Source organism: Polyodon spathula, chromosome 5 (assembly GCF_017654505.1).
Source record: "Polyodon spathula isolate WHYD16114869_AA chromosome 5, ASM1765450v1, whole genome shotgun sequence".
Lineage (NCBI taxonomy): Eukaryota > Metazoa > Chordata > Actinopteri > Acipenseriformes > Polyodontidae > Polyodon > Polyodon spathula.
The window spans coordinates 57742195-57886373 of record NC_054538.1 but is presented as its reverse complement, the minus strand read 5'-3'; the positions used below and the strand labels follow the sequence as shown (position 1 = coordinate 57886373).

The following is a 144179-nucleotide window of genomic DNA, read 5'->3' as shown; positions in this document are numbered from 1 at the left end:
AGGCAGACCACATATTTCTACCAAGTATGAAGCCATGGTGGCCATCTTAGGTCACAGGTCAGTTTCCAAAACGCTGAAAATATGAAGTTACCAGCTGAAATGGTTTATGAGATACTAGCATTAGTAGGTGCGGTGGCAGATTTGCAAACTCATAAAAGCTCTCCTCATGAGATTCTCAAGAAGAAGATGATTCATATGTGTAACTGAACATGCTGCCTAGGCGTGCTTAATGATTCTATCTTATTTTCATTAATTGTGAATTCTAATTGTGCTTAAAATAGAGCTGAAAAGGCACTTCAGATTCTGGGGAAAACAATCATATGTGATGCTTCCAAGTTTGCATTCAATAAATTATTCTGCAGCCTTCTTCACCTCTTTTTGTAAAGAGAGTCAGTGTGCTACAAGAGACATTATAAATCCACAATACCCACAATCAGACGTCCAGGCACCTTTACCTTATGTTCTTTTTAAATCGTCACAATAATAAAAAATATCCAAACCAGGTGTAAAGCACAGATTGTTCAACTTCAAGATGAAAGCATTTGTTTCATTTAAAAGAACAAACTATTTTTTTCAGTTTATTAAGATACACTATTATTTCAGTAGAGGCAGTGGGGGGGGGGGGGGGGGGGGGGGGGGGGGCGACTTTCTTTATCATCTTGCATCATCCAAAGTTTCAATATAAAATCTGAAATACCCATGAAATTACCATTTTTGAGTGGAATATAATTAGATTTCATGACCCAAACTAATTTACAAAGCCCCTCTGTCATTTGCATATGATAAGAAATATACACTGCTGTGCAAAAGTCTTAGACATGTTATATTTTTCTATTCTAAAAGGCTAAAATATGCACAAGAACACAGAAATTGGGCTATAGAACAATGGTCAAAGGTGCTTTGAACTGCTGATGGATGGACAACAACACCTGTGCCTTCTACCAGTTCTGTTGTCAAGTCAGGGTTGTTATAACAGCAGAAAACACTAGTGGAGGCTTTGAGTAAATTGTTGATGCTCATAATGCAACATGTCTAAGACTTTTGCACAGCAGTGTAATTCAAAAGATGTTGATGAATTCTAAGCCAACTGGTTGGTTTCATCATTATAAGGGGGATGGTAAGCACTAAAACATTTTACAACAATAACGTGAACAACTCCATCATTATCATTAGGTATAATTTAACACAATGACATCATATAAATCTAATGATCGATCTTAATGAAAGTCTGTTGTACTATACATATGGAAAGAATGTGCACCAAAGACCTGGTCTTATAAATGCAGTAAATGAAAAGTATTAAGTTCGCTAGATGAAGTAATAGCAGATGTGACTATAGCTCAACGTTTCCCTCTACTGGGCAAAATATAATACTGCCCTTTAAAAATAATGAAAAACACAGACACTATGTTTCTGGTTAGAAAGCTCAAATGTAGCATTATATGACCTAAAGCTTATTACTCATAAAATTCCTGGCAACTAGCTATATCTAGCTTACCGCCAATGTAGCTTGGTAATGTATTGTTACTACATCTTCCAATTGAAAGCCGAGCATTTATATTCCTGTTGGAAAATGAAGAGCATGTTTAATTCTAGTTGACTTTTTTTCAATAACTTTTTAAACGTAATGGAGCTCTGGCTATTCTGAATGATATACATCACTGGCACTCTTCAATCAAGAATGCAATATAAAATACTGTAACATAACATTTCGTTCAACCTTAATACAGTACTGAGTGTCTGTGGTGCCAGTCTTTTGACAATGCATGAAAAAAAAGGGGGCAAGTGTCTGTGTAGATAAAATATAAGTAAACTTTGACTTTTCTTTTTGTTTTCTTCTTTTGTTAATCTTGGATCCTAGACGTGTGCACATCACATTGTAACCAGGACTTGACAGTTCTTCCTCCACCAAATGTCAGATTTGACAGAGTTCAGGCAAGTATGGCATGCCATTGAAAGTATGCAGGGGTGGAAATAAGACTCCTATTGCATAGCAGTTGCACACGTTCCAGGTTTTTATTCAAACTTGAGCCACCGTATAGACGTAACAAGGTCTTAAACGCAGGTTTCGAGACAGACGCTTAATGTTCAATCAGAGTGCATCAACAATGAAGCCAGGGGTGCACTGACTGATAAAACCAAATGTATAGCTATATTCAGAGACAACCTAGTTGTACACACTGAAATGACCTGTGAATCGCATTGATAAAAATGCATAGCCCCTTATCTCGGACACAAAGTTGTATAATAAACATATGTTGTATGTTTTCATTAAACAGAAGTGTCGTGTTAGTGTAAATTCGTTCTATTTAATTTTAGTTATTAAAGAAACATAAATAACATCGCACATACCGTAATAGTAATACTCTATTTTGTCCAACATTTTCCGCCAGCTGGTTTGAAAACTCGTGACGTAGTTTTGGTATAAGGACCCCGAGCACTCCACGCTGCCATAGAAACAGAGACCACCAAGTTATGCAATTTTCAGTTTGGCTTTCGAATGTTTTTTTCTGTTTAATGTGCTTTCTTACCGGTTTGCTGCAATATATAAATGATAATTACAGTAAAAACTACAATATGTACATTATTTTAGACAATATGCCTTTAGATTAAATACGTTTAAAAATGCATGATATAGAAAATGCATTATTTGTTCATTTATATTCATGCTATTGACATGTTCTTAATGTCTTGACGATTGTTTACAACTTTTATTCGGGTGGTTTGCTAGTCACTCCAGGCTTAGAGAAAGACCCCAAAATGGTTGTCCTTGGTGAAACTGAAAACCTGTGAAGGTGAGATGTTCTTTTTGCTTTAAGTTCTGCGTTTGAATGATTTAACTCAAGAAAACAGAGGACTAGTAAATAGTTTAATCTTGTATTGACTGAGAGGTTTTGCCTGTAAGATAAACTTACCACATTTGAAACGATATTCAGGAATATGTTTTATTTAACCTGATCTAGAACACCGCTTGTTTAGTGTCATTATGAATAGTAATAATATTCACGAGCCTGTACGTTTTCGATACATTGCTTTGTGTTATTTGATCGTATAATTCTGTATAATTGAATACAGATTATAAGTTACTCCTAGTAATTTGTCAGAATTTTTTTTTTTTTTTTTTTTTTTTTTAATTATTATTATTATTTTTTTTCATGGTGTCCAGTGACCCCAACAGGTTTTCAATGGGGTTGTTTTAATTGTGACGCAAGCATTAATTAACACTGCGTTCGTGAGATATTTTGCGTCAAACTCTAAATCCGGAATAGAGTAAAATTAAAATGATTTATAACACATTAAATATTGATGGAATTGGGCTCTACCGGAACAAAAGGGCCTTGAGTGACTTCCGGCCCATATATATATATATATATATATATATATATATAATATAAATATGTTTATGTACCGATGGGAACACTAGATCAAATAAAGAAGGCGAGGTTCAGCAGTAGAGTTTGTTTTTGTTTTTTTTGGTTTGTTTGTTTTTAATAGTGTTTATCAGTGCTGTACAGACATTCTATGTCGTTATCCGTTTAGTTTCTCTGAGATACGACCAGCTATTAACGTATTCTCATGTTGTTGATCATTGATTAACATTCCAGTTTTGTGGATATTGCCGAGTGGATGAAAAATACACATGTTGTGTTTGAATTGAAAGTGATGGTCATAAGGAGTCAAATGGGTCAAAGTTAAAATATATTTTCTTCTAGAGGAAATACCATTTTTTGACATCACTACTGTGGTATTATCTTTTTTTTTTTTTTTTTTTTTAAAGGTACAGTTGCAGCCATACTATGGGTCTGGAAAGCATTTGGAAAAACTACAAAGTGTTGATTGTAATGGGATCAGGTCTTGGACTAGTACACTGGGGTTGGTACAGCATCAAGACAAATCCAATCTTCCACAAGAAGGGCGACAGTTCCATTCCAGAACCTGGCATTGTAACATATGTTGCACAGCAGGACAGTCAACCAAAGGGAAATCAATAATTAGGTTTCTGATCTTAGGTACTGGGCTGTCAATTCTTATTGTATGAATTGCCATGTATTCACACAACTCAGCTGAGAAATCTGATGTGATAGTTTTCTTAAAAAAAAAAAAAAGAGGAAAAGGTGTCTTTTTTAATTAGCAATTGCCTACATGGTTTATAGATTTGTCAGATGCACTTGCACCCCAACTAGTTTGGCTAGATAGGCATATATTTTGGACTTCTGTGAGATCAACTACATTGTCCTTTTATGCCACTTTAATTTTAATACGTAGGTATAGGGGCTGATCTGTATGCACTAATCAGATTACATTTCATAATTACTGTAATCTGTTTTGTAAAATATATTTTTTGCATTTAATAATGACCACATCCAAACCCATTTTTTTTTTTTTTTTTTTTTTACAAATTGTAAATATAAAATAAAATTGCATTTTATAGAGCTTTTATTATTTTAATACATTTTCAAAGTTAATATATGTAATTGTTGCTGCTTAGAAACCATTTTGTTTTGGTAGAATATTTTGTTATGATAAAATCTACATTCGTGTACCAGTAATATCAAGCCCTAACTTTTTGCTTGCAGTTTTGAACAAACGCAGACACTCAGCATTTAAGTATAATAGTTCTTCAGGAAAATGATCATTATTGGACACTCCCTCCATTTAAGTATGCAAATAGCTCTATTATTAAGTTAACTTATTGCATCTGCGCTAATCTCATAACCCTTAACGGGAGCCGTTGTTTACTTAGTTTGTCCCTCTCTCTTGCAACATGCATTCGTTACAAAAAATTAGATTAAAAAAAAAAAACATAGTTTAATGATTATATTGCACCATGTGTCTTTCTTCATATGTGTCAGGATGTATCTCATAAAACAATCTCCCTATATCTATCTGTAAATATATGCATATAATTGTCTGTTTTTTGTTTGTCTTTGTGATATGTGTTCTTTTGAATATATTGCAGGTCTAAATTGAGAATTGTATATACAAAGTTGGAAGACTCATAAGGTCAATAAAAATGAAGAACAGAAGTTGGTTACGGAAAAACTGGCTCCTTGTTGCAGGACTTTCCTTTCTTGGCATTCACCTGGGCACACACCTAATGCAGAAGGCTGTGAAAAGCTCAACTAAAACAAACCTGGAATCAAAACAGAAAAATGTCATCGACTGATTAAGCTAAATCGGCATGTCAAGCGCCATTAATTAATTTTGAGTTTTATTTATAGAGAAGTTTTGAAAAGTCATTCATAAGGTAATTCTGTACCGTCAAACCTTCCATTGTAGGTTCAGTTTCCCAATGGAAATACAATAAACTTTCTATGATTTTAAACACCAAATACCTTCTTTTTTTTAAGTGTTAATGCTATGTGAAAGATGTCTCGCCTTGCACCCAAAAAGCCATCACTTTGTAGTGATGGACCTTTAACAGATGGAGAAGTGTGTCAAAAACTATCTGTATTTAGAGAGATCCTCAAATCCTGTTATGGTCCTTGTGGCAGACTGAAGCTCATACATAACAACCGGGGAGGTCGTGTTCAGACCACTTCATCATCTGCAGTTTTGCTGAATGGGGTTCCTTTGTCCCATCCAATGCTGAAGCTGCTGGCTGCATCTGTTATGAACCATGTGTCTCGATTTAGCGATTCTGGTTTGTTTGCGGCAATCCTTGGCTGCACCTTGATTGAAAATACCCAGAGGTTAAATATGGCGAGCAGTTCAGTTATTAAAATATACAGACAACTTTTAAGCTTAAGTATTGCCTATTTAAACAGCGAGGACTGTAGCTGCAGAGTGAAAGTTGATTTCAGAAGCAGCCAGACTCTATTGGCGCTCGCACGCACAGTGATAGCTAGCAAGCCAGCTTGCATGCTCACCTTTAAAGAGAGAGAATACATAAGTTCAATGGTGTTGAAGGCTTTCTTACGCACAGTTCCATGTACAGTGGGACCTAATGCGTGTTTAGGGAAGATGGTCGTAGTTCCTATTGAGGGAAACATAGCACAGGACACTACTGTACTCACTGGTTTACTTGTAGAAATGCCAGAGGCACTGCCACTGTCCAACACAAAGAGACTTTCTTCGAGTTGCATTAATGTGGCAGTCTTCAATGTTTCAATGTCTGGGGATCTTCCTGATGCTGCTGATGGAACCGTCGAAATAAGCTGTACTGTGTCCCCAGAAGCAGCCATTCTGGAGCAGCTACTTAGAGTGGGCAAGCAGATGGTCAGCGAGCATGTAGGCCTTTTGGTGTGTCAGAAGGTGGTTCATCCTGTGTTGAAACAGTACCTGCAAGAACAACATGTGATTGTTGTAGACCGATTAGGAGCTGCCCTGATGGAGCCACTGGTCCAAATGACAGGTAAATAATTACTTGATAGCAAGCAAAATAAATAAATAAATAAGAGGTGACGTTGCACATAGTGGCTTGCAGATTAATCCATGCTCAGTGCATTATATAGGCCACAATCTAAGTTTTGACAATGTGGCCTATGTAATGCACTGTGGTCCAATGTTTTATTTGAGAAACCCACTGTCATTCCTCATCAGTGCTGCTTTTTATTATTCCATTATAGTTAGCCTCCTAGAAAAAACTAAATTGCACCAATATGAAACTGTAGTTTGATTTTAGACTAGGATATAGTATTGTATATGTAGGACTGCTGATTTTCTGTGTTTTGCCTGGACTTTTCTACTCCTTTAAAAATTTAATTGAAGCCATTTGTGTATCTCAATAACAACTGAGAAACACGTAAATAATAAAAATAATTTTTTCTGTGAAACAACTTGTAACGGGGGAGGTCTGTGCTGACTTTGGCGTATACGTGGTACTGCAGGAAGGGGGTAGCGGCCTCGTAGATCCGCCTGTCAGTCATGGCAGTGACACGGAGAGGTGGGGAAGAGTGTGTGTTGGCTTTCCCTCTCTGAGAGGCGGGCCTGGGGGGATTGCTGACTTTATAAAATAATGTTCTGGTGTTCCCTCAGCCTGCCCCTCTAAGACAAAACGAGCAAGCTGGCGGAAGCTCTGCTGCCAGACCGAGCACGGCCAGAGAAGAACGAGCGAAATAAAGAATTAATTAATAAGAGCAAGAAAAGGAATTTTTAGGAGCAGGGAACAACTTGGGCAGAACCCCGAACAGTACGTTCAGGTTGAGGGAACGGATGAGCGCAGGACGGAGACCCAGGCCGTGCGGATAGCGACGGTTGGGGTAACGCTGCCTATTGCAGCACCTTTATTTTGTAGTTTTATTACTGTGTTTTATTTTCCCTTTTTTCTTTTGCCTTTGGTTTGTTGATTATTCTTTTGTGCACCTGCGAGTGTGCCTGCGTCTGAACTGTTACCGAAAGTGGTATTCCTGTGTCCTGTCTACCATCGCTGGTAGTCAGGCCACAGACAACAGCGCCCTCTGCAAGCTAAAATAAATCATTGAAAAGGTATTTTCCAAATACACTTTTCTGTCTCCCGTGTCAGTGAATATCCACACCCCTCTACACAACTAAATGGGCTTTTAAATCACAAGTCATACTTTCATTTAAAAGCAGAACTGACTCATCTTTATTAATGTAACAGTTACATCTAACGATTGTAATGGTGTGTCCAGGATAAAATACTTTATTTTATCTTTCATAAAGATCATTCTCTTAATAAACATCTTGCAATCTCGTTTCTATATTCTGCTTGTAAATGAAAAATTTAAGTCTTGGCCAATTTAAAAGCCCATTTAGTTGTTTTACAGAAAGAAAAAAAAATGTGTACATGTTACTATTAACACGTTTATCAGCTGTGATTGAATGCATGAATGGCTTAACAGGTAGTCTTAAAGGAGAATATACAGTAAGCCGTTGTTTAAATGTATACACACATTCTTGTTTATTTCAATACATATGTGTTTTGTTTTTTAAACTAGAGAATATTTCATTGGCTTAACTGAGTTTTAACTTTTTTTTTTTTTTTTAACACATAGGTGCACAGGCTGTAGCTTCATATCAATCCTCTGTTCCTTCCAACTGCTATGGGCTGCTGAAGGACGTTTGTGTTGTGAGTTTTGGGTCTAAAGAGTTGCTCCATTTAATTCCTGGTGAGGATTCAACAGTCTGCAGCTTGGTGCTCTGTAACAGGAATGAGACCACATTGAGTGAACTCAAGGTATGCTTCTTTCTAATTCAACATAGTATTAAAGATGACTTGCACAACTTTTCATTTAACAATAAAAAAGATGGGTGTCTAAAAGAGCATTTTCTCCCTGACATACATTGTGGGACTATTCGGAAGGAAATAATTTTCAAGGAAATAATCCTTTTGCAATAAACATCTTTTTTTCACCTCATAATTCTTTAAAATTAAGCTTTTTTTAAAATGGTGTTAAAAAATAAACTTTGATTGCATGTGTGCTTTAGTGTGGCATTTTTTATGCTATAATGTGGTATTGCTCAAAATAAATTATTTTGTCTTTAATGGTAAAGAATTACTCAAGTATTAATCACACAGGCATTGGCAGAAATAATGTGCGGTTCATTTTATTTGTTGCCTTAATGCCATCTGCAAGATTAAATGTTTCCATGGTACAAATATATTCCTACCTATGACCTATTGACAAGACTGAAACACAGCTGTTGTGGTAGGATTTTGATTGCATTCAGCTCAAAATGATCACTACCTAATTGATTTAAGATATTAATGTGATAGACGGTGTGTTTGTTTTGTAGAATATATATTTTTTAAAATCCAGAATTATTTTTGCAGAAGAAGAACTTTTTGGCCATGGGTACAAATGTGTATTTCTCATAAATGTGAGGGAAGGATCATTGTTCCCTCTTGACATTTAACTACTACTTATTATCAGGTGGCTGAGAGCAAAGTTGACTTTAGTTCCTCTGCCACAACATCAGTATTGCAGTCTTCAGGATTGTGTCAGATGACATTACATGCACAACTCTGGCCTTGCAGGTACAATTTTGCCCAAGGGCACAGCTCTGAGGACCACTGCGCTAGAGCAACAGCAAAGTGTAAAAATGTTGATAATGGACCAATGTAAATAGAGCTTTAAAGAAGAAGAAGAATCTAATAACAAGTACAATATTTTGTTACAGATTGCATGTCAGACTGCAGAGCATGTGCTAAGACTTTCACTCACAAAGCCATTTGCTCTACTTGGTGGCGGATGCACAGAAACACATTTAGCATCCTACATTAGAAGCAAGGTTTGTATCTGTGGAAAAGTCAAATTTGGGCATTCATTGTTTACTAGACGGGTAAATGTTTTAGGTGGCATGGACAGAAACAAACTGGGAGTCAGCTTTAATATTTATAATCAGTGTGTGAGAAACAAATTAATTGAATTATATTGCTTAATTGTTTGTTGGTCCTTTTGCAAAATGCTTGTATTTGTTAAACAATGTATTTCCTTGAAAATATTCAACCCAGATGAATAAATGGTCATACCACATTGATGAATGCAGAAAGTCAAAATATTTTTCATTAAGTTTTTTTTTAGATGTAATCCTTTTTGACTGAAACGGTTCTGGTTGAAATGTAAGGATCTAACTATGTACTAGACCTGAATATTATTTCAATCCATTCATTTTGTATCAATGCCGTACACGATTGTGGCAAAACAATGATTTTAAATGTTTGAAATAACTTGTTTTCCAGTGCACTAACAGGATTGATGATGTCCTGTCAGACCTTGCCTGCTCCTATACCGAGTACCAGCTGGCCGTTGACAGCTTTTGCCGCTCATTAGAGTCTCTTGCACGTTCCTTGGAGCACAATGGTGGTGAAAGTCTTGTAGATCTGTCCCATGGTCATCGGTGGTTCATTCAGGCCAGCAGTCCTCTTGATTCTCACTGGAGAGACTTGGTTAACAGGTGTGGCTGCGGGTTGTTTCAGAAACATCAGAGTCTGGACTGGGCTATTCTGGGTGATAAGTATCCCTCCCTTACTCCTGGAGCAGATCGCAGCCAGATTGAAGAAACTACTCCTCATCTTTTTGTATTGGACTCCTTTCCAGCAAAAATCAATGCTTTGCAGATAGCAGTCGAGACAGCGAATCTCATCTTGGATCTCAAATACATCATACAGGATGTTAATTAGCATTTTTTGTTAGTTATCTTTTTTTTTCAAATGACACTGCTGTTTTTGTTGTATGAAAATTTGTAAAACATTCAGGATTGCAAATAAATACAGTGTTGAAAAGCTGGTGTTTAGTAAGGCAAGTCATTGGAGGCTTAATTTTAATTCTCTTTTACCTGAAGAAACAACTCTGAACAAACTGTATTTGTGTTCATAGTTTAGCATTATAAACATTAATTTAACCAGCTGTGACAATTGGGTCTTCAAGTGTAACCTCTCCTTCATTTTACAAAGTCTAGGACTCTACAGTGCCTAGAACTTGGACAGCTCTGGTTGTGTATTTGTGATATACTAACTGAATCGTCCTAGTGTCTCGCCCGACGCCTCTGCATATTTAAGAAGTTACAATGCTCTCATTGTAACAATGTTGTTTTTCTTAGAATTGTGTGGTTCTTTTGCTTTACTGCTTTTTGCCACTAGATGTCGGCATAAACCATTTGCTTTATCACAGTACATTCAGCCTCCCAGGAGAAGTAAAAATATCCTAAATAAGCACCAGTCCCAATTAAATGAGAGGCATTTGAGACGACTTTAGTCACACACTTGTTTCTAATTGAAAAGAAAAATAATTAAACTGCATCACATTATAATTAAATGTTAAATACATAATTTATAATACAATTCAATATTTTTTCTTAATACAATTAAGCGCTGTTTTTTTATTGCTACATTAAATAAATGATAATGAAATGACATCATATCAAATGGGGAGGCACCTGTGACGTTGACACGCCAACTTTCTTTGCAACAGCAGCCTGAGAAACCATAGAAGCTTAGCTCCTGCAAGATTTCAACGTGGCTTATGCAAGTCACAGTGTAACCATGTACTCACTGCGCTGTGCTACGCAAACCTATCTTGTTCTGAAAAGCAATCTTTGTTCATCATTTGAAAATACTGTATCCCAACTAAATGACATAAAACATGTAAAAGTTTTTCATACAAACAGACAGACACCTTCATTGTACCTATGTTGTGGTAGCTTAACTAGGCCAAGTTTCAACTCAACTGAAGCAGATATTAACGTAAATGTAAGTGAGACAGCCAGGTATCAGGACTGTCTGAGACGGAAAGCCTGTTTTTACCCCCATTTTCTGGTACTTTAAATACCCTGTGCTGAATGTCCTTTGCAGGTTTCATCACAATAGGAAAAGTGTTTTCCTAAACATACAAACACTCTAAAGTGTGATAAATATTTACAAAGTGGCAGAAAATACTAAGTTAATTCTATTATTCCTATCAGTAGTTATATTAATCTGTCCTTGTGCAAAAGCCTTTGAAAAGTCTTTGTTTTATTGTTGTTTGTTGAGTGTCTCTTATTATCTACAAAAACATTGTTTTCTGTTTTACAAAGTAATTAATGACTATTTTGTCAGTTACAAAACAAATGGAAAACAAAAACATGCAAGACTAGAAGGAAGCCTAACTGTTTGTTTGCCACACAACTCCCCTATATTTTGGTCCTAAATCCCAGAATAAGACATAAAAACTGAGGACTTTCTTTACTGAAGTTATATCAGATACCATGCTGTGGTACGATTGCTGGGTGGATAGAGACTCGGAGATAGTAACTGCAGGTTTTAAGTTCTGGGGCGCATGTTTATTAAAACAAAAAGAAAACACAAAACAAAAAGGCAGAACAAAAGGTTTATACAAAAATAAAGATCAAAGATAAAGAGTCACGCTGAGCAATGTCTTCATTGACTTGAAAACAAAGAAAAGAACCATGACCTACCTACCTACCTACCTACCTTCCATCCATCCATCCATCCATCCATCCAGTCTCCCCTCTCCCAAGCAATTCCTCTTCAGAGAGCTGTCTAGCTCCTTTATATACCATGTGGCCAGGGTTGATTGACAATGATTCATTCAATCAACGCCTGGCCACATTTTCACATATCTATCTGTATCTAGCAAGGATAGGAATTAACACTATCCCTGCCAACCACCACCACAAACACATCCAAAACAACTAGGGCTGGAATCTTAACTGCCAGCCCTGCCATATCTAACACACACTTTTTCATATAATATTTACAAATTACATTTATTTAGACTCGCAGGGTTTCTGCTCTGCTACACATGCTTTGAACAGAAAATGCATGTTATGTTATAAAATGTATTTCTTTCAAAGATGCACATCTGAGACTAATGGAAGTGCAAAACAGATAAGATGTGTGGAACTATTTTGTTAGCTATGATTATTTTAACAGGAAAGGAACGTTTTTAAAGACTATTTCTATTTTCCTATTTAGACAGTGAGAAACTTGGCCACTAAAGGAATAGACACACTTTGAAGGCAAGTCCTCCTTCAAGTCTTATTGAAGTTCAGTCTATTGAGCTGTGCTTGGCAGAATTAAGTGTTATTAATTTCTTTGGAGTTGTTCATACAAGAAGATTTAGTGCTTTCACTCCATCATTTCTACATTGATGCTTCTGTGAAGTTGACTGGGTGAAGTAGAAACAATTACAGTAGAATGAAGGCACCAAATCCTATCGGACAAATAACAGTTGTTATTTTTTTTAAATTGAGAATCACAATCAACTCAGAAATATTTGTTATTACACCTTGATCTTATAAATGCCATGCAAATAGAACATTGGTGCTCCTGCTTTTCAGTACAGCTTGGATACAAGTTTAGCATCCCTTAGGACTGAGAGATAATTTAAAATCTTTTATTTAACATTATGTAATCACAGAAACTACAAAATGATATTGCACAAGTCTACCAGATCCCCTTAATAGTACTAGAGTATCTCGTATTAGCTTTCAAATTCGAAATGTCACATTGTCAATTGTTGTCAGTTTTTTGTTAAGTATATGGAAAACTACAAGACAGTTGTAATTCAATATGTTAATGTAACATTATTCAGCAGGTTCCATTGACTTTATGAAGCCAAGTTGGTTAATTATATAGGGTGATGTTAAACTTTTGGCCATAGCTGTACTAACATAATTTTAATATTGACTGTGTCATTGGAGTGTGAAATATATGCAATTTTATGTTCACTAATATAGCCATGTGAGATCTATGAAATGATGATAATACATATTAGGGAAGTGTTTCAGGAATTGTTGTTAGCTTTATGTACTTTAGGGTCAAAGGACAGCATACCAGTACTGACAGAGATTACTGACACGGCAAGTTTTCCACAACATCATTGACAAAACGAAAGCTTTCATACTTCAACAGCAAAAACATACTCAGGTAATAAAACATGATAAGCATTATAGCAAACAAAATGATTCCGTAAATTGTACCTGCATTTCCATTCGTTCTGTAGGTCTCAAATATGCAGTTTTAATAGAAACATGTTATAGCAAACATATATTTATTTTAAAACATTATACAGTGGCTCTCAAAAATCCCCCCCTTGGACTTTTCCACATTTTGTTGTGTTACAACATGGAATCAAAATTGATTTAATTAAGACTTTTTGCCACTGATCAACACAAAGAAGGCCATAATGTCAAAGTGAAAAAAATGCAACCTACAAATTGTTCTAAATTAATTACAAATATAAAATTGAAAATAATTGATTGTGTAAGTATTCACCCCCTTTGCTATGACACACCTAAATAAGCTCTGGTGTAACCAATTGTCTTTAGAAGTCACATAATTAGTTGAATGGAGTCCACCTGTGTGCAATTAAGTTGTTTCACATGATTTCAGGTTAAATACACCTGTCTCTGGGAGGTCTCACAGTTGGTTAGTACATTTCCTGAAAAAAAAACTATATCATGAAGACGAAAGAAGATTCAAAGCAAAGCCGGGATAAGGTTCTTTAAAAGCCCAATCAGGGGTAGGATATAAGAACACTTCCAAGGCATTGAACATTGAATATCCCCCGGAGCACAGTAAAGTCCATTAAGAAATATATATATATATATATATATATATATATATATATATATATATATATATATATATATATATATATATATATATATATATATATATATATATGTGTGTGTGTGTGTTTTTGTGTGTGTGATGTTTTTATTTATGTATTTATTTATTTATTTGGTGTGCACTCAGCCTTTCTTCCATCCTGTACAATGCTGAATAGATGCGTCACAAACTGCATATGGATCAAAACGAGAAATTGGTTATGTTTGGTGTTACACATGTTCTGGCAATAGGTGGGTTTAGCAGTAAAGTTGTTGCACATTCGACCATGCCAGTCAAGAACAATCCTAATTATTTATGAAGAAGTGTTCAGGTAAGAGTTTGAACAAGGTGAAGGTAAGACTGTAGTGTTATAATATTTTAAAGTATTTGAAGTTCTTCTGTAAATCTATTTTATATATGTGCAGTATTCTCAACACTGCATTTAATTATTCACTTTTTTCCATATCTAAGAGTATAGTATTATAGTACATTTATATCAGATTTCAGATGGTTTTGGTGCTCTGAAGATGACACAGCAGGAATAGATTGAAGTTACTGAGACTTATTGTAAATGCTGTATAAATATGATGTTTTTACATGCTGCATAAGTCTCCACATTTTCTTTTTGTAGAAAACACTTTTAATAATGTTCTCATTCCAGACCTGCTGTTCTTGAATATGATATGTGGGATCAAGTAAGGGTCAACCATGGCAAGGAGTCTGACTTGTCCTTGTTTTATGTAGGAAATGCTCTCTGGGTACAGACATAATCAGGAAAGGCAGCCATACATCCAAACAAAATCAAAAGGGGTCAGTTGCTATACTGTTGCCTAGCTCAGCTTTCTAAATTTATTAAAACACAAACTTGTTAAAGTTTTTAATGTATTTTATATTTATTTTTATGTTCAAGCCTAATCACATCATTTGCATATTTAACTATGGTAATTCATTAGCAGTGATGATGTGGGTGACATCATATGACCCTGATATCATAGGCACAATGAGAAGATGCAGCCCAAATCATTTGCATAGTTATAAATCATTAAAAAAAAAAAAATAATAGAAAAAATAAACAAACTAAACAACAAACTAATCCATAAGAGGTAGCTATAAGATATTCTAACCTTTCACTGGTATAGATTTGTGAGTTTAGTGTTTAATTTAATAGGGTATAAAACATTTGGTTTTCACAGAACCATATGGTTGAAAGAATATGGCCAGAAGTGAACATTAGGGTGAACTATCCAATAAAAGCGTCTCTCATTCAGCTGGTGGATGAAGAACAAGTAGACATGGAAGACAAAATTGTTAGACACTGCACATCTAATCTTACCTGCCACATACACCTTGATATAAACAGAGTTGTACAAGCATAGAATGCACATAGGATCCCAGGTAAGCTCCCAGAGTTGTAAAATGGATGTTCAATATTTTGGTAGGACCTTGTTTATATTTTTATGGGAACGGCTTGAAGCACATCCCAGAAAAAGTCCTTCACTTCCCTTTGAAAAGGCCCTACATTGCAAGATACATTGAATAATTTTCTCTACCTACTTTCAACCTTGATCCAGGTAAAGGAATACCAAATGCATTAGCATGAAGTGGGTATGTATGGAAAATTGTACAGGACTTGTTGTCACATGCACCTGCATCTGCAGACCTTTACCAACATGAAATGGGATCCTCACTGACCAGGGTATCTATTTTTGCTACTGACCGTTTCCCTTCAGAAGAAGAAAAATCAAATGGCAATTTTCTGACCAGTATCCATCCACATCTGTTTTACTAGAAAGTGCTATTGGTCATAATTATGGGTCCTTTCAGGATGCCTTAAAATATCTCATCAATGTAACACAAAGAATTGTCTAGTAAAGATTGTGAATTTCAAAGCAATTTTGTATTCCAACCTCCACTCCTGCTTACTGTAACTGAATTATCAACACTGAAATAAAAATAAGCATTTCACTTTGACTACAGTATATTTGGCAGATGTCTTTATTAAAACATAATAGGTAACACTGAAACAATCAACAATTATCATAGTATAGAAATAACCAATCAATCAACTATCAGAATAATATGCAACAACATTTATAAAACTGCATATATATATATATATATATATATATAATCTGCAACTGAATATTTACAGTAATTTGCAATCTCAAAGTTGTGAAGAACATTCTTAAAAAACTCTAGGGCTAGCTTTAACTAGTTTTGTGATTTATAAAACTCTAGTCCAGTAAACAAAAACAGTTTTCCAGGGGAGAGGGAGAGGGATGGGGTGTGAGATTATGATAAAAATTTAATTTGTACAAATACTAATTGTTGTTAAGAATATAAATAAACAGAAGTCAAATATCATTTAAATTATGTGTATCTTTATATTAATTACATTTTCACATATGTTAGCCCAGTGAGTGCAGACACAGAAATGGGTAACCATTAATAAATAACCTTATGTAAAATTTGAACTCAGATAACCGTTTGTATTTTTGGTTGGCAGGTGTGTATCCATGGGATACTCATATTAGATATAAATCTTCGCCTTTTTCCAGGATTCCTCCAACAGACAACACTGACAGTGGAAATGCTGACAATGGCAAGGCTGGCTCCTCCAGCAAAGGCAATTGTAGGAACCAAATTTTAAATAAAGATTCTCTGAGAGCCGATGAGAAGCAACACAGTTTTATTAAGCAGAATTCTGGAGAGAAGTAAAGCAGGCGGTCTGCAGTTAGTTTTCTGACACGTAATCACAAGTTACAACTTTTTATACCAGTGCACAGATAAGATAATGACCAGTGCACAGACAAGATGATGCTCAAAGAAGCAGACTTGTTTTGTCTACGTATAAGATAACGATCAAGAGAGAAGAATAATCAAAGAAGCAGAACTGTTATATTGATCAAGCAGTAGAACATTTATTCGTGTTCCAAGGGAATCATAAATCACAAGCTGATTTGTGGGAAGGAATGGTATTATCTCTGTTACATTTAGAGAGACAGATGTTAACAAAATGCTGACTCACCTATAGTTCCACCCTGTGTTAAACACACATATTCTTAGAGAAAGATTTCATTATAATTCATTCAACCCCTTCACTGTGTGTTAGCGGAAATGCTGTCAGCGGTAAGGATGGCAGCGGAAAGGTTGCCAGCGTTGTGGCACCCTCCAGACGTGGTGGTGGCGTTGGCAGCGGTAATGCTGCCCTCAGCGCTGGTCGCTCCAGCAGTGGCAGTGGCCTTGGGCACTCCTCTTCTGGGAGAGGGCAGTTGAGTGGGAAATGCCCCTGCTCCTCGCAGATGGGGCACCAACAGGTGACCTCTACCATACTGAGAAAGGCATCCCAGCTGCTCTCCCTTTTTTTTCTGCTGCAGCTGGTACAGGCTACTTCTGAGGATGGCTGCTCCTCCCCTTCTTTCTCCTCAGGGCTGGCAGTCTTTCTTCATACTGATACATTACTCCCACCCCGACCAGCAAAAGCTGCAGGTTTTTATGCATGTGACCATCTCCAGGTTAGTAATAAATTAATCAATCAGGAGACGGTCACATTCTGCACAAGTTTCTAGTATCTACGTGGTCGGTAGCAACTCTATTAATTACTGCCGACCATGCATTCTCACGAGATGTCTGACAGAGATGAACTGCTAACATCGCCTCTGCCAGACCACATCCAAACCAAACAATAATACATTTAAATACAACACCCTTTTAAATGAATCCCACACAATACATTTAAAGCACAATACACCACATTATCCCCATGTGTTTTTAACACTAATACAAATCCCTGTTCTTAAATAGTCCCAAAATAATACATTGATTAATAATACTAAACCATTACTTTTGAATACACTGAACAAAAATATAAAAGCAACATGTAAAGTGTTCATCCCATGTTTCATGAGCTGAAATAGAAGATCCCAGAAATTTTCCATATGCACAAAAAGCTTATCTCAAATTTTGTGCACACATTTGTTTACATCCCTGTTAGTGAGCATTTCTCCTTTGCCAAGATAATCCATCCACCTGACAGGTGTGGCATATCACAAAGCTGATTAAACAGCATGATCATTACACAGGTGCACCTTGTGCTGGGGACAATAAAAGGCCACTCTAAAATGTGCAGTTTTGTCACACAACACAATGCCACAGATGTCAAGTTTTGAGGGGGTGTGCAATTGGCATGCTGTCTGCAGGAATGTCCACCAGAGCTGTTGCCAGAGAATTGAATGTTCATTTCTCTACCATAAGCCGCCTCCAACGTCGTTTTAGAGAATTTGGCAGTACGTTCAACTGGCCTCACAACCGCAGATCACGTGTAACCATGCCAGCCCAGGACCTTCACATCCTTCTTCACCTGTGAGATTGTCTGAGACCAGCCACACAGACAGCTGATGAAACTGTGGGTTTGCACAACCTGAAGAATTTCAGCACAAACTGTCTCAGGGAAGCTCATCTCCGTGCTTGTTGTCCTCACCAGGGTCTTGACCTGACTGCAGTTCGGTGTCGTAACCGACTTCGGTGGGCAAATGCTCACCTTCGATGGCCACTGGCATGCTGGAGAAGTGTGCTCTTCACGGATGAATCCCAGTTTCAACTGTACCGGGCAGATGGCAGACAGTGGGTATGGCGTTGTGTGGGCGAGCGGTTTGCTGATGTCAACATTGTGAACAGAGTGCCCCATGGTGGCAGTGGGGTTGTGGTATGGGCAGGCATAAGCTACTGACAATGAACACAATTGCATTTTATCAATGGCAATTTGAATGCACAGAGATACCGTGATGAGATCCTGAGGCCCATTGTTGTGCCATTCATCCGCCTCCATCACCTCATGTTTCAGCATAATAATGCACAGCCCCATGTTGCAAGGATCTGTACACAATTCCCGGAAGCTGAAAATGTCCCAGTTCTTCCATGGCCTGCATACTCACCAGACATGTCACCCATTGAGCATGTTTGGGATGCTCTGGATCGACGTGTACGACAGTGTCTTCCAGTTCCCGCCAATATCCAGCAACTTCGCACAGCCATTGAAGAGGAGTGGGACAGCATTCCACAGGCCACAATCAACAGCCTGATCAACTCTATGCGAAGGAGATGTGTCGCGCTGCATGAGGCAAATGGTGATCACACCAGATACTGACTGGTTTTCTGATCCATGCCCCTACCTTTTTTTTTTTTTTTTTAAGGTATCTGTGACCAACAGATGCATAGCTGTATTCCCAGTCATGTGAAATCCATAGATTAGGGCCTAATGAATTTATTTCAATTGACTGATTTCCTTATATGAACTGTAACTCAGTAAAATCTTTGAAATTGTTGCATGCTGCGTTTATATTTTTGTTCCGTGTATGTTATAGCATTCTGTGCTATGGAGGTGAAACAGATCAGATGGGATTCGAAATAGATTTTTTAATCGTTAACTAAATTGAAATAAACGAAAAGCAAATCCCTGTTTGGGCCAGGGTTCACTCCAAAATAAATATAGGACTAACTAATTCTCTGTCTCCCTATGCTTTCACTCACTTTCTTCTCGTTTACTACTTCTTCACTCAAGTCCACACGTGCTCTCTCGTTCATGGCTATCCCCACCTCCATCTTACAGCCTCCGGGGGACCCGTCCACCACACACACACACTCCGGACGCATGCATGCACACCCACACATATACTAAAGACATGTCCATACCCGTACAATACACAGTACATTAAACGAGACATAGCAAACAAGACAAACACAATGTCCCTGGTGTCGCCATCGCCAGGGTCATTACAATACATAAAAATTAGTTAATTATGGCTGATCTTTCTATGTAAAGAACTTACTCCAAGACAATGTCACATGTTTTGTATATAATAGACTTATATTATTTATCTATTTAGCAGATGCCTTTATCCAAGGCGACTTACAGGTGTTACAGTCAGTACAGTATTACAATGCAAGATTACTATTTAATCAAGTATAGTTTACAGTAAGTGCAAATAATACTGAAAAAGTACAATTTGAACTAGGATGCAACAAATAAGGATTACAACACGTTACAAAGACATAGTAGTGCAAGGATGGCGCATTAGCTATGGATCCAGTACAGTGGTGGGGTAGATCAAGAGATCTACAAGTGCAGTCTAAACAGGAGGCAGAAGGCAGTGAGAGACGGAGCAGTCCAGAAGTTCCAGAGAGCAGGAGGAAGGAGCAGAGGATGGGGAGAGGGGTAGAGAGATCAGGTTGGAAGGGTTAGAGTAGTGCTGGTGAGAGATTCTGCGAGTATGAGAGGAGAGGAGGACTGGGATAGGACAGAAAGTCATAGTGGATAAACCGACAGTTAGGAAGCAACAGTGGCCGGTAGTGGTACAGACAGTGTACAAAGGCAGATAACATAAGTAGGAAAGAGCTTGCGTTACTGAATGTCTATAAATAGGGAGCTTGATCACAATTGCAATCAACAGGACTCAGGTGCACATGGGGTCATCTACAACAGTTAAACAATTGGCCTAGTAATCTAATCAAACAAGCACAAGTTAGCAAACAAATAGGCCTAGAAGCCTAATCTACAAGAACATTACCTATAAAAGGATCACAACATAAGTCATCTACAGTAATGCAATCTACAATGTTATTAAGGTTTTTTTTAAAGAACTTGTTAGTATTATTCTGTTAATTGTTTTTAGATTACACATTATAAAAGATCAAGATAAATTAAATATTTAAGCTTTTTTTTTTTTTCTAGTGACTTCTGTTGACGTCTTGTGATGCTTCCAAATGGAATTATACTACATGCTCCCCACTGGGGGGCTCATGTAACACCTTATAGAAAGTTTTTTTTTTTATTTATTAGCATCATGACAGGACCTGTCGAAAACAGCTATTTATATTTATCTTTGTATTCCCCGCTGACTCTGCTGGATTGTCTCGGCCCGCCCTTTCGGTGCACTTAAAAATTTCAGTTCAACTGCGTTGCCGCGTTGCTGTTGTGTGAGTGTATGTTTGGTTTTATTTCACCGCCTTGCAGTTTAGAAATAAATAAATAAATAAATAAATAAATAATACAAGCATGATTCTTCCACCGGAACCCAGCTCTGCTGCGCCCCGCTGTTGAGTGGCATCAGCCGGCTTATTTCAGCCCGCCTGCTTGGTGCACTGGTTGGACACATTGCTGTGGTGACTGCTATTTTACCCTCACAACTTTGCTGTTGTGTGTCTGTGTGTGTGTTTTTTTTACTGTCTTGCAGTTTAAAACGAAAAAAGTAATAGCAGTGTTATATCCACCGGGACCCAGCTCTGCTGCGCCACGCTGTTGTTGCATACACCGGCTTGTTTCAGCCTGCCTACTCAGTGGGCTGGTAAAAACTAAACAAAATCAGTTACGAACATCGTCGTGGTGACTATTACTTTTAACATCACAGCTTGTTGTGGTGTGTGTGTATTCGTTTATTTACTGTCTTTCAGTTAAGAAATAAATAAAAAATAATACAAACGTGATTCTTCCACCAAGACCCAATTACACTCCTGCCTAACACGCCGCAGCTCCTTGAGCCTGTGTTCCACTCTGGCACAGGCTATGCGCTGCCATGTTGTGTGACTGCATGCGGTCCAGAACCAGGTTATCACTACTCTGTACCATGCACTCCCCTTTACTAATCTACTGATTGCATACCACAGCCACTCGAGCCTGTGTATCCACCCCGGTGTATGCTATGCGCTAGCCCGGGTTGTATTGACTACACGTGGTTAAGGCTAGGCGCATCTCAGTTCTTCGGCGCCCTCGGTGCTTAGATGTTCCATGCCTTGGTGCTTTGCGCCCCAGCATGTCAATAACACCTGTACTCGAAGACCCAATTCTTAGGTGCACCAGTACTGTATCCTACCTCACTCAGTGTCCGGATGTCAGCATTGCTGAGGAGGAATGTTGAGTATAATTCCAGTTGCATTTTCCTTTCATGGAACTAAATTAATTAATTGAACACACATAGAATTGAACTGTTAATTATTTACTTTGCACACTGCGTGTGAAATAACTTTTAGGGAAACTTGATGAAGTAACTATAAGTAATCTACCTCATATTGTTGTGTGAAGAATTTCATTGAAAGTAAACTTGCCATGTATTTAATCTATATAGCATTAATAAGCTTATTGTGATATATTCTAAGATTGTGTGCATTATCTCAGATTTACCTTGTGCTAGTATTTGGGCATGTGTTTGTGTGAGCGAATGACTAGCTATAGCACAGCTGCAGCTTGTGTGTGAGGAGACAGGCAGTATCATATTTCAGTTGCCTGCTAGCAAACATGAGTGCAGTGAGAGGTTTTTTAATTGTGTTTTACGCTTAGAGACTAAGAGATTTACTTTCTGACTTTTCTGATTTCTGTCTATTATTTGTGTACTTAATAAAATACTACTGTTGATTAACCATTCCTTGTGTCTGCGCGTGAATGTGTGTTCATAGTAAATCCTTGATCTTTGTAATACGTCAATTAAATATTGTTAGTAAGAGAACTAATCAACCCAGATAAACATTAAATTATCAATTATTAAATTGTTCCTACAAATTACAGAGGTGCTTTTTGGAGTTAGTATGTTTTTGTGAACGTTTGATAAGGGACTTGCTTCAAAGTTATTTTATTAAGAGCGGCAAGGCAAGTCTTGGCTACAGGGATACAAAATGGCACACGTCAAAAAAATGTGTTCAAAAAAACAAAAGGACAATTTATTTGTGACATTTATCAGTGATCGATTTTTATTATTAAACAGAAGACACAGGTATAGTTGACCACAGATCTAATATATACATTTTATTACTATTTTGTTTGGGGACTAGTTAAACGATTACAACTGTAATTTAATCAGATATTACTTATTTGAATGCAAGTATGCATTTATATGGTGTTTGCAAATGTTCCATTGTAATACCCATTAATATTTATTGTAACATTATTCTCTAATCCCAATGTATCGTGTTTTTAATTGTAATATGCCTTCCTTTTTTTTTTTTTTTTTCATTTTACAGGAAATTTGATATGAATTTCAGTATGTAGTATCCCTGATTTAGTGTAACTAAAATAGCTGGTAGAAATGGCACATCTGTTAAAGCACACAGAACATAAGCAGAAGGCTCCAGCTGATGGGTTGTAGTGTCTTCATTGAAGAGCAGCAGTGGAGGCATCAGAAAGGAGGGAAACTTGGAAGAACCACCCAAGCTTGGGAGGAAGGACACATCCACTTACTCTGGCAAACCTGTAAGGTGAGCAGGCTTCCAACTGTTGCCAACAATTACAAATCCCAAAAAGAAAGAGGACATGGGAGAGAAAGTTTACCATGTTCATGCTGCACTGGGACTGCCATTCTTGGAGAACTTTAATCACTTGCTGCATGTAGCACCTCAGACTCTTTTGAGGACAGGAGGCTGGGCCTGTTCTTTTCCCTTGAATAGTAATAATGGTATTTTTATTTTTATATAGCACCTTTCATAGTGGACCACCATCACAAAGCACTTTACAGAGGAAGGCTGTGAACTGAGCATTATAGGCAGTCACTTACAATAGGACATTGGTTTAACATCTCATCCGCAGGATGGAGCACAAGGTTAAGTTATTTGTTCAGTGTCAGTCAGTGGCAGAGGTGGGATTTGAACTGTTAAAAAACACGTCTTGACATTGATTTATTAGTATGTCCTAGACCTCGAATTAGACTATGATCTGAATTATAGAGGAGTATCGGAAAGGTACTATTTTGTGTATCAGATTGCAGGAACAGCCCAGTGCACAACACTGGCAAAATATTTATTAAGGCCAGCCCTGTAAAAATTCTTAGGAAGAAAACCCCTTCCATTATCACATTTTAAGATAATGCCAGTGATAATGCCAAATATCTAAATAATTGATTTCAGTATATCTCAGAGGTCTAAGAGCTATTTCCAGGGTTTAAATATCTTCGTTGATCTTCAATGTTCTCAAAGCAGACAAGACACTTCATCTGTTAGCCACGTCAACCTCTACAAGACCCACACACACCATGCTGAGGTTGGTAGACAGGCCTACCAATTATCATGGTATATAAAATAGGAAAACTACATGGAACAATCATTTCCTGCAACTAAGTTGCATCATAGCTTTATACTGGTACCATTTTTTTTTGTATTCCTCTCAGATAAATGTATATTTGTTTTCCAGGTGGATCCAGAAAAAGGGCTAAATCAAGGCATTGCAGGACATGGCTAGCTCACTGAACAAAAGTTGTTTTTTGGGGATTGTCACTAAAAGGTTATTGGGGTGGTGCAAAACTAGCATCCTGTTACAATATGAAATGTTGCTTGGCATTTTCTGTGGATGTTCTAGAATAATTTGTCTGTGTACTTTACAATGTAAAAAAAAAGCGACAGTGGAATCACACGTACACAATAATCATGTTTAGTATGCATGCGGATACCATAAACTGTACTTAACCATTTGAACTCTGCCAATTCTAGTTGTGGTTGAAAACCTCAGGCCAGATAAGTTGAGACGATATCATTGCTGTCCTTTTGTGATAACTAAGTCATAAGTTAGCTATAACAAAAGCATAATTCGAGTCTGATGTTAGATCAGAGGAAGAGAAGACTGGCACTCTGCACCTCCGCCATTGGTAAATATGCCTATCTTATCTTTCTGTAGTGCTTACTGTTAAACTTAAGTTTAAAGAGTAAGTAGCAGGGTTCCAAAAATATATATCTAATATAGCCTTTTTTTATTAACAGAGTTAAAAACTGAATTTTGTAATATTTCTCAGAATGAAAGAGAGCTAGGACAGGGAATTAAGGCAACATATCTGTTACTGTATTTGAAGGGCCCAGGTCCAGGTGCCTTTGTTAGGAGTTCCCAATTCTCTGTATTAACTTTTGTATTCTTAAAATGAATGTCAAGTGGAAGCACTACATGTAGCAAAAAAAATAGGGGTTATTACATAACGGACACAAAAATATGTCCATACGCGGTCAACAGCCCCAGTTAAAATACCAGCAAATATTATTAGAAACAACAATTAAGATAAATAATTTGTGCAATTCAACCATCTCTTAAATTGCCATTTTAGGAGTCTACTATGTATTATTCAGTATGCAATTATTTGTGTTGTCATTGCTGGTAATGCTGTAGTCTGCTGATGGCACTTTTCTTCAGGGTAACACAGGAGTATACTTCAAATGCTTCTGTGAGGGTTGAGACTGTGAACAAATTAGAGTCTGGGGTAGGCACTAGGTAGCTCTGCTCAAATGTACCCAGAGGGCTTGAAATAACAGCTATCATTAGTAGGAGCTGAAACGTTTGGTTGCACCCAGAGATACTCTGTCATTTTAATCAAAAATATCCAGCAGCTTTCATAGCAGCAAAGCATTAGATCACCCCCCATGTGGTTGTTCAGTTGAGTTTTCCCTAGAAAATGTTGAATCTCTTGTTTCCTGCTCATAGCTTGGAGGAAATAGATTTCCAGTTAATCCAAATCAGCAATTCCAGCCATGCCAGACAGAGCACATTTTTCATTTGCAGACATGTGCACATAGGGAGTGCATGCAGTTTAGAAAAAACAGCAACCACTGCCTCAAGCTCTATAAATTATTACAGATGAGAAACAGCAACCACTGCCCCTAGATCTCTATAAATTATTACAGAAGAATGTACATTGGTCTCAGAAAGTTATAGCAACCAAATGCCCTTCAGTAGAACATCTTTAGATGCTATTTTTGGGATACCATTATATAAAATGTTTCTCTAAAAATCTGAATTTGATTTATTTATTTTTAACCTTGATAATTTCAGTAAAAGTATGACTATGGCAGACTGGCAAATCTCACAATCTCTCGATGTAGGCTGTACAATGTACAATGTGCAGTTTGAGCAAAGAATTCCACTGCCTTTAAAATGCTGAATCCCTTGCTCCTTTTGTTGTTGTTAGTACTCAAAATTATAAGTTTTAATTTAACACAAAACAATTGTATAACTTCCCCAGTCCTGCACTTCTAGTCCTTGTGTAATTCTTAAATGGGCAGTTTTGTATGGAGATTTTGTACAGTAAATATACTTTCATTAAAAAAAAAAAAAAAAAAACAAACACTAAAACTATATATGGTGCTATACAAGGTTAAAGAAAACGTTGTTTGCAAGCCTACTACAGTACCAAATATCACTAAAATGAAAATAAACGTTTGGTATAACGTTTCTTTTAAAATTATCTATATAGTGATTGGAAGTGAACATGACGGATGTAATTATTTTGTTTGTTATCAGCAATGAAATAACTTTCTAGAACTGGTACACCCTAAACAAAGCATTTACATTCATTCCATTAAATCGGTGTGGTGCAGGAAATACAATGAAATAGCGAACTGGGCGGACAGCCCACTGGCACTGACACAGTTCTGCATTGGTTCCTACGTTTGCGATAGCCACTGTAGTACCACTGCACCAATACGTCAAATCATTAATTAAAAGGATACCCAGACATACTTGTGTATTCAAATATCTCCTGTCTAGTACTTTTAGGAGTCTGTAAATTTGTATTTTAGATTAACTGCTTTCGTAACATTTCTGTATCTCAAATGAAGGTTCAGACCAATATACTGTAACAACCCAAAACAGTTTTCATGCTAGGTCTGACCTCCTCTGGCCAAAAACACAGAACTACAAAAGGGGGGGTAATAAGACATACTACAGTATATTTGGTCCTATTTATATTACAGTATATTTCTCTCTTACTCTTGACAAGTATTGTGACAGTTTTGCTAAAACTTTTCAAAAAGGAACAATCACAAAGGTTTCACCTCAATAGCTTTTCTCTGAAGAGCTAGGTAGCCTGTTTACCCTTGCCACTTTTAAGATGGCTTTGAAGAGGCTTAAATTCCAAGAATGGCTTTTTCCCCCCCCCATAGCGTAAACCCAGCCGTCCTAATTTGAGCGGTCACAAAAGTCATCTGCGCCAGAGTGTAGGTGGGACCAAGATCAGATCAATAACAATGAAGAGTACATTAAGCATAAGAAGTGATAAGATACCAGGTATGGATCAACATTTCTAAAATCAACAGAATTCTACTAGAAATTATTTACATAAATCCTAGTATTTGTTATAGTAAAACGTAGCAAAAAACAAGACAATGTTGCTATGTGGAAGAGAGTACACTCTTATTATAACTTAAACAGGCGAGGTGAAGATTCTTAGACAGAAAGGGAAACAAAAATCAGAGAGGCAGAAATCACACTTTTAATTGTTGGCTAAAAACAAAAACAGCTGCTTTTTGGTATAGATTGTACGACAGCATAGTGAAATTTGTTTTGTGTGTAGCCCTTTATTAGCAACTACAATGGAAGCATCCTGTTGTACAATGTTTGCAGTAACTACATATACTGCTTCTCACATGTCCTAATGAATACAGGATCATTTATAAATGTTTGTTTTTGTTTAAAAGCTTCCATGTTTGTTATTTTACATCCTGCAAAATGAATATTTAAGCAGAGTAACTTGTGTACAGGTCTGCAAAGAGTGCAAATGTAAGATAAATAAATGGTTTACATTTTATTCAGTAAACAGGTCATTTGGAGATCGCAAGCCAATGCATCTCCTGTCCGTTGCTCCCAAATCAGAAATGCCTACCGTTCAAGTTTTACACCCGCCTTACTCCTTTAACCCCCAACACAAGGGGGAGACTACACTAAGAGACAGGAAGAAAAAAAAAAAAAAAGAGAGATGTTGGGGAAATTATATTATATAATCATATTATACGATGCCCCAAACCTCTGAACTCTCTGAATCTTTGTAAAGGGAAAGGCTAGGGCTGGGTGTGGGAGGGAGAGAGGAGACAGGGAGAGCCAGTGGGCAAAGGTTGGCTTCCTGAGTTAAAAGATGTCTCAATGGACTATCAGTGCTCCAGCTGCATAACTCACAGAGCTATCCTGCCAGTTCCTGCATTGGCTAGACTGGGCATAGTTCAGGAAAGAACAATTCATATCTACTCCATTCTTCTTTAGCTCCTCAACAGCCTGAAAACAGAAGCAGATACAGCAGTCAGGATTACATTTACGGATTCACTTAATTCTGCCTCTCTTTTACTTAAGTTAAGCAATAACACTTATTCATAGCTTATGGTATGATAATATTGCACTAGAACCTTCAATAATCAAATTTCAATAATTACAATAATACAATTTCTTATTCCACATACTTTGGCAAATTCCATAAGTAGTACTGTAGAAAAAACACTTGAGCAACACATCCAGTAACTTTATGCTTCTGTTAATACACCTGTTGAATCCGAAGGTTAAACATTGCAGGAACTGATGTTAACGCATATGAATTAAATAAAAATAAAAAAAGACAATTCACATACAGTGGTAGCCAGATCCAGCTATTTAAATGTTGTGATACTGTTGCGGTGCGACAACCCACAAATGTCTCAGCTTTGCAATCCTGTTTTATGTGACTAAACTAAATCAGCTGCACTTCACTAGTCCTGCACACCAGGTAGAACATGGGGGCAGAAAATGCACCAAACAAACCAAGAGGAAGCGCCGAGGCCAATCGTGTGTATTTTCAGAGCATTGTTAAAAAGCAGGGATGGCCTTACCTGTTTGTGGACCCTATGCAGCAAGGTAGCGGGAAGTGGGGGTGCTGGGGGTGCGGCTGCACCCCAACATACCGAGGGAGGGGCGCAGTGGCGATGCAGCCAAACTGGCAACTTTTTTTGTTAACTTTAGTTTAGGAATGAGCATTTGCACTGACTGGAAGAAAGTCATGACTCAACTTTCAACCAATTAGTATTTCCGCGTGCATGCTGTCATTTAGTGTTTCAACCAATCAGCACTAAGCATTGCTATGCGAGGGCGACGTTCATTGTTCAACCTATCACTGACAGTATCGGCACCAAGCACCGTCATGTGAGAGACAGCGTTTACTTACAAATGTGTCCTGACCTAGCAGCTGGTTTCGCTATGATAACTGTCTGTTTAACGATGTGGGATGGCAAAACATTAAAAATGAATCTAACTTCCAGAACCACACGCACACATTTTTATATATATATATATATATATAATATATGGACACACACACAGTTAATGTCTCAAATGTACTCTGAAATTAACAGAATAGAAACAAAAGATAGAACAAATAAACAATTGGATAAAAAAAAGAAATCATGGAATCGTTTTGTTTAACAAAATTTAATCTAAATAACAGCCGAACACACTTGTGGCATTCTTTCTACAATGGAAATCAGATACTGTTCGGAAAGTTCTTCCCAACACTGTTGCAGAAGTTCCCACAAATGTTTTGCACTTGTAGGTTGCTTTGCTTTCACCCTTCTGTCCAGTTCATCCCAAACCAGCTCGATGGGGTTTAAGTCTGGAGACTGTGCTGGCCAGTCCATGATTTGAAGCCTACCGTCTTGTTCTTTTCTTCTAAGGTAGTTCTGACATAGCCTGGAGGTATGTTTTGGGCGATTATCTTGCTGTAGGATGAACCCCTGACCAACTAGACGTATACCAGAAGGTATTGCATGGCGCTGCAAAATGCTGCGGTAGCCGTTTTGCTTCAGGGTGCCATTCACTCTGTGCAAGTTGCCAACCCTGGATCCAGCAAAAGAGCCCCAGACCATCATGCTTCCTCCTCCATGTTTGACAGTTGGTGTCACAAACCGAGGAACCATCCTTTCGCCTACTCGATGGTGTAAAATAACCCTTCGTGATGAACCGAAGATTTCAAATTTTGATTCATTGGTCCATAAGACCTTCTTCCAGTCTTCAGTAGTCCACTGGCAGTGCTTCATGGCACAGGCAAGCCTCTTTTTCTTATTTTGCCATCTTAGCAATGGCTTTCTTACTGCCACTTGACCTGTCAAACCTGCAGCTCAGTCTTCTCTTCACAGTTGAAACTGAGACTTGCTTCCTTCGACCAGTGTTAAGCTGTGCTTGAAGCTGTTGTCCTGTGAGCCGCCTATCACACAAGCTGTTGACTCTTAGAAACTTGTCTTCTGATTCTGTTGTGGCTTTGGGTCTGCCAGACCTCTTCCTGTCAGAGTTTCCTCCAGTTCCCAAGTGCCTTTTGATGGTGTAGGGAACTGTACTCACTGACACCTTGGTTATCTTTGCAATTTCTCTAAAGGAAAGACTTACACTTTTAAGGGTTATAATGGTCTGTCTGTCTTCCTTTGTTAATTGCCATTTTCTCGCCATTATGATAGCAATATACTATTTCCTGCAGTACAACACTGTCCAAATAATGCTTAAGAGGGTGTAGTAACACAGTCTGTTACAACACTGCTTTTACACAGACTGAGGGTTTGTAAGTAATCAACAAAAGTTGGGACACCTGTAGGAATTGTTAGCATCAACTTTCAAGGCTTAATTTACTTCCATTGCTGCAGAACAGCTGTAAGTTGTTAACCCATTACTTGTTCCCTGAAAAAGGCTTTTTTGTATAACTCTGAAATGTACATTATTTTTCAGTTTTTGCTAACCTAAACATTTTTTTTAACCTCTGGCAGTTTACCGCTTACCTTTGTACCATTTCAGGGTATTCACTGGACTTGAACTGCTTAAATTTCAATAAAAACTGGAAAAATGGGGGTGTTCTAAAACTTTTGACCGGTAATTATATATATATATATTATTGGTGGATGAAGCAGGCCAGGCGTTAGGCGATTGTTCCTATGGGGGGTGGTCTGTGCTGCTCATGAGCGTTGCTGGTTTTTAGAAGTATAAATGCTCCAGTAAACAAAAATAATAGTCTTGTTGTCAAGTAGACAGAACTCGTGCTACTACGACTATTACTACGGAGATCCCAGAGATTCATCTTGTGGTTGATGGTAAAGTCAAAGGACACAAGAAGACAAAGGAGGCTGTGCTGCTGTGGAAGAAACTGAAAGCATGGAATGACATCAAGGTGGTGTACACCTCTCAGCGCATGCGTGCTGGTAAGGGTAAAATGAGAAACCATCACCGTATCCAGCACAAAGAACTGCATCATATTCAACGAGGACAAGTGTCACAAAGGCTTTCAGGAACATCCCAGGCATCACCCTCCAGAACGTGAATAAGCTGAACCTGTTGAGGTTAGCTCCTGGTGGCCACATGGGCCGTTTCTGCATCTGGACGGAGAGCACTTTCTGAAAGCTGGATGACCTGTACGGCACATGGCGCAAGCCTTCTATCCTGAAGCTGGACTACAACCTGCCAATGCATAAGATGACCAACACAGACCTAAGCAGAATCTTGAAGAGCCAGGAAATTCAGAAGGCCCTGCATGCACCAAACAAAAAGATTCACAGCAGCATGCTTAAGAAGAACCCATTTAAGAACCTGAGGGTCATGATGAATCTCAATCCTTACACCAATACAGTAAGATGCAGAGCAATTCTAAGTCACAATCCTGCTCACAAAGCCCAGAAAGTGAAGCCAAAGGCAGCAGCAGCTGGTAAGCCAGCAGAAAAATCAGCCACCAAAAAATAATTCTGATGTGCAGGACTTCAAGAAAAGGAATTGACTTTTTAAAAAGAACCTACTACTACTAACAATAATAATAATGATAATATGCAAATTATTAATTCCTGTCAGTTTCCCGATCAATGTATTTAAAATAGGAGTAAAAGTCCAAATAAAAAAAAAGTGTAATCTATGAACCCTTTATCAATAAACTGTTACTGTTACTTTGAATTTCTATCTGAGCAAAATTGATGTATTGATTTTATTATTTATATACGATTGCAGCTAAATACAGATGTGGTATGCATCATAAACTTAACATTACAAAATTGGTTACAAACCAAAAAAAAGGCAATAGATTCTTTTTGTTACTGGCTTGGTAAAAGTAACAAAATGTAACCTGGGGGGAGGGGGGGCAACCACGTCCAAACCAAACCATCATTGCTACACCGTGTAATAGTCTAAAATAGGAAGGTCTTAAAGAACAACTCAAATTTGTAAAAATAATTCACCATATTGAGCACCGTTAGGCACGAGAAACTCTGGATGATTGTTTTTACCAATTCAACACTTTCAGTTGTTTATGCCACTTACAACATTTCTTTCTAATTGATACTTATTCGATAATGAATGGTTGTTAAAGCCAAGAATGAAGTGCAAAAGCGGATGTTAAATCTAATGCCCATGCAATTGATGTGTTCCTGAAGAAAAAAAAAAAAAAAGTAGTTCTTGCTGTTTAAAATGAGGAACGAAAAATGACATCTCCCATAGCTATCAAAGAACACGGATTGACGCAATCAGCTAAACTAATACACCTGTTCGTAATTTAACAAGCCAGGCAGGTATAAAAAGATGTCATATTTTATTGGAAGAGAGCAAAGAAGGCGTTCTTCGCAAGAAGGAATGGGGGAATGGGGGGGGGGGGGGGGGGGGGGGGGGGGGGGGTCGGGGGGGGGGGGGGAGAAATACATGAATAAAAATGGCGCAGACTGCACCCGGGTGGGGGTTGGTTTCGGGACTTGTAGACACTTAGAAATTATGTATTCTGACAAAGTATTGCATTGGTCATTACACAATACAAATTTGTATACAAAATTATTATTTTGTATCATCTTTTTTTGCTTTTTTTTTTTTAATGCTGATTTGAATAGGAACATTGTTTTTTTAAAGAAACGGACAGCCTGAGTTTATGCACCATCTGATTCAGTACACTGCAAAAATAAAACAAAATACATACCACAATGAATTACTGCACTCACTAGTAGTACTGAATTTTAATTCTTACTGTACATTGTCGATTTTTGGTCGATCTTAAATATGCACACAGCTGCAAGGCAAATGAAAATAAATGATGATGAACATGTACTAAAAACTACTGTGGTTGAATAAATAGACAAATGAAACATCAGATGAGAGCAGGAGATTTATTTATTTGCTCTGCTTACTGTCGTGTGCATACACTAACTTTTTTTTGATGGGTGTTTTTTTTTTTTTTTTTTTTTTTTTTTTTACTGTTGCGTAACATTTAGCCGAATAGATTGTTGTTCAACTTATGTGAAAACTTGAGCTGTTACCAAATAGTGCAATGCAGTATAACAAATACTTTAACTCAATGTAAGCTTTGCACTTTTGTATTTCACAAGCTTTAGCATGCGACATCCTTTGGCGAAACACTGTTTCAGTAATCTCTAACAAACCAGTTTCTAGTCAGCTAATGCCCTCTGGCGGTTAAACTGGCAGATCGCATTGACTTCAGTTTTACTGCGGAGAGTATCGCACCATATTCTGACATTTTCATAGATGGCTTTGGCTACCACTAAACTAGTTATGACATCGCGATCTTAATGCTGGCAAAGTGATCATGCTACAAATTTTGATTACAGCCATGGCTTGGGATGAATGTCACAGCCATGATTGTTTTTAGAGGGACACATGTACAAGCCCATTTCATGGATGGCATTCCTGAACATTCTTACCCAATGCATGAGTGCAACGTGTCAAAAAAAAAAAAAAAAAGTATAACAAATGTGTTACAGGATTTATTTTAACATGCTAATGCTGCCAACAGCAAGTCAACTTAGATTTAGTGGCACAGTACTTACATTTAGCAGCACACCAATTGGATGACGCCCACAAATAGTGTTGCGGTATTTCTTCAAGTAGTTACTAAAGGATATAGGATCTAGCTGTTCTATAATACTCATTCCCTAGAAAACAAACAGTTATATGAAGTTATTACAATGCAGCATGCATTGGCAACAAGCTAGCCATTAAAACACCACAAATGTAAGCTTTCTTTTGCAATATTATAAACATTTAAGCATATGTCTGAATTGTATATAAGTTTTTTTATTTATTTTATTTTTTTTAAGCAAGAGTTGCAAGATATGACCATCTTTGTTTTACCTTATCTGGAATAATCATGCATTTTGAATTTTTATTGTAAAATTATGCCAAGAGCTGTTTGCATGGTTTGAATTCTACTTTGTTTAGTCATTATACAATGGTTTTCAGAAGTATTCACCCCCTACCAATAATGTCACATTTTGTTCAATTACAAACAATGTATGCACAGTTTTTTAAACAAACTTATTCAAAGCTGTAGTGGTTAAACTGAACACTGTTATATGAGGAGGTTAAATGTCAGCAAAACTTGCAAAGAAAACATACAAAATGAAATTTACTGGTTGCAAGTATTCAGCCCCTGAAGTCAGTAATTGGTAGAAACACCTTTTTGCACAGTAGGTTGGTGAGATTTTTGCCCATTCTTCACAGGAATATTGCTCCAGTTGTGATAAGTTTGTTTGGGATCGTCGATGGACTGCAATCTTCAATCTTTAATTTTCGATTGGATTCAAGTGAGGACTTTGACTGGCCACTCAAGAACATTAATTCTCTTCTTATTCAACCACTCCAGCGTGGCTTTGGCTTTGTGTTTCAGGTTATTGTCCTGCTGAAATGTGAATTTCCTCCCCAGTTTCAGAGTCTTGGCTGAGTCAAACAGGTTTTCCTCAAGGATTCGCCTGTACTTTGCACCATCCATTCTCCCCTCCATCCTGACAAGCTTCCCAGTCCCTGCTGAAGAGAAGCATCCCCATATCATGATGCTGCCACCACCATGCTTGACAGCTGGGGTGGTGTTGACTGGGTGTTGTGCAGTCTTGGGCTTGCGCCAGATGGAACACTTGGAATTTAGACAGAAAAGTAAAAAATTTTATCTTGTCTGACCACAAACCCCCCCCCCCAATCGTTTGCAGTATCATCTACATGCTTTTTCACAAACTCCATACGTGCTTTAAGATGAGGCTTTTTGAGTAATCTTTCTTGCCACACGTCCATACAGGCAAGCTTTATGTAGGGACTGGTTTATTGTTGATGTGTGAACACTGACTCCCATCTCAGACAGAACTTTGCAGAGCTCTCAAGGTCATTGTTGGCTTCAGAGTGACATCCCAAATCAGTTTCCTGCTTGCCTGGCCACTCAGTTTGGAAGGGCAGCCTAATCTGGGTAGTGTCTGGGTGGTATGATGCATCTTCCACTTCTTAATGATGGACTTCACTGTGCTGAGAGGGATAATCAGCTCCTTTGAAATGTTCTTGTGCCCTTCTCCTGCTCTGTGCCTCTACCACTTTATCCCTGACTTGTTTCGAAAGCTTCATGGTTGCTTTGGTGGATTCATACACTATGCGTTTATACAATGTTTTTTGTTTTTGGGAAAGCTTTTGTACTAAACTGTTACTTTCATATTTAACTAGGATTGGGCATACATTTTTAGGTTCACTCTTTCCTAACGGTAATTTTTCTGGGTGGTATAAACACAGCCAGGGACAAGCAATTGTGACATAACAGCATCTAACTGCAGATTGGGATGGGCCGGTATACTATTTTTTTCGTTTACCACAGTTTAGGTACATTACTTTACTGATACCGTTCCTTTTATTCTACACCGCAATTATCGTAATTCCTTTATACAACAGCTAACGCATTTTCAACTGCAAACATGCTTCTAAAATCAAGCGATGATACTTGTACCCTAAGCTAAGTGTCTGATGAAGATATTTTTGTGAACCGAAACTATTTTAATAATGGTTTTGAAGGAAACTGTCGACACAGAATACACGTTTCAATGGTTGTGTTCTGTTACCAGAGCTTGGTGCGCCGGCTGCACTTGGCTGGTATCTTTCTGACGTCACGCGCAGCTTCTAGAGAAACACTCTTTCCAAACCTTGCAGTGCAGCACACATTTTCAACGTCCTGTATTTACATTTGTCTGGATTATCAACCTATACAGAGTCAGTTTGATGTAATTGATTAACATTAACTTTACTGTAACATTATACTTTACTTATCACGGATTTAGTACATTGTTTCTTTTAAAATAACCGATTTAATATAATGTTGACACGACCAATAAGTCGAGTGACTGCAGCAGGATAGCCTACTTATTATCAAAAGTAGTTTTGTTTAAACAAGTTAATTTACAGTATTCATATTTTCTTAGGTAAGAAAAGAAATTATGTTTTTGTACAAATTCCACATGTGTAATAATCATTAGTAACAGCATTGGAAGTTTACTTGTGCAAGTTCTTGTGACGTGTGGCTATAAATCCAATAACACGTTTTAGTATTTAAATATTTTTAATGGTGTTGCTATCTTTTTTTTAAAATCTGCTCCAAAAATTAAACCACTAATCTCTGCTCTTAAATAACCTGCACTGGTACATGTTTGTGTTTTAAGCAACAAGACCGATCATTTCCTAATTCCGTTTACCATCAACTGAACACAGTATTTACTTATCTTTATATATGTTAAAATGTTTGAAATAAACTGCAGCAACACATCATTTTGAGCAAATAATATATCTTAACAGTGTTGTAGTATAACACAGTGTACAATTTTAGGGTGATCTTTATAAAAAAAACTATATTTGGCATAGCAAAATACAAAATATCAAAATGTTTAAATAATTCCATGAAAGGAAGTGTGATTTGTTTGTTTTAATTTTTGTGAATTACATCAATTTAAGTGATTTACATTAGTCTATTTTTTGTAAGCCTTTATTTTATAACTTGCATGACTGTAACCGTGATATTAAGGTTACCACTGTATTTAATTTTATTTATTTATTTTTTTACAGGTTATCATACCGCGCAAATTTTATACCGTCCCATTCTTACTGCAGACGTTCCATCCCTACTCCAGTATGTTCCAAAGCAGTCCACACTTTAACACACGTCAGCACTACCAAAGTTATCATTTCTGTCGTACCAAGGTTTTATTTGCTGATGCCACAACAAACAAGCAGAGCTCAAATAGTCTTCTTACCATTTTATCAAGGTGTTCAATAGATCTGTATATCTCCCCTTGGGTTTCGTCATAATATGTATAGCGGAAACGCTGTCCTTTGTAAGAAAACACACAGTGAAATATTACCTATCAAAACTGAAATATTGCCATTTGTTAAAACTCATCTCACAACACGGAGGACAAAAAATACTTTATATATAATTTTAAATATACACACGCACACACACTATGGACATTTAAAAATAAACATATTCAATACAGCAAAAGCACAAAGGTATATGCAATGCCAACCCATGAAAATGAAATCCTGATACACAAAAGTTTATTTTACTATCTTGCTAGTAGTCATTTTCATGTATGACTTCCTATATGTATTTTGGATCTGCATCACTTGAGAGTTTTGAATCTGTCCTTCAGTGACATATGTGGTTAATTTACTGATCAATGCAACAATGCTGCTAAAGGCATCAAATAATTTCATCAGACCCTCCTCACTTCAGTGATATCCACTGTAGTAAAGATAGACATCCATCTTACCCCAATGACAGAAATCTGAGGAAATCACAAAGAGGTTACTAGGATCAGCCAGGTATTTACTGAGGAGTTTTCCATAGTCCTGTTCCTTGGATTCGTTCAAAGCTCCCACCAATATAGGAACAATTGCAAAGTCGTCTTTATGGCTAAAAAAAAAAAAAAAGAGAAAGAAAAACACACATTTGTGCAATACTACCCCTCCCACACCAAAATACTTTCGGAATTACAGATCATATATACATTTGAGTTACTTATAAAGTTTACAGACCTGCACATTAAGTTTATAACAGCATCCACAAAAGGCATATAGAAATTTAAAGACACCAAAAATTAGCATTTAAGTTGAATGCATTACCTTTCCATGGCTTTAGCAGTATAAGGCAATTGCATTTCAATGCTGTGCTCTTCTTCATCTGTTTGGAGAGTCATGCGTTCAAACATCCCTGTTTTCCAGAGGTCAGCATAAACTGCAAGAAAGAAAGAAAAGCAAATCGAATTCCCTCTTGAATAAAATTGAGTGTTTAAATGCATATACTGTTCCATGGCTTTCGAAGATGTTCTGTAAATATAAAATAGGTTTACCATAAGCCAACATCTCAGAAAACATTTATATGGTAGTGTAGCACCGCAGATTGCACTATAACTCAGAGCTTATGCACTCTGCACCTGTGACGACAAATTATTCACCTTGAGGGTGTCAGAATCTATTTTTACAGGAATTCAGGACTCTGTTGTAAAGGACTAATGGAGAATATATCTTTAGAACCCCTTGCGCACATTTGATGAAATGTTGCAAGAAAATGTATTAGTATGATGAAGACAATAGCAAAATGTCACTTGCATTACGGCAAGCTATACAACAACATCACAGTGATCTACTTTTCAATGGTACCAACACCACCTAATTGTCTAGCTGTTAAAGTTTACATATTGGGAACCTCTCATCTGAATTTCTCCTGCAGGGAGAAATGATTTGTAGAGCACCAGAAAGATCTGTAACATATCAAACTATAGAACATACCTTCCTTGAATAGGACAACTCTTTTCGCAGGTTAACCTCAATGAGGCTGTCACCAAGAGTATTAAAAGCTTCTTATTAATTAACTGACTCACCTTTTTGATCAATTCTCAGGTCATACAACGGCGTTCTGTAGACTTCAGCAGGGGAAAGTGCACAGCGAGAGAGGGGTACATGATGTGAAGGTCCCAGGATAAATACTCTTCGACTGCAAGAGAGAGATTAGTACAAGACTGTGAATCAGGTTAATTAGATTCCAAGAAATACCCAAAGCTGAGATTACTTGTATTGCTACAGGTAATCTGCTATGATACATTGGACCCCTTTTTTTAAAAAGTTCAAATTCTTAATGCAATTAACCCTTTAAGGTCCAGGATCATGTTCGTACGATCATACTGAAGTTGGCTTTTAGGACTGCGATCATGTAAACACGATTAAAAAACAAAGCATTTCATTTTGATGACTTGCAAGGCCACTGTACTTTGCAGTACAGGCTTGGGTATTGGTGTCTAATGGGCGGAGACAGTTTACAGCAGCCTGTCAGACAAAAACATCACTTGGTTACAGCTAATTAAACAAATCAGAAGAAACACTGTAAATCTGATGTCTGTGACTGTTAATTATATTAGAACATTTATTCTGTCTCATGTGTTTTAATATATATGTTTTTACAACATTTATAAATATCAAGAAACGAGTGGCTATAAGCATATACTATTTCATGAACTAAATGTATCAGGTACAGGTTTTTTTTTTCCTTATTAGAGATAATGGAATGAATAACTTATTTATAAATATTTAGTTTGCGAAAATAAATCTAGAATAGTGTCCATTATTGTTTATAAAGACCCGGAGCATAAATGTGTATTATATCATTGCAATCACTCAGGTGAAACTATGGCTCGGTTTACATACACTTGAAAATCGACTCTACAGTCATGACCTTGTGACGCTGTCACACGAATACATCACGAAACAGCAAAAGGACGTACTTTTGGCAACGTCAATCGCTTTCGCATAATAAAAACAGCTATAAAAACCCAAGCAGGAATCGTGCTTGTGGCTCACAAGGTTTCAGCAGTCAAGATCCCGTTTTTCTGACTTAATATGATGTAATTTCCAGCAGAAAGGCTGCACAAAACAGACACACACTGCACATTTATGGACTACTTCAACACTAGAACCGCCGCGGTTATACTCATTCTTACAACTACCGGTACATTTTAAAAACCAACAATATTAAAAATGAAAAATACAACTCAAAAGTTTTATTCAAGCTCATCATATCAAACATCTGCACAGCCGAAACACTGTATTTAAAAATGAACAATTAAACATAAAAGGGTTTATTTTCTAACTTAACACATATTACTTCAAAAAATAAAAAAATATAATAAAATAAATAAAATGTTTACAAAGTACACATTTCAAAAGAAACTAGTGTGTAAACAGGTATATGCACATACAAAACTGTAAAAACAAAAGTAGTTTTTAATCTAAAACAAAAGTATGATTTATCTTGTGTGTGTGTCACTTGCAGCACAGAATCCAGGTTGAGCTGCTGCAGCCTGCTGCTTTTTGATCAAAATGTTTCTGCTGAAGTGCTGTGGCTAGCTTCAAGATGTAATCTCTCCTACATTGTACAAAATTAAGGAATTGATGGCTGCCAGGTCTCCTACAGATAACAGCAGGCTTGTATATACAAAAAAACGGAATATTGTAGGCTATATTCAAAATAAAAACCATGTATTGTATAAGGTGGTTTTAGTGTTAATGAAATGTAACTTTTAGATGTTCCACAAACACACACAAAATATAAATTCTAAAATAGTAAAACTTGTAGAAATTATATTTTACAGAATTGTGTGTGTGTTGGAAAGGTAACCAGACAAACAAGTAGCTAATGCGTGGCATAATTCAGAATGCGCTTGACAACACATGAATTAATTTCTCTTGTTAAACGTTTTTATCTTCATGTCAACGCATGAAGCTCTCCTCACGATATTCAGCGTCGTTCTTTTCCTACTTAGTAAGCAGACACGGACATTTAAATACCCCCTCCCCTAAATGACTATAAATTGAGTAATTTTCCTAAATCAGAAATGCATAGCAACGCATTTCCCGAAAAGCATGGCAAACAGGTCATGAGGAAAACTGTCATGACTGTCACTGTAAGGTCCCTCAGGTTACAGAATAATCTATTTTTATTCATGTTTCTCCAAGCAGAATACATAATAAAAATACTTTTACATAAATGAGTGTTTTAAAAAAAAGTTTGTATGGTTTAAAGTACTTTATAATGTTCATCACAGTTTTCTGAAATAAAGGGCACCATTTCCAAGATGCTACTATAAAAAATATACATTTTCTGAGAATTTTTTAGGGAACAGTCAACTACAGCAAAAAGCAAACCCCCCCCTCCCCCCAAAAAAACACATCTGGTCCTGGGGGTGCATCCCACTGAAAAACACTTGGTTCCAATGCAATGGCTTGCAATGATTATAAATCTGAAATAACTTTGTCTACATGAAGTCACAAATCAATCTAGTTATCAGTAACTCTAGCATAAGGTCCTGCTCTATACTTTCTTGAGCCTCAAGCTTGAAACTTGATCAAAAGTAATGCTATACAGGGATATAGCCTATAATGTATAACAGTCACATTGTTGTAATGCTGTGACAACTTCTCTTTTTTTTTCTAGTTGCTCTTGCTGTAAACAGAGCTTAGAAAATGCTAAATGGGGTCAGAAATGGATCAGCTGACTACACAGCAAGATGGCAACAAACACAGCTTTAGGCATTTTTCCTTCCAAATCAAAGGCAGACCTATGTCACAGTCACTGATTTAACAAGACAGCATGTATTACATCAGATGGTACCAACCAGGACCAGACCGTACATATGCATTAAACTAAATGGTATGATATTAACAGGTTACAGAACATGCAGTAGAGTTTACAAGAAACACAGGTGTGTATAATAAAGGTGATTTCAAACACTCACGTGATTGAAGGGTCTATTTGCTTATAAGCAAATGCTGCACATGCTCCACAGTAGGTATACCCTGCATGACTGTGAAGAGAAGCGAGAGGATTAAAAAAAAAAAAGTACAATATAAAACAGTACATTAATAAAAACAAAGAAGAAAAAAAAAATGTAAGTACCCCAAATGTCCTTGTATACCAAAATTAGCACATACTTTTAAACTTCTTTCAGCACTGTTCTTCTTTAGAGGTACAATTATATTTAAGCAGTAATACACAACACCGTGTTGGAACAATAACCAATTATCGTAATATGTTTAATAATGTTCTTGCATAGATTATTTTATTGCATTGAAAAATTATTGACAAAACATTCTCATCCGTTATCCAGTTCGATACATTTGTGAGTAACAGCTCTGCATTGAAGCAGTAAGCAGCACTAAACCGTCTGGGTGAGGCATAAATGTAGTTACACAGCAAGTGCTTCACGTCAAAGCGAACGTAACATTCATTTTTTAGAATAACTGTACATCTTGTGGAGGCTTTCATACCGGTTGTGTAGCGTAAAATGGGTGTGGTCTAAAAGATACTGTGTTCCTATTTCCTGTGGGTGTCTGGCATAAATGTACTTTAATAATTATATATATATATATATATATATATATATATATACACATATTAAATTTCCCCCCCTTAGTAATACTGTGAATGGTTGTTTCCGAGTAGACTTTTAAAAAGGCACACTGGCAGGCACCTCTGGTGTCCAAGAAACGGGTTTCAGAAAGATAGAAGACAGACAGGATTACCATTGTGAATTCTTTGATATTGTTTGGAGACTGAAAACCCTCCATATACCCTCGACTCCATCACTGGCAGAGGGGTGGCTTTGCTATTCATTGTTGTAACAATTAAATAGGGACGTTTTGGAAATAGAGTCTTTGTTTGGACATTGCACTCCTTAACCACACCACTCGGCTCCTGACAGAAGAGCCTTTTTTAAATTTTTTTTTTTTTTTAATGATAAACACTGAAACTGTTAACATGGATACCGATATCACAGGTATTGAATGAATATAAAATCAAGGCTTACGGTGCAATAATAGCTCTAGCAGGTCTTTTTGTGGTTTGTGCTTGAGATAGCCAGCCTTCTAATTGTGCATTCAGCTGGGATCCTGTAACAGAGCATAAAAAGAGATTACATGAATTCCAATGTACATTGACGCCAAGAATGCCTACATTAGCATTATCTATAAAGCAATGCCAAAGCCACACTTCAGAGAGAGAGGGGGGACGACCTCATTAAATAGTCCAGCTATATCTTCTTGACAGGACCTTTTGTCATCACAAAATGAAAAATGCTTTTCCATAATGCAAAAGCATAGATGTCTAAAAAAAGGAGAGTGAAGCCTCCCTTTAAAATACCACCATTACTACCCATATAGATTGTTTTAAAACAAATAGTTCTGCCCAAACAAACAAAAAAGTGTTCCCCCTTCATCAGGGTCTAATGGATTTAATCAAATATTGTAAACATAGATATCAAACAAAAACCCACAGAAAATATGAACAAAAATACAGATCAAAGAATCATGAAATGTTTTTAGTATGAAACATGACACATGATCGGATATTGCCTCCGTGACCATTGACACAATCCCAGCAGCATTGACGCAAAGACCTAATCAGTCTCTGGATAGTCTGCTGTGGGATGTTCCACTACTCTTCCTGTGCAGCTGGCGATGGTTGGCTGGTGGCGGTTGTCTCCCATGGATGGCACTTACAATTTGGTCCCACAGATGTTCTATTGGACTCGGGTCAGGTGAAAAAGTTAGCCACAGCAAGACCTCGAAATTGTTTTCTTGAAGTCGTGCAGTTGTAATCCTAGCACTGTGTGGTCTTGCATTGTTCTGCTGGAAAATCGACACTTCTGGATTGGCTGTTGCCTCAGGGACTTAGTTAGTGTATCGCTGGGCTGTAAGGTTGCCCTCAATCTGCACCAAAGGCTTGTGTTAAAGGAGATTCCTCCCCACATCATCATACTTCCACCACCCCACCAGTTGGCTTGAACAATGCAACAGTAAGCATAACTCTCACCACAGCGTCTCCACACATGTTGTCTTCTGTAAGGTCTGTCAAGGGCAAAACGGCATTCATCAGTGAATAAAACACTCCACCACTCCGCCACCACCTCCCTCAGATGTTCTCTGGCCCACAGGAGACCCTGTTTCCCCTGAACAGAGTATTTTGGGGGGTTTTGAAAAACAAATTGCTAAAATAAATAATTGTAGACATCTATTTCTTGTAACTTTCCTCATCCACAAAAGCAAAACTTTTGCTACAAAAGATTTCATAAAATTCTCTTTCTTTTGAGAAATTTCTAGAAACAACAATTTCCATTGGGGTAGTAAACTTTTGACTACAACTGTGTGTAATAAGAAAAAAAAGGTAAAATCTATTATATCAGGACGTTTTAGATTACTTCAGCTGGATGGAAAAAGCTGCATAAAAAAGCTGTTAAAAACAAATTGTCTTTCAATAAAATGTTCATTCCAAGATGTTCCAAAGTGCCTAATTTGGAAAATTAATGTGTTCTTTTGTTTTCCTGTCTGTGTTTGTCCCATAGCAGTGATTTATTACACAAATCTTCTGCAGTGTGGTCATTTGTGTTAGGAGGTCTGGAAACAAGAAATGTGGAGGTGTTAATTCTTATACTTCTTAGATATTCCATGAGACAATCAGCTAAACAGCATTTTGTTTCTCCGATGTACAGTTTGCTACACTTCACAAAACCAACGCAGTGTACGATTCCTTTACTGGTGCAAATAAAGTCTCATGAATAGTGAATGAAGATTTTGCCCCTTTGATTACTGTGTTGTTGTGGATGTATTTACAAGTATGTATACAGGGTTTGAAACTAACAAAATGGTGGTACTAGTGGTATTAAATTACTTACTAGTCCTTATGTGAAGTGTCCAAGTTAAATCAACAACAACAGTTGGGGTCCCTAAACATATTAGGCTTAAATTCTATTTTACTAAAAAAAATAATAATAATTATACACAAACAGTAGTTATGAATTTAGATAACTTATTTTTATTTTATTTATTTTTTAAGCAAAGGCACTGTTGGAAAACATGGATTGAGAATTGATTAGCAGTTTGCTACGCATGTGGACTGGCAGAGCTATACTGGTGTTTTTTTCTGAAAAGAGACTAATTTTGCAGATAGCAGACTGTTTGGTTCAAATTGCATGTACTGCTTACAATTGATAGAGACCTTGCGTCTACAAGTTTCTTGCCCAGCATTGACTGCAAGCTAAAAAGATAACAATGCTGTGGACCAGAAGGGGCCAGGCTGTAAGACTTTGGAATTCAAAGCATAAAGGGGGTAAAAGGCTCCCAGGGACTGGCGTTGGACCCAGAGGTTCTCAGAGAGATCGAAAGAGATAATGCCACTGGGATCAAAGGGGCAGATTTATGGACCTTTTTTCTCCAGGAGTGTGAAGAATGCACTGAGTTCAGAGGTTGTCACACAAGACTACACACACACTAAATTAACAGAATAATGTGTTGTACCTTGACCATTGGTTAAGTGTCAGAGAAAGGGGAGGTGGACCATCTATACAGAAGGGTATTTAATGTCATGCAAACATTGTAATGATGAGTATTCTGTTTGTCCTGTACCTGGGACCACACTCCCTGCATATTTCAATAAACCTGGCAACTGATTGAAGAAAAGGACTCTGTGCATTTTCTTGAATCTACTTACTCACCATCATTTTTTGTAAGTTACTTCAGGCACCTTAGTAAATGCTCCTACAGATCGATCAATCACCTGTTTGCACCTCGTGTTACTGACAGATTACTGTATTGTGTGCCGAGAAAATAACACTGACAGCACCAGACAGGATGACAGAGGAAAAATTATCAGCTATGTCACCTTGCTGACCACAAAGCACCACCTGCAATTGACACCAATGAAACAAATAAAATGTTTATTTTATTATTCATTATGTGTTGCTATTTACAAAAATGCCGGCTGGTTGTGGAGTTGGGGGTTACAGCCTGCGAGTGATTAAATAACTATGAATTACTACCTACAATAATGAATGTACTCACGCACACACTAAAGCCCCAATTTAAAGACAGTACGTTTCACTGTAGCCCTCGGGATAATTTGTTTATTAATTTTGAAATAGAGAGTAAAGCAGAAACTGCCAGAACTGACAGATGCTGAATCTAGTAGGTTGGATACTAATGGGAGCATAAAAAATACAAAAGAAAAACAAGGAAAACACAGATTTTCTTAAGAAAGCTGGGGGACTTTGTATCAATGGTTTTGACTAAGTGAAGTATCGCCTTCCGGTTTGTGAGAGATGCCAGTGAGTATTTTGTTATTAAAATGGTAATGTACTATATAAGTAAAGTGTGCATTCAAAATGTAATCAGCTTCCAGTCAATAATATACTAATGGTAATGTCAACACCAAGCTACAGACAGCGAGTCACAAACTTTAAAACGTGTTACTGTTTATAGATGAGAACTCAACTTTATTATGACTATATTGTGGTGTTATGTTTTATGCAACATATTACGATAATGTTAATTATGGCAATTGTTGATTTATTAGATTTAAAATGTTTAAAACATTTTTTTTTTTTTTTTTTTTTTTTTTTTATATATTTTTAATCTTGTTAGTACAACCAGCCACCTTTGCCAAGCACATCTTAAGTCTTTTTTTTTTGGTGGTGGTGGTGGGTCTTGCAACCCCGGTATAATTCTCCACATGTGTGTAAAATTACTTTATACCGACTTGAAAAATGCAATGTGTTTCAGTAAAATCAAACGCCCAATAAACTTTGACGCAGAGGGAGAACACAAACGTAAACGTCATATTACGTGGGGTTGGCATTGCAGGGGAGATGAAGGGAGATTTCAATTCCGAGTGATTGTTTTGTAAACATTATGAATGCTTACTCATCACTGCTAAACCCCACATCAGATTTAAATTCGCCTTGGGAGAGTGTGAGTTTCTAACCCTGTAATCAATCAATCTCACACACACACGATGGTCGCACATACACTTACAAATCTGAGTCTACCCTAATCCTTCTGTATTTGCCCATTTTTTATGTATTATTACCCATATGTGCCCAATTCATTTTTAGCAACACCACTGTGTCAAAAGCATCTGGATCCAATTAAAATGACAATAACCTGAATTGTGAAACATCACCCACATGTACATTATGGTCTCCTTCCAAATTACTTTCCTTCAGTTCTGCAGTACAGTAGGTTTCCCCAACATCCAGTGCTCTCAGATTCATTTTAGAACATTTACAATAATCACTACCTCACAATGTACAGGGATGAATTAAAAAAAAAAAAAAAAAACACTAAAACACATCCTGTTTTAATTGTGCCACAAAGCTGCAAATGGCTGGCGAGAGGTTTTCCATTCCCCAGGTTCTTGTGGGGTTTGTGGGGTTTGGGGGGAACATTAGAAACTGGCATGTTGAGGACTCCCCTTCTAAACTTCTGATATTTTTTTTATAGACATATGCAATGTAACAAACTAAAGGATGCTGATGAGTTCTGCTCCTGTGGAGTGTTTTGCTGTGCTGCTTATGAACTTTGCAGTTTTCATCTAGTCATATAATTGAATACCAAATCAGTGAAGCAAAATCTTTCTACATGTTTTAGAAGAATAAATACCCAGGTAAAGACAAATAATAATCACAATACTCACACTTAAATGTTTTTAGTCTTACTTCCTTGTAAAAAAAAAAAAAAAAAAGCAGTTTTAGAAAAAATAATCTTCTGAAGCATTTTGAAACTGGTAAATATATAATACAAATATTGATCAAGTCAAAAATGCACATTTCAGTATAGTACAGCAATTGAAGACATACCACGTGTCATTATTTCTCTTTTTCTTGTTGTATCTTCTACATTGATCAGCAGATCCATAGCACTGCATTTTTAGTTGCTACCCTTATCTATCCGTCCTGGTCGATTTAGATTCATGGTTGCAAAATAAATTAAAAGTAAACTAACCTTTCTGCCAGTTAAGGCCCTAGTAATTTGGACATACAGAAAGGTGATAAATCTAATTTCCTTCCTACTGAGATTTTAAAACCTAGACTCATCAGGGCCGAGGTAAGATTTACACTATTTGCTGCTGAAAGTGTCTAAAATGCATCGTCATTTAAACCAAGAGCCAAACATGCTTTGGTTTTTAGTTCTGTGGGTGGAAATATGATCCGTGCTTGGAAAATTGGCAACGGTGATGCAGCCAGAGGGCGGAGCGAGCTTCCTGTAGGACACAGGGGCCTTTTAACTTCAAAAAATAAATTGCAGCACAGGGATAAAAGTATTTTCTTAATAGATGAATACATCACATTTTAAACAAGGCTTTAAAAATTGTGTTTTGATATATGTAAACAAAACCTATGCTTTCAAAAGTGACACATACGCATCTACCTGCACTAAGGACTGTGCCCGTTCCGTGCCGTTCTTGACAGTCGGCACGCAGATGTGAGTTTTTGGGAGAACATTTGCTTTGAATATTTTTTTTTTGTTGGAAAAGTGTTGATCCATTTGTAAACTTTTTTTTTTTTTTGTTTAAATTTTGAAGGCTCAAATCCAAGATGGCCACTGGGTAGAAAAAGTAGCTGAACTTGGTGCATTAAATACATTTTTAAAACATATTTTGATTTCAGATATGTTTAAGTTAGTTAAAAGCATTCTAATTTTGGGTTGTTTGTTCAAATATAACATTTCGTTCGGCCACCCTAGTATAGGGTTTTTCTTCTTCCATATGGCAACAGCGCTGGGGTTAACTAGGATGATTTATGACACTGGTTTACAGGCTTTTGTTGTACTTCTGTTACGTCATTACCTAGAGTCAATTATTTTGTCAGACAGTAGTATTTATTTATCCTACAACTATTCCCAATGTGCCTTCATCCTAATACAGGCACATAGTGCCCCAGATATGCACCGAATAGGACAGGCATTCCTGGATTTCCACGGATTCCCCTTCATAGAGGATTGCACTGCCTGAAGAAATTTGTGTCACTCATGTCCTGCTTTTATAATTAAAAAATAAAAATAAATAACTTAATGCTACACAAGTTACTACAGTACCTATATTATTTACTGCAAGTCTGGCAGCGGTTCTCTACTCAACCTTAGTCTAACTTTTCTAGGTAAATATTATACTTAAACCTTTTCTGGAAACGTTTCTTTATCATTTAAAAACAACTTTATTCATGTTTAATATAGAAGAAAACTTGATAACGCTGTATTACAGTTCTAATGTGATGCATTTTCTGAAAGTGTAATTGCTGATAGAGTATAAAAAAATACATCTTTTCATTCAATGTTTTAAAAAAAATATACTATTTGGAATTTATTTTCATTTAGACAAGTAAACTTTTTACAGTGTAAATAAATATACTTCAGCTGAAATCCGTTGTTCCTCCCCACTGACCCCCGAGCACAGCAGAAGCGGTTTAAAGGAAACTGAAGGAGTCAGCTTAATTTCAGAAAGTGCTATCGGATGAAATCCACTGTGTTAGCACTGCAGCTAAATGTACTAGCAGTTACCTAAGCTTGGTAGTTTACGGGAAAATGCAGACATCAGCTGCATCAAGACTGAAAATGATACGTGGATAGAGCTGGTTAATAGCACACCTCAACATTTTGGGCCATATTCACAAAGCATTTCACCCCAGTGCTACATTCACGTTTTCTTTCTATTTGGAAAGTGATACGTTGATGTTACAAATCTTCAAATAACTCAGTAGGTTGGTTTAAGAACCCCTACATCCATTTTATTTCAGTGGACTACATAAGGGCATGCTAAATCAATTTCATTTGACCTTATCTCCATGTTCGACTCCGAGACCATCACTTTCAATTCAAACACAAAATGTCTTGTTTTCAATCACTCAACAACACCCACAGTACAGAAATGTTCATTAATGATCAACAAAATGAGAATTGTTTAAAATAAAAAAAATAAAAAAGTAGAATGTCTGTACAGCATTGAAACACTACATTTAAAAAAGCCCAACTGTACTACTGAACCTAGCCTTCTTTAATATTATCATCACAGGGGTATCCATGTATTCTAAAAAAATAACAGACAGGCCTCTTCAGTGGATTATAGGAAAACAATTCCATCTCAGGTTTCTGTGACAATATGTAAATTACTTGACCTTCGGCCTCGTAACTTATGACGTCAAAGAAACCCTCGATGAAATTATTTTCCTGTAACTCACTGAAGCCCATCTATTATTCTCTCTCTCTCTCTCATTCATATATATATATATATATATATATATATATATATATATATATATATATATATATATAATAAATAAAATTAACTAGAATTTTATGATTAAAATAGGTTTCTTGTGGTCACTTATCCTACTATTATAAAATAAAGCACAAGCTCTAAGGGAGCAATATGGAGGGTAAATTATAGGCAAGGAAGTTTCAGTTCATGCTGGGTATCGAACAAATCTGGCAAAATTAATTAACAGACACCTGTCAGGCACTACATCAAAAATAATGACATGTGCATTATTGTATTCGAATACAAATACATGCATGCCGTTCATCGCCATTAAAGGACGGCCTCTGCAACCTAACACACTGTTGTCTTACTGTACTTCATTCCTTATGTTCCATCTAGACCCTTTAAATCATCCGATCTGTTTTTTCCAGACACTCCCAAATATATTCCAGCTTGGGAGGGGTTTCTTAAGGACGGTTCCCAACCATTTCAGAATGCATCTCCACAAACAGAAAGATTACCTGCTCCTTCATGGATTTTAAGAATTGGTTAAGAAAATGGCAAAACAAACGCATTATGTAATATCTGCTTTAAGAGAGGACTGGGCTTCTTTTGTAAACATGCACATTTAAGAAAAATAGAAGCTATTCAGCCCTCTTCAAAGTAGTTCTGGTTGAGTTACATTTATATAAATATAAAACCTTGTATAGATGCAATAACATTAAGGAAAATACGCATATTTAGCTACAGAGGCATCTTAATACATTGATGATCACAGCCAAACTGTAACTAGGGGGAGGGTTAGAATGAAAAACAAAGGCAGAAATCAACAGTAACTAAGTGAAAGGCTTTTCTAGCTACACAAAAAATAAAAAAAACAGCACTTGCAAAATTAAAAGGGTGTTATTTATAATGTCAGACATGTACAGTGCTAAAATATTTAGAGTTAAACTACTTTTATCAAGCGTTGGCTTTCACCTAGAAACCCACTTTGGAAATGTAGTTTAATAGGCAACACAGGCTTGCAATGCAAGTAGAGCTATACAGTTAGTCAGCTGCCCAACCCAGTTCTTTGTCTAAATGAAAATGCACTGATTCTGTACAGTACGACGGGTTTAAATCTTCACAGGTTCAGTGCTTTTATTTTCTAAATAAAATATCCGAGACAGTAAAAACAAAATAAACAGAGAAAATTAACTGTAAGCCATATTGATTTAGTGCGCTCACAGCATTTTTTTTTTTTTTTTATATTTTATACATAATAATCCCCGTGCACTTTAGTCTTTCTGACATTAATTCTCCAGTCAGGGCTCGGTCATTGTTTGAAAAGCAGCATTCTGGCATATACCGAATGTTCCCAAGCCTATTGTCGTCAGGAAGCAAAAATTGCTGAATCAGCTAATCTTTATTGAAATCAACTAACACTGGCGTAATATGCTAAGCGTATAAACTAAAAGATGCAAGACATTAAAGCGAGATGCCATATCAACGTATCATCATATATATATATATATATATATATATATATAATATATAGATATATATATCTATATATATATAAAATTTATTTTTAAATAGGGGGTTTGTTTACAAACAAAAAATAAATTACGTTTTGATTTATTGAACTTTAAACATAAATACTTGATTATGAAACATAATGCACGTGTGTTAAAACTTATAAATAATAAAAAATAAATAAAAATAAAATGACTTCTACTTAAAAATAATAACCGTCGGCCGAGTAAGAGACCAAACAAAGGAATTATCTAGTAGCATAGACATTTAATTTTCAGGTTGTTGTTTTTGGAGACGACAAAGGAGGGGCCTTGCACATAACAACAAAACACTCGGCAAACAGCAAAATCACATTTTAAAATGTCACGGCACCCATGATATAAAAGTTTTCTCTTTTTAAATTCAGATGCATGTGCTTTTATTTCACATATCAAATAGACCCCATTATCAGCAGAGGCCTGTCTGTTTGATCTTTAAAACTGGTGGTACTAATTAATGCCAAGTCTTTCACAAACAATTCGACTGTTGTCCCACACCCCTAGTATAATACTATTAGTCACCAGACCCCGGATCATGGCCCAAACACAAACCACTACCCCGCTATCCCCGGTTCTACCTGTGGCGGTGTACCAGCTGCCAGCGTGACTCGCTTCTCTGCACACCACTCGGTTTGACATCTTAGTGCCCGAGCCGCCAATCTTGGTCAGTTAAAAACCCGAACAGGAAAAAAGTTTGAAATAAATAAAAAATACTTATGAACAGCCCAAATATAACAGGGGGGTATATGAACGAATATGGCACAAAAACGCAAAGAAAACAAACGCCTGAAGCTAAATTGTAATAAAAAAATAAACAAAAACTTTAACTGAAATGTTGTCTTTGGGAGACAATAAACAAAAGCCCGGAAGCCAGTTATTCTACTAGCTGCTGGAAGCACACTGTTCACCGGTCTTGGTTTGGTATAAATCGGCTGCCATGCCGTGGGAGCGGTAGGGAGTTCTCATTGGCTCCGAAAACGGTTTGAGTGCTTTGATTTGTCACAATATCTAGGCAGGTAAGGGGTGTTGTCAAGATTGGCGAATAGAATTGCGGAAGGACAAATCGATTGGCTAGTTGAATAAGTCGTGGATGTTTTGGTTTGATAAAGAGTTGGTGTGGGCGTGGTTGACACTGAACGGCTGTACTGTGGTTCTATAGTTTTGATTGGCTTGTTCTGTCACTATGGTCAAAGGGAAGACCAGAGGCGCAGAAAGGTTAGAAATATACGTCAGCGGGTAAGCAAAGAGTATACAAACTTAAACATTTATAGTGAATAAAATCAGACATGCACGGTAGTGAAGTGATTGGCGTTCACCCAGAATTTATAACAAGGGTGCAATTTAGGAAAGGTCAAGGATCAACACACAAGCACTCTGGGCGCATGCTGTCTGAGTTATTTCTAGATTCTGTTTGCATTAATCATGTCTTTCTGCACTGTATAGGCCTACCCGTTTTTGTGCCACCACCAACTATTCTGAAAGTGCTTTTCAAAATAAAAATGAAATTCAAGATATGGTTACAGCAGTAGGCAAACATAACAGAGCTAACATTATGTACTTTAGCAACAGTAACATGCAGGTAATGGTGAAAACAAGAAACTTGGCAGGTTTAGGGACCAATGAGCCCCATTTTTCTTTTTTTTCACTACACAACATGGGCACTGTTTGCCTATCAGAGGGTTCCATTGTCAAGATAATGTGAAAACCATTGCATTGGTGGCATCCTTCAAATTTCTTAGGAACCAAGTTTTTACACATTACACTTTGATGTGGTGTACAAAGAGGTACATTTCTTACCAATTCAATAATGTATCCAGTCCTTCTTGGAAAATGAATTCTTCTTCCGAACCAGCTTTCTGAAGCTTCCAAAATAACAGCCAGTGCCTCTTCTTCAGTTAGAAATTGCCTTTCTGGTAGATGGTAGAATCCTGTCATCTTTGTGGTACATATACCGACGGTGCCCCGGCAATTATGGGGTCTCGATCTGGCTTTCAGCAGAAACTCGAGCATGTCACCTAATGTGGTTGGCACTCAATTTGCACTATAACGTCAAGTCCTAGCTGCAAAGACATTGACAGTGTGCCTCTAGGATGTGATGATGTTGTCATTCAAGTGGTGAACTTCATTAAGGCTATACTTGCCCTATGCGAAGAGTTATCACACTACTTCCCAGCGCTACTAGAAGCACTTAATTCCCTGTTGAAGGATCCTTTTGTGTTACAGCTGAGCAATTACCCACTGAGAATATTCACACACAGGAACCGTTTTTTGACATGACCAATGATGATGATGCGAAGGCTAAAATCACAGAGCTGCCTCTAGGCCAGTTTTGATGTGTTCAGTTGCAAGTGAATACCCGATGGTGGCTGAAATGGGCCTTGTAGTTCTGCTGCCGTTTCCCACTACCTGTGAATGTAAGAGTGGATTCTCCTGCCTTCTCACACAATAAAGACGAGATCCCGAAACTGACTTGACTGAAGGATGACATCAGATGCACCCTTTCTAACATGCAACCAAGAATAAAACGTTGTGTCGAAGAAACAGCATCATCCATCCTACTGATTTTCTTGCTGCTTATGGGAAAGTAATTGTTACTAAGTATTAAAATAAAACTCTACTTAACAGTAACTTAAAAGTGACGTACTTAAACCAACTTTTCTACCAAAAATTCTATTAACAGTAATTCGATAAAAATGTGTTTCCTTTCAATTTGAAGATGACTGCCAAAACAATACTTTTGGGATATGCCTGCTTCTCAGGTATTTGCTGAACATTTTATATCAAAGCTGCCAATAGGCCCCTCCGTGGTGTGACATCCTCGGTCCTGCCTCCTGGTAGTGAATAGTCACTGCATGGACACTTCAGTCTCTTTTGCCTTTCACAAACAGGTAGGTAGGGTGAGTATAAAACTAACCTCTTACAGTTTTTCTGTAGTTTCTTTGCAATTATATTGCTGGAAGTCGGCTTGCCACTTCCCCGGAGTCATGGCGACCTTGGCACGGCCACTCACTTTGCGCGGTCTAGTGCCTGTACAGGTTGTTAGTTAGTACTGTTTTTTGGTTACTGCTTACAGTAAAAAAAAAAAATAAAAAAAAACTTCACACTCCAGTTTACTATCGAGTGTTTCTCTGTACTACTGCCTTGCAGTTTAAATAATAACAACCGCATGCTTCAAAATGTGTTTTTTTTGTTTTCTGTCTCTTTTTTTCTCCCTTCTCCAGGTCTGCAGGCTGTGCTACCCTGCTGCAAGTTACGCGCTGCACTGACCGTGTGCTGCATGCGGTCCAGACGCCATCTCAGGGGCTCCACTCCACTGCAAGCTTCGCGCTGTTCCTGGTTGTGTGACTGCAAGCAGCACAGACACAGATGCACAGCCCAGTTCCTTGGTGCTTTGCACTCGGTACTTGGTACGCAGTGCTTTGGCGACCTAGTGTCTAGGCCTTGATGCTCACGGTACCGTCTGGTCCTTGGTGCCTCAGAGCCTCGGTGCACTAAAGCCTTGACACCTCGGTGCCTAGGTGCCCTCTTTTCAAGTGCTTCCTAATATCAGTGGCTTTGTGCCTCAGTGCTTTGGCCTCCTTGGTGCCTCAAGAGCTACACGCCTTGTTGGTTCGATGCCTCGAGGCCTTTCAAGCCACGTGCCACAGCGCCTTTGGTTTTCTCCTTGGATCCGGCACAAATAGTACAGAATTCTGATTCTGTCTGCAGGATGTGTAGGCGTGAAAATTCGACATTGATCCACTGAACACCGAAGCGTCGAGGCGTCGACACTGTTGTGTGTCGACGGAGCCGAAGCACTGAAGTGTCGAGGCTATAAGCACTGGCACCGAAACCCTCGAGGGGAATGAGTGCGTTAGTGCAATATGAGACTTGTGACTGAGGCGTCGAGGCCCTGTGACACTGAGAGTGTCAAAGCACCAAGGCTCCGGGGTACTGGGGTCGGGGGTGCTGAAAAACACAGAGGACACTGCTGTAGGGAGCTGTGGAGAGTCGCAGGCGTCAAGCGCAGAGTTGACGAGTCCTCAAGGTACCGAGGGTGTCGAAGCACTGAGATACCGAGGCCATGGAGCACAACTGACCCGAGGGTCTCAAGGGTACTGGAGCGCAAAGCTTAAAAGATCTCGAAGCATCAAAGTGCTGAAGTATATAGTCCTCGAGGCACCGAGGCTGTCGAAGCACCGCGGTACTGAGGCTATGGGGCGTCGGGGGACAGAGGGTACCGATGTGCAGAGCTTATAAGCCTCAAAGACATCGAAGCACCGAGGCGTTTAGTCCGTAAGGCACCGAAGGTGTCGAACCACCGAGGCGTGTAGCTCTCGAGGCACCGAGGAGGCCAAAGCACTGGGGCACAAAGCCACCGATATTAGGAAGCAATTGAACAGAGGGCACCTCGGCACCTCGGTGTCAAGGCTTTAGTGTACCAAGGGCGCCGAGGCACCAAGGCACCGAGGCTCTGAGGCACCAAGGACCAGAGGGTACCGTGAGCATCAAGGCCTAGACACTGGGTCGCCAAAGCACAGCGTACCAAGTACCGAGGGCAAAGCACCAAGGTACTGGGCTGTACGTCTGTGTCTGGGTTGTAAACACACACTACCAGTCAAAAGTTTGAGTACACTTGCTGGAAATATTTTTCATTATTGCCAATGTTTTATGTCGTATATGTTTCTGTAAATACTTGAAAATGAAAACACATATTACAATATACAAAACAAAATATAAGGAGTTCAAAAGCAATGTTCAAGAAAATTGAAAATTGTCTCTAAATTTCAGATTCCTCAAAATAGCCACCCTTTGCCTTAATAACGGCCTCACAAACACGAGGCATTCAGTTAACAAGTTTTAACAGGAAATCACCCGACATGTCTTCCCAGCTCTTCTGCAGCAATTCCCAGAGATGTAGGGCACTTGTGGGTAGCTTTGCTTTGACATTTCTGTCCAGTTCATCCCATACAAGTTCTGTGGCATTGAGGTCTGGAGACTGGGCAGGCCAGGTCATTAGCTTGAGTTGTCCTTCACATTCCTTCTTCGCCAGATAGTTCTTGCACAACTTTGAGGTGTGTTTCAGATCATTATCTTGCTGAAGAATGAAGGACTGCCCAACTAGCCATAATCCTGATGGCATGGTATGCCTCTGAAGTATGCTATGATAGCCATGCTGGTTGAGTTTGCCATGGACTTGGTAAAGATCACAAACTCTGTGTCCAGCAAAGCAACCCCAGACCATGACACCGCCTCCTCCATGCTAGACAGTGGGAACCACACATGCAGAACTCATGCGTTCACCCTCTCTGCATCTTACAAATACTTGGCAGTTGGACCCAAATATTTCAAATTTTGACTCATCGGTCCATAAGACCGACTTCCACACCTCAGACGACCAGTTTCTGTGTTTTTTGGCCCAGGCAAGTCTCTTCCTCTTATTCTGCACTCTTAACAATGGTTTCTTTGCAGGAATTCTTCCAGTTAGACCAGCTTCACGCAATCTCCTCTGAACAGTTGATGTTGAAACATCTGTACTTCTAGTAGCATTTAGCTGAGCTTGTATTTCAGGGGCAGTTAATCGCTGGTTTCACAGACTTGTGACTCAGATGAACTTGTTCTCTGATTCTGAGGTCACCCTTGGCCTGCCTGACCTTGTTCGGTCCTCATTAGTGCCAGTTTCTTCAAATCGTTTGATGGGCTTGGCAGCAGCAGTTACAGACAGTTTAAACTATCATTTTATATTAACATATGGATATTACAAATAACATGAAGTGAAGGTAGAGCACGTGTTGTCCAAAACCTCATTCATTAAAAATCCTTAAATTAAAAATCATCTTCAGTTACTGTAAATGCAAAAGATCATAATGAACTAGTGGGCGTTTAAATCTTAAGTCTTTTTCATTTAAAAACATAAACGACGCATCTTTATTAATGTAAATACAACGCAATGCAATTATAATTAAGTGTCCAGCATAAAAATCCTCAAAAAAGTGTGTTCAGTATCTCTGACAGCCTACTCAACAACACTGGCCAAAATGCGTTGAAGTATTTTGAATCAGACCATTGCAAGAATACATTTTTTAAGTAAAAAGTATAATACGCACGTTTCTCTTTTATGGAACATGGTATCAATAAGAAAAAAAAAAAAAAAGTATATTGTGGCCTCCTCGAAAATGCACACAACTTTAACATTAACACCATTCCTTCCGTAACTTTCCCTCACCCATGCAAAATAACGTTTACATGAACTTAACATACAATAAACAGCGAGTATGCTTTGTCACACTATCACACACACGTAAGTACATTACTGTTTAATAAGTAGGAATTTAATAATGTTAATTATACATATGTTTTTAAGAAGCTAAGTCGTATTTGTTCAAGTGAATTGAAAACCATCGTTCCAAGCCAGAAACGCCTTTTCTGAATCTATAATCATGTGACATCTAATCAGACTGGATTCATTCCTCAGCTGATTTTCGGAGCATGTACTTCCTGTTTCTGTTTCTGATGGAGTCAGTTTTGTTGTGTAAGTATATTACACCGTATTGGGGCTGAAGCTGCAGCAAACCGAGGTAGTAACATGCGTGTGCATATATTTTAATTAGCTAATTGGTTTCAGTAGTTGTGTCAACGCTAATAGGTTGTACTGCTGTATTTGTAGTTTAGATCGTGGGCATACGTCAACAAACTAAAGTACACGATTTGTAAGGCTTAATTGTGTTTGTGTAATTATGTTTTTCTAACAAACATTACGACCGCTTGTAAAATTTCAAGGCCATTATTGAAAGTTGGAAATGTTAAGCACTCTTGGTTTATTTATACATTGTTTGTAGTGTTACACGGTTATTGTTATTTGATATATTATATATATATAATATATATAATATATATATATCTATATTATATAAATATTAAATCTATTTAATAGACATGCTGACAGTTCAATACATGTGTGAATCGTGTGTGATAACTCTGACAGTTCATACATGTGTGAATCGTGTGAGATAAGCACTTCTGAATCGTAATGTATGAAGGACTTTGCATACTGACTCCTACCCAGGTTGCTTTACTCGCGATCTAGACTGCCACCAAAATACTGCTGTGTTAGGTACTGGTTACAGGAATTACATTTGACTATCCTGAATGATCCTACCTGTAGAGGAGAGAGAAGTGAAACAATATTGACTCTCTCATATGGTTACCAACAAAGCCATTTTATTTGTTATGTGCACAAAGCAAGGGTTTCCTTTTGATTCAGTTGGAGTGTGTTTTTATAGATACACTTTTCTGGTAGTTATACGATTAATTTTCCTGTTCTACAACTTCATATTTTTTCATCTAGTGCAAAAGCAGTGGTGCTCCACTTCTGCACAGACAATAAGTGTAAACCGGTTTACCATAAAAACCAAAGTCATTGTGCAATTTCTGGTAATTCCTTCTTTAGCGTATTAATGCTTAACCCAAAGATTAGTGTTTTACTAGTGATTTACTGACTTGTGTCTTTGTAGGTTTCTTTTAGAGTTGATCTAGCCTGCTGAACATTACCTTCATGAATACCTCGGGCAGTGAAGAGGAATTTTGCAATGAAAGGACTTCTTTGATGACAACTGAGAGCCCCCCTTTATCTTCACATCATGTTGAGACTGGAATACCAAGCTTGGAGGATACACAGACCAAAAGGGTAGGGATTGTTTAAGTTATGGGGTGCTCTTTGTTGCCGTGTGTGTTGGTATTAAGTGGTTGCCCAGTACTTGTAAAAATGTTATCAAGACAGTTACTACATGTGTACTTTCACAAACATGCTGTGTGCGTTTACCAATAAATGTAATTTTGCAGTAGGACAGCCTGTCGTTGTGCTCAGTGTGTTTTGTAGGCTCACAAAAAACTGTGAAATGTAAATTTGACCTGCTTTTAAATAGTTTTGAAGACACATTTCTTCTCATCATTGGTGAGGGGGCTTCAGTACAGCAAATAACACCTTTTTTAGACTTTAGTCTTTATCACAACTGACATTGAACATAAGAAGCAGATTTCCATCATTGGGTTTTTACCTTAAGCTTTAGACTGTGATGCTTTAAAAACCACAGTAAGTTTTTCTATGTAATTTTCCATGTAATTCCCTATTCATGTCATTGGCGAGGATGTGTATTACTGATAGGTCTTGCTTTCTTTCCTTGTAGCGTCGTCCAGTCACAAACCACAGCAATAACAGGGAAGCACGCCATGAGGGTGTATCTGTAGAGCGGGACTCCACTGCAGACAGCGAGGATGAGGAGATGTCCCTCAAATACGGGGCCAAACACGTCATCATGCTGTTTGTCCCCGTCACTCTCTGCATGATCGTGGTCATCGCTACTATTAAGTCAGTCAGCTTCTACACTGAGAAGGGTGGACAGTTGTAAGTAGCCACGCTTGATTTGCTTATTTTACCTTTTAAAGTAACTGTTAAAAGTGTCCTGCTCTAGAGATACACAAAACGATTATTCAGATTGAGCAGGTGATGACAGCCAGTCATTTTTTGAGTTTGAGGTGGTAATTTTGCATGGAGTGACCTTCAAATTCTCTCTCTTTCTGTTTTCAGGATTTATACGCCTTTTACAGAAGACACAACGTCTGTGGGACAACGGCTTCTCAATTCAATTTTAAACACACTGATAATGATCAGTGTCATTGTTGTTATGACCATATTTCTTGTTGTGCTTTACAAGTACCGCTGTTACAAGGTGAGTGCATGTGAGTCAGTTTAACCTGTGAATCACATTAAAATCATTTATAGTGAAATAATTTCCTTTAGTCTTGTAATGTGCTGAAAGGAGAATTGTTCAGATTGTCTTACGATTTTAAGAATCTTTGGCCTAGATTTACTTGGAAAAACAATCTTTAGACAACACATGAGTTAAAGCCTTGTGAATAAGGGCCTTTAATAGCGTTTTATTCCACTTGGAACACTTTAATCTAGTATAGTATCAGATAGAACGTTTTAAATCTAAAATGCATGTTTGCTATAATGTGTGTTTCTTTCAAAACTGCACACATGAGACATATAGAGCAAATTTTACGTGAGGTAAGCTTTATTATTCTGTTACTTGCAGCGATTTTAATTGTAAATTACGCAGATTAGTACAGAGACTTTGTCACCCTGTGTTCCCTTGATTGCCAGCGCTTTCAAAATTTCTCAAAACCTCACAAACAGTATCAAATAAGTGTTTGTGTCAATTTGGTTCCATGCCATTTTTCACCAGATTTTTCAAATTGGGGTGGGACTGAATTTAGTCGATATGACACAGGTACTGTAATGCACTACAAATAAGGAAGTATTGTTTGTCAGTGTTGTATGAATTTTTTTTTTTTTTTTCTGTTGCAGTTTATCCATGGATGGCTGATCCTCTCCTCCCTAATGCTCCTTTTCTTGTTCAGCTTTATGTACCTAGGGTATGTACTTTTTTCTTATCTTGTAGAATACCAATTTGAATGAAAGTAATATATGCTTTGTATATCTGTGAAATAAGACTAGCCACTATTATAATCCATTGATCTATCATAGCCTATTAACACCTGTAGCCAAGTGAGGGTGTCTCTTGTTGTATGAGAAATGTCAGCTTGTGCAACATCTGGTGTAACAAATCAAAAACCATCTGTCTTTTGATTTATTTTTAATACACCACACCACAGAGTTCAGTCTTACAAGAACTTCACCTTAATTCAGCCTGGACAAAAAATAAAAAAGTTAAACTGTGCCCAGGATTGACTAGCAATGATAATCAGTTAATTAATTCAGTGTTGATGGTTTGATGCATCTCCCCAGCCTTAATCACAATGGTGATGCAGTTGACACCAGGAAAAACAAGTTGTGCAAAAGTTCCAAAGAGGAAATATAGAACTAGAAAAGTATGAAAAGGCTGCAATCAAATAGCTTTCAAATGTTGTGTTATAAAATAAAAATAAGTTTCGCTTATTTCAAACACAGGGAGTTGCAATGACCTAGTTAAGATCTTAAGTGAATCATTATTTTTAAATTCAAGTGCAAAGATAGAGGGACTTTTTCTGAAAAGAATAAAACTGTTCGGATTTCCAGCTTAGAATTTATTTGCTTCCCTCTCAGAGAAGTGTTTAAGACCTACAATGTGGCGATGGATTACCCAACCGTGGCTCTTGTCATCTGGAATTTCGGGGCAGTGGGGATGGTCTGTATTCACTGGAAGGGCCCCCTGCAGCTTCAGCAGGCCTATCTCATCATGATCAGTGCTCTGATGGCCTTGGTCTTCATTAAATACTTACCTGAGTGGTCTGCGTGGGTCATTCTGGGAGCCATCTCTGTTTACGGTAGGAGGGGGCTGGATGTGTTGCAAGCCAAAGTTTATGTAAACCATCAAAAGTGCATCTTTTGGTCAAGCTTAGTTTTCTTGAGTTGTTTTTCTACATGCTTTTGATGTTGGTTATGGAGACCTTCTGTAATTCTAGTGTTTTATTTATACCCTTTACTTCATACCCTGTTTGATAATAGTAAAAGCACAGCACCACTTGTATAAAACTAAACTAAGCTCTTACCAGCTCTTTGAATAAGTAGCCACCTGTTTCAAGAAGCAGCTAGAAATGTTAGTGGCAGGTTTTAGTTCATTGTTTTATATATTTTTATAGAAAAAAAAATTCTGAATTACAGTTTCTGTAGGAATCACTTAATTAAAAATCTTGCTTTTTCATTGCAGATTTGATAGCGGTGCTCTGTCCGAAGGGACCTCTGAGAATGCTGGTTGAAACAGCTCAGGAGAGAAACGAGCCAATTTTTCCAGCTTTGATTTACTCCTGTAAGTATTAACCTGGCTTATATCCATTAGTGTTCAAAAGAAACAACAAATGATTTGCAGCAAGACTAGGGGTGTGTATTGTATTCCATTTTGACGCACTCTGACCTTTAACTTGCAAAGTACCCTGGTATCTCTGAAATAGATAATTGTATTATCTTTAAAAATATACTGATTTCAATGAGCAATATGTCTCACAAATTCAGTGGTACCCTAAATATGATAAATTTACTAACAGTGTTCTCTCTTTACCCCATTTATTTTTTTCCTGAGCGGTGACTGGTACAATATTCAATGTAGTCCTTGGCAGTCCTTAGCCAGAAACCTATTTTTGAGGGTAAATTGAAGAGAAAATGTCATACCACATTGATAGTAAATGGATCATATTTGGTGTACCACCGCACTTGTGTGAGAGACTGTTCATTAAAATATCCTGTGCATTTTTAAAGAAGAGACTATTTTCTTTTCAGGGATACCAAGATATAGTGCTATCTTAACTATGCCTCCAGACTACAGCGAAATAAAGGGGGACCACAGTATTTATTGAGCAAGTAGTCTGAGTGAATTATCTGAAGTTAACTCCCCATCCCCAGTTGTACTGCTTTCCTAGAAAAAGGAGAACATTTTGGGGTGCTATTCTACTTGAGAGATGTATTGCTCATTTAAAATATTTAGCATTTTTAAAAAGGGAAATGATCGTCTAGTCAGCGATACCAGGGAATTAGGTGAGTAAGGGGCCTGAGTGAGGAAAAATGGGCAATACAATCCCTACCCCGAGTCATGCTGTAAATCATTTGTTGTTTCCTAACTTTTGAACACTGCTGTATATCTGTTTCTGTTTCACAATAGACTGAGATACATTATTCACTGATAAAGCAGGAACTTTAACTTGATACTGTCTATATATAGTATATAAAAGGATTTTCTTTACCGAAAATCTGTAGGAGACTCATTTTGCTGTTTGCCTCATAGAATGTGAGATAGGTTTTGAAATACTGAGTTTTTGAAAATCAGAGTTGTTGTCTCCCCTTCTCCAGCGGCAATGATCTGGATGGTTGGAATGACAGAACAATCAGCTGTGCAGCAGCCTTCCCACCAAGAAACGAACTCGGGTCAGTTTGATATGCAATTCATTTTCATTGCCTTTAACACTTGTGTTTTTGTGAAACCATAAAAAAAATATATATAAAAGTAATTATGAAGAATATCTATCGTAACAGAGTGCTGCCTTGTAGCGGCTGTGGTCCAGGAAGGCCATTCCACCACAGGTTTAATTAGCTGCAGTGCCCAAAACTGTATGGAATTTTACAATAAAATATGATACCTAGTGAATGCTTTATTCTTCCTTGGCTTAGTCTTTTTTCATCAGACTAAGCTTTTCTGACCAATCTGACCAATTTTAGTCATTTTACCTTGGATTTATCTTGACTGATGAGAGCAATTAATTCAAGAAAGTCTTTCATTTTGTTTAACTGTATTGATGTGTGTGTCTCAAAATACCAAGATGAAGAAGTAGGCCAGAGTCACCATAACAACACAGAAGAAGACCGGCACATGGTGGTGCCAGAGACTGAGGTGCATGGAGCACAAAGCAGAACAACATCAGCAGTGCAGCTGGAGGAAGAAAGTGAGTTCACAGTTTTATGTTTTGGCATATTACAGTGCTCCCTTGCTATAATGCGGGTCTTGGGTCACAATATGAGTGTTATAACCGAAGAGCGTTATAAATGGGGGAGGGGGGGGTGCGGGGGGGCGCCACAGGACACATAAAGACACACATCTGACAAAAATACAAAATAAAATAACTTTCTCTCTATAATGCACATATGGTGAAGCAAAAATGTAACTTTCCATGAATTAACTATGCATAAAGGTTCCAGGTTCCATAAAGAAACCAGACCATGTTTAGATGCTGTTATAGGCATGCTCCAGATGAGCTGTATACTGGCTGTCAATTTTGCTGCACAGCTTGAGTTCAATTGTTATCAAGCTTCTTGTATTTAGTTGGTTCCCAGCGTCTCAATGGTTAGTTGTGAATATACTGCATGCGGTAGCTAGAGAATGGATCATAGAAATGCTGGGACAGCCTGCCTGAAAATTGCCAGTAACACATGACCAATAAATCTGTGTTTTCAATAAAAAAAAAATGAATAAAAAATCCACTCTCTTGCAATGCATGTTTATGTCTGGTGAATAAGTATCTGGTTTCTTGCCGCTGTCTTAGTACCCCTTAACCTTAACCAATTTAAGTATCAGACAACAAAATTTTTGGATACATCTATACAATAAATACAATATTTTGTGTTTGGAGAGAGTCCGGCTGCTTTATATTGCTATAGTGAGGTGATCATTAAGGAATACAATATTATCATTTTCTATGTTGCATTAATGCAGTATTGGAACAGTTTTTAGATATATATTTTTGTTTTTGTTTTTAAATTTTTAGGGAGAGTGTCTGTTGACTTGGAAAGGGAGAACAATTTTTTTGTTGTTGTTTTCATTTTACTACATAGTCTGTGCATGCAGGTCTTTTGTTAAGTATATTCCATCTGCAATGTTTGAATAAAAAAAAAATCAGTTTCCAATAGTGACTAAGGGGTTTAAGAGTCTTTTTAGTAGTTTAGATGGGTAACTTGTGTGTGTGCAATTTTTTAATGTAGAGAATAGTATGTGTAATAAATTATCCAATTAAACGTCGCCTTACATCTGCCATTCCTACCCAGGTTTTTGCGATACAGTGGCTTGCGAAAGTACTGACCCCGCTTGGCATTTTTCCTATTTTGTTGCCTTACAACCTGGAATTAAAATTGATTTTTTGGGGGTTTGTATCATTTGATTTACACAACATGCCTACCACTTTAAAGATGCAAAATATTTTTTATTGTGAAACAAACAAGAAATAAGACAAAAAAACAGAAAACTTGAGCGTGCATAAGTATTCACTTCCCCAGAGTCAATACTTTGTAGAGCCACCTTTTGCAGCAATTATAGCTGCAAGTCTCTTGGGGTATGTATCTATAAGCTTGGCACATCTGGCCACTGGGATTTTTGCCCATTCTTCAAGGCAAAACTGCTCCAGCTCCTTCAAGCTGGATGGGTTCCGCTGGTGTACAGCAATCTTTAAGTCATACCACAGATTCTCAATTGGATTGAGGTCTGGGCTTTGACTAGGCCATTCCAAGACATTTAAATGTTTCCCCTTAAACCACTCGAGTGTTGCTTTAGCAGTGTGCTTAGGGTCGTTGTCCTGCTGGAAGGTGAACCTCCATCCCAGTCTCAAATCTCTGGAAGACTGAAACAGGTTTCCCTCAAGAATTTCCCTGTATTTAGCGCTATCCATCATTCCTTCAATTCTGACCAGATTCCCAGTCCCTGCCGATGAAAAACATCCCCACAGCATGATGCTGCCACCACCATGCTTCACTGTGGGGATGGTGTTCTTGGGGTGATGAGAGGTGTTGGGTTTGTGCCAGACATAGCGTTTTCCTTGATGGCCAAAAAGCTCAATTTTAGTCTCATCTGACCAGCGTACCTTCTTCCATATGTTTGAGGAGTCTCCCACATGCCTTTTGGCGAACACCAAACGTTTGCTTATTTTTTTCTTTAAGCAATGGCTTTTTTCTGGCCACTCTTCTGTAAAGCCCAGCTCTGTAGAATGTACGGCTTAAAGTGGTCCTATGGACAGATACTCCAATCTCCGCTGTGGAGCTTTGCCGCTTTCAGGGTTATCTTTGTTCTCTTTGTTGCCTCTCTGATTAATGCCCTCCTTGCCTGGTCTGTGAGTTTTGGTGGGCGGCCCTCTCTTGCCAGGTTTGTTGTGGTGCCATATTCTTTCCATTTTTTAATAATGGTTTTAATGGTGCTCCGTGGGATGTTCAAAGTTTTGGATATTTTTTTATACCCCAACCCTGATCTGTACTTCTCCATAACTTTGTCCCTGACCTATTTGGAGAGCTCCTTGGTCTTCATGGTGCCACTTGCTTGGTGGTGCCCCTGGCTTAGTGGTGTTGCAGACTCTGAGGCCTTTCAGAACAGGTGTATACATACTGAGATCATGTGACAGATCATGTGACACTTAGATTGCACACAGGTGGACTTTATTTAACTAATTATGTGACTTCTGAAGGTAATTGGTTGCACCAGATCTTATTTAGAGGGTTAATAGCAAAGGGGGTGAATACATATGCACGCACCACTTTTCCGCTATTTATTTTTTTGAATTTTTTGAAACAAGTTATTTTTTTCATTTCACTTCACCAATTTGGACTATTTTATGTATGTCCATTACATGAAATCCAAATAAAAATCAATTTTAATTCCAGGTTGTAAGGCAACAAAATTGGAAAAATGCCAAGGGGGGTCAATACTTTCGCAAGCCACTGTATATAGACTTGGCATTGGGTAAAGTCTAGTAAAAGATGGATAGACCTGGAGCCTCCAAAACAAGCATTAACCTTTAGAAATTGCATTAATTCAGTGTTAACACTATTGTAAGGATTGTGTAATTTTAAACAAGTGTTCAAATATTTGCCATTGAATCTAATATTAGCTATGGTAACTCAATATTTTAGTGTAAAACTTAAATAAATATAATTAGAAAATAAAAGATTGTGTACATTGTTACAAACTGAACCGTGTCATGTTCAGAATTGTCTGTCTCAAGAAGTCGGCAGTACTCCGCAAATGTATATTTGCACCATAGAAGAAAATCTCTCACCGCTATGATTTGCCATTTTTCCATATTTTAGACTTTTTAAAGTGTATTTCATGTCTGAAATTAAAAAGCTGTTATCCCGATGGTGATTGACTACTCTTGTAATTACGCTGCATGACTGTAAAATGATCAGCCCCTATGAGAGTATTGTTATAAAACGACCAGCCACTATGTACAGTGGCTCTCAAAAGTATTCACCCCCCCTTAGACTTTTCCACATTTTATTGTGTTATTACATGGAATCAAAATGTTTTCATCAATGGCTGTTGATCATTTGTCTTGTGGGAAGATTTTACATAAATGACAGGGTTCTTCCCAGGCCGCTTCAGCTGGGTGGGCCTTCCGGCTAAGTGACTCTCACCGCCCAGCTGAACAACCCGAAGCCGCCTGTCTTGCAGCTGCTGCTGTGCCTTTAACAATAAGGATTGATTGCGCTGCTAGCAAACTAGATTACTTGCATGCACTGGTTGAAAAAAAAAAAAAAACTTAGAACCACACGACAGCTGTGTTACGTTTTGACACTATTAACCAATCAGAGTAGAAGGGGCGGGCTTTCCATTTCAAGCACTTATAGAGGCTGAAACGTTAAAATAACTGATTATTTTTTCTAAGCAAAAATAGTGACAATGAATGTGGAAATTACCAAACCAAAATGGGTGATGAAAAAGAAAATGTAGAAAATGAAAGAGTCATTATTATAGTCAATGATTGCAAAGAGAGCAAATTGTATATTCAAGATAAGTCAGTTTTATTTTTGCATTAAAAGTGCTCCCAGCTATAATGCGGTGCCACCCAGCTGTACAGAATTCCTTGGGAGAACCCTGAATGATGAACTGCATCAACAAGTATTTCTACTTTCTTACGAAAAGGCTTTACAGTTGTTTTGGGGTTTGCAGCTATTTATTATAAAGCACACCTTGTGTTTTTTTTTTGTTTGTTTTTTCCAGAAACGCAAATGGCCTTTACAAACACCTAATGGATTAAGTGTAGGTGTTTCTGAGCCCCGTCTGCTCATTACCATCCTAGTTGATATTGTGCCTAGTCAATGAGCATGTTCATTGACAGGTCTAAATCCAATGTTACTTGTAGGAGATGATTTAGTCATCTAGATGAGCATAGGTTTTTTAGATGCTTAAACCCCTAATTAAACACTGAGTCATTTACGAAAGTCAGGGCTGTCCCAGCCCTGACTACGCCTGCGTAAAAAATAGATAACTAGTTAATTTAGTCACGTATAAAAATAGATCCCGTAGTGTCTAAATTTGGTGAGTAAATTACTCAATAACCCAAAACTTTATCTGCAGTGCTGGTTATAGGTGTACAAGTTTCCTCCTTAGGCCAAGAATTCTAGCTACTCTTTCTGGAGAAAAGGCTTTATTTTGATATTTGATATTAAAAGCTTCAATTAAAAATAAATTTCAGAAGAAAAGGTATCCCAGTTATGGTGTTATTCAGGTCTGATTATGAGGGTGTGCATGTAAATATGTATGTTCATATGTATCTGTATCTATGTATGTGGCATCATAAAACTGCAGAGTGATTTTTACAAGCTACAGGGAGCATCAGGCGTAAAAGGAGAAGTCTTCCGAGTGGATAAAATCCGAGTCAGTCGAGGTTGTCTCCAGGCACAATCTAGTTACAGCTTCTTTGTCAGTTTAGCATCTTTCCCAGTTTGAATTCAACAGATGACTCATTCAACTAGGGGATATGCTGCTGTCTCTATATAGTCCCTTTACAATGATTTTATCCAAACTGTAACCAAACAGCATTTGAAATCCTAATGAAACTGGAAGGTAGAGGGATTTCATTTCTCATATATTTCCTTAAGACCCACCTGTAAAAGATTAGCGGTTGTGATGTAATGAAATGTGTGTTATTTCCCCAGGAGGGATCAAGCTTGGACTGGGGGACTTTATATTCTACAGTGTCTTGGTGGGGAAAGCTTCAGCCACAGCCAGCGGAGACTGGAATACAACACTGGCCTGCTTTGTGGCTATTCTAATCGTGAGTTGCAGCCTTTGAGAGCATATTTAATGTCTTCTATTCTGGTCATTTTTGTACTTGGCATTCTGTATTTTATGTTACATATTATCAAATAATCACGTGCTTTACTTAACTACAAGTGTTGTAGATATTTAGTTATACAAATAATGTATGAATGGTTAACCTTGGGCTGCTGTTATGGGGTAAAACAGTTCCCCACATATCCATGAAACTTGGCAGTGTATTCACCAAGTAATGGCCAACAAGATTTTAGGACAACCACAGGTCTTCATAGCTGTTATTGCATCTACTGTGTTTGTCTTGTGGAATCATTGAGATAACACTTAAAGTCACTTTATGCACCATTTTTACACCTCTTGATGGATGTGATAATCCAGATCAGCTGGGAATGGCATATATTGGAATTTGCATACGTGCTCCTGAAGCAGAAATTTGCCTCTGACCGCAAGCTGTGTGTTTCTCTGTCTCTGCAGGGACTTTGCCTTACCCTGCTATTGCTGGCTATCTTCAAGAAGGCATTGCCTGCCCTTCCCATCTCCATCACCTTTGGGCTTGTCTTCTATTTCTCCACTGACAACCTTGTCCGGCCATTCATGGACAACCTCGCCGCCCACCAGTTTTATATTTAATTTTGAAGGCTGCTTAAACTGGATATCAAATCTAGTCCAGCGTCCGCCCATTTGGTATCATCGTTGTGCCAGGTAGCTTTTTTTGTTTGGGGGAAATGCATAATAATTGCAGCATATGTATTATAATTTTGAACTGTATGTTACTTTTAGATATAGGTAGAATTATATATTTAACATGTGGATTTTTGGAGGCAGTCATTTTCTAAATGGCTTGTTATCCCTGGCATTGAATGCGGATTATAATTGGACCAGACTATTTTTGACACAGGTTAATAAGAAAAGTAATTTAAACGCAATAGTGCAGGCATTCAACCTGCAGTGTCCCACTGTCATGTATAGTTATGTATCCACCATATACGTTAGTAAATCTGCTGTTTGAGATACAGCCCCCAAAACTGTAAGGTGATATTTACCAGTGACCTTATATCATCTGTTCGGTGGCCATATTTAACAGGGGTGTGCAGTTACTCAGAATTAAAATAACACAATATGGTTTCCTAGTGGCTCACCATATAAAGGCATGATGTGTGCATGATGAGCCACAAGGTCTGGGGAGTGCAAGTGTACTGCCAAGCTGCTGTTCTTACCCTGGCTGGCTTTCGTCCACCACAGCTGACATTGAGGGTGTAGAGTAATCTGGGTTTGTGGTGGAACTGGAAGAAACCCACTGACCTTCAGTTCTCCTGGTCTGTGGTGAGGGAACATAACTGTACATTCTAAACTGGGGAGGATGTGTGTTTTTTGGTTTATGAGGAGCCCATGTTTCTAGCAGTTATTCAGATTCTGTGATTAATTACCTTTAAATGGTTTTAAGTTGGAAGATATTAACTCAAATGGAAAGTAACTTGCTCGAAATTTAGTTAATTTCACAAAAAGATATCTACACATTTGAGTACCAATAAATCATAATGAAACCATATCTTCTGAAAAATATGTCATATACATGAATCTGTGACCTGACCTGTTAAAACAAATACCTGTAAAAGTAATCTGTAAAATCCCATAAATATTTTTTTATACACCTTTTTTAGTCTTTTTAAATCTGTATTTAACAGTTTTCTGTTATCTTTTAATTTATAGCTGCTCAAGTATGCTAAAGAGAATTGCATTAAAAATCTGACTAACAGCACACCCTAAACTACTTCATGTTGCTGTTGGACATTCAACACCTCCCATTTAAAAAGACATTGAATTACTTACAAATGATTGCTAACTCCGTTTGAAACTGCACCGTGCCATAGGGGATGCTTTCATATAAACACTAAAATGGGTTATACAGTAGAATGTGATTACTTAGTGTCTGGACAGTTAACCACTTTAATTCCACACGTCTATAAAATACACATAAAAAAGTAGAATTGTTTACATTGATTTAAAGGAAGTTTTGGACACCATGAAATATTCCCTGTTCATCTGTGTTTGTTTATTAATTTATATTTAGATATGTCTGTGCTTTTTGTATCAGAGAAGGGGAGAGACTGTGTTGCAGAGGTGCTTCTTTTTTCTTCTGTCCAATTAGTGAATTGACCAGTTCAGCACAGATGGGAATTAGTGCGCAGTGATAGTCTCTGGTTTTCTGTCTGTGTTAAAAACTGTTAAAATCTAAACCCCTAAATATATCTTGCAGAAATGGTATGTCAGGAAGAAGATGAGGCTTATTCCATGCTGAAACAATGGTAGCCGTACTCTAAAAGTAAGGGAGAGGTAGCCAGTATCGATAGGACCTAACCCCTCGATCAAAAAAAAAAAAAAAAAAATCAAAAAATCAAAAGCATTTATACTAGCCACTACCCATTTTACATAAACAGATATAACTTGCATATTTTTGTTGCACACCCACCATGTTTTATACAAGGACAATGGTTTATGTGTGACGACAGTATGCCTAGTGCTTTTCTTTGAACCAGACATCCCAGAATATTGAGGCTATACAATGAATGTTCAGATGAAACAGGTGTTGCTTAACAGTAATGAAGGCTCTGTAGGTTTATTCTTGTTTATATTGAAAAACCTCTGTCATACTGTGTTAAAAAGTTGTAATATTTTAATTTATTTTATATCCCCATATGCTTGTTACATTAACTGCAAAATTGTGTATAAAGTGGCATTTATAGAATTGTGTACTTCTTTTAACCAGACATCCCAGAATATTGAGGCTATACAATGAATGTTCAAATGAAACACTCTAAAACATGGGTTGTATAACAGTAATGAAGGATCTATAGTTTTATTGTTTATATTGAAGAACGCATATTTTATAGACCGTTAAAAGTTGTAATATTTGAATTTATTTTATATCCCTTGTTACATTAGCTTACTTGTTACATTAACTGCAAAATTGTGTAAAGTGGCATTTATATAATCATGTACCATTATATATGTACTGTTATAGTGTGCAATAATTATCATTAAAATATGTGTTTATTTACAGAAATTCATTCTTCTATTTATTTAGCAAAGCTTGATATTTTATTGGTGTAATTTTGTCTTGTCATAGATACTTGGTTGTTGGTATAACAACTTTGAAACCTGTCAAGCAAAATAGCACTAAATCTTCATATTTTAAAGGTGTTTTGTTTATCAGATTGAGTATTTGCAAAGTACAATGTATGCTCTAGGTCAGAAAAATACTCCACCACTTACAAGTGCTACAAAACAAAACAAATGATTTGAATTCTTCTGGCTGTTTTTTAGAGACCCTGGTTATAGTACTGGTCTTGTAATGTCTTACCTAATGAAACATTAGGTAGTGCTAATACAGGTATGTGAACTCTGCTGTATTTGATCCCACTCTCCAGTAATGCATTTCTAATTTAGGTGATACTTCACAATGCCAAAGAAATTAAAGTCATTATCCACCACTTAGAAATTAAATCATGTTCATATATCTAGTCTTAATGACTTTCAGATTAAATTTACTACTGTGGATTTGTTAACTCCATTCTTTGAGAAATTGTATTTTCTGTATTACGAATCTAAAATTGTGGGTTATTTTGACAAATCCAGTTTTCAGTTGAATATCTCCACTGTCCATTTAAGACGACACTTTCAAACTGTCAGTGTTGTGGAAACTGCGGGTGAAATCTAACAGCACCATTCAACTTTGCCTGTGATCTAAAATGGCTGCCATACGTGACAATAGTAAAGGTGATAAAGAACTAACACTTCTAGATAGTTGCATGATACTCTGTACACAGGTGTCTTATTTAATTATCTAGATCAAGTTCCATCATTGGTGCTGCACAAAAAAAAAAAAAAAAAACTTTTTTTTTTGTTTTGTTTTTAAATCACAAGCTTTGTTTCTCAAAACACTGAGGTAGTGACTTAATGTTTGCAGGGTTATGTATAAACCCTTCATGCTAAATGTGTCGTTCCATGAAATGTATCTCTGACCTAAGTATACATTTTATTGTCTTATTGCTTGGTACACAATTGTACTCTGATTTTCTTACTTCAGTTCCATTACCGGTAAAAATTAATCCTTTCATTGTCACATTGCTTGTTTTGTTCTAATTTTTTTTACTTACATTGTAAAAGACAGTTTTGGTTAAAAAATAAATAAATAAATCGGAAAACCACTAACAATGTTTGCACACTCATATTGGTCATTTTTTTGTGCTATTAGGCTGAAATGTTGTATGCAACTTCCCAACATATTGGACTTTCTTTTCAAATTGTCAGGAGCCTTCGTTTTCTCATGGCCTATAACCCAATAAAGTTTTTTTTTTTTGTAAATGTGTTTTTTTGTTGTTTTTTTTACATAAATTTCTAGTTTTATACTTAAGTTTCTTTCAGGCTTTACTTTATAAAGATAATAGAATACCGGCTTAACTGTGTCTACAATTGGGGGCTAAACATGAAAAAGATTTACAATGAAAATTGATTCAACATAGTGTATATTTGCATTTTTCTATATCAAATGCTACATAGCTTACTTGTGCAATTTGGTTTATTTAAGGGTATTTTTCTTAGTCTGCATTTTAAATTTAAACCACATCAGTCTTCGATGTATTTAGCATTTTGTGATATGATAAATATTAAAAGATAATATTGTTTGAAGATAGCAGGCCAATAAAAAAAAGCTAAATTTCACAGAATTGTATACACATGAAAAAAAAACAACCCTATAGAGCCTTGTCCTTTGAATTTTCATAGGACTGTGAAATATGCTGTCATTCATACTGGTTTATTTTAATATGTGCATTTCAGATACTTTGTTTTCTGATTTATTTTGAGAATAAAGCAACTCCATAACAAATGGAGAACAAATGCCATCAGCAATTGCAGAAAAACGACAACGTTCTTAAATTCAATTGCACTTTATTCTGCAATGAAAAAAACTAAACAAAAACAACGTTATTTGTAGCAATCCAGATATGAGTATTTCAAGAAAAGAAAAAAAGACATTTGTGAATTACAGATCTTCTTGGTGATGCATCAGTGTATGTCCACTCCAGGGTACTAATTTCGATCCTCAAACTGTGACTTGTTCTTCAGCAGATATGCTGCTAGATATTCGATGGGATTTGGAGGTCTGAAAATATATAAAACAAGTGAAATTACCCAATGATCTTAAAACACACAAAAAAAAAACTAACAGATGCCACATTTTTTCCAGGCCAGTGTGGACATTAAGAGCTCAATATCCACAAATTATAACTATCCATCTTTTTTTTTTTCTATCTATCATACAGTAATGCTAAAAAAAAAAAAAAAAAAAAATTTTTAAAAAGAAAAAAGAACGGAAAAGTGTTTACAAGTAGCCTGGAGATAAATATAACTTCAAGAGCCATAAAATTGCTTCTCGGTTCCAATTGGGAAGGCCATGTAGCGGTAATCTTTAGTATATATATATATATATATATATATATATTAATATCTTATGTGTATTATGTATACTATATATATATGGTGGTATGTATATACATATATATATTATACATATACATTATATATATATATATATGAGATATCATTGTATATATATATACATATATATATATATATATATGATATATATATATATATATATCTATATATATATATATAATATATTATATATATATATATATATATATATATATATATATATATATATATACACACACACACACACACACACGATGAGGTAATGATGATGTTACACACCAATTTAAAGCCTTTTAACACTAGAACCGCCAAGCAGATCAACTTGGCCCATTTTGGATTTAAACTGTTAATTACTCTTCCATTGTAAATCGTATGTGTATGCCTGTTTTTGACTATCTAAATATATTAATTAAATATCCAGATGGCATTTGGTAGCCAGAATCGCAAAAATGGTAGTTATAAACAGTTCTACCTAGAAATCCCCACGTAGGTCAATGTGACCCATGCATTACAATATGTCTTTAATATAACGTAACTATTTTTTTATAAATGCAGCAAACAAGACACACCTCCTCCCTCCTAGCACACGTGTTTGTTTGTTTGTTTTTTTTTTTTATTTCAAGCCTTTCTTTGTTTGTAGTCTGACTACAAGAGAGAGATTGCTATGATTGTGGATTTGTCAAGATGCAAACTCAGTGAAAGCCTAGTTGCTTATTTTTCAATGTACCTGGGAGAAAACAATCCTTCGTTTTGTTCCACAAATGCAACTGGGAATATATCAGAAGGAAATATTTAATCTTGAAAGTAGTCATTTTGAATGGAATAAGACAAGCTGAACTCAGATGAATACAGCAAACTGAAATGACAGGTAGGATAACAACTTATGTGCCCAATATGAAACGTATGTTATATATTCTTTTTTTTTTTTTTTTACATTAGGAAAAAAAAAAAAACATTTCAGTTTTACAGGTTGGTATGTACCAGTTTACAGAACAGTGTTCAAAGGAACTGCGTCTGTGTTTACAACACAGCTCCTGGATGCAGGCACAGTCAGCTGGCAGACACGTACGCTCCTCCATAACGTACAATGCAGCCGTCATACCGGAAGTAGTGTTATTTTTTTTTTTTTTATGTAGTATTAGAAACAATGATTTTGGTTTTATAGTTTTGTGTGTACAGATACCCGTTTACACCTGTACACAGGTATATGTACATTCAATTTCTTTTGAAATGTGTATTTTATTAAATGTTTTCACTGTCTGTAGTCATTCTGTATATGCGCTCATTTTAAAAATAAAGCCTTATGTTTCATTTTCCATTTAATTATGGTGTTTCTGCTTTGCATATGTTAAATATGATGTTCATGAATAAACCTTTTCAGTTGTATCCGATAGTATGTCTTTCATTTTTATAACAAAGCAGTTTAAACATGTATGGGTCACACTGACCCGCGTGGGGTTCTAGTGTTAAACAACCATTGGTTGCTTACCAAATGACTGACATCTCCAAAGGCTCCAATAACTAATCAGGGAAGGTTTTATATACTTTCAAATGAAAATAAGTTAAATGGACAGAAAGGTAGACCAGTGAGTTTTAGTCTTTTGTTTTCTGTCGGAGAGTACAAGCTTACCAGAAAACATACTAAATCGTCCAAAATGTTTATATACCCATAAATAAATAAATAAATATGAACTGTAGTGAAATATTTATAAAATGAACTTCAGGGATGACTCCCCAATCAAAATGCATTTTGCTAAAGCCCCAAGCCAATAGATACCTTTTATTACGAGGTGCAGCATTTTAGTGTCTTAGGTTTTGATTACCATGATTGAAGCACAACATTACTGGAGAGCATACTAAATTGCCAAGAATGCTTAACCGACCCGAAATATATATATATATTTTTTATTTTTTAAAAGATGTTGAGCTGACAGATCTATCTGATGGTGAACTTCTTCACATCACGCATCCATCAAACAATTTGGTGTAACAGCCAAACCAGACACGGTATTTATAAAATTCTTTCTGATCCTGGTTCCTGAGGATCCTTTTACAAATTTTAGGTAGCAGATCACTAAATTACACTTGCTAAATTGCAATTGCTAAAAGAAAAATTAATTTAAGTACATTTTAAACCTGATGTTTTACATTCAAAACTAGGCAATTGTAGGGTGTATTTCAGAGTGAAAACATTATTCTCTTAATCTTCAGACTCTCATTTGTGTAGAAAGAAACAATACAGTATACTTTTGGTGGATATACAGAAGCCTAAAGTCAAGTTATGTCAGTCAGACCCACAGCAGGTAATGTTCACCATAGCAGAAGGGTTAAAACACAATACCTCATGATATGCGAACCTTAATTATAAGTTGATAAGTGTTCTTATTAAGTGCCTTTTCCGAGGTTATAAAAGACAAACGTATTAACTTTTTTTGTCTAGTTGATTTTGCATAATTTTACATTCAGCTGGACTAATTAGACTTAGTATCATTTTGTAGACCAGAAGGTAGTTGGCATTCACAAGACACCAAAACATATAATATTCCATTCTAATTATGTTTTAATCAGAACAACAACTTACCTTTCTTTTGACAACACAGAGAGTCCTTGTAGAAGAATGGGCACAACAGTCTGGTCCAGGTATGCACGCGTGGGAAGGGACTGGAGATCCACTTTCTGTTTCGAGACCTTTTCTGCACTTGTCTTCTCATTTTCAACTATTCTCTGAAAAGTTATAATAATGAATTTGTAACATGGTTGAATTTAAATAACTTATCATGCAAACATTAATTGTTAGTTAAAATGTTAGCTACCTGTGCATTTTCTGTAAGACCATATTCTGCATGTGGGTTATCTGCAACCTAAAAAACAAAATGAGGTTGGTGAAGAACACCAGCTATCTACTATGTTAACAGTTTCATCCAATTTTTATTTGAACTTACTGGTGTATGCCCTTCCAGGCTTTGTTCAGCATCAGTATGGTCTACAGAAAGAAAAGAAAAACAATTATGTTTTAAACTACTGTATTAACATTTAATTTCTAGAAATTAAAACTGATACAAGAAATAAAAAGTGATGTGTGGACCAGGGGTGTTATAGACTGGAGTGAAATTCTGCCAGTACTCAGTATCGGGACTTATTTTATCTGCTTTACAACTGCTCTCTCGAACCTTATCTTAATTGGCGGCCCTACCTAGATTTCATTCAGCACAGTCCATGCTGCTTGCATTGTGAATCATTCCTCATACTGCTTTTGTTTGTTAGATCCTAATGGACAGCATTCCTGCCAATATAATAACTGCATGTTGATTGGCTTAGCTTTCATTCTGATCGGATTTCATTTTAGCCAACGTCACACATTTCTGCCCATTTTGCTTTGTGTCAGTGCTCATTGGTTACTCAACCAGAGAAGACTTTAGCAGTGCAACATTAAAAAAACAGCAGCATAGAGTAAGAATATTTTCATTACTAGTTTAGAGAAACTATCTGAATATTTGAACAACCACTGCTGCAAATTAATTTGAAGGCAAACATCCAAGTCAGTGTTCCCCGTAAAGGGTGTATTCCTGGACAGCAACCTCTCCTTTGATGCCCATGTCTCATCTGTGGTCAAATCTTCCTTCTACGACCTTCGAAACATCTCCAAAGTTCGTCCCTACCTTTCCCTCCCGGATGCAAAGATACTGTCATGGGTTTGTCTCCCCTCGACAACTGCAACTCTGTCTATGGTGGTTTTCCAGCACGCGCCATCAACCAACTGCAGCTAGTTCAGAATGCCACTGCCAGGATTCTTACCAGATGTAAAAAATGTGAACACATCACCCCCCTGTCTTGCCCAGCCGCTCTGGCTACCTGTAAAGTTCAGGATTACTTTCAAAATTTTCCTGCTCACCTACAATGCCCTTCATCACACAGGTCCCAAGTACCTCTTCAACCTACTGAACGGTTATGTCCATGCCCGCAAGCTGAGGTCCTCTGACTCTGGCCTGCTTGCTATCCCCAAGTAAAAGTGCACCACACTTGGAGAACGCTCATTTAGCATCATGGCTCCGACTGGAAATCAATCCCAGCTCTGGTGCGTGATGCTCCCACCATCGCTCGCTTTAAATCAACTCTCAGGACCTACTTATTCTCTCTTGCTTTCTATGCTCTTTAAGCCTGATATCTGTTATTAGCCATTATGTCTCTGCTACTTCTGATCTTTCACTGTATCTTCTTATGATTCTATATGAAATACTCATCTACAATGTTTTAGAATTCACATCCTAGTCTTGTATTTAATGTATTATGCTTTGTTTTTCACTGTATTTAGTGTACTCTGAAATTTTTTAAAATTTTACTGTATCTTGTAATGCGCTTTGTGACGCTGGTCCACTATGAAAGACACTATATAAAAATAAAGATTGACTGGTAAATTACATTGTTGAGAAATATTAGAAATAATTATAACATGTTTTGCCTTGCATTGGTTTACCACCTTGTTAGAATTTGTACTAGTTTCTAAAGGAATGTGATGTGTGTGACAGTAGGGATGAACATAAAAAGCAGGATCAACAAAATAAATTGCTTCTTCAGATTGGACAAGCGAGTCAGAATCAGGGGATACAGATGCCCGTACATTACTTGAAAATGCTTCTCCCTTTCCGAACAGGCCCAACTTGGAAGGTAAATGTTACGTATAGTGTCAACGTTTTGTTTTACTGTGATCCTATTTTCTATTATGAGGACAGTAATAAACAAAAAACAAAACTGAGGGTTTTTTTTTTTTTTTTTTTTTTTTTTTTTTTTTTACAATGCACCCCTTTTCTACATTTATTTTTTTTAAAGTTTAAGTTAAATTTGAGATTTCACTTGCATATCCATCTAAAAAATGCACAAGTAAACAAAAGTAATTTTATTACTTTATGAAAATGTGTTTTTTGCCATTTTATTTACCGTGCAGAAACTACAATAAAAGGGATTTAAAAAAAATACAAAAAAGTGATGTTTACTTATACTGTTTCTGACTGAAAAACACATGAAAAATATGTATAACCCACTACTGTTTTTAGTTCATTCAGTGGAGCAAAGTAAAGATTTAACAACCTATTATTCCTGAATATTACAGTTTTGCCTATCACTTTATGACATAACAGCACTGTAAATCGTTATACTTGTTAGATTTAGCAGGGGATTGGGCAGAAAGTGATTGGATCTGGCCAGTGAAATCAGTTTTTTTGCTTCATTTAACAAAAATACGTTAATAATGTACTTTAGCTTAGGTATTGTAGGTAAGGAGGTTTACAGGTGATTTTTACATTTAAAACTATGTGTGCACTCTATAGCAAAGTTTGACTGTGCAATACTTAGTTAAGCAGGGCACTAGTCTTGTTGCTGTATACAGTTCATTGATATTTGTGGTTGCAAAATTTTACACACACAAACATTAGTTAGGCCATTTCTACCTACTATAGGAATCCTCTGAAAACTATGCTACATTTTAAACGACGTACCCTGGCTCCTCATGATATAGCAGCACACACGCACTTTTTCCCTTGACAACAATAAGCAATGCCGGTTCGCTATGGCTCGGCTCGAAATCAAATACATATCAAGTCTGCTAAACTTACTTAACACACGCACCATAAACAGATTCATTTAACACTTAAAAATGGTTTATATGCAAACGGAATATTCCGTTTAACTTTAATAAAATTAATTATTTACACAAACTCACTGCCCACACTACTCACCATCCGCCATGTCTGTTGTCGGTTTCTACGCGCTGCACGCAAACACAGTGACCAATCACACAGTAGCTGATCTAAACGCGCTTTCTATTGGCTAGTTGATAACGTATTTCGATTTTGCGCTTTTTATTCAATGATTGGCTTGCTAAATACACGTAAGGCAACATGTGCTCATAATTGGCTGCGCTTCTCTAGTGCCATTTCTTATTGGATACAAAAAAGGAATCGGGCACCCCTGAAATGCTGAACTACAGTGCTGCCAGACTGGCGGTTTTCCAGGCAGGTTTGGCTTTTTTTTAAAGCATTTAGCAGATAAATTATATTGTTTTAGCAGTATGGCTATTTTTATCGTGTTTTTTTTTTTTTTTTATATTCCTTTAGATTACGAGGCCTTCACTAGTGCAGTACTTTGATCTCCACGATGCCCAGTATATCAGTGTCCTACACTGTCTTGTATCCGGCCCTCAGCGTCCAATAAAATTACAAATCACACAAACGCTCACACTTCAGTTCAGCAAATTCGGCTCAAGAAAGTGCTGATCCGGCCTTTTTCTTTCCTCGTTAGTGTGGAGATTCTTACACATGGCATGAATGACACTTACATATGTATTTGACCGTTCAGATTGTGAAATAAAAAGTTGCATTTTATTCGTCACCAATTTAAGAACTGTATCAGTACAATTTTTTTTTTTTTTTTAATTATTATTAAAGCTTATTCGCAGACAGTTCTGGACTATATAATTTAACACTACACTCTGAATACACTTTTTCCTACCTATCTAATTTAACCTTAGCATAACAGAGGCATAAGTGTATGGGATATACTGAACTTGAAGAAGGAATATATGAAAAAGATCTAGGAGTTTATGTTGACTCAGAATTGTCTTCATCTTCTAGACAATGTGGGAAAGCTAAACAAAAGGCCACCCAGATTTCTGCTGGGTTTATAGCCCAAAGTCACTTAAACAATATCCAACAAATAGCCCAATTATTTATTTTAACTGAAAGCAAGCTTATTATTAACAGGTAGGCCTATGCATAAAAAAAACAAACAACCAAAACCTTTCGTAAGAAAATATACCTTCTATAACTTTAATACAAACTATAAGCCCCAGTACAGCTCATCCACACATCACTGTCAACAAATGAGTATGGAAGCACTGAAGGGACAAATTAACATTCATACTAGCAACTGAATTACAGAGTGATCCCTTTATTGAAATACTAATACTGCTACTGTATCCCAAACAATATTGTTTTAAAGTTATACCACTAATCTAATTACATTATCAACCCTTGACTCCTTAACATTTCCCGTGGCTGTGTTTCTAAAGTAGCCCAATTCTGCGGGAAAACCGCAGACCTGGCAACACTGAGGCCAACAAAAATGCTCGGATATACAGTATAGTGAGAAGTTTTGAATTTAAATCAAGGGAATCAATGTTAAAACTTTATAATGCATTTACACCCTGGGATCTTTCAAGAAGCTGCTTGATGAGATTCTGGGATCAATAAGCTACTAACAACCAAATGAGCTAGATGGGCCTAATGGTCTCCTTTCATTTGTAACCTTTCTTATGTTCTTATTTGATCATTCTCGTCAGACAAGAAACAGTAGTGCTTCTACTGTAAATTGTGAGGGGAAAAAACAATCAAAGCAGATACATAAATAAAAATGTGTTATAATGTTGCTTATCTGTGTTTATTTTATTTTAAATAAATGTGTAGCATTATGTTTTTCTAATATATATTTAAGTCTTAAATGTAAGTGCTTTTTTAAGAGCTCCTAGTCCCTTTTCTCAGAACCGCAGCGAAACCAACTGTGCCCAGCTGATGCAGCCAGGAGAGGCCCAACAGCACAGCCAGGTGAATGGGGCCCAGCTCCCCCCAGAAACAGCTGACAGCACGCCTGCACCCATTGCCAGCCTGCTAACCCCAGCTGTCGTCGTGGTGAGAACGACGGTAGGGGACTTCTGCCACGTCCCCATCCACATCGAGGGGGTCCCCTGTGCCACCCTAATTGCCACTGGATCAAGCATGATGCTGGTTAAGTGTCTACCAATGAGCAGCTGGGAGACAGCAGGCCTGTCTGGAGCCCACCATGGTCCAGCTACACACTGTGATTGGAGAACTGGTGTCAATGAGGGGAAATGAACCCATGGAGATCCAGATTGGGGATCTCGCCATGTGCCACGAGGTGTTGGTTGGACCCTTGCATCCTGGGCCTGGATGTCCTCCAGCGGACAGGCAGCCAGCTGGACCTCCAAAAGGGGCATCTCAAGTTCCAGGGGGCGGGCTGACTCTTGCTCTGGCTATCCTGGGAGAACCAGCCAACCCCCCCCCCCCCCTGGGGGCGGCCTTGTGAGGGTTGGGAATCCATCTCTTAGCATGCTGCCGCCAGGTGCATGCAGAAGGGCCTGGCTCTTGTGGTGCAAAGACTGAGGGAACCCTGCAGAGGCCGGTGACCTCCACTGCCACCCATTCCTAGTGTGGTCAGCCCGATTCGGACCAAAGACCCGCCAGCCTGCCAGGCTGGCAATATGACATCTGCCTGTCAAATAAGACGCCACTCCAGCTGCAGTGAACAAAGTCTGGCGCCACAGTTGTGAGGGGCTTAGTCCTGAGCAGTGGACCCAGCTGCAGGAATTGTTCCAAAGAAGAATGGAGAGTGGCAGTTCAGCATGGACTACTGACGGCTGAACGAGGCTACCCGCAAAGACTCATACCCCCTGCTCTGCTTTGACAAATCACTGGACTTAGTAGCTGGCTCGTTATGGTTCAACTCACTGAACTTAAAAAACAGCAATTGGCATGCATACAACCCCTGCACGCATACACACCATGCAACCCCCTGCATGCACATACACCCCACATGCAACCCCTGCACGTGGACATACCCTGTAATCTACAGTATCCTGATTCTTCCCCTCCCCCAGGATAGTTACTTAGTTATATATATATATATATATATATATATATATATATATATATATATATATATATATATATATATATATATATATATATATATATATATATATATATATATATATATATATATATATATATATATATATATGGATATATTAAGGGTCCGCTACAGGGAACGCTTCATGGTCAACCATATGTAATGACTGTTCTAAACATATGTACTGCTATTTTTATGTTTGTGGTTTTAAATTATAGCATATTCTATATACACATTCATCTGATCACACTAAAATGTACCAAAAAATGGCATCAGCGTGAAACTAATTTCTAGAGAAATATGTATTACAGCAATAAACCGATTGCGAGTGGAGCTGACTCCTTTATCATTCGTTTCAGCTGCAGCTAGTTTAGAAATAGACACCAAGTAATAGAAACTGAAATTAAAAGGCGTAACTACTTACAAAGATCTCTAAGCAACAGTAAATAAAAGTTAGAAATCGGTGCTATAATTTTGGAATGATTTGAGTGGTGTTACATTCATTCCAATTATTTCTAATTCTAAAATATAAACTACATTTTTCACTTTAGAAACTGATGATGATGTCACGTAGAACAGCTGGTATGGAGGGACGGTGGGGGGTGATGGAACAATAACAGTTGTGCTTTTGGTAAGCACGGCGCACGCGCAACTTACTGGATAGCATTCCCAAACCTAATTGTACTGATATTCTTGCGTAAACAATCGCCTTTGGTCACCGAGGTACGCTGGATAATTGCCCTGTTACGCCCCTCTGGCTCAGCTGGCTTCCCAGTTAGCTGTCAGTGGCTAGTGAGGCGTGCGTGTGTGGTATATGTGTTATGGAGGCTACGGTGAGCCAGGTGAATGAATTATCCGGAAGGAAGAGGGAAAAAGAAGAAAGGCTCAGCCGGCACTGCCAGCTCCCCGCCCGAAGGCGACGCACCCGACCAGGTGTCGCTGCATAAGCGGAATCTGTACTACTTTTCATACCCGCTGCTGGCGGTGTTCGCGCTTTTGCGAGTCCTGGCCCTGCACTTGGGCATCCTCTTCGCCTGGTTCCGTGAACGGTTGACCAGGATCATGGCGGCTAAAAACAAGTCGCCTGCAGCAGCGGCCGTCGGCAAAGAATCCGAGGGTGACTGCGAGCGAGTTCGTAACTACCATAAGCAGGCATTTGAGTACATCTCTGTAGCCCTGAGGATCGATGAAAATGACAAAGGTGAGTTTGTGGATGCCATTTAATGTGGCTTGCAGATGCATGTAAGTAATTGGCAAATATTTATTCATAGTTCTTTTGAAAATAAAGGGTCTCGCTGACCGGCAGCACTGTATTTACAGTATAATTGTAAATCTCGAATAACTACTCGCTTCTAAATCTTTTGTAGTCATTTTTGTATTACTTTATATCACTGTCCTGGTCACAAAAGCAACGTTTGTGGGGAATAATAGCCATTTTCTATACTTTTGAGGCATAAGCAATTAGGAAATAACACTTACTACCCAGGAACAAAAATTGTGTTACATAGTGTTATCTGTCAGCACACATTTACTATTAAAATTCAGTAGTGTTATTAATAGATGATAGACAGCTGCATTTAATATAATCAGTTAGGTTGCATTCCTGGCCCAGCATAAGGGTGGATTTATTTATGTTGTGAGCCTTGGCAGTTTTGCTTTTTGTTTAAATGAAACTGGTTCACAGGATTTGAGTTCAGTACTCAAATATAAGACATTTGGATAGCAGGCCTTTTACAAAATAAATAAAAACACAGAAGGATTTCTAAGCAAGAGAAGGCAGTGCATTTGTCCATGAATAAATATGATGTATGTTGAAATGTCATCCATAAAGAGAATCGTCCATTAGACAAAGGTGGAGGGGATATGGTACAGTATATGTTTATTAATATTTGCTGAGTAGAGTGGAAAATGTTCAAGAAAAGTTTATTTTTCAGTGATAAACACTGGTGGGGATGGTGGAATAGAAGAAAGTTAACAGGAACCATGTGTGTCAGTAACATAGCTTGAAACAAAGGAGAGAGATTCTTTATATTTTACCCATGGGAATGTCTGAGGTCATTTGCACGCTTTCTGATACCCTGCTTGCACAGTCTGTATTTTTTTTTTTTTTAAACCTAATGGGCATACATTTCTCATACTGTAACAATTCATTTATTAATTTTTTTAGAAGAAAAAAATCAGCAATAATCACAATCTAGTATGTCATGTAAAGCATTTGGCAGATCTGGCTATTTTTGATTTCTGGAAGTAGGTCAGCATCTTTTTCCAGGAAGTCAGCAGTGTGGACAGCTGACTGACAATCAATTATTTATGTAACTCGGACTGAAAAAAATTGTAAGTTGCTTAACATTTTTTAGAACAAATATCAACATCTCTTATAGTAGTTCTGGTTAAATAGTTAGTTCGGAACTGCTGGTTAACCAACAGTCTAAAGCTGAGAAAATGCGAGCAGTAGTGGGATACCATATGTCCAGTTTTGAAATTACACAAGAAAAGAGTCCCAGTATATATGGTTGCCTTCAACAGTGTTAAGTACAATTCCAAAGTACAAAGATATGTAAAAAGGACACCGTGATTACTGTTTTGTGTATTGTAGTAATTTAAAAAATATGTATAAAGACTGCAGGCATGTTTAAAATGCATTTTAATAATAAAAAGATTGGGAAAAACAATAAAAACTGAAAGGTATGCAATGCAATTTATGCTAGTTCAATCCTTTTCTTATACATACTGTACTTAAGAACTGGTTTACAAATGTACTACAGTAGTTAACGGCTTGTGGTATATGAGCTTTTATACAACACACATTGAGGTACAGTATCTAGCATCAAATAACTTTGTTTTGTCTTTGGTCCTGAATGAATTTTGTTCTTACCAGATCTTGTTTTTGAATCTATCTTGCATTTATTCCAATCCAATGACCAATTGATCTAAGGAAAGTTATTCTCAGATGTCAGCTATTAAATATAGTTTTAAACATGCTTTCTTTCCAAACATTGCACTTGTTATAGGAATAGAATACTCCATGAATGTCCATAGAGTCCTGTGGTTATTTCTCTTAGCCGTAAACAACCAACTTGGCCCTTTTGGGGGCTTGTGGGTTATTCAGCTATCCTCATTTGTGGAACAATTACAGTACTCTTTATGTTCAATGATTATAGTACTCTATATGTTCTGTAATACTTGCTAATAAAACTTAGTTTTGATCTAAAGTATTTTTGCCCTGACTGAGTGAGGCCAATTGATTTGCTTTTATTTATTGTTCCCCGCTGTAAGCCAGGGAATATATCTGTAACTGGCACATTTTGTGGGTTGAGATTAAATTAAAGATCTCCCTACCATTTGAATTTGAGTGTCAATATCAGCCTACTCGTAGAGTTTCTACTTGGGATTTAATTTTCATTACAGCTCTGGGGCTGCTTTCAGGCAGATTTACTGATTAGGAACGGCTTCCTAATCTATTTCTCCAGGGCTAAAAAATGCCCCCCCCTCACCCCGTGAAAAAATTGATTAACCCATTTTGGCACATTGACAGGTTTTCAGTGTTAGACATATGAACAGGGCTGGTGTGAAGCCTGTGTTAAAGAATATCCTATATCTGCAATACAGCACGATGTCCGTGCTACCAGTTTTGTGACTGAACTCTTAAAGGAAAATGTCCTTTGGCCATGGTCACCAATAAATGCCTTTTTGAAACGGTTTCCTTTTGCTGTTGATTGGGGCTCCTTAGAAACCAGGAGTCATGTTTTAAACTGGTTTGTACTGTAGGCCGCAAATACATCCTTGAACATTGAAAGTATCCCTTGAGTTTCCTGTTTGGGATTAATGAACACAATACATATTTTATCATGATAATTATAGTTTTTAGGGTATCTTATTTGAATTTCTGACACTGCAGACAATCAAATTCCTGCAATAGAAATGACAAAAGAGGAAGAAAAATATTAGCAATCCACTGTAAGATTTTATTCTTGCTTTAACACAACAAAAACTATGGGAATAGGAAAACAAAGGTGTGCTTTTTTATTTGAAAATGAAAACATAATGCAGCATGGATCATTTTAATTTTACAGCAATAAGGAATAAGCAATAACTATATTTTCTTTTGTTTCTTTCAAAAATGCAAATTTCTGATCCTGTCTTGCTAATGCAAGTGCTTTGACCACAGGAGGAGGTCTCTGATTTTTAGAATAAGCATAATCCCTTTTTTGCAAGATTCTCACATTTATCATATGGTTAGGTTTCAGAGGCCTTAGTGCTGTAATGTGGTTAGCTTCATGAGTCCGATGCAGGTTGGCTGAAAATACACTGCAGCAAAAGAAGTGCATAATTAAGGGATTTTTGGATGGGGTGACAACGGGGTGTTTTAGGAGCATATGTTATTGCTGTTCAGATCAAAAAAACGTATCGGCACACAGGGCATGAAGTTAAGGTCATGAAGGGCAAGGCAATGTTGCCTTCATTGGGTGTGAAAATTCAGGGCCACCAAGGCAGTTCTAGGGGCCGAAAGGCAAAATATAAATCCAATCAAGGGCACCAAGACAATTTCATACTCCTTCATAAAACAACAAAAAATAAAAACAGAGATCCTATTAAGTTATGTTCAAACAAACAAAAATAAATGTTTTCTGGGTGTTAACACACTAATTGTTAGTAAAAAATATAGCTCACTTTATCATTGTAAAAATAAATGGTATAAAAAATATCCAATTTAAAAACAAACTTTCACAATGAAAAAATACAAAGGGTAATTTGGTGAAAAATAAATATTCAGAGTATTTTTAATAGTCTGTCACCCTGTTAATAAGAACTAAATATAGCGCTTGTCTGTGTCCTGTAATTAAAGCTTTTTTAAAACCCTCTATGCAATGTGTTGCATAATTTAGGGTAAGCAAGTTAAACTGGATTTCATAACAAGTTGTCCTCTGGTGAAACAAATGTTTAATCAATGCATTTTTAAATGCTAAAAATAGTGTTTTCAGAAATTGAGATTTTCACTGAGAATTGGATATCATTATTACGCGGCACTGGTTCAGGTTCATGGAAATCGTGAAATCCATGCTCATCTTGAAAAAAATACAGCCTTAATGATACAACAGCACAAATAAGCAATGTCAGTGAAGGGAAAGTTAAATAGATTTTCAGGCAAAGATTTACCCATGGCTGGAGTGTTTTATGTTAACGATGGTGGTCAGATGAGTTGTTAGGTCTGCAGTTTGTCTGCACAACTGTAGTTTTCTAACCGTGGTACGTCCATCGTGTTCAAACAATGCGGCTTTGAAAAGAAAAAGAAAACAACTCAAAATAGAAACTTCATCAGGCAATGGAGAGTGCTGTGCATCACAGTGATGAACCGCTGGATGTACATATTGTTAGAAATAAACTTTATAATTTCACAGTTGCAAAGGATTTAGTTTTGTTATGGTGCATTGCTCGATTCAAGAAAAAAAGATGTACTGTTTTAACACATTCTAACCCCTTTCATGAAAGCACACGTTTTACTAGTTAAAAAGCAGAACTACGTAAGGTAGTGAAAAGGTATTGCACAAAAATAAATGAAAACAGAAATCAATCCACTTCTCTATCGTGTTTCGTTCTCTTATGTTCTCTCTCCTCGTTTCATAATGCAAGGGAGCTGCTACTTGAACTATGTCATGTATACCTACTTGCTTGGTTTTTTGTGTGTTTTTGGTGTAAGGATGTGGGCAATAATAATTATCTACCTGTTTGTATGTTCAATTTTAGCGTTGATGTTTTGGGGGGAAATCAAGCCAAATTACAAAACAGCAAGGGCCATTGAAATAAAATGCCTATCAAAACAGCAATATATATATATATATATATATATATATATATATATATATATATATATATATATATATATATATATATATATATATATATATATATATATATATATATATATATATATAGCTATATACACACACAGTCGTCATATATATATATATATATATATATATATACTATGACATATATGACTGAAAACATGGAAGGTGTCAGAATGTGTATTGCACCATTGGACGTTGAAGTATTGTAATTTTAAGCATAGAATCAGATCTCCTTATACTGTATATGATCATAGAATATGTGTAATGTGGTATACGTTATGTTTTTTTTTTACTAAGCTGTAAATTAAAGGAATTTTTTAAATGCATGTCTACATTATTTCAAGGATATTCACATATATGTGAAATAGTTGACGACAAAGCATCAAACACATTTAAATTGCAGCTCATTTCTTTTGAACATTAGGTAGGCTAAATACTAGAACACTTTGCAGACACTTTAGACGGCTATTCTTCCATCTTTTTAAACGTTTTTGAGTTAGCATGGAGCTCACAGATGTAAAAATCACACGGTGACACTGCCAGTGAACACGTGTGATTGAAATTACTGGAAGCGCGGTCATATTGAGTTCAGTGATCTAACTGCGTCTCTCCCTCTGTTTGCCCATCATTAACCAATGATACAGTACGTCTTTCTCGTGACTTAGTGCTGGGAGATGCACAGTAAAAAGAATAGCAACAATACTGCATTATGATAATGAGTCATTTTCTCGCAGAACAAGATTAGACAGAATTCAGTTGAATTGTGACAGAGCGGACCAGCTGACGCTGACCGTGTTTGTGAATGGGTTGTAGATCAGATGTGCGGGTGTTGACTGACACCGGCGGCAATGACGGGCGGGCATATTGGCAACAATATTTTGCTGTAAGTTTTAAAAAAATTGAGAGGCATTGAGGCAAGTGACTTGGGCAATGCGGCAATTGGCGTCGGTTATTTCATGCCCTGGGTACAGTTTTGTTTGAAGCTTAAAGGCCTATCTCTGTCGGGCAGGACATTTACATATTGGCTATTGTGACGTCTATTAACGTTTTTCTTTAAAATTATACACTGAAATCTGCTTGCCATAAAACAAACAGAAGATTCATGTTCCTGCTGTTTATGAGATACCAGACTGAAGACCCCAAGTCTTTGTAATGTAAGCTACTATACGAAAAGCAACCTGACACATTATAGTAATGAGCCTGTCTTTGGTTCTATACATATGCCTAATTGTTAAAAATGCTGTCAATTCACATTAAAACAAATTTGGATTAGATTAATTTTTAACATGGTCCTGGCCAAATTTAGCTGTCACTTATTGTAAATTACTTGTTAATGCTAATGCTAATTATTTTGGACCCCCCCCCCCCACCCCTGCCCCCAGGGTATAGACATTTGAATAAAACAAATTTCCCTAGTTCAAACAGCTGAGTGCAAACAATATTGATTTACCAGATTAGTGCCTCTGCTCTGTATTTTTGTGCTGTTTTGGGACTACCTTTGCCATAGTGCTCACGCATCAGTACCATTTACATTAAGCAGTGCAAAGACGTGCGCTAACTTTGCAGACAAAAGTGGAGGTGTTGAAAGCTGTGGTTAATGGCCCCACCCTACAAGAAAAAGAAAGATATTGCTGCGTATTTCAACATTCTGAAGAACTGGAGTACACTAATGCAGACCTATGAACAGCAAGCTGTGGGTGCAAGTTGTCAGAATTTCCAATTTGCGCACTACCTGGTGTTGAGGGTGCCTTGGTTTTTTTTGGTCTAAAAATGCCAGTGATCAGATTTCAAGTGTTGTTCATTTGCAGTTTATAAAGGTTCACTTACAACTGTATTTTCAATAAGATGCACAGTACTTTTAAACTTATAATTGGACCTGGGCCGAACATAGGATTTTCATTTTCAAATATTTTCTCATAATGTAAATATTCTTCTGTTTTCAAAAACTAATAAAAGCCATTATATTGCTCAGAATGCAGGCAGAGACAGTGTAGCAGCAGGACCAGGTGGGCATGGCACCTGTGTGTTTGCCTTTAGTTTACAGACTTTGGACTTTACACTATGTAACACGTTAAAGTTTAAAAAAAAAAAATCCTAGGAGTAAAGAATACGTTGTGTAGTCCTTGCTTTACCCCAGTGAATTAACTACAACAAAGGATGCCAAATAGCAGTTCAAGTTAAACGTTGTTTTGTTTATTTCCAAAATAAATAGTACACAAAGTTGACACCGCCGGGGGGGGGGACATCGCCGTTTTTGGTTCTCGTTTATTACATTCCACATAACAGAAACTAGAAACAATCTGTCATAGATACAATCTATATAAAATAATTGGAGCAAGTTGGGCACTGTTTAAGCAAGGCTTTGCAGAATGATGTGCTTGCCTTTTTTCTGTCCCATGTGATTCTGACTAAAGCAGCACAATGCTTTTTTGACCCAGATGGCTTTCCATAGAGATCACTATACATGCGTGAGTATAATCTGGTTTGTTTATTTTTTGCTGTCCATAACTTTTACATAGAGGCTTGAACTGTTGTGTTGATCCTGTGTGTTTTATTTATTTATTTTTATATGTATTAAATTTTGCATATCACACGGAGCGCTTTTTCATTTGCCATTTTTTAAACTTCTGGTGAGGTGGTATATAAGTGCAAGATATTTTTGTCATTTTCTAGCGGATACGAACATCTGATTTTTGTATCTGAATATGTGTAAAAAAAAAAAAATTGTTCTAATTTTCGCATATTTGTCCCAGCACTACTTTATAATACTTTTCATTGTTCTGTAGTATACATTTTTCTGAACCTTGAAATTTTGTATTAATGAGAATTGACTGTAGTTGTTTGGTGTTTCTTTTCATGCAACACAATGGCTTGATTCTAGTATTCTACTTAGCTTTTGCCTCGAGTGTGTTCTATTACAGTGGCTCAAAAGATGCTTTCATCTCAATGAGTGTCTCCTGGTAATAAATCAGTAAGTAAGTAATAACACATGACAGGGTATGCAATAGTTATAAAATGACCACATGCCATGGGTGCGTTGGGAGACACGAGGCGAAGCCCAGTGCCTTCAACCACCAATCATGTGCAGTCATTGAAATTGTTTTTATCCACAGTGAAACCACATGCTGTAAAATACATTGTATCTCGCAGTGTAATTATAATAACTGGCCTTGCCACCCCCCCCCCCGACACACCTTGTGTATTGTTCTTTACGTGACATGAATGTAGACAGCAGTACTCCCTTGAGGACAGTGACTGGCCATGCTGGGTTCACTGACTAAATCGATTATCTGGATAAAACACTGACAATGAAGGCTGACTGTGAATTTAATTTGACAGCTAATACGCAGATGTCAAGATCTAAAATACTGCTTCTAGTTCATTCTTGATTAGACTGTTTTTGTTTTCTGCTGAACAGCAAATGTATTTTTTGAAGGCACAATGGACAATAATTAACTTTTTAAAGTACACCAAAAATATTGTAGGGATGCAAGTCAGTTATGATAGTGTTTTTTTTTTTTTTTTTTTTGAGCTGTTTGATGTCCAACTGATTTTCGGTAAAGCCAAACTGCATTTGTGCAGCCCTTCCTACCAATGTATTCCATCACTCCTACCAATGTATTATACTTTGGACACAAAGTAGAAAGTGCTGTATTGAGCCATTGACACTTTTTAATAATTTTCCTAGTATCCCCATTATAAATCGCAAATTATGAACTGCAGCATATTGTTTTTGAAGGATTCCCTGGTCTGAATTATTCCCTGTTCCATATGACCTGATCCTGCTCTGCAGCTGTGAGAGGTACATCCTCTAGTGGGGGTTTTGCAACAAGCAGTTTTTTGTTTTTTTTTGGCATCAGCCGATTTTCGATCACCGTTTGGAAAGACAAGCCCACTTTCAACATGGCCAAGGATCTAGGCCATATTGGTCCTCCTGCGACCATAAAAAGAAATTAGGAAAGTTTCTATTTCCTTGATATTCTTACCACCAATCTCATTTTCTGGTTGACTGGCAGAATATAACATCAGTCCTTGAGTTCATACAGTAGGCCTACACGGATACCTTTTCGGTTTCAACCACCACCGACAGGCATAATCTGCACATTGAAGACTGGATACATCCACAGAGAGTCATTCTACTTGAAGAGATCAATCTCTGCTTGATTTCCATGCCATACAACAGGTCTCCTCTTCCTTAGAGAGGAAGGGTTTCAACTTGAGTTGTCTTGTATTCGTAAAGGACTTATTCTAGACCTCAGGGTTCTGAACACTTGCACCCTTTTGGAGAAATTCAAGGTGGTTTCCCCTCTACTGTCATCAAGGCAGTCCAACCAGTGGACTGTCTGATTTCAGTAGAGCTGAAGGATGCCTCCACATGAAGGATGCCTTCGGGGGGTTCACTTTAGGGATTTCTACAACCCCCAGGGTTTTTCACCATGGTGGCCGAAGTAGCAGCGCAACCCGAGGCATAGGAATCCACATCTTCTGTATTAGGTGACTGATTAGTTTGAGCTCCCTCCCAAAAAACAAAAACAAAAGAAAAACCTTGGAACAAAGGGACAAGGTTCTTTTACTTTTTTTATCAGGACTTGGGCCTATTGACAGGGGAAATCCAATCTCTCTCTGGCACAGTCTGTAGTCTTCCTGGGGACCCAGTTCTGCACAGTCATAGGAGAGGATGGCCACACTTTGTCAGCCGTCGGGTAACTTCAACATATCAGCCAGGCCAACAGCAGTTATTTCAGCAGTTTCTGGGCACTGGCCGTAGCAATCTCCTTGGTAAGGGAAGCAACTAGGCATGAGAAACTTCACATTTCCAGATTACCTCGGATGAACATGGGGCAGCCTCTATCTCCACGGCCTTCTACACCCAATCTGCATACGGACAGCTCCCAACTAGTGCAGGGAGCACACTTCTCAGAGGCTTGTTCACCACAATTACACCTTCACTTAAATTATCTTGAGTATCTAGCAATCTATGTGTGTTGAAAACATTTCGTCCAGTTTTAAAACAAGGGGATACATAGGGAGGCAAAGCGTTTTGGGGCTTTTGCTCCCTATTAATTAGATCTGAAATGGTACAGTACATCACAATCCAGGCAACCTACTTGCCGGATTCGACAAAAGCATTGCAGATCTACTCGGCAGAGAGATGGTACCTATGAGTGCAGGTCCGCCCAGATGTGATACAGGGAGTATTCAGTCTATCAATAAATATATGAATGAACACTTACACAATACTTTATTGCACGTAATGTTATTTATATTCCTGAGGCAAATTATTGAAATAACAACTTAAAATGTACTGTAGGCTTTATGTAGGCAAAAGCAATAATGTCTGTATTCAATTTATTTGTGCAGTATACCAAAATAGTCCTTCATATACAGTAAATGCACTGCTGTATGGAAGTTATTTTTAATAAACATTGCTATCCATACATGAAAAATCTATCAACACTATTTATGATTTAGTTTACATTAGCCTTTTTACATGTTACAACTGTAGTTTGTGTGTTTATGGGTATGACTTGTTTGACAGTTGGTTCTGTGCCTGAGCTGAAAATGGAGACCTAAATGTTCAGCTTTGTGCTCCACCCTCTTTGGAAAATCTTATCTAAAGACAGTCTTATTTTCCAACAGTGGTATTCTGAACCATTGATGGCAGTTGTTGCCCTGTTGGCAGGTAGCAACCCATATTTCCATAACAATTTCCCCGGGGAGGGGGGCTCTGTTTTTCTTATCGTGATTTATCACCTTTGATGCTCCCTAACCATAGTTTGAATGAATAATTTGTCCCATCAACCAAAAATTCTGTTTCAAAGGAAAGCAGCATGGTTAATATTCAAGCTTTCCCAAAGGGTATGTGTGAACATTGTGCTTGGTAAAGAACAAAATGTTGGAAGTATAACAGAACAGATTGTACAGAGTATTTTCCCAGGATGCAACAAATATTAAGCAGATCTTAAATAAAACCGCTTGTTTTTCAGTTGTTTGCAATTTGCCCATTGTCAAATGTGATTGCTGATAGATGGGCTGTACAATTGGTTTATTGTTGTTCCTTCATAGTGTCGCACCAAGTATGTCCCATATGCAGTTCTAGAGTGTACAATTTTGTTTGGGACATTGAGAAGGTTCAGTACAGAGCTGGGAATCCCCATGCATGCAGTTAATGTCACTTGTTCCATACTGACAAAAAGCAGAGAATGGGTGTGTTCACGATACATGTTTGCCGGCTAGATTGCAGTCTGCGGCTGACGTCGCGGTCTGTGCAGGCGGAGTGTAGACAGCTTTGGTACGGGAACTGCAGAAGAGCAGACTGTGAGGGTGAAATAGAGTGCTGTTAGAATCGCATATCACCCAGTTATGCCCATTGTATGTAGTAAGATAAAGACAAATGGAGATTCACTGAATCCTCTTTAGTAAAAGATATATGTGTGTGTGTGTGTGTGTGTGTGTGTATGTATGTATGTATGTATGTATGTATGTATGTGTATATATATATATATATATATATATATATATATATATATATATATATATATATATATATATATATATATATACATAAACACATATATAGACATATATATATATATATATATATATATATATATATATATATATATGTGTATGTATATATATGTATGTATATATATATATATATATATATATATATATATATATATATATATATATATGTGTGTGTGTGTGTGTATATATATATATATATATATATATATATATATGTGTGTGTGTGTGTGTGTGTGTGTGTGTGTGTATATATATATATATATATATATATATATATATATATATATATTATATATATATATAAGTATACTATAACACAAAGTTGTTATCGGTATATCTAAGATTTGAATGTATAAACTTACAAATATTAAACTTCACTGAAATTGTTTGCTTCATAATTTTCTACTGCACTAATTTTCCTCATGCATAAGTCAGTGCTGGCAGACCAAACAAGGGTAGAGAAAAATATCCACATAAAATGTTTTGTTATGGAGATGTTTAAGAATTTAAACATATCTATCTGTATTATTGGTGCCATTGGAAGGTTTTTTTCCCTAACGCTGTATGCACATTTCTGAACAGATTTGTGTTTTATGCGTTTCCTATTTTGTGTGAAATACTGTGTTGCGAATTATTTTTTAAAAATACAAAATAAGTTCCTGTCTGACTGAAAATGGGTAATACAATTGTCTTGCTGATACTTTGGGACCTGTGTATTTTACTGAAATATTGGATCCTCAATATAACATATTGTACTACAGCTGGAACTATAACATCCAATTTGTAAATCATTATATTGCTTCTGCAGACATATGGAAACCCTCCAATGCTGCTGGGGAACTGAATTATGGACTAGGGCTAATTAATGAGGCGTGAATGTTGCATTCTCCTGCACCTGCTTGCACTGGATTTTGGGGAAGATGTGTCGTCTTTAAATATGGTGAACAGTTTGTATTTTAATATATGACTTTATTGTTGCCCTCTTCTTTTGCTTGTGAAGTAGAGTGTATTGTTGTTATCAAGCTCATATTGTTAGTCTGAACACACTGTCACTCAAAAGCAAATGCACACTTTCACTTTAATTCTCATGCTCTGCTCTGTTTGGGGTGTCTTTACATAAACAAGATAAAGATGTCATTTTTACCCAGCGTGTGTGCCATGTTGTCACAAACACATGACTGCAGCGTTACAGTATACTGCGACGGTGGTAATAAAGCTTTTTGCTATTTTGTTACATTTCTTTTTATTCCTATTTTGGTAAAATGTCATTTTTTATTACTAAAATGCCACCTCCAAGTCATTGGAGGATGACATTTTGATTATTGTAAAAAAAAGAAATGATACGACCTGAGCTTTCGCAGGATCAGCTAGTTTATTTATTTGCTGCGTAATAATGGCAATTAGACTTGAGTTGCAGCAACTCCCTCCCAGCACACACTCTCATGTGCTACATTACCCAGTTCCACCGTGTGTGTATTATACACGTCATTTTTTTTTTTTTTTAAATACATTACTAATGCTAAGATTTAAAATAAAAGAATATAAAAACGTACTTTCCCTAAATTACTAAATATTGAATGAAACAAACAATAAAAAATCTCTCAAAACAAGAATATTTTGCATTATTTCAATAAACAAATAAATGTTTATTTTAAAGCAATGCTGTGTATAAGATCTCCTCAAAAACCCACAATAATGCTCACACAGGATTTGTCACCCTCACCCGCCCCTGTGGACCATTCTGCTACCCTGGTGTGAAGTAGTACAGGGTTGCAGACAATTGAAATTTTCTGCTATATTCTTCATTTTCAGATTTAAGCACTAAAATGTTATTCCAGCCTAAAGTGTTGTTTGTCTCCTGCTTTTAATGATTTTTAAGCTTTTGTTTTATTTTTTTTATACATTTCTTGCTTTTTATTATTTATTTTTGTATAGCTTTTGTTTTTTTTCTCCTTTTGAAGCCAAAGAGTTTATATGCAAGAATTACTTACACACCCATTGTTTCACACTGGGAAATATGGTTATAACAGAACAGAACAAGCATGTGATTTATTTGTGTGTTTCTATTGTCCTCTCCTCTGTGCTGCTGGAGCATTTGAAAAGCTTCCCAGTTATATTTTTAATGAACCTCCTTTTTTTGTTTTTGTTTTAAAGCTGCTGTCATTTTGTGGTAAACGTTAGTAATAACCTAGCAAGCTGCATGTTTGTGTCAATGCATGTTTTATTAGTTACAGTAACACCAAAATCAAATTTCAATTACAGTACAATGAAAGGAATATTTGATCTAAAATTATTGTGAGTTGTAGTGAAAATATGGTTGTAAATGAACTTTAGAAAGTGACACACTGTCTTCAACATTGTCCTATTGAAACAAGGCGCCGTCAACGTCAGGGTATTGAGCAAATTGGAAACACTGACTTGCATCGACAATTTGCTTTTCATACACGTGTGTCGTATCCTGGTTTTTCAGAATAAAAGTGCACGTCTTTGCACTGCTTCATAGAAATAGCAATGATGCGTGAGCACTAGCTCAACTGTGTCCATGGCAACTAGAAATGCATCATAGGATCAGTATCCCAAAAACAGCACTAAAATACAGTACAGAGACATTAATCCTAGGTGCAAGTTCATACATTTTCCAATATCCTTAACACTAGGGCAATTTTCAATTAAAAATGTTCTTCCTTGGGTGGGCTCCAAAATAATTTGCACAAATAGAAAATTTGTATTCTAAGTAGTAATTTGCAAAAAGCATCTTCTAAATGTGGCTGGGACCATGTAGAAAATGTGTAGTATCAGGACATTTTTTAAATTTGTTTGTTTTTAATGAGATTTTAATGAGACTATATTATCTTTCTTATATATTTGGGAATGCTTTTAGATGCAGCATATTCCTGCTGTCCAAATCCCTGTGGAACTGCAATGCTGACACATACCATTGCATCAAGTAATGGTTACAGGACGAGTTAACCCAGTACTAAAATATTTAAGAAACATTAGTAAATCTGTCCCTCAAACTTAATTCACAAGTGAGTGTTTCTGCATGTTAAACCTGCGGGAATCCCCAGTCTATTTTTTGTTTTTGGTACGCAGTACGATATTTAAAAGTAAACACTAAATGACCCCCGTACCGAAATCAAATGTGTGTGTCTATATATATATATATATATATATATATATATATATATATATATATATATATATATATATATATATATATATATATATATATATATAATATATATATATATATATTTTTTTTTTGCAGGGCACAAAGAACAGGCTGTGCAGTGGTACAAGAATGGCATTGCAGAACTGGAGAAGGGAATTGCTGTACAAGTTAGTGGACAAGGTAATTTATTTTTCTTCTTTTCTTTATAAGACAGTATTGTGGTGAACTGAGGGGCACTGTATGTGTATCTGCTAATATCTGTTTATCTGTGTCCTTCAACCTTGAATATCAACCTTGCCATAGGGGCCATCCTTCACTGTTATGGCAGTGCTGATTATAATTCAGCAGAGGCTCTGCTGTTTAATGTGCTGTTCTGGGTGGTGGTATTTGAACATAATTATAATGTTGATTTGTTAAAATTATAAAATTTAATAAATTATTACCACAATTTTTTTTTTCTTTTAATCCAAGATTTTCAATCAGATCTTGTTGCTGTAATAGTAAGTAAAGCAACTGAACACATGTCATAATGTTTGTAAACATTACTTGGCACATTACTGGCATTAAAATAAGCAGGAATAAGTAAGCAATAAGGCATGATGGGATGTGGGATATAGCTGCAGATAGCGATTTAGAGCAACATGCTGTTTAATTAATTGTGTCCTTGTTGTCAGAGGAAGTGCAGCAGGACAATCACGCAGACCTTCTTTGCCATGTCTGGCCATATTTAGTTGAACATCAAAAGAAACCTTTCTCACAAGACCAGCGGCAGTGTCACATGACAGTGTTGGTGAAGATTTATTTATTTGTTTGTTTGTTTTTAATCGTCCTTTGTGATCCAGGAGTAGTGACAGGAGGTATCCATGCTAGATTTGCAGTACTGTTTCACAGTGGCAATAGAAATGTTGTCTGCATTTTGAAATACTCTGACAGTGGCATAAAAAGGACACCCAATGCCCAGGCAGTGGCTTCTGTGTATTTTTTTCCTTTTCTTTTTCTATGTCCAGAAGAATGCCGTGCTTTGCCATTTTCTGTTTGCTGTCTTTCTTTTTACTTTTGTTGTTCTCTACAACTACGACTGGCAATATGATCTTTAATGGTATTGAGTCGTTCATTATCAATCGAATGACAGCAGTGTAGAATAGCATCCCACAGATAATCAGAAAATGGTTTAGCTTTCCCTTTTGCTGAAACATTGCTCCCCCCTCCCCCTTTTTTTCCTTTTTTGGTGCAGCCGCCATGTTGAGTTTCAACAGAGACAATGAAGCCACATGATAAATGAACTCCAGCCTGGCTGGATGTAGGGCAAAAACAAAACCGCAGAAAACTGGAGTGAAGAGAAAACAACACTGCAAAATTCCATTCCCAAAATGCCTAATTCCGCGATTCGCCAATTCACCACTTCTGACTTACTTAATGAGAAACAGTGACGTAGACTGTTATTAACATCCTTTAATAATTTCACTATGGTAATGAAAGTTGTGACAAGGTTTACCTGATTTTAAGTGTTTTATTCCTGTCTATGTATTGAAAATTAGTTTAGTTTGTCTGATTTTATTATGTTGCTGCATTCTGTCGATACATTGGTTTGAATTGAAGTGTAAGGGCTTTGTCCATAGTCAGATGTACTATAGTAACGATAAACCAGCACACTAAACAATAATTTGTTGGGTTTTTTTGCAGGGCTGCGGGTGGCCCGTGGTACTAGCTTTATTTTGGGGGTACCAGGACAATAATAAATACATAAATAATAAAAAAGTGGAATGTCTCTTTAAGCAAATAATAATGTATTAAGTACTGTGTGTCACATTTTATAATACATTAGGAGTGAAAAAATAACAATGCATTCAGCGTATTTGTTATAGTTGTGTTCTAATGGTATGTCCTGTTCACTTGGCTGCACAAATGCAGTTTTATTTTTTTTGGTTTTAAAAACTAGATCATAACCGACTTGGATCCCTAGTCAGTGTCCTCCATTAGAGGAAGTGATGGTAGAGTTCAACTTTTAATTCACAATGAAAAGGTTTCAAGGCTATTCTTGGCAAACCGACAAATTTAAATAATCGTGCAATCACAAACCATTAATCCAAGTGGCTTGCTTGCAGTAAAATGGTCCAGTTGTGGTAGTGTTATCCCCTATGGGTTTCCGAGGCTGAGCTTTTGAAGGCTGCTGTATTTTGGGGACCACTTGTGTAGTTTCTATTAAACTACTGTTCTCCGATTTGCTGGTTGATCCTGACCCTGCACTATTTTCAAGGTGCTGACACCTGTAATGTTTTGTCTTGGAAAGTGTACAGTTTTACTAAAGTGGCTTTTGCTTCATTGCTTGCTTGCTTGCTTGCTTTAGTCTTCTGTAGGTTATTGGCCAGCCTAATTGTATTTTTTTTTGTTTTGTGCTGGTCAGAACAATGTTTAATTGCTCATTCTCTAATTTAACTTTAATTGTCATTACGCTGTCTGCCCCCCTCAGGTGAGCAGTACGAACGAGCCAGAAGGCTGCAAGCTAAGATGACCACCAATTTGATAATGGCAAAGGATCGCCTAGAACTTCTAGGTGAGCAGCCGTTGTATTGATTGCTGGCTTCTTTATGTAAAATAATGTGTTGCAATATACTGTTGCTGCTATATTGTTTCTATACCCATGCACCCATCTGTTTCAAGTAGCTTTCAGTTTCAGATACATTTGTTGCTGCTGTGGAGTTCTACAGTAACTGTTTATTGTCTTTGATTTCCTTGTTCCAAAAAGTCACGCGAAGATGGCCTTGTCAACTCTAGAGTTGACAGCATTCTTTAGCAGCTGTGAATGTAGCTGAAAGTTAGACTGCTATATGGAGGCTTTTTTAAAAATCAGTATTGCAGCAATAGAATTTGGAACCACTCAAACAAAAAAAAAAAAGGTTAGAGAAAGAGAATGGAAATTGTAGCATAAACTGTACTAGAAAAGTTGTTATCGATAGACAGATAGTTAGATACACAAAACAAATGTTCTTCGTAATTACTGAAGTTGAAGTAAAACTATATTGCTTTCGCTGTAATGCTGGAAAAAAGAATACACAAATAAATTGCCTTTCAGTTTTCTACAGGAATAAATTGTGGTGTGAGGAAAACATATCTAAAACAGGTAATCAGAAAATCCACTGAAATGTATTTTGTACATGCAGTTGGTTTGTTCGGGACATTTTCACTGATCACATCCTTGTGCATGTTCATCATTGGCCCTTTTTTGACTTTGGAATGGCATGTTTTAGTCACTGCACCAGTTAAAGAGAAGAATAAACATGGATCTTTGTTCATTGGATTTAGCTTTGTTGATGACCATCTTCATGTACTACTGTACAAGCAAATCAATAAGTCATCACTGCACACTTCTGATACCGTAATAATCTGAATGGCCAAAGCATGAAATCTGCTCACATTTACAAGGTTCTCTGTCCCTTTTTTTTTTTTTTCTGGTAGATTTGTATTTATTTGTGCCATGGTAAATTTCAGTAAACCCTGTATCATCTGACACGAGATCACTTGAACCGGTTTCTCAACCGATAGGGCATGTTTAGAAGGGTTGAATTGCAAGTCTAGCACACTTTGAAGACAACTCAGCAGAGTAGCTTTTCCAGTTCCAGTGCTATCAACCTTTATTTTTAAATATTTATTAAATGCTATCCTAATCTGATTTCAGATGTTAGATATTTCCGGTAGGATATTTTATTTGAAAGGAGATCTATATTTATTTCCCATATTAGCTCATAAATGTATACAAACGCATCCACTCATCTACAGCCTGGTTACACACCACCTTGTCCTTGCACAGTTTTATTTTTATTTTATTAAATTCTCCTGCCTTTTTCCAGTATGTTTCTGGTATTTATTTTTTTTTCTTTCCTTATTTTTCTTTTCCTTTTTTTTCTTTTTTTTCTGTTGTATAGCAAAGCTGCGACCAGGTTCTGGTGTTTCTGAGCCCCAGAGAGACATCTATAAAGAGAATATAAACCAGCCCTACCATAATGGATACCTCCATTCAGGTGGGTGCTGGGTTACTCAGAACATATAGCCATTTTGGGGATCTCGTCAAGCAATGTATAGTTTCCGTTTGTTTCTTCCATTGTCTGCTTTTACTTTTCAAACCAAAAAGAGGGTCTGGTGTAGGTGGTGCAGTATGTTAATGCACAAGCCTTCCACATCACAGTAAAACAGAGACCCTATTGAGAATAACTGAATGGGGACTAGACACATTTGCAGCTCAAAAACTGTCAGTTGGGTATGGAGACAGAATTGCTCAATTAATCCCATTCAGGGCAGGCCCGTGGCATGCCTGTGGGGGAATGGTCACACTGTCCCTGCTCTGTGGTGAACTAAAAAAAGTCAGCATACAGTATCACGTTTCAAACAGAAGTGTGAGAAGGACGATAATAATCTAAAATAATTATAATGAAGGGCTGACAGCAAAAAGGTCAAGAATTCAACAACTCCCCAAAATAATGAAGTGAAAAGGTTACCAAGCTGGAAAAAGTTCTTTGTTAACTCTAATAAACCAGTGTTCTCTTTTGCTAGTCAAATCGTACCATATGTAAATAGTTAGTCAACACAAAACTGGGTTTTTTTTGTCCCCCCCCCCCCCCCCCCCCATCTTCTTCAGCAGCCCCATCTATCCCAGACAGAATAGATTTGGTGGTTGTTTAACATCAGGAGGTTGAAGATGATTTAATTGCGCAACAGCTTCCCTAGTTAGATGATGAGCTGATATCTCCAGCCAAAAATGCAGTCGTTGCAATTCAAGACAGGGAAAATTGTGTTTATTTATCAAAACTGACCATTTGAAAAATGGTGGAAACAGAAACCATAGAAATGCTTTAGATTGTAATTGAGAAGTGTACACCTACCTGGACACAGATAGCAGTGACTGCTGAGAAAAATAATTTAGGGAATTAAAAATGAAATGTAATGCAGCTTTCTTGATTGCAGTAGAAAAAATGCCATTCACTAAATTTAGCTCTCGGATTGTGTTCAAGTAAAATAATGGTTTGGAAATGATCTAAAATATAAACGTGCAGAGTTAATTGCAGTCATCAGCTGCATAGATGAACCATTTAGTAAAATACAGCAACAAACATTAAGTTCCTGTTTTAGAATCACTAAATCTGTTGTCATACGTTGTTGTTGTATTTAAAGCAGTTCAACATGGTAGCAACCAAATTGCTCCAAAAGTGGCACCCAGCAATTGGATTTAGTCATTTTTTTTTTTTGGCCTAGGAGCTGCAAGGCAAAAAAGTTTGTCTGTAGCTCAGATGAACAAGAATTTTTATTGAGATAGCTGTTGGCATTCAGAGTGGTTACATAAACAATACATTAATCACACACAGTATTATTGTATTTTGAGTGTACTTTACAGTCTTATTCAAACAAGCCTTTTTGCATACTGTGAATGTAGCCATCAGTTACTCTAATGTATATTGTACATGGACAATCTGTTCCCTTTCTCCTCACTACTGCGTGTGCGTCAATGCCTTACTTTTTATGAAAAGAGAAGACCTTTTCTACAAATGAACATATTACATTTTTTATTGGATTATCTATTCCAAGTCATGTAAACACTGAAAAGTGTTTTCAGTAAATATGAGAACTACTTTTCCAATTGCAATAAAACCTTCTTTAGCATAAAGAATTTAATATTTAATAATCTCCTTCTGTATGGGGGCTGTTGGTCTGTCCATCTCTGCCATTCCAGTAAGTCTGGTTACCACATGTATCTTAACTGAATGTACTTTACAGTCTGCTCTTGTGCAATCCTTTTTGCTTAAATGCAGCTAGCAGTTACACAGAACATAGGTAGCATATGGTGCAACTCAACCCAACCAGACATACCAGATTTTTTGCTCAAAGTCGCAGCATTAATTTTATAGAAAAATAAATTGACTGAAATTCTAGACTACATTATTTGAGTTTCACATATTTAAACAGCTTTAGAATATATTAGTTACATCTCTTAAATGTGCACATTAAAATGCAATATTATAATCTACTGTCATATTTTAAAATACAGCATTATTGCTTATCCTTACATTTTCCGAAATTAATCGAACGCTTGACAAAAGGCATTCCATGTTTTAAAAGAAATTGATTCCAGTGCAGCGGCAACAGTGATTATGAGCTGCATTAGGTTGCTATCTTCACATATCAAAATGGAAATGAGCTCTGTGTTATAGCGGGGCTCGTGGGTTGATTTTATTCATCTCTCTCGTATTAACAAATTCTGACGTCTTTTAATACTAGAGTGTTCTCTAATTCAGTGTTAAAAATTGGTTGAGCAAATTGATATATTACATTGATATATTATGTATCCAAATTTAAATCCCTTCTGATTTTTATATTTTTGTAGTGTGAGAAAATAACCTACTAGGGCTGTGTGAATAGGCTGGGTTGTGTGGCGACGTCCGGCCAAGAAATGCAGGACACAGAACGATGAGTGAATGTGTTGCGTGTCGGTTTATTGTAAAAATAAGTAAAAGGTTTGACAAAACGCCAAACTCAAAACAAAATGACAAGTTGACCGAAACCATGAACACAAACCCCAAAACAAGTATTGTGCTGGTGCTTCCAGCACGAATAGCATTGTTTTTACTTTTTTATTTTTGTTTCTCACGACTCTCACGTTCTCTCCACACTGAGCTCCCTCTTTTATGCAGCTGTGCTGAGACTAGATTGCTAATCAGTCGTTCAGTTGAATCTCAGCACAGTCTGCACGTGAACAAATTGTGCACTCCCAGTGCTCCCATACAAATACACACTTTAATCTGCACGTAAGATGACTGTGCAATCCCTGTGCCTAAATACAAATATACATTTTACATCATCTGTGCTACATAACCCACACTTCGTGTACCACCACACACTCATATAAACAATATAAAACACAAAATACGGCTGTCTTGCTTCTCGTAGGAAGCATGCTGTATTTTGCTCTTGTTTGTATAAATTAGTCACCTTGAGGTCTGGAAACACTACACAATTTGTGCAGCACATTTGGTGCATCAGAGTTAAGAAAAAAGATTTTACAACCTTGATTAGCACTTCTTTTAAATTGAAAGGAATTGATCAATTCAGTGTCTTTCTATGTCTAAATAATACCTAAACTGTCACTTCTGCCAAATTAACAGCTAAGTTTTTAATTTACAGAGCGCAATGCAGTCTGTAAAAAGCACAAATAGGGATGCCGGGAAAGACTTGTAAATAATTCAGTTATTTTGACTTGAGTCGTAGTTCTCTCTTGCAGTTTCTACATAATTTTTTTTTTTTTTTTTTTTTTTTAATTAATTTTTTTTATTAAATACTGTCGGTTAGAACGACTTATGGTCAGCAGCTCATGGAAAATGGTTTTAGATTGCTTTTTCCCCCTGCATGTACAAATGATGAACTAAGTTACATTTTGGTAGCTGGAGGTGAAGTAGGGGAACTATTCAAGCACATTTCCTGGAATCAGAGCCCAGTATGCTGTAATGTGTGTATGATATATTGTAAGGATTTCTTTCAATAGCGGACAAGGAGATGTGCAATAAGAGGAGTCCTTTAGTTCAGACGCTATATGTATCCATAATGTATGTATGACCATATATATTTTAGAATGCTAAATATATAGTGCTAGTTCAATGTATGTATGGAATTTCAAATGTACTATACCTATAGATTGATCAACTCTACAAGGATTAATAGCACTTGCTGACAAGGCATGTTGTGTCCTATTTCTAGCCTTGGATATTAATCTTCAAGGCTGACATAGAATAAATACACAGATTTTAAAACAATGTGATTTAGTGTATATCAGTGGGCAGACATTTCTGTTTTAATCCCCTGATCATATGCTGAATGGAATGAAGGTTAAGATAAGGTTATTATAAAATGGTGTGAATGTCCCTGTTCAAAGAAGACTGGGTTTAAATAGCAGTGCAGTCGGCGCCGCCTAATTGGGATACTGATAATCTGGATTTCCGCTTAAATGGGATATAACTCTGGGAGACAGCTCTTCCCAATGCTGTTTGTTGTTTTAATTGGGACGTCGCTTTGTTTAATTGGGATACAGTGTTTTCAAATGATGAACAGAGATCGCTTTTCAGAGAAAGACAGGTTTGTGTAGAACAGTGCAGTGAGTACATGATTACCCTGTGACTGCGTAAACCACGTTGAACTCTTGAAGGAACTCTTCTGTGGTTTCTCAGGCTGCTGTTGCAAAGAAAGTTGTTGTGCCATACAATTGTAAACCAATTGTTTTTGTGTTTAACATTTAATCATAGTTTGATGTCATTAAGTTTCTTTTTAGGTCAGCTGAAATGCCTCTTTTTTTTTTTTTTTTAATTGGGTCAGTCGCTTATTGGGATATTTTTATGTAGATACTGATTTTGCTTTTTTTTTTTTTTTTTTTTTTTGTTATACATTCTATGTGTGTTAGTTATATTACATCATGAAAACAAATCTGAAAGTCTTATTTCCTTCATAGAAAGTGGAGCAATTCCCAAAAAGAAGGATCCTTTAATCCACTCCAGCCACTCGCTCCCACGATCAAAAAATGTACCAAAAAATACATCTACAGGACTTCCTGGTCATCATCGCTCGCCCAGCTACAGTGGCCCATCCTCAAACACTTCCAGGTCACCAGCACAGCCTTCCAGTGCTAGCAAGGTGCTCTTCATCCCTTTTTCTTTTTATTGTGAAATACTGTTTACATGTATGTTAGCAGAAAACAGGCATGGCATTCATTGATTTCCCAGGTTTAAGCTGAAACTGCCCTTTATTTATATATATTGTGATAGATCGCAACTCGCACTGGTTCGCTGCCCCTTAAAACAGGACCCAGGACACAGAAATGGAAATTCCAGCGCTTGCGTGCACTTTTAATAACACAAAATAAACAAAAATAAACATCTAGCCCCCACTGGAGCACTAACTGAACAAACAGGAACCTAACTAACACAGGACAGCTAGGTTCTTTATCTGTTATAAAAAACTAACACAACAAAACACACACAAAAGGTTTTCACACAATACCTTTTTTTTTTTTTTTTTTTTTCTAACGGTTGAAAGCACCATCAACCGGGCCATCCACACAGCAGCAGCCTTGAACAGACTGGCTGCTTTCCTAAAATACCCTGCATCTGGCTGTCATTTACAATAATAGCCAGGTGCAGGGGATTAACACTAATGTGCATTCGCACATGTTTTTGGCAGGGAGGATATTAACCCCCTCCCTGCCGTGTTACACATATATAATTTCCAAAAAGCCAGCATAATTGTTGGCTGATGTGTGTGTTTGTAACAAGAGGAGATCTATAAATATGCAAGCGTGCAAGAGGAGGTTCCTCACACACCATGAGTTGAGAGATCCGCATGTCCAAATCATTCCTCCTCACTACCCTACTGGCTTTGCCTTACTTCGTTTATTGCTGGCCCTTAGCATGCATTTTGAGTAGTTTTATGTATTGGAGCCTGTAATTCTTTCTACCATAATTACAAAAAAATATCAATATGATGAAACAAATATATTTTTTATTTATTTATTTTAAGGGCCCTGTAGCGAAAGCAGTCAACAGACCAAACAACAAACCTCCGACTCCAACAGCTGTTCCTCGTAGAAAGAAGGATTTGAGGAATTTCAAGAATGTGGATAGCAAGCTAGCTAACCTGATCCTTAATGAAATAGTGGATAGGTGAGTGCTGTTGCCATTAGATACATGATGGGCATGCATGTACTTCTCATGTTTTGGGTCTGTATAACAAAGCTGCTAACACACCCAAGAGAATGCTGTTTTTTTATCTAGGAATTGCTTCTAATGCTTGGACTAGTTGAGCCTGCTAATTTCTGTACACTAGTTTGGCTGATTATTGCCTTCAAATTGAGTGATATAATCCTTCCACAATAATCTGCAGGGGCTGATTTTTTTCAAAACTTTGGTAATCGGATTTCCGCATTTTGATCTGGATTATATTCTGCAATTTGGGTTTTTCAAAACATCAAAATGCTATCGGGATTACTGTGATCCAGATTTCGTTTTGGTAATCCAATCGCACTCTTTATACATGATTTAAGTGTTGCAATCAGGAGATCAGGATTACTCTGATCAAAAATACCAGGATAATTGTGATAATGCGGAGGTGGATTTAGCTTTTAAACGATCATACAACAGCAATATTTTGTTTTGAATTGTCATAGCGAACATACTATGTCAAAATCGAATATTATAATATCATATTTACATTTATTTAAGTTTTGTATCCATGCAGGCAAAAAGGAAAACACGTATTTAGTCGTATAGCTCTAATAAAACAAAAAAGCATACGCATATGCCTACACATACGCAGGGCTCGTAAAATTTTGGGCAGTCCATTGTAAACATTTGGTTGTCCAAAAAAATGGTTGTTTCCCATAATTGACCTATGGACTGTGTTTTTTACAAACTACACTGTACTCAATTTAGGTACATTATCTTAGGGTTCATACACTTTTTCAACATCAAAATTCCATACTTTTTCCAGACTTCCATTTGTTTTTCCCAGACTTTTTTAGTTATTTTCTACTAGTTTTTCCGATAGTTATCCACATTGGCGGGCAGCTGCAGAGCATTATAGCTTTTTGATCCAGAGCAGAAGTTGCTCCTGGTTTTCTAAAAGTATTTGTCAGAATCTGAGTTGCATATCTAGCAAGAGACAAGGTAGGTATTAAAAAGCGAAGATGTCCAATATTTGAGAACTATATACAAAGTTGTATACTGCAAGTATACTTGTGCCAAAATAGAATAGTATAATGGTACCAGTAGTATACTAAAACCAGACCATTTTGGCACAAGTATACTTGCAGTATGTTACTTTTTTGTAAGGGATGATATTGGATTCTGATCGAAACTTCTTTATACCCTCTGTTAAATGTTGAACACTGTGGGAGGTGAAAAATAACAAAAATGAAATAACAAATGTGCACACATTATATATTCAAATGTGCAAGTGTTGTATATTAAACATACAAGTCAAATACTAAATGCAGTACACCCTCGCTATAACAACCCTGTTTGGATCCAAAGCCTTTTTCGCTATAGTAAAAGGACAAACCAAAACGAACAATGTAAGCAATGTAAGTTAAGGAAGTCACTTTGGATAAAGGCATTAGCTATATTAATAATATTAGTACTGTTTTATTCTTTGATTTTTCTTTCTCACAGCATTTGTCACTACTGCCACTAATAATAATAAAAATGAGACTGTGACTAAAAGTAGAATTACAAGTACAGTACCTGTTTGTGGTATGCTGGATCGAGTATTCTGGCTATATCCTATTCATTGAAGAACACAGTACAACCTACCCCCCAAACCCTCCTATGATTTTTTTAAACAAAGTTACAGACTGGAATTACAAACTACTGTACTCTACTCACCAAGGTTCACATGTTGTTAACATTATTTTCCCCCTCCCCCAAAAAAGCACATCAGCAAAGTTTCTGTTATGTTTCAATTGCAAATATTAATTGAAATCTTGGTTCCTTATTTAAGAATAAATAAATAAATAAAATCCTTTGTCGTGCTGGTTGCATAGAGCTGTATGAGCCAACATCGGCAGCAGTTAGATTTTTTTTTTTTTCTTTTTTTCTTTTTAATCAGTATTTAGTCGTATAGAAGGCTTACAGCGAGGATGTAAATAGTTTATCTACGTGTATGTCACCCCGGAAATCACTCAAGCATTACCAATCAAAAACATTGATCCCTCTAAACTTGTTTTACCGGGATGATCTGTGAGCGGAATCACGATTGAGAAACCACTGCTTGATTTAAAGCACAGAACGTTATCTTGTTATAGAGTAAAAAAATGGATTGCCAGTCAGCAAGCAGCCAAAAGAAATCACGTTGTCCGACAGATTTTTTTTTTGGTTGTCCCGTAATGTCGGGCTAGCGATATATATATATATATATATATATATATATATATATATATATATATATATATATATATATATATATATATATATATATATACACACACACACACACACACACACACACACACACACACACACACACACACACACACACACTAACCCCCTTTTTTTAATGATCCAAGCAGCAAGAACCGTTATTTTCAATGGAAATTAGCCCTATTAGAACAATCACTTTTAACCGGATAAAAAGTGACTGACACTGAACTTTCTCCAGTGTGAATGTGTTGTTCTCTCAGTGAAAACAAACACCTTGGTAGGTTAATTCGAGGATAAGGCTGATTCATAGATAACCTATTGTAGTGCGAATCGTGTGACGTATGCAACTGGTGCTATTTTCACACAAACTGCAAACATGGCAACAGGCATGAGGCGCTACAAGATTGAGAAAAGCATGAAATATATGAAGCAATCTACGCTGGATTGTTTTTCAAGAGAGAGGGCATGTAATTACTGTATTCAGCATGTAAGTGTACTTTTTATTTCATTTCTTTACTGTTTTCTTTAAAATATACAGTTTAAATGTGGATCAATGTGAAGTTGTCTTGAAAGAACTGCTGTATAGTGTATAGATGTTAAATTCAGTTTGGGTGTTTCTTCATTATTCTGATATAGTGACTTGCCAACCCCTATTATACTGAACAACCTGATATAACGAACATTGCGCCAGGTGCCAGGGTGGTTTTTTATGTATGTGTGTAATCCTCTATCTATCTCTGTCTATCTAGAGAGAGAGCTGTGATTGTGGTTAATTGTTAATGTTGCTGCGGCCGGTGTGTTTTTTTTTTTTTTTCCTGTCTCTTGTAGTGGAGCATCTGTCCGGTTTGATGACATTGCAGGACAGGACCTTGCCAAGCAGGCACTTCAGGAAATTGTCATCCTTCCTGCTCTTAGACCAGAAGTAAGTACTTCTACAGTTCAGTCGCATCAGAGACATTCATTTCAAAGCATTTTTTTTGTTTGTTTTTTTACTTTACCAACTAAAGGGATATTTGTAAATATTAATTTGAAGGAAAGTTGAAGACTCTAAACCCATTTTAATGATATAAATTCTTGTGGCTAGCTTAGTAACATTTAAGGTGATTTCACATCATGGTCAAGGAAACATTCCTGTAGAATGCAATTACAGCTGAACCTCTAACACTGTGTAACAATTTGTTTTTTTTTGGTTCCTGGGTAGTAAGTGTTATTTCCTAATTGTTTATGCTTCAAAAGTATAGAAAATGGCTATTATTCCCCACAAACTTTGCTTTTGTGACCAGGACAGTGATATTTCGAAATTTACCTATTTTCCAGAACATTCCAGATAGATTCAGTGCTGAGTAAACTTGGAGTAACTTCTAGAACTTTCCAGTAATATAAATAGTAGCATAAATAGAGGGGCCTTAAGCCCACCAGTTCAGTTTAGTTCCAGCTGCCTAAGTGGATACATATCTACATTTTTCTGAGATGGCATCAAGAGGCTGCAATGGTGGCATTCCTGATGGGTCTCCAAGGCGGTTTTACCAAGTTTCCCTGCTATCTTTGCCTTTGGGACAGCAGGGACACCAAGGCGCACTACCACAGGCGGGACTGGCCACAGCGGACCGAGTTCTCTGTGGGGAGGAACAACGTCAAGTGGGAGCCACTGGTGGACCCCCGGAAGGTGCTGATGCCACCACTGCACATCAAATTGGGCCTTATGAAACAATTTGTCAGAGCTCTAGATAAGGAGTCTGCAGCCTTCAAGTGCCTTCAAGACTTCGTCCCTAAGCTGTCTGAGGCAAAGGTCAAAGCCGGTGTCTTCGTCGGACCACAGATAAAGAAGATCCTGGAGTGCAATGAATTCCCCAAGAAGCTCACTAGTAAGGAGAAAGCAGCTTGGAACAGCTTTGTCGCAGTGGTTCGGGGCTTCCTGGGCAATCACAAGGCCGAAAACTATGTGGAGCTGGTTGAGACTCTGGTGAAGAACTACGGCACAGTGGGCTGTAGGATGTCCCTCAAAGTCCATATCCTTGATGCTCATCTTGATAAATTCAAGGAGAACATGGGAGCGTACTCGGAGGAGCAAGGCGAGCGCTTCCACCAGGATATACTGGACTTTGAACGCCGCTGCCAAGGACAGTATAATGAGAACATGATGGGAGACTACATTTGGGGGCTGATTCGTGAAAATGATTTACAGTATAATCGTAAATCTCGAAAAACTACTCACTTCTAAATCTTTTGTAGTCATTTTTGTATTACTTTAGTATAAATACATGTTAATTTGGATTCATATGTTGTTTTTTTCAGACTTTATGTGAACGAAAAGACCGTTTTCTCATTGGAAATAGGTACATTTCAAAATATCACTGTCCTGGTCACAAAAGCAAAGTTTGTGGGGAATAATAGCCATTTTCTTTACTTTTGAGGCATAAGCAATTAGGAAATAACACTTACTACCCAGGAACAAAAATTGTGTTCCATAGTGTAATGGGATATAATCAGTGTTACAGTATTATTTGTTTTGCTCAGTTGTTTACAGGACTCCGGGCTCCTGCTCGTGGACTACTGCTCTTCGGTCCTCCGGGAAACGGAAAAACTATGCTGGTAAGGACTGTGTGTGGTAGGAGCATTTCAATTACACTCCTGTACTTTGTAGGACTCCTGTACTAATTCATAGGAAACCATCTTTCTATTGACTGGAGCACATAATACTTCCTTTATGCCAAATTCTTGTATTTTATAAGGAACAGTTCTGATAAAAACACTTGAGCATATTTTTATTTTTATGCTTTGTGTAGTAAATAAATAATGTCTGTGGCACATAATTACTTCACCGTTGCACTGAATGTGAAACCCAATAATTTGTAGGGCTGTGAAAATGAAAACTCTGCTTCGAAATCAGCAGGGCTGCTCCTGTAGCTTGGCGCTTCAGTGCACTTGCATGAGATGCAAGGAGATCTATTGCAGTGTCACTGTTCTGTATTACGTCTGGCCTACAAATCAGGGTAGCCCCAAGGTTTTACTGTCGGCTCTGTTGAGCAAACAAATGGGACAGTGTTAACATTACACTGTATCAGAGTCCTATTTCCTTATACCACATGGATATCCAGAGAAGTGTTGTTCGTGCCATGCTGACATTGATGAAGGAGATGGTGACTTCAGATACTTCTGTTTTCTTCTGTAAGCTGTCTTGCAGGTCTTTTTCAGTTAATCAGTTTTGTGCAGATATTCTACTGCTATAACAACCCGCCCCTTTAACAAATAAAATTAAAAGCTATTTATTATGAACATCTTTGTAAAGATATTAGGGTTTGAAACAAAATATTGTTTACAGTAGATTTTTACATTTGAGACTTTTGTCATTGGGTATGTGGGGTTGATTAACGGAAAAATGGTTGAATATTGTATGGTATAAATTATGTATTCATATTTACTTTTTGAGAGGAGCTGCATTTAACACAAATTAGAAAGTTCTTCCAGGATGATACTGAAATGATGTGTAACCTAGTTGAAGAACTATAGCCCTAATTAATCCTCATCTCAATTTGATGAAGTTTTCTAGATCTCCGTTACAGTGAATGTAAATGTAATATGTGGTATTGCTTCAGCTGATCTCTAAACCTACATTTTGTTTTTTTATTCTTCAGGCCAAAGCTGTAGCCATGGAATCCAATGCTACATTTTTTAACATAAGTGCTGCCAGCTTGACTTCCAAATATGTAAGTCATTTTAAAAAAAGAAAATGGTGCAGTCGCATCCAACCATTCTAAGCTTTGTCCTGGGACGTTAGATTTCCAAATTGTTCGAGATTTAGTAAACAGTTGATAGTTTTATTTTGTCTTGTGGGTGATTTCAGTATTTATTAAGCATAAGTTATTCAAGTTCAGGGTTCTCCCCAAGCCTTTTCAGCCAGGCGGACCGCCCAGCGAAGTGGCTTTTGCCGCCCGGTTGAAAAAACCTGATCCGCCTGTCTTGCAGATGCTACTGTGCCTTTAACAATAAACATTGATTGCTCTTCCTACAGACTAGATCACTTGCGCATTGCAGGGTGAAAAAAACCCCCCAGAAAACCCTCTTGGAACCACATGACCGCTGTGTTACGTCTTGACACAACATTTAACCAGTCAGAGAGTCGAAAGGGCAGATTTTCTGTATTAAGCACATCGAGAGAGTAAAATGTTAAAAATGACCAATTTTATTTTCAAAGCAAAAATAGTGACAATGAGTGTGTGGTTTTCAAAATAAGCTGATGATCGGCGCATTCCACCTCCTAATACTAGATTTGCACAGGCTGTTTTATTATAAACATATTAAGATTATTTTCGGGTATTGTCATTCTGTCCTTTTGTTGTGGTATTGTTGTACTGTAAGGTGCTATAGTACATAATAGCTATACATATGCACAAAAAAAATGTATTCCTATCGTGATCATAAAAATATGTACCCAGGTGCTTGTGAGAGATATTGGGGGTTCATATTCAAGTTAAAAACATGCATTAACAAAATGGCCTGAAAACTTAACATAGGGAAAAATAATTAAGCTAAAAAGGAAGTGAAAAGGTTTCTGTTTTTTTCTGTGAACTCCAATAACCCAACGATATCTTTCCCCAGTCAGATGGTAGAGTGCCTAAATAAGGACGGTTATTTACCATAATAAATATTAATGAAAAAGAAAATGTAGAACATAAAGAAGCACAACCAGATAGTCAATGAAAGACAACAGGTTATTCAAATTCTTTGTCGTATTATATATTTAAGATAAAAAAGGCAAGTTTTATTTTTCTGTTAAAAGTGCTCGCGGCTATAAGGTTCTGTCTCCCGGCTGTACAGAATTCCTGGGGAGAACCCTGAAGTTCACATATTACTGACGGCTAACTCTTCTGTCTACTATTCAGTATTGTATGTTACTTATAAGATATGTGATTAACGATCATTAACACGATCTAATTAATCAAAGATATATATACATTTTTTAGAGTTTAGGGAGGAGATGCTGTAATGTAATGTTAAAATCATATTATTGGTTCAGTATTGTCTGGGAATATCAGAAGCAGTAAGAGATGGTATGACTGCTTTTAGTATGCCAAGTGCATTTACATTATAATCTTAAATTTTTTTTATGGTGCTGATTTCTGTTCTGTGATCTTTTGTCTACTTCAGGTGGGAGAAGGGGAAAAGCTAGTGAGAGCACTCTTTGCAGTAGCTAGAGAGCTTCAGCCCTCCATTATTTTCATTGGTAAGGCTTGGCTTATTTTTGTCCCCCCCCCCCAGTTTTGGTGTTTGCTGTGTAATTTGATGATCCACAAGTAAATAGAACTGCCTGTTTTTCTAAATATTTTCATATAAATGTGTAGTCTGGTAAATGACACATGATGGTTATTGGCTTTGGAGGGTTTGTGAAAACAAAGAAAAACCCACAGCATGTGGGCCGCCTTAGAGAGGTCATTTAACAGGGGTTTAATATGTTTGGGACTACAGACAGTGGCCTTCAGGAGTGCCGTTAATATTAAAGGTGACTTGACATTTCCGTCAGTCAAACCTGGGTCAGTTACAGTTGTAATTCTAACATATGATTGAGCCACTACCGTTCAATTACACATTCATAGAGCAAATAGTTCTGCTGTGATTGTAATTATAACTGACTCCAGGTCTGCCGTTAATGGGAACAAGTAGGAAAAGGACAAGTAGCCACATTTGCAAGCTGTAAATGTACAGAGCTTTTAATAAATGCAAACTGTAAAAAAGCTGAGACTTTGATTTAGTTTATTGGAATTTAGATTGCATTGTTGTATTGTGTTTGATTTTAATGCTACAAAGCATCCATCTGCTCCTAAAAGAATACACAAAAACAAACAACACTGTCACTCAAAGGAAGCAAAATGAATGTTATCTTGGTGTGGATAGCATTTAGTAAATCTTTAACTGAGCTAATATATACATTAATTATTTAATATAATTTAAACAGAGTGTGCCATGTTAAGCATTTTCCTTATTTGTCATATTCTTTTCAGCTAAAGATCTACACTGCTTGTTTTGTAACTGGTTTGAAAATCCATTTATGAGATAGTGTCCTCTAGAGGCCTTATACAGCTTTGTTTTTGTCGCAAAAGTGCAGTATCTGAAGCCTCCAAATCCTTTCTCTAGCTAATGAGCAAAATATGTGTACTACATTGAAATAAGAATCTTCTTTAGGGTTCTGCAATTTCTACAGATTAGAGCAATTGGTTTTAATAGCATTAACTGCCACTTAATAGAATCAATTTTATTTTGCACACTATTTATTGTATGGGTCGGAGGGTCAATATGTATTTTCTTAATACGTAATTTTTAAAGTTTTTATTGTGAATCCAGTTACCTGAATAATTTGTTGTTTGTGTTTTTTATCTTGTCTGCACAGATGAAATTGATAGCCTTTTATGTGAGAGAAGAGAAGGTGAACACGATGCAAGTCGACGATTAAAAACTGAATTTTTAATAGAATTTGATGGGGTAAGTAGCATTAGAACTTTAACAAAGCTTTAACATTGTTATCTCCAAGGCATGTACAGATGAACCTGTTTTTCTGTCACCTCGCTTAATATCGTACTATTATCCTGACTTTTCAAAAACCACTAGCCTCTTAATATCATCTCACAAACCCACTTATTCTCACGTTGTGCAGCCTGTCAAATGCTACATGGCCGGGCTTTACGAAGTAACCATAGAATATAATTAATTTCCAGCGCAACTAACAACCAATAATAGTCTCGATTTTGATAAACTGACATTTTGTGCAGCCTGTCAAATGCTGCATGGGTGGTCTTAATGGGATAAAGTTCAGTTACAAAACACCAATGTCACCAAATTTTTCTTATTTTAACACAGTCTTATACAATGTTTTAAACTCCATTTAAGATACACTATTTGGTTTACAAATAGTATGTTCTAAAGCCCTTTTGTTTATTCCTGTTTTTAATTGTGATGTATAAATGTATGTTCTGTCAGTTTTTTGTATTATACAAGTGCGCACAAAAAACCCCCACCAAGTGCAACACCTAATTGATAGCCCCTACCAGTTGACAATTCATGCCTTTTTTTAGATACACAAACTGATTCATTCTAGTTAATGATACAAAACGTATTTTCCCTGTAGTGAACATGTATGCATTTGTTTAGTTCACAGGTAGTTCTATTTCTTTTTTTCTCGCACTCGTAACGTGCTGTCATAGGCAAACATGAAACCCGCTTTATATCGCAGAGTATACCTGCACAGCAATAATGATATAAAGTGGATAGATAAATGTCAAAAGAATAATTGACAGAGTAGGGTCTACAAATGCTTGCACTAGTACATGTCAAGTGTGTAAATACATGGACAAAAGTAAAAATATAATTAAACATAAGAAGAACACATATCCACTAAAAACTAATACCTACTTTAGAAATAGCAATGTTGTTTATGGAATAGCCGGTGAAAAATGAAATAAACATGTTGGAGAGACTGGAAAAATAATTGATAACCACCTTTTATTAATTTAAAAATTGAAAAAATGAGTGAACCAATAGTACAGCACTTCACCAGTCAAGGAGATGGCATAAATGATGTAAAGTTTGTAGTATTAGAACAGCTAAAATTAGACAATGTGGCATATAGCAGAATAAAAGAAAGTAAATGGATAAATAGACTGAACACAATTATGCCAGCGGGACTCAACAGAAAAGAATGAGCTAATTAACTCAAAAAAAAAAAAAATATATATATATATATATATATATATATATATATATATATATATATATATATATATATATATATATATATATATATATATATATATATATATATATATATATATATATATAATATAATATATGTATATATATATATTAATTCAAATCAAATAACAAAATTCATTCAGAGGTTGTGCATGCTGATGTGCTGGGGAGGTCAAATCAAGGCTGATCCTTAGAGCCAGAATTGCGTGATAATATAAATAGAAGTTTATATAAAATGTTAATTGAAATTTAATACTGATTAAAATATAGAAGTAAAAATTTGTTCACAATATTACATCACCTTTTTTTGGCTGCCATTTTGTTGCCATTTGATTTTGGTTTCTGAATGACACAGACCAAATGTTATTGAGATGTTGGCTTCATATTTGTACACACATGTATTCTCTGAATGTGTAAATCAAGCTTGATCATGGGTATTAAACAAGAAAAAGTCAGTGAACCTCAATCTTATGTTTTGTGACCACATTTGTTTAAAGAGTAAGTAATGGGGTTCTGAAAAATTTATAGCATTACACTTCCCCATGTGTTGCCTCAACTGTTTAAATAATGCACCTGTAATTTCTGTTCATTGTTGACGTCCTGACAACTTTTTACACTTCTACCTTATAAAGTCAGTTTCAAAGCTGTTTTCAAAATAGAGGCCCTAGTACACTAATAGTGTAAGGATTGCTGCCCACATGGGTAACACAGGAATAATGATCCATGAAAAGAAAAGCCAGAGCACTTTTTTTTTTATATCGCTGTTCCTGCACTGTTAGAGGACAGATCTCAAACCCCATTGCACTTTAAAGTTCCAAGTGTAAAAAGTTGTCAGGATGTTAACAATGGAAGGAAAAATGACAAGTACATTATTTCAACAGTTGTAGCAACACATGGGGATGTTGTACGCTACTCTTTCTTACTCTAAGCCATGGTTCCTGACACATTTCAGAAACCATTTTATGGTACTTCAGATACTTTTACACGCATATATTTTGACTTGATCTCAGACAATTCTATCGGAGATGTTGTCTCCCTTTTGTTAAAATAAATAAATATATGTAGCTGGCAGTGTTAACTGATTTTTTTTTATTTTATTGTGTAATTGATTATTTTTGGCAAAGGTACAGCTTCATAATAGATGCCCTATTTTCTAATATATATGCAGGTTCAGTCCATTGGAGATGACAGAGTTTTGGTAATGGGAGCAACTAATAGACCTCAGGAATTGGATGAGGCTGTACTCAGGTACAGTATTTTTATCATTGTAAGGCAGTATGAGTTTATGTGCAAAAAGTCTTAAAGGCAGTTTCCAAAATGTGAGCACGTTTTTTTGAAATCTAGTATATCTTATTTAGCTTAGTTTCAGGTACCGGTATACAGTGTAAGATAAAGTTGATTTTTAAGATTTATTGAATATTCATGAATCCCAATTATATTTTGAGATGTAAATGCAAGTGATACTTTATCTTAAATGCTGTTAATAAATGCTTTTAAGCGATCTAAAAATGCATTTCTCAATGATCAATCATCTTGCTGTAGAATCTAAGTAAATATATCACATGGGTTTCTTCTAGCTGTAGCTATACAGTTCTGTCTCCAGAGGGCACTGTCTGACTGTTTTACTGATCACTTTTGTTTGGTTCAAGTAACAGTTACATTGAAGGAGATTCAGCATAGATTTATTTTTAAAGAAAAGCTGCAGTGCTTTCATTTTAGAGACACAGTTTAACTAAACACACGTTTCCATAACTTTGTTAGCAATTACATGTTTACCACATTACACAAGGATGGAATTAAGACTCCTATTGCTTCGCAGTTTCACCCATTCTAGGTTGTACTAAAAACTTGATTAGCCTGTTTATAGGTAACAAGCTTAGGTGTTTCTTATTAAACTCATTGTAAAATCAAGAACTGATCAAACTGCTATGCAATGGGAGTCTTTATTTCCATCTGTTTTGCAACTGTACAAGCACATGTTCAGTGTGGCTACTGTGTTTGTTTTTTTTTTAAATATGGTAATATATTTTGGGTTGTAATCTTTATTGATGCATGACCACGTGGCTAAAAGCCAAAACAGTCTTCTGACTATTGGTTGTTTTTCATTGTTGTGTAGTTATATTTCCTTACAAGTAACTGCATTAGTCAAATTAATAAGGCAGTTGAGTAAGTTATTTAAACTGTCAGGTCTTTCTTCCAGACAATGTCATGTTACTGTACCCAGATCTTGTGTTTAGTAATCACAGTAACTTACAAAAATCACAGTTTTGAGATCCTGAGAATTTTAAAGTTTTAATATCACTATTTAAATCAGCCATAGTATATTTCTTTATTTTTTGTAATTACAATGTGAACCTCTACAAACCTCCATTGGATGTTCTTTGGTTACACGGTACATCCAGTCAGTCATGTACTGCAGCTAAAAAAATCATATACACATCAATGTAAGGATCCCCACCATTTAGGTCATTATAAACATAACCCACTATGTTTATTTTTAGAGCTACAAATACTTTTTGGTGAAATAGGCTGCATTGTGATCCCTTTGTTGTCATCTGAATTATATAAGTGTGTCTTGTTCTGCTTGTACAGTAAACAAAAACAAAAAACAATTCTTAGTAATATCTAATTTTAAAAAATGTAATGTTTTTTGCAGGCGATTTGCAAAAAGGGTGTATGTGGCTTTGCCAAGTGAAGAGGTAAACTTTTAAGAGTATATTTTAGATGTATAAAGTGTCTGGCCTTTTTGAATTCTATTGTCACCCTTCATTACACTTACGGCATAATAATATGCATTTGATAATTGGAAATGTTGATTGACTTTCTAGACTTGTTTCAGACTTTCTTTGTGTGCCGTGAATTAATTTTTGCAAAGTTACATACTTTTATTATTTACCATGTGTTTAATTACTAAACCTGTTCAACTATTAAAAGCTTCATTTTGTTTTAATGTGTGTGGTGATTTTTTATTTTATTTTTATTTTTTTTTAAGACCCGTTTTAAGCTACTGAAAAACCTCCTTGGCAAACACGGAAACCCACTAAGCCAAAAAGAACTGGTACAATTATCCAGGCAAGTCAACACTAGCATGATTCTTAGTTTGCATACGTTAATGAGTTAAACCAACACACATTTTTAAATTGTAATGTTCCTATGATTACCTTTACTATAGTGGATATGCTGTATGTGTAGCCCTGTGCTTTTAGGAAATAATACTTCATTAACCTCAAATGATATACTCTGTCATAACGTAAATGAAACTTGGAGCCAAGTAGAAAATGAACATGCTCATATTCTTGAGACTGGGGTGAAAATGTCTTTGTCTATGTAAAATAAATAAAATGTATATATGGTGTTGGTCAAATTGGTCTGATTTTTAGCTTACTGACCTTGAAAGTACACTGTACCATGGGAAAATAGTTGCCCAGGCCTTTTTTTTTTTTACCTATAGTTGGTGTTCTGTAAAGGTTGCAATATTTACATGTCCTTTTGTAGAAAAAAAATAACCCTTTATGCTTGCCTAAAACTCTTGTGTAGTATTGAGCTTATAATTTTAACTTGTGAATGTACAATCCTTTTGTAGAATGGCAGAGGGTTATTCAGGGAGCGACCTAACTGCATTAGCAAAAGATGCTGCTCTGGGTCCTATTAGAGGTAAGCAGCAATATTAATGTCAGGGTTGGTCTCTACTATTAGAAAAAGGTGCATTCTGTGTTCATTAACCATTTTAAATGAATTGGTTTTATACTTTTAAATATAATAGCTTTTGTATGTATTTTGTCAACAGAACTCAAACCAGAACAAGTTAAGAACATGTCTGCTAACGAGGTATGTGCTTTATGGTATACTGCTGTGTGTGTATATAGAGATTAATCTATCATTGATTTTCATATGAACTAATGAGTTTCATCTGCTCTATAAATGCAATGCCAACTGAGTGATCAAGGTGTTATGTAACAATTAGCATTAATAAAAAAATGCCTTTAGAAATGACTGTACTGGTGCTCTAATGTAATAGCTTTCCTCACAGGGACAGGACATTCCTGGAATTTAGATGTTGGCTCACTATGATCCAACATCTAAATTCACTATGAACCAACATCAAATTATGCTAATTTGACATGTTGCTTTTTATTTAGATGAGAAATATAAAGTTGCGCGATTTTGTGGAATCCCTGAAGAAAATAAAGCACAGCGTCAGCCCGCAGACCTTGGATGCTTTTGTCCGATGGAATAAGGATTATGGAGACACCACGGCGATCTGAAACGGTGCGCTGTCCTAGTCTGGGGAAGCACGACAGACTTGCCAGGAATAAATAAGGGAAGGAGAAACTTTTCTGTCTGTCAGGGAAGGGCAACTGGTATCGGACATTCAAGTGTGCTTCTTCTGAATCTTGTGCACTCAATCCTGTGAAACCATTGAAATTTGCTTTAAAAATGGAGCAGTAAAGACATTATCAATGTATAGCTTAATCTGCCTTTTAAAGACCTGGATCATAATATGAGTTATGAAACTGGTCTTTTTATAGACAGATAAGTTCTCTGTGAAGAGGTGGACTTCCCAATTATGACAACACTGCCTTTACACCTCAAAATCCAGGGTTCTGCCTTCAAGCACTTCTATTACAGCTAAAATAAATTAAACAAAAAGGAAAGCATGAGGTACACTGAGATGCAACTTGTCATTTGTATATAGTGTAAGCATTCCAGTAAGTTTAATATATAATCTGTATGGCTATAGGTAGGAACACCTGTGCCTTAAGCTAAAACATTAATCCATAGATTGACGAAAAAGAAAAGTTAAACTCAAGTGTTATTAGTTTGCTGTGCCAAACGTAGCATTGTGTTTGTGCATGTGTGTGTGTGTGAGAGGGGGGTGGGGGGGTGGGGTGGTAGTAGACAGGCAGGCGACTGGCTGTTGCGGTTTAATATTTTAAATTTAATACTACAAAAATAATAAATTCAGGTTTTAGGTAGTCAAATCTGTCAGTGAATATTTAATTCAGGACGTCAATCTGTAAGTGAATATTTTTAATGTTGCTTTTACTGCTTTTCTTTTATGCTGTGGGCATGTAATTGCACGATGGACCCTTTTGTGTGGGGAAGTGATGGCAGTATGACAACTGAACTTTAGTTGGCATTCTAATCCTTGTTGAAAGGTGACAGCAGCATTCAAAAACTGCTGCATGTTTTAAGAAGTTGATCTGATTTGCTACAGGTGTTTTGAATCTGGGGTAAATATTGGTAACCTTGGACATCCATAGACTGCTTGAATTGCATTTTGTTTCATTATATTATGCAGCTGATCTGTACCAATGTGCCTGTCACCCCACACATCCATAAAGTAATACAGTAATGCAGGATTTTGTTGGAACATATTGGAACTTATTTTCACAGCTTTACTTTTTAACCTGGTGCAAAGACTTACTCTGTTTCACTGAACCATACAGAATTGATGTGGTGAGGGGTCAGACCTTTTTAATTTAATAAAACAATGTGTTATGTATTCATGCTAGTGCATAACCTCATTGCTTATTTACTTGCAGGAATAATTCTTTGTATAGAGCCATAATAAATCTAAATTGTATGAGAATTATTATTGAAAGTCAGATCTGTTAAATGATGTGACTTGTTTGTCCTCGTAAATGGCTGAGCCACTACTTGGTTTGTACCCTGTTAAATGTGACCTCTGTACTGTGCTTTCAGTTTTACAACAAGTTTTCATTTAACTCTTATTGTACAGTGAAAAAGACACTGTACAGTAAGTGTTAAATGAACTGGAATAAACTTGATGCAGGTTTGATGTAGTCTTCTAATACATTTTTTGGAACAGTATTCTTTATTATCATCTTTGATTACACTGATTTTGAACTCTTTTTTCCTATGGAGCAATAAGAGGATGTTTCAATAAACCCTGATCTAAACCTTTTTTTCTTTTCTATTGGCAAAAAAAAAGAAAGTTTCCATATAGCACAGTATTATAAAGAATACATTTCTCTGTGCAAGCAATGTAAATGATGCGATTGGTTGCATGGAGGGGGAGGAACATAAATCTCACTATCATAAAATGGCCCTGTAATAAAAATAATCTTGGGTGTGGTTAATAATAAAGAATTCTTGTTAGTAAGGACTGGCTGGATTTTTTTATTTTTTTTTAAAAGCATCCTCAGTTTCACCTTGGGATCATTCTAAGCAGTCTGGTTACTGCTGTAACTATTTGTCTTCATATAATTATCATCTGTCCATTTTATATAAAAATTTGATAATAAAGTTAATGAGCCACTACGCTAAAGCTCTTAATGGTTTCTTAGCACAGACTTATTGCTGTGTTGTACCCAAGCAGCCAGAAGAACAACGGTGAAAGGAGTATGTGTTTGAGATTGGATCTCTTAAAACTGCTTTAAAACCAAGTTTATCTTCTCTGTTTATAGTTTCTATTGGTCGACAGGGTTGTAGCCCAAAAGTATATTTTTTTTTATTATCTACACTGTACTGTTAATAATTTTGCATGTAATTTTTACTATTCCATACTGTAAATAGGTCATGATAATCTAATGTGTTTTCCCTACTGACCTCTGATTGGCTGAACTACTAAAAAGGATATTATGGAATAGAGTTGAAATCTTACTGCAGCATAGCCATGAATACCCTTGCACAGTCACAGCAGCAGTTTGGCTGAATCTGCACAAGGGACATTTTTTAAAATGACATTAATACATCTCTGTTAATACTTCATTTCACTTGTCATAGGGTATTGTTTGGGCCTGCAGCAGCTGTCTGGTTTAGATGACCAACTTTTGAATGAGTGTCTACTATGAAATTTACAGTGTCTGTCAGCATTTACGTATAGGGCCTGTTCTGAACCAGAGGTGTTGTAAGACATTTAGACTGTCCTGGGAGAAATTACAGTCCACTGGCACACTTGATAATGTAAAGAGACAGAACATGCTTACATGTGTCTAGTGGTTAACACAAGTTTGGTAATACCCTGGAGTATTGCCAGTACAAGTGGACCCCTATTTTCCCCTGCATATGACTTTATATATATATAATATATATATATAATATATATTATATATATTATATATATATATACCAAAATTTCCTTTTAAAATTCATTGTTGAAACTGAAATGACAAAGTTGTCAATGTGCAGGATTTCTTATTTGGCAAAATTGTTTTTGGTTATTCTAAATGAACACCACTCAATTCCATTAATTTTCAGTTTCTGTAATAAATTATATGTATGTTTTACTAATGCATATACAAAGGTTAACTTACTGTATTGATAAGGATATTCACATTTAGGATTCAGGCAATGTACAGCTATGGCCAAAAGTGTTGCATCACCCTGTAGAATTAACAATTTTTTCTTCATTAAGTCGAATGAAACCTTCTGAATAATGTTAGGTTAACATAGTTTGTAGTTTTCCATATACTTAATGAAAAACGGACAAATTGAAAAATGTGACAAAATATAATTTTGTAGTTTCTTTGAGTACATGTTGTTAAATAAAATATCTGAATATGTTCATATAGTTTGTTTGTTTGTTTGTTTTGTTTTTTAAATTGTCTCAATCCTTAAATTCTAGGAGATGCTAAACTTTTGGCCATAGCTGTAGATGCATTTTGAAAAGTGAAAAGTAACCTATTGCAGCCTGTATGTTTGTTTACATAATTGTTTTGTTTTTTTTCACCACCAGTCACAAGTCACTCTGAGTGTATTACGTAGGTCCACAAAAATAGATGATTGGTCAGTAGCAGTGTTTTTCCACACTGCATTGCCTTCTGAAAGAGGTTTTCTTTATGTTGAAAGAATAGTGCATTATTTAAATATTTAGCCAAGTTTATCGGTTTAAAAAAAATAAACACATTTTCTAAGTAGGTCTTCGGGGGTTTGTTTTTTGGATATTTTCGATTTGAAACTGAAAACTTGAAGCCCTGTTTATAATAGAAAACATCCATTTTAGTGCAGCAGCAGTGTAATAAACACAAGTTGTTATGTATAGATGTGTAATATTAAAGGCTTCCTGTCTACTCTGTGCATTTAATCCAGTTTGCAGAACTGTACTTAAATTTTGCATACTTGTTGTTTCATGTTTGTGCTCTTTACTGAATCGAACAGTAGTTTAACCATTTGAAAAAGAAAATCGGTCATGCTTTATTTTAAGGGCTGCCTATGAACTATTAACAACCTAAAGAACATGTTAATGTACGTAATTTATTTTTCTGTTAATTGTTAAGCCGTATCTACACTGGACACGTGAATAATTTAGAAGTCACTACAGTCAAATGGGAGTATCCACACCAACAGTGAGCGACGCGAACGACGTAGCTTTGAGAATTTCATGTCGCTAAAATAGAATCGGTTTCTATTTTTTTTTTGTTTGTCGTGCGACCAATCGGAAGCAAGGTTAACACCCTTGACGCACGCCAAACACGCGCCTCTAAACACGTCACGCCTATTGTGGATGACAAAAAGTTAATTTGAGGTGCAGCAGTATCTATTATTGTATGATTGGAAATTGAATGACTACAAAGACTTAGACATGGGTGGCTTGCAGGTGGTACGTTTAGTAGTACCGAGACATTTTCTTTCAGATTTATGCAAATTGCATAAAAATAGGTTTATTAATAAACAAAAACAAACCAGACCATACATGGAGTCTACATATCCAGCATTTAAATGAAAAATGCACTTTTGCTGGCTTTGTTTTACAATGTATTTTTTGTGTCATTTTTCAAAGTCAGCAACAAGTTTTGTATTTTATTTGACACATCCCAACATTACCAAGCTTATACATAGTTTTGAAGATTGAGCCATATTTATAAAGCATTTTCTGTCAAGTTCACCAGTCTGTTTTAAAAGGAAAAACTAAAAGTAAATGATGACCTGCACATATTATTATTATTATTATTATTATTATTATTATTATTGCCTTGTGACTTGCAACGCACCTGGGGCGTGTGGATATTAGAATATATCCCAACACCCTGTCATACCTTATTGCTTACATATAACAATAAAATAATTTTGTTGAAAATATAAGTTCAACTATACTATTGTTGTCTGACTGTCTTCTGACAGCTGGAGATGTACCAGGATTCAAATTAGACTATGACTACTACTGGTACCACGAAGAAGAAGAAAAAAATACTACGACTACAACTGTACAATTACTACTAATAAATAAAACTATATAGAGATGTTCAATAACTCTGATCTATAGATTTTACAACAGAGTTGCCGGAGGTCAGAGTGGTAACCTTTTATCAAAACAAACTCGTTTTGTAATGGGACAGCCCATCTCTAGTACGTCTAATGGGAAAGCACGGGTGGGGTCATGTATTTATTCCCACTCTTTTGGATTGTTTCCAAGTCATGTCTGTGTGGATTGACATTCAGCGACTTTGCTTGCGTCACTGTCCAGTGTGGATGCAGCCTTAGTTAATGTATAATATACCAGCTAAAACTGCAAACATCAGAGTCCTATGGATAATCAATAACCTGTCGATCATATATTTGAAATCTTCAAATTGTTACTGTAGTAATGTTTAGCAAACAAAATCAAGTTTTTATTGGTCTTAAACACAATGCAGAAAAGCAAGGCATTTGTGGTTATAGAGCTTTTTAGCTCGTCTCACCAACAGGGAACAGAATCCGTAACATTTGTTTATAAAGATCTTAATGTAGAACCTTTAGCTCAAAATGAACAACTTTTGTTAACGGTTAATAAACTAAAAAAAAGTGGGCCTTTAGAATATAGTGTGAACAAACAATATTTTGTTGCAAAACCAGTTTGCTGCTTGTCATGTATGCATAGTAAGCTAAATACAGGTTTTAAAAAAACTTGCTCAATATGGCTCAATATGGCATGTGCCTTTTGTCTTAACTGGCACTAACAACAGATCTCTCTGAAAAGTTACAAACTAGAAATTAAGCATGGAAGCCCTTCTTTTACATCCATTTGGATTTTCAAGACTTTGGTACATCAGTTAATTGCTTATTGAAACAGAATAAATTATGGCTATGAATAAAATAACATTTACATGCCATCACAAAAACCACCACCGTCAATTTTTCAGTGATCAGAAACTTTGATTCACTATTTAGTATTTCATCATTAAGTTAGTCCTAGCAGTGATTTTTTTTTTTACCCATAAATTACGATATTTTTTTTTTCTAACAATATCTTATACATCACCATTTTGCTTCCATTTTTTTTATGTCTAAATAGTGTTAGTAACATGATAACATTAACCTAATAGTAAGCAATGCCCACCTCCAGATGAAAATGTCTTAAATGACACCCATCTATTTAATTGTTGCTTGTGCCCTTGCACACTGTGCAATTGGCTGACAAAAAGGCACCTTTTGACTGCTAATGAACAATAGGCCAGAACAATAAAAAATACAAATATCATTCAAAATTAAAATTGAAAGTATACAAATGTGTAGGTAATTAATTTCTGAAAATGAGCTCAAATTGTTGGAAAGTTCCTGGTCAATAGACAGCAGTTTTTCAATTGTTTTATAAAAATTATATTATATATATATATATATATATATATATATATATATATATATATATATATATATATATATATATAGTTAAATGAAAGATTCCACTTCAGATACAACTGTCTTGTACACTGCTGTAACCCTTTTAGTTATTGGAAAGCAGAACTGCATACATGAACTCTGCTTGATTTTTAACACCAATCTGGTTTAAGATGTCTTGTTTTAATGATTGTCTGGATTTTCGAAGTTGAAAAACAACAACTAATACTTGTTGCATGGATTTTACACTTTTGTATCATTCTAATCCAAATCCTAATTTGGGATCACTTGTCTTTTTTTATAAATGGGGGTATCTTGCATGGCTTGTGTACAAAGACTGAAATGTTTTGGATACTTTATGCATCTCTCTGAAATAGAAATAAACCTTTTAATTCCTACAGCGTGTCTGTACAATTATTTTTGAAAATTCAACTGGACTGTATTTTGGTTGTATTTTCATTGCAGCTATACAGGATGTTGCACTTGCTGTAACCCCTATGTAACATGCTTTGACCAAGATAATGCTAATGAAATCGGCTAGCAAGTGAAATAGTAACAGATTTCCTGAGAGTAAGGCATGGAAACAAACTGTTAACCTAATTTAATGAAAATACATGTTTGCTGTATCATGTGTTTCTTTCAGAACTGCACAATTGATATATCGCTAATGGAATTCTTAGCTACAATTCCTTCAAGTTGGCAGTTAAGCAGGCAATGTTAGCTTTAAATAATGTCACGCTTTTATATAGCAAATACAATTGTATTTTATTTGCACAGGCCCCTAAAATAGTATCTTAATTGCAAGAACAGGTCTTATAGTAGAGCGTTTTCTTCTACTGACTTGACACTGACTTGATTAAAAATAAAAAAAATGAAGTATAACTTACTGTCCCTACTGATTACATTTAGGAAAAGAATGTGCACCTGTGCAGAGTGATCTATTTCAGCAGAAATGGCTAACATAAATTCAACATGTAGTTTAATCAAGAGTTTCATAATCGCCAGCTCTACCAAGTCCCATCATCTCTCTCAATACCGAAGCCTTATTTAGCAACAAATTACTCAAAGTTAATCTTGTTATTCTATAACAAAAAGCCCTTCTGGGCCCAGCAAAACAGAATGATTAACCTTGCTGTGCAAGCCACTAATCCTGATATGGATTATTGCGACATTTTGGTTTCCAGCTACCAGTACAGATAGGAGGGTATATAGGGTATTGCAAGGAGAACATGGCGCTGTGCTACATAAAACTTATGCTAGACAGTACCTCATTTTAACTGCCCAAAAAATAGAAAATGTCATTAACATTTATAAATCTCCTGATCTACAATGCATGCAAATGTATCTGGTCACTTGACACGAGGGTTGTGTGCAACTATTCAGCAACAATCATGGGAAAGTAGAAGGATCTCAAAAAGTCAGTGCTAGTGGGGGCTGGCTGCCTGTGTTCCTGGAATGGCAATGCTGACACAAAGGCTGGTTACTGTGTCGAGGCAAATGGGCCAATAGCGAGTGATCAAAAGATTTACCTGGTTTGAGGCTTAGCGTTGACTTTTGTTCCTACCATCAACAAAATGTGGGTAAAATGGTACATGACAATTCTGCAATGCTCAACCAAATAAAAACAATACCCATTTCACTACAAGGGACTCAAAGTGACATCCAGCAAATTACCCATCAACTTTTCATACACGGAAGTACACATTTTTTTCCTAAGCATTTAAGATTTCTGAGAGTAACAGCCGTCACAGAAACATTTAAAAAAATACCCCTAAGAAACCTTAGCACAACCAGAAATAACAACGTCAATGGATTTGAAACCGATATCGAACACTGGTATTGATATGGTAAAATGGTACTGAAACAGTGTATATTGGGTTATACCATTATGATTCATTGGTATGTACAAACCCCACCCCCCACCCCTTTTTTTCCCTTGGTTGAACCATTATACATGTATTTTTGTATCTTTAGTTGCACTATTTCAAAATTTTATTTTTACATTTTTTTAAGATAATCCTATTAGATGGACTTATTGGATATACCACAATGCTTTGCACACAGTGAGACGAAAGTCTCCATTGAAAATTAGCGGATTCGAATATCTTGTTAAATAGAATATCTTTTGAAACGCCCTTCTAATAAACTACAATATTACTGGCTGAAGCAGTTTTTAGTGGGGCTGGATTTTCGTTGGTTAAAATATAAGTGTGTGCTCCCATTGTCTAATAAGGTTGCAGTGTTTTCGGCACAGTGCGAGATTGACAGTTGGACGTTTTTTTGTTGGTAAGTTTGCAGGGAAGTTCGTCTGGTTGATTGGAAATTTGCAGGTCCGTACAGCCTTTCATATTAATGAATTGACAAATTAATTATTGAATTATTAAATTAATTAACAAATACGTTTATGAATTACTGCATGAATTGACAAATTTATGGACGAGTTGCTGGACAAATTGACCAATTCATGAATTGACAAACGAATTGACAAACTGACAAATGAATGGCTGGATAGTATTGGCACAAATGGCGCTCCATAATAAACCTTTTGTCTGATCTGTATAACCTCTCGCATTAAAACTACATGGATGTAATCTTTGTTTGAAGATTTGCTGGCAGTCCTTCAGATCATGTGGTGTCATAATGACTAGAGCATGTCTGGTGCCACAAACTCTAAATGGAGAGTGAGTGAACTAATTTTGGTGAAGTAAATAGACATTACACCTTCTGAGTCACTACATGCAGATCTCTGTAGATATGACAGATTGTGCCCTGATCTTGCATTAGCCCTGGACATGTGGCTCTGCATTGTTTGTCAAAGTTCACCTGTGAGGAATGACTGCTCTAATGGATTTTGACTGTAAATAACTATCATCTGTCTGGTTGCCAAGTAAGGTACAGACCCCCCAAAAATTCAGGCTAGTCTAAAAGGTATTTGAACTTTTAGACACACACACACGATCACAGGTCCAAAGTGAGTGCTCTCAGTTCTTGTGGTGAAGTACAATATAAATACGTGCTACAATGGTGAGCAAGTGGAGAAAGTGTTGTCCGAGTTTATTGCTGGCCTATAAATTATAAACAAGACAAACAAAACAAACACTCACGATTATTTATTTCGCACACTGCACGGGTCCTTCCAGGTTAGGTTTTGTAACCAAAGCGAAGGAAAAGATTTACAATTAGGCCCCTTTAGCTATCACGCATGACCCCTTGGTAAGCAATTGCAGCTGACTCTGTTGCCTGCAGCTGCTACCTTGTTTACCTTCCGGGTCAATACGTTCCTGCAACGGAGTCTCGCCCTCTTCCAGGCTGACCGATTTCCAGACCCAGGACATGAACTGTCAGGCTAGTCCGTCCAAAGACTTTCACTTTCTCTACTTAGTGCCCTCACAGGTTGGGAGGGAGATTTCCAACCAGTGACCCTGAACACGTTTTTCCTGGTGTACGAACTACACGAATAATATGATCAATAACCTAATAGCCTCCATTGCAAGTCTGATCATGCACAGTGCAAGGAGCTCTTACAAGAGGAGGTGGACTGTAGTTTAGGCATTTCACATTCATTTACCTCTAAGCAAAAGCATTCTAAAAACTGTTCTAAGTAAAAACAATCTAAGAAAAACACCCGAAACATGAACGCTTTCAACTAATGTCAACTAAAACTAGAAAGAAACTTTTTTTTTTTCATTTACCTCCTTATTTTTTCTAACAATTGTGAATGAAAGCATTTTGTAAATCCAAACAGAAGCTCTAAACCTGAGCAGTGTTCCATAGAAAATGAATCCTGGTTATAAAAAACAAAACAGAGAAAAGCTTAATGCTTCTATTTCCATTGTAGCTTTTATTAGAAAAATGCTTGGGGGCATCCTCCACACCCATAGCTTACTTTCTCAGCTGAAGTGAAATAAAAATAAAAGCCTACAGAAAGTCCTTGTTTCCTTGGAGACCGTGCAATCTGTAAAGAATAAGTGCCCTAATGCAAAAAAAAAAAAAAAACAACAACAAAAAAAACTTTGATCTGGTTGGTGAGATCAGGAATGGGCAAAATAGTTAAGGAAACTATTTAAGTAGAAAATATTGGTCCACACATTTAATTAAAATACAAATGGAAAATAAAATATTTTAGAAAATAGCAAATACAATTTGGAAATAGTTTATTTTTTTAAATAGTTGACACAATCTACTGGTTGTGTTAAACACCTTTTTTTTCCGTTCATAATAATGAACTGAAAATATCAGTACTTCCTCAATTAGTATTTCAGTAATGTAATTCCCTCGCCACACTTGTAAATTCCAAATTAGAGCTAGCAGTATGATGACAACTTTGATGGCCATTACATATATCAACACTATGTACAGAATTGTACAGAATAAGCTATTCTCCAGATATATTAAAAAATGTTAGTGTGACATTGTGGCAAAGTGGGTTGTAGTGCTCCAAACAATAACAAACAACACAGTTCTGATGAAGTGATGGGTTTTTAATTCTAGTCCAACGATCAAAACTGACTGTGGCAAAGTGGCTGGTAAGGGGAACAGGTGTAGCGGTGATGCGGTGCAGGAGTGATGAACAGACAATGGTAATTTAGTGAATAAGTGTTTATTGTGCCGTTTCCAGGTCTGGCAACCGGCAGTACACAACAATGTGTAAAGTGCGGGGAGGGTGAATAACACAACACAGTCCTGAACAGAAAACAAAGGCATGGTCACCAGTCCTGGGTGAATCCAAACGTGCAGGTGTTCTGTGCAGTGGTGCTCCGGATAGTGCTTTACGTGGCTGCAGCTCCAGAGGTGTGCGTTAACTGTCTAGTGGTGCGACAAAGACAGACAATTACAGACAAACAGAAATAACACACAACACGTATAACACTTCTCTCTCTTTATATTCTCTGAGAGCTCCTCTCTCAGTCCTTCTCTCCTACCGTTAACCCAAACGAAGGAAAAGGTCAGCGTTACCCTGTCCCCTATATGTACTCCCGCAAGACATCTAGGTAAACGGTTGCAGCTGCCTTATTACTTGCAGCTGCCCTTCATTTACCTTTCAGGTCAATAAGGTCTTACAACAGAGTCTCACTTCTTTCCAGGCTGACCAACTTCCTGGTCCCGGAAAGAACTGTCAGGCCAGCACTTCCAGATACTTCTCCCGTTCTTTAGCGCCCTCACAGGTCGGGAGGGAGATTTATCACCAGAACTCATTGTATTTCTGTTACACTGACCTACAGAAATTATAAATGAAATACAGACAGTACACAACAATATGTACTGCTCTGTATAATTAATGCATGGGGCAGTCCCAAATAAAGTACATGATAATCACAAAGACACGCACACACGCACACACACACACACACACAATACACATACACGGTCACCAGTCCTCAGTGAGTCCAGTAGTGCTCGTAGTGAATATATAATTTATCATGCTCTGGTGCAGTGACGTTCCGGGTACATGCTGGCCTCTGGCGACAGCTCCGGAACGTGTTAACTGTCTAATAACAACAAGTAACAATTAGACAAACAAACAAAACACTCACGATACAAAAAGACTGGTCCTTCCTGGTTCAATGCTTTAACCAAAACGAAGGAACAGATTACGTCACTTCGTCCCCTATTTGTACCGTCACACATGACCCCTTGGTAAACAAGGGGAGCCGCTCCTCCAATCCACGGCTACCACATCATTTCACTTCCGGGTCGATGTGTTAGTGCACCAAAGCTCTGCCCCCTTTCTAGATGACGGCTTCCTTTTAACCCTTGGAATGAAGTGTCAGGCCAAACAGTCCAGGGTACTCTGCTCCCGTTACTTAGCTCCTTCACAGGTCGGGAGGGAGATTTACCACACCAAGAATCTGACATCTGTCACAGACATACAGACGAATGGATGAAGAGAAAGCCAGACCTCCAGATATATCCAACAACTGATACTCTCAGCAATGTAGGCTAATTAATGTTAATAGCAACTTTCAAGACGGTTGGTAAAACATGTCTCCAGATATATTGAAAAAGGTTATTGTGACATAGACAGATGGACACCACATATACAGTACCCTCCCACTATCCGATACTCTCAATAACTTTAGTTAAATAATGTTAATACAGTACCAAGTTTCATAACAATTGAAAAAGTGATTCTTCAGATTTATACTCAGCAGGGATTTCATAAACCCGGTACAACAGAACACAGTAGAGATAATTTTTGCACTTTGGTTGGCTGAGAGGGTATACATAGTGGTGAACTAATCTACAGCTATAAAGAAATGATTGTCATTGTACAAACCCTTTATCTACTCATCCATAACAAATCTTCTATGACATCAGACATATACTCATCATCAATCAGGATTAATAATAATAATAATAATAACTAGGTATATCATAACATTTCAGTATCTGCTTATCTTATGTTTTTAAAGTTACACACTGATTAATTTAAATATGCATAACAAATCTAAAGAATATGTTACAGGTTAGCTCACCTATAACACGTGATATGTCAGAGCATAGTTTTTGCTGAAATACAGAATGGTCGTACTGATTGTAAGACAGTTATGACATGAATTGTATTTTGGAAGGTTGCGTGGTGCTGGATACCAATAAAGCCTTTGGAAGATGGAATCTAGAGCATTACTATGGTGCTAATTGTTATGTTGTTTTTGAGTCCTCGCAAATGAAATTTGGTTTACTGTTTACTTCCCTAATGTAACAGCTGGAATCCTATATGCTTTCCATTGAGTATACAAATCCTTTACTGCCACCATACTTCAGGAGAAGAACTGATTTTGAGATTTTTAATGATCAAGCCAACTGGCACAGGAGAATGGTTTAATAGAGAACTTGCAATTCTTATAATCTTAGCCTTTTAAAATCTATTATAATGATAATCCTATTTGTGAATATATCTTTATGTGTGCTTCATAATTGAAAGGCATCTCAGAAAAATGGGATTGAGGCAAAGAAGCAATGATAGACTTCTAAATGCTATACATCAGGCTGTTGATGTAATGAAATTCAATATTTCCTGTAGCTGCTATCCCTTTATTATCCTAACAAAAGATACCTTTTTTTTTGGTAGCTGTTAGTATATTACTGATTTAAAACAACTGAAGTGAAATAACTTGTTTTGCATATCACATCTTAAAAAAGGGAGATTTCAAAAAATCTCACATGTAAATCATCACTTTAATATACTTATATTTCCAATTCCGATGTTTGTTTTTAAAATGTTTGTTTTATGCGCTATATCCATAAAACACTTTTATAAATATGAAAATGAAATAAAGCAACTGAGGAGGAATCACCCCAATTTTCAAAAAGACTATCATTATGCAAGTTACATTTAGTTTTTAAGCTTCGTATTGTAGAATGAACTTAAACACTGGTCTCCAGTTAAAGGCATTAGAGCAATGCAGAAGTGAATAAGAGATGGAAAGGGTATTTGGCCTTGCTACAGGTATTTTACATATTCAGTTATTTTATTTATTTGTTTTTAATTTGCATTACCTCAATTATCAATGACAGCGCATACATGGACAAGCCATGACAGTTTTCCTCACAATGTTTTTGCTGGTACTTTTCAGGAAATGTGTTGCTATGCTGTTCTGATTTAGGAAAAAAGGTCAGCCATTCCAAATGCAGATTACTCAATTCAAAGTAATATAGGGGAGGAAAACAAAACTTCACACCGGGTGAAAGACAACAACAAATTAAATATTTTGGCACTTTTAGTTTTTTTTTTTTAAAGGCATATTTAGTTCTTGAAAAGGTGTTTTACAAAGTGGGGGCGTCTCCACAACGTTGTTATTATCTTTGTGGGGACATTTTCTCAAATTTTGTCCTCACATTGATAGTAATACCTGCCCACACACATACCCACTGTACCCAGTAGAGAGGAATGCAACAAAACCTTCAGTACCCCAGTTAAAAGAGTTTCAATATCTAGTACCCTTTTTTGCCTCTTCTTTTTTCTCCGCTCCAAACCACTCATTGCTTATGTTGGGTGTAGTTTACAGTGTGTATTTTTCAACGTTACATTTTTTGTTTTCTTATCTTACATGTTTCATACATGTTACATTGAACAAATGTACAACTACCAGATATAAGTAATACCACATCTGGTGTCCCCCATCAATTTATAACATGTATTGGGAACACAGGGGGGGGTTTACACAAAGGGTACAACAAACGTTGTTTAGACACCAACCCAGTTCTAACTCTGTCCTCCTCAACATTGCACACACACACACACATAAAAGTATATAAAATAAAACTTCTACAAAGTACAGGTTTTACTACTTAAAAAAATAGATATAAGTAACATCTAAAAGTTTTATTTAATTAAAGTAGTCTATAAATGTATGTGGAACACAGGGGGGGGTTACACAACAATAAAATAAAATTTATTTAATGAATACTCAAGTATTGGCCAATGGTAGGAATACAAGATTGAGAACAGGAGGATATGTAAAAATACATATGAGGTTCCTGAGCAGCTTCATGCACTAACGTTCCTGTACACATCTGCCAGTCCCTACACCATGCCTCTGCTCCAAGAAGCCAGAGACTGCTGGTCTGCAGATGTGGTAGAATTGCCAAGTGCATGCTTGCGTGGTTTGGTACGGCTTTGCTGAGGAATAACATGAGATTCCACCAGTTAGATGGAATCTTGACTGCTGGAATAATAAGGCAAGGTGGGGGAATATCTGTTGCATAGTAACCTCTCTTTGTGAAATTATATGGTATCCCTTAGATAAAAAAAATGTTTTAGTAACTAAGAAATGTTAGTAATACTGAGTCAAACCCATAACAGGTTAATACAATTGTCTTTCCACTCTTATCAGTATTTTTATTGAAATTATAGACATGAAATAATGCAAGAGATGGATAGCAGCGGTCTTATATGACTTGAAAGACATTGAATAGAAAGGAGGGACCAAATAATACCTAGCATATACAGTAACAGACAAAAGTATTGGCACCTTACACTTAATATAAATCATTCAAGAAAACATGTTAAATACAAGCATTTAGTAAACATTAGCCACAAATTAATATGACAAAGACCAAAATACACATTTTCTGATTTCAGTTTATCATACAATCTATAAAAAAAGAAATGTGCTCATGGCAGTTCATGGGACAGGAGCAAGGGCTGCGAGGAGTAAGCCCTGGGACTTGAAATAAGAATGATGTGCTTATGACTTTGGGAAGATGGCATGCTTTCCCCCTGGCTCAGGAAGAGCCACCCTCTTGGAGTTGAGACCAAACCATCCTGCCTCCAGGACTGGGAGCATGCATGCTATCCCTAGGGATAGAGAGATTGTTAAGAGATTTGGCCATTGGTCCCCTCTGGCTCTCGAACAACCTTCTCTGAGGTAGAGGCCAGGTGGGCTGGGCCTAAGGCTGGGAAGTGAACGTCACTTGCCTCCAAAAGAGGACCCCTGGCCAACAATGCAAAAAAAAAAAAGAAGGTGTAGTAAAGGCACAAAGGTTAATTATTGACAATCAATACTGGAGGATTTAAAAAACAAAAAATAAATAAATTATATATATATATATATATATATATATATATATATATATATATATATATACTTTTAAAAAAATACTAATTTTTTTATATTAATTCCTTATTTGGTGAGTGGTGAGTCGGCTCTCCTTGCTTTTTGGGAAAGCCATCCTTTGGGACTGGGCCACCTCGCTACCTATTGTCACGCCCGGATGCGGATGTTATAAGTGCGGGCACTGCCTTATCTATAGTCTATCTCTGAATGAATAGACTATTCCATATCACGTCGAACAGAAAAACGTACTTACCCCTTGTCTTTCTTAACTGGGGAATGGAGATGACTTATGGCCACAGAGACGAATTTAAACAGCTGATCTTATGAATGTCTGAGAACTGAAATAGGCGAGGCAGAAGAATGGATAGGAGTAACTGCGAGCAGGGCCGTATTAAGGGGTGGGCCTACCAGGCCCAGGGCCCCATGAAAACTAGGGGCCCCATAATATGATCTTACATAAAGATGTATTTTATGTATTTTTATTTTATGTTGATATATTTTATGCTGATATGTTAATTGCTACTCAAGTGGGGGCACTAAACAGAAACAAAAAAAAAGAAAAAGGTTTAAAAGAAGCATCTTAGTACAGCAAAATCCAAAGTTTAGCTTGTTTTTAGAAAAGAACAAAACAAAAAAAAAACCCAGAAAAGCCCCTTCAAGACAGCTGTGAAGTGGCTGAAAAAAAACGACGAGGAGCAAGAGGGCCCATCTGGAGCTGGTAATGTTGAGAAATTGCAGGCAGAAGAAACTAGAAATGCAACAGCCTCTTACTACATTCAACAAAAGGTCAATTTATCTAGTTTGTGCCCAGGGCCCAGTGAGTTCTTAATCCGGCCATGACTACGGGGATGCAGTTCCCAAATAAAGATGATCTAGAAGAATCTGAGTGAGTGAGTTAGTGGTGACTTGAGGAATAATGCAGATCTACGCAAAAGCACAAAGCAACAAGGTGTAGCAGAGCATCAAACAAATTCACCCAAAACAGAAAAAATAATTTCACTCTTGGGACAAAGGAGACCCCTAGTGGTAGAAACCAGCAACTGCTCGACTTGCGACGGTGAACTTTATTTTGTGGCAGTGAGCTTGTAGTTTACGGCTTCAGTTGAGAGTTTACGGCTGAAGGAGAGAAAGATTATTGCTGAATGAATTGCCAGGCCAAGGTGCAGCAGATTGCATAGGGAGCATTGTAAGATAGAACAAGATGACATGAGTGTGGAATATTAGCAGCTGCAGTGCCAGGTAAACGCAGCAAAAGCAAAGATAACAAAAAGAAAGATAGGACAGCCAATCCCATGGTTCAACTGTGCCATCCTATGATTCAATGCACGCATCACTACAGGCACCATTTTGGAGCCCACTCAGAGGTGAGGATAACAAAGCATTGCACTCCATAAATAATGTAGACAGAACGAACACAGTTGTGAGTGTAACGGGCGTGGCGGTAATGAAATATTTTAGTATGAATGAATGTGTTTCTACTAATTCTGGAGTATGAGTTGGTCAGCAGGGCCTAGGCGCAGGCTCGGGGCTATACAAACAAGTAAGAGCACAATAAAACACAGAGCACGGCAATGCATTAGCGGCACCATGAAGCCGAGAGAGGTATGGCAAAGCCCAACAAACAAATGCATGAAAATTAAACACTGCTCCTATAAAAGTTTCTCACAACCAAAGCACAGAAAAACGTAACAATGTAAGCGAAAACCAAGGGAAGCGATATATAGGGAAGCACAGACGGCAGAAATTAAAGTGGGGTCTGCAGCAACAATATGCAAATGGAAAATATTCAAGACAGAGAATTAATGTTTGACCCAGGGCTTAAATAGGGAGGTTAATTGATAGATTGGCTGGATGAACAAGGGAGGAGCCCCTGCTGTTGCCCCCTGAACCACACTGGTTACAAAAGTGTTGTCACTGTCTGCGTTAGTATTTCTTGTGTCCTCCTTTTGCTTTTATTATGGCTTTTAGACGTTTATGATCATTCTTAATCAGTATGTTATGTCTTGTTGGTAAAATCTGGGCCCATTCTGTCTTGTTTACCAATGCTTGGCTACAGCTTATTTCAGATCACTCCAAAGCATTTCTGTTGGACTGAGATCTGCTGATTACAAAGGCCATTCCAGAACTATTATCTTTGTTTTCTTCAAGAAATCCAGAGTTGACTTAGCCATATGCTCTGGGTTATTGTCGTGACAGAAGATAAACTGTCTGCCAATTAGCCTACGAAAAGATGGTATCATTGTACTTTGTAGAATATTTTGACACATGGCTGCATATCTTCAGTCTTCAATCACATCAATGTCTCCAGTCCCTGAACTTCTAAAGCACCCCCATATCATGATTGAACCACCTACATATTTAACTGTAGGCACAAGGTTTCTTCACTGAAGGCTTTCCACCTTTTTCTTCAAACATACTATGGTCCGTTTTTTGGGGAAAAGTTATATATTAGTCTCAATGGACCAGAGAATGTTGTTGAAAAATGCTTCAGATTCCTATTCTTATTTCTTGGCAAAGTTTAGATGGTTTGTTTGATGAATTTTCCTTAAAAGTGGTTCACAATGAAGTCTACGTGTATAAAACTCTTCTCTGTTATTTGTCTTGTGTACAGTTATTTCATGCACTATTATGCCTGATGCTTTTGAATCTTTCTTTAAGTCCTTGGTTGTTAATCTTGTATTTTTTTTCCATGCTGTACCCGTAATTTTCTTTGGACGTTGTGGCAAGGTGAAAGCCCTGCCAGTGCAAAGGTGTGTGTGTGTGTGTGCGCTGGGTGTGTGTGGCTGAATTGGGTTGGCAGGGAGGTGGTTAAATTCCTCCCTGCAGATACACGTGGGAATGTGGCTGGAGCTGTAAAATTGAATAAGTGATGATTAATTTGGCTCCAGTCACAAGGTATACAAAGGCTGTTAATGGTGTTGGGTAGAAAGTTGTGGAGAGTTAATGGTGGTGAAGGTGAAGGTGGTATTTAGGGGAGTTCACGGCCGTGTTTCATTGCAAGTGGGGCTCAGCCTGAAACCACACAGTGTGGTATGTAAAGTGATTGTCTTGTTTTGTTTCAATTTTTGTTTGGCCACCACGCCTGTTTGTTTGTTCCTGTCTTTTGTTTGTTGTTTTCTATTTGTTTTGTAATTAAATGTGTGTTATTAGTGCCTAAACCTGCAGCTTCTGTTTCTGGGTCTCCTTCCTGCCAGTTACCAGTCTGGCTGTGATGCTATCCTTACCACAGATGCCCACGCATTGCAAGCATTTTAGGTGAATTTGTTCCGTGGTACTCCTTGATTATTGCTCTGATTGTGGAATTTGGTGTTCCATATTTCTTTGATACTGTTCTGCAGCTATTTCCTTTGCTGTAGTTTGCTACGAGTGCTTTTCTCAAACGTGAATCCAATGCCTTTGTCTTGACCATCACCTACTGTATTGCCAAAACATTCTTCAACATATGTTGGAACTAATTACCTCTTTTTCTGGCTATTGACTTTATAATTCAGCTTAGTTACTGTGTAATGGTTTTCAATCAATATATATATATATATATATATATATATATATATATATATATATATATATATATATATATATATATTATTAGTTTATAATTGTTTGTTTTACAGACTTTGTCATATTAATTAGTGGCTAATGTTCAGCCTTCCAAGAAGTTCCAAGATAAAGTCAAAGATGCCATACTAGCAAGGAAGACTGCTGTTGCCAAGTACAGTACACTCGATACGTCATCAAGTTATAGCTATTTTATGACAAGTGCTTTGGTCTTTCCTTGTTTTACAGTTTTTTTATTTAAAAAAAAAATAGCTGCTTCCACTCTGAATTTTACTTCACCAAAGCAGTTGTTCGGCTAGGCAACAGGCTGCTATTCTGTCAATGGATATTAAGATGTTTGTTTATCCAAACTGTACCTTTATCTTTTGGCAGAGGTATTGCAGGATGCTGATATAGTATTGCAAATATTGTGTATTGGTTCAATATGTAGTGAGATTTATATGTCAATACATAAAAGTGGTGCTACGTTGTTATTCTGCGAGTAGCTTTTATAGAGTTGTAGTGCAAGTGCATTTGAATACGGTTTACAAGATACTGTTTCAAGAAAGTCTGTGATCTGATGATCTGTTCTCACTTGCTTCTTTATTCCCCTTCCTAATTGTTGTTTTGCTTGCCAGACAGCCTCTTCCCAATTTCTATTTTTCCCAGCAGGTATGCCTACACCTCTTTTTTCCTCTTTGCAAAGTATTTTGATCTGTCGCTTTCCTTCCTAAATATAGTTTGAAGGATGACCAATGGCCTTGTATTCCCAGAGGTTTCCTCTATCATCTCCAAAAACACATCTCATGTAAGCAGCTTGGTTGTCGCTTTTCATCACCTGTTATCACAGTTGTCTATTCAGAATAATTTAATTTCCAGACCTATGAAAGCAGTCTTGCTAGACTTAAGCTAACCTGGTCACAATTTCAGACACAGTACTTCACCCTACAAAATCAATCTAACAAGGAAAAACAATACAATGAATTGCACAACTCATGGCAGATAGCCCTTTTGGAATTAATAAGAAAACACTTCAAATAGAAAAATAAAAGGCAGCTCTTTGCTCACTAACAAGTTATAACTGTCCAGCACTGACAACATGCTCGACTTGGAACAGTAAATATGCCTTGTATACTTTTAACATCGATGAGAGCAACGCTGCTGCAGCTTTAAGTGCTAATACTATATAGCCAGGACACAAGAAATCCACACGGCCCTGGCAATGTTGAAGAGGAACTAACAACTTTCTGCTGACATCTTTCTGTACTCTGTGAATGTGTGTTCTCTACCAATTCCTGGAGATATTTGTAATAGGTAGTGGTGTTTACATGGCAATCACAAGGAAATCCCAAAACTGCTTTCCGTTTTACAGCACTGTCATTTCTCACCTTGATGAGCTCGCTGGAAAAGTAAATAATCATATGACAAGAAAAAAATGAATAGACATTAGTGTTAAGCATCAGTCAGTGATTTAATTGTCGGCATTTCTCATCGCAGACCACATTTATAATCACTCCAGACAGCTAGATAAACAAGAAAGGAGAAAATATAGCCTTTGAAATGAAAAGCTACATTCCAATCAAAATATTTAGGGAAGAGAAAAAAAAAAAAAATTCTGCTGTAATTATATAAAGCTAGCAGGCATGAAATCTGATATTTCTTCTGCTGAGGAACATGTGTGTACAATGAAGGGGCTGTTGGAGGGTGTTATATGGTCTGTGTGTGTGTGTATGATTTTTAAATAGGAAACCAAAAGCCCTCAGTATCATTTTTTATTTGTTTCCACAGTAAATTTACGAACTAATTAAAATACTAGTGTATATATACTGTATATACACTTGAAAGCACAGGAGATCGAGATCCTCGTGGTAACTTTCTGAGCTACTAAGGGGAGTTACAAGAAATAGCACCCCTCTTGTTGCTTTCATGCAACTCCACAACTGTGAAAAAAAATTCTAAACTTTAATAATAATAATAATAATAATAATAATAATAATAATAATAACAACAAAAGCAAACCAACAACCTTCTGGCCGAGGATTGCACAGCACTTCATGTGCAAGTAAAACATAATAATATGTGAGCACAGGGAATTGCACTTTATTAATTCACGTGCAGTTGTACCGCGACTCCAATTGAATGATTGATTAGCAATCGAGTCTCGGTACAGCTGCATAAAAGCTGCACGTTTTCACCCTGTCTGTTCATTTATTAAATGCTGAGCGAAACCATCCACCAAACGACACCTCTCTCTGTCATTTATTTCCTGTTTCTGGTCTGACGTCACCCACTGCCGCCGTCTTTGGGACTGGATTCAGGACAATGCTGGGCTGGAGGCCCAGTCCATGCCTATAGCCATCCGGGTCCTGTGGCTAATATGTAGGCGTATGAGAGGGAACACACCCCAAATTCCCTGGA

General features: G+C 36.8%; 5 protein-coding genes across 10 annotated transcripts; 3 read left to right on the top strand and 2 right to left on the bottom strand.

The window, feature by feature from the left end:
• The first annotated feature begins 5359 nt into the window (after positions 1 to 5359).
• mkks (MKKS centrosomal shuttling protein) lies at positions 5360 to 10733 on the top strand. Of its 2 annotated transcripts, XM_041250865.1 has the most exons (4): positions 5360 to 6355; positions 7959 to 8140; positions 9085 to 9195; positions 9647 to 10732. In XM_041250865.1, the coding sequence occupies exons 1-4, from the start codon at positions 5371 to 5373 to the stop codon at positions 10085 to 10087; spliced, it is 1719 nt and encodes a 572-aa protein (XP_041106799.1). In that variant the 5' UTR covers positions 5360 to 5370; the 3' UTR covers positions 10088 to 10732. The 2 variants fall into 2 exon arrangements, with proteins under 2 accessions (XP_041106799.1, XP_041106800.1); XM_041250866.1 differs by lacking the exon at positions 9085 to 9195 and having other exon boundaries at positions 9647 to 10733.
• A 16495-nt stretch (positions 10734 to 27228) lies between these two features.
• LOC121316094 (protein MEMO1-like) lies at positions 27229 to 52091 on the bottom strand. The gene is made up of 9 exons (XM_041250864.1): positions 51743 to 52091; positions 42395 to 42476; positions 41324 to 41392; positions 38417 to 38529; positions 37659 to 37770; positions 37307 to 37449; positions 36788 to 36864; positions 33563 to 33667; positions 27229 to 28022 (listed from the first exon to the last, which is right to left on the bottom strand). Exons 1-9 carry the CDS (start codon positions 51801 to 51803, stop codon positions 27891 to 27893), a joined length of 894 nt encoding a protein of 297 aa, XP_041106798.1. The 5' UTR covers positions 51804 to 52091; the 3' UTR covers positions 27229 to 27890.
• Positions 52092 to 52373: 282 nt separating this feature from the next.
• LOC121316092 (presenilin-2-like) lies at positions 52374 to 73032 on the top strand. 3 transcript variants are annotated; one of them, XM_041250861.1, is made up of 11 exons: positions 52374 to 52400; positions 58658 to 58830; positions 59330 to 59547; positions 59731 to 59872; positions 60514 to 60581; positions 61252 to 61472; positions 61856 to 61954; positions 62989 to 63063; positions 63456 to 63578; positions 68551 to 68669; positions 69143 to 73032. In XM_041250861.1, exons 2-11 carry the CDS (start codon positions 58699 to 58701, stop codon positions 69296 to 69298), a joined length of 1353 nt encoding a protein of 450 aa, XP_041106795.1. In that variant the 5' UTR covers positions 52374 to 52400; positions 58658 to 58698; the 3' UTR covers positions 69299 to 73032. The 3 variants fall into 3 exon arrangements, with proteins under 3 accessions (XP_041106795.1, XP_041106793.1, XP_041106794.1); XM_041250859.1 differs by lacking the exon at positions 52374 to 52400 and adding an exon at positions 57577 to 57675; XM_041250860.1 differs by lacking the exon at positions 52374 to 52400 and adding an exon at positions 57634 to 57721.
• A 569-nt stretch (positions 73033 to 73601) lies between these two features.
• dpy30 (dpy-30 histone methyltransferase complex regulatory subunit) lies at positions 73602 to 79963 on the bottom strand. Its single transcript, XM_041250862.1, has 5 exons — positions 79900 to 79963; positions 77110 to 77150; positions 76981 to 77028; positions 76749 to 76891; positions 73602 to 73832 (listed from the first exon to the last, which is right to left on the bottom strand). The coding sequence occupies exons 1-5, from the start codon at positions 79907 to 79909 to the stop codon at positions 73760 to 73762; spliced, it is 315 nt and encodes a 104-aa protein (XP_041106796.1). The 5' UTR covers positions 79910 to 79963; the 3' UTR covers positions 73602 to 73759.
• A 3558-nt stretch (positions 79964 to 83521) lies between these two features.
• On the top strand, positions 83522 to 122986 carry LOC121316090 (spastin-like). 3 transcript variants are annotated; one of them, XM_041250856.1, is made up of 18 exons: positions 83523 to 84065; positions 98513 to 98596; positions 100887 to 100970; positions 101490 to 101537; positions 102340 to 102435; positions 106902 to 107083; positions 107966 to 108108; positions 111190 to 111283; positions 112879 to 112953; positions 113997 to 114068; positions 115510 to 115585; positions 116747 to 116838; positions 119273 to 119352; positions 120761 to 120803; positions 121097 to 121176; positions 121688 to 121758; positions 121892 to 121932; positions 122244 to 122986. In XM_041250856.1, exons 1-18 carry the CDS (start codon positions 83711 to 83713, stop codon positions 122367 to 122369), a joined length of 1842 nt encoding a protein of 613 aa, XP_041106790.1. In that variant the 5' UTR covers positions 83523 to 83710; the 3' UTR covers positions 122370 to 122986. The 3 variants fall into 3 exon arrangements, with proteins under 3 accessions (XP_041106792.1, XP_041106790.1, XP_041106791.1); XM_041250857.1 differs by lacking the exon at positions 101490 to 101537 and having other exon boundaries at positions 83524 to 84065; XM_041250858.1 differs by lacking the exons at positions 101490 to 101537; positions 102340 to 102435 and having other exon boundaries at positions 83522 to 84065.
• The last annotated feature ends 21193 nt before the right edge of the window (positions 122987 to 144179 follow it).

What these genes read in the sequence shown, in the direction of transcription:
- mkks (XM_041250865.1), top strand. Translation starts at nt 5,371, where the DNA reads ATGTCTCGCCTTGCACCCAAAAAGCCATCACTTTGTAGTGATGGACCT. An exon ending in GCCACTGGTCCAAATGACAG is followed by an intron (nt 6,356 to 7,958) that starts GTAAATAATTAC and finishes TTTAACACATAG; the next exon opens with GTGCACAGGCTGTAGCTTCA. An exon ending in CCACATTGAGTGAACTCAAG is followed by an intron (nt 8,141 to 9,084) that starts GTATGCTTCTTT and finishes ATTTTGTTACAG; the next exon opens with ATTGCATGTCAGACTGCAGA.
- LOC121316094 (XM_041250864.1), bottom strand. Translation starts at nt 51,803, where the DNA reads ATGTCAAACCGAGTGGTGTGCAGAGAAGCGAGTCACGCTGGCAGCTGG. An exon ending in ACTGCTAAAGCCATGGAAAG is followed by an intron (nt 37,450 to 37,658) that starts GTAATGCATTCA and finishes TTTTTTTTTTAG; the next exon opens with CCATAAAGACGACTTTGCAA. An exon ending in CTCAGATTTCTGTCATTGGG is followed by an intron (nt 36,865 to 37,306) that starts GTAAGATGGATG and finishes TTTCTTACAAAG; the next exon opens with GACAGCGTTTCCGCTATACA.
- LOC121316092 (XM_041250861.1), top strand. Translation starts at nt 58,699, where the DNA reads ATGAATACCTCGGGCAGTGAAGAGGAATTTTGCAATGAAAGGACTTCT. An exon ending in ACTGAGAAGGGTGGACAGTT is followed by an intron (nt 59,548 to 59,730) that starts GTAAGTAGCCAC and finishes TTCTGTTTTCAG; the next exon opens with GATTTATACGCCTTTTACAG. An exon ending in TTCAGCTTTATGTACCTAGG is followed by an intron (nt 60,582 to 61,251) that starts GTATGTACTTTT and finishes CTTCCCTCTCAG; the next exon opens with AGAAGTGTTTAAGACCTACA.
- dpy30 (XM_041250862.1), bottom strand. An exon ending in GCCTGGAAGGGCATACACCA is followed by an intron (nt 77,029 to 77,109) that starts GTAAGTTCAAAT and finishes TTTGTTTTTTAG; the next exon opens with GTTGCAGATAACCCACATGC. An exon ending in GTCTTACAGAAAATGCACAG is followed by an intron (nt 76,892 to 76,980) that starts GTAGCTAACATT and finishes ATAACTTTTCAG; the next exon opens with AGAATAGTTGAAAATGAGAA.
- LOC121316090 (XM_041250856.1), top strand. Translation starts at nt 83,711, where the DNA reads ATGAATTATCCGGAAGGAAGAGGGAAAAAGAAGAAAGGCTCAGCCGGC. An exon ending in TTTTAATAGAATTTGATGGG is followed by an intron (nt 116,839 to 119,272) that starts GTAAGTAGCATT and finishes ATATATATGCAG; the next exon opens with GTTCAGTCCATTGGAGATGA. An exon ending in TTGGATGAGGCTGTACTCAG is followed by an intron (nt 119,353 to 120,760) that starts GTACAGTATTTT and finishes TGTTTTTTGCAG; the next exon opens with GCGATTTGCAAAAAGGGTGT.